Source organism: Urocitellus parryii, chromosome 7 (assembly GCF_045843805.1).
Source record: "Urocitellus parryii isolate mUroPar1 chromosome 7, mUroPar1.hap1, whole genome shotgun sequence".
NCBI lineage: Eukaryota > Metazoa > Chordata > Mammalia > Rodentia > Sciuridae > Urocitellus > Urocitellus parryii.
Window position 1 is genome coordinate 168,156,358 of NC_135537.1, and position 121,896 is coordinate 168,278,253.

General features: G+C 37.2%; 1 protein-coding gene across 1 annotated transcript; it reads left to right on the forward strand.

Annotated features, from left to right (window-relative positions):
* Positions 1 to 6,053: 6,053 nt before the first annotated feature.
* On the forward strand, positions 6,054 to 120,828 carry Tlk2 (tousled like kinase 2). The gene is made up of 22 exons (XM_077801451.1): positions 6,054 to 6,505; positions 8,573 to 8,658; positions 48,044 to 48,115; positions 49,424 to 49,493; positions 50,424 to 50,467; positions 51,195 to 51,290; positions 61,640 to 61,807; positions 70,376 to 70,471; positions 71,798 to 71,890; positions 77,160 to 77,270; positions 81,158 to 81,294; positions 89,136 to 89,288; positions 92,158 to 92,224; positions 93,551 to 93,648; positions 95,735 to 95,816; positions 99,132 to 99,223; positions 103,947 to 104,036; positions 107,236 to 107,405; positions 108,911 to 109,049; positions 114,275 to 114,386; positions 115,808 to 115,915; positions 120,059 to 120,828. Exons 2-22 carry the CDS (start codon positions 8,578 to 8,580, stop codon positions 120,230 to 120,232), a joined length of 2,253 nt encoding a protein of 750 aa, XP_077657577.1. The 5' UTR covers positions 6,054 to 6,505; positions 8,573 to 8,577; the 3' UTR covers positions 120,233 to 120,828.
* The last annotated feature ends 1,068 nt before the right edge of the window (positions 120,829 to 121,896 follow it).

Genomic DNA, 121,896 nt, shown 5'->3' on the forward strand with positions numbered 1-121,896 from the left:
AGCAATACACTGTGTTTGCCATTGTCTTTATCTTTGAAGTTTTCTTTCTCAGAAAGACCACTATGGAAAAGTGGACAGCTAAGGGGAGAGAGGATATTACATAAAAGTGGAGTTCATTCTTTTCCTCTCTATTTTACATTTTATCAGCTGGAAAGAAGGAACATGCTGCACAAAAAAAAAAAGACAATGATTAAAAAGCAGTAACATTCAGGGAGGGAGGTAAAAGAGGATATTAGAAAAGCAAGGTTGCTCTCTACAAGAATGGAAGATTGTTCCAGCTTCAGTGGGCTGTGAGGAAGAACGCCTGACTTGATAAGTAAAACAAATGGTGTCAAAGAGACTTGCTTAGGAACTTCTGAACCGAGCTGGGTGGTAGAAGGATACAAAAAGCATAGACAGAGATAGGAGGATGATTGACAGAGAACTTTACGAAGGCTGAGATCTGAGTTTTTAAAATCGGTGGTGAATTTTCCAGACACTTTTTCATTTTGTTAAGAAATGAGGGGAAATAACACTGATTAAATGTCTACTCTATACCTGGCATTGTTACAAGGCTATTTTCCAACATTATTTCAATTTTAATTAGTACCTACTCATGGGCTAAAAGTAGTGGCACACACCTGTAATTCCCTTGATTTAGGAAGCTGAGGCAAGGAGGATCGAAAGTTCAAGGCCAGCCTCAGCAGGTTAGTGAGGCCCTAAGCAACTTTGTAAGAGTCTGTCTCAAAATGTTAAAATAAAAAATAAAAAGGAGAGCTGGGGATGTGGCTCAAGCTGTAATACTCTAGCCTGGCATGCGAGGGGCGCTGGGTTCAATCCTCAGCACCACATAAAAATAAAATAAAGATGTTGTGTCCACCAAAATCTGAAAAATAAATATTAAAAAAAATTCTCTCTAAATAAATAAATAAATAAATAGGGCTGGGGAAGTAGCTCACTGGTATAGCATCCCTGGGTTCAATTCCTAGTACAAAACAAAACAAAACAAAACTATTCATGGAATTAGTACGTTATTGGCCAATTTTCAGATGAGGAAACTGAGAGGTAAAGAGATGGGATTGGAAACCAGTTTTTTTTTTTTTTTTTTTTGGTATCAGGGATACTTTACCACTGAGCCACATCTCTAGCCCTTTTTTTTTTTTTTAATATATTTATATTTTTATAGACAGGTTCTCACTGAGTTGCTTAGGGCCTCACTAAATTGCTGAGACTGGCTTTAAATTCTTGTTCCTCCTGGCTCAGCCTCCCAAGCGGCTGGGATTATAGGCATGCACCACTGCACCCGGCCCTGGAACACAGTTCTGTAAGACCACAATACCCTGTGTTCTACGCTGGTTTACTTAGTATAATTCATAATGGAAATACTGCCTTCACAAAATTCCTTATTCTTTTAAACCCTTGACTGGGGGTATAGGCCCTAAGTTCAATCCTCAGCAAAACCAGACCAAAACCAAAAAAACCCTCTAAATTTTTGAGGTGGGGGGAAATAACATAAACAGACTGGGAAGTTTTTATATTATTCCTCTATCTACCCCAACAAATGCAATAGTTGCATTAAAATGACATCAAATCCTTTTTCTGCTATGAAGAAAATAGTATCACTAATGACTCAGTACATTGGCAGTCAGGTGTTCTAAGTTAAACTCTGTGCTGCTAAATCAATCTAATGACAAATATATAAATCCTTGGCAGAAATGTGAAGTTACATCTGGGGACCATTAATTCAGGGTTACTGTGAAGCAAATGTACTATCTCACTTAATCCTTCAACAGTCCTGTGAAGTAGTAACACCATTTTATGGATAAAGAAGCTGAGGTTTAAAGCAGTTAAATATCTTGCTTAATGATGAGAGGCAAGAGCAGGATTAAAACAGATGGCCCTGAGTAGGGTCTGATCTGGTCATAACTATTGTCTCTTTCCATAAAAGGCCTAGAACAGCAGCAGTACAATCATACAGGTTAAGGTATCTGAGGACTGTCAACTCACTTGGTATATTAACAACAGGTTTTTTTTTGTTGTTGTTGTTAAGCTGGGTATTGAACGTAGGGCCTTGTACATTCTAGGCAAGCAGTCTACCACTGAGCTACATTCCAAACACTGCCACCATCTTTGTGATGAAGATGGTAGCTATTATGGAACATCCAAGAAAATGCTAGACATCTTCTTTTTTACCCCTGGTGCTGGGAATTGAATCCAGGAACTCATATCATACTCTGCATGTACTCTGTCACTGAGCTATAACCTCAGCCTTTTTTTCTTTTGAGACAGGGTCTCACTAAGATGCTCAGCCTGGTTTCAAACCTGTGATCCTTCTGCCTCAGCCTCCTTAGTAGCTGGGATTACAGGCATGTGGTCACCATTACTAGGTAATGCTTAACAATCTTTAGTGCAGTATAGGTAACAGAACAAAAGAAGATCAAACTACTCTAGTTTTCCCCAGTGTCTTCCTCAGAACAACTTTCCCATAAGGCAACCTGTAATAACTAACCAACCAAAAGCCAGGGTAGAGCTGGACGTGGTGATGCATACCTGCAATCCCAGTGGCTCTGGAGGCTGAGGCAGGAGGATTGCAAGTCCATAGCCCCAGCAATTTAGCAAGGCCCTAAACAACTTAGCAAGACTCTGTCTCAAAATTAAAAAAAAATAATAATAAGAAGAAGGGCTGGGGCCCAGTATAGTGGCACACACCTGAAATCCCAGTAATTTGGGAGGCTGAGGCAGGAGGATTTCAAGTTCAAAGCCAGTCTCAGCAGATTAGCAAGGCACTCAGCAACTCAGTGAGACCCTGTCTAAATAAAATAATAAAAAAGGGCTGGGGATGTGGCTCAGTGGTTAAGGGCCCCTAGGTTCAATCCCTGGTACCAAAAAAAGCGAGGGGGGGGGGCGGGGAGCTGGGGACGTGATTCAGTGGTTAGGTGGCCTTGGATTCAATTCCCCATATTGCAAAAAAACCCAACCCAAACAAACAATCAAAAACCAGGGTGGTGGTTCCAAAGGAAAATGTTAGGAAGATGAATATGTATCTAAATCCCCCTCTTGAAGACTGATTTATTCTGTTTAAATTTAATCTAAAGTATCCAAAATTCCTTCTTAAAAGGTAACTTTTACTTCCTCTCATGTCCCTATCTTCCCCTCAGTACTGGGGATTGAACCTAAGGCCTTATGAATGTGAGGCAAGAACTCTACCAATAAGCTATCTTCCCACCTCCTTCATGCATTATTACTCTATTGAAAAGTACACAATATACCAAAATTATTCAGAGGATATCCCTATATGGTCCCCTATGACTGTGAACATGAATCTGGAGGACTTTCCATTCACTTTCCCCGAAGGTGGGAAGGACCTGATAACCAACATGAACATCTTCCAGGTCCATATTTCAGTCCTCCATAGCTGATGGGAACTAGGCCTTTGCATGGGGGCATGCCACCATTTGCCATTCCATGACAGGCTGAGTCTCATGAAATTGCCCTATGACCAAACACACTTTTAACAAGTTGACTCGAGAACCCCAGGTGAAATACAAAGAACCATCTGACAACAGAATTTGTTTCGAAAATATCTTGTTTCCTCTGGGAAAGGGTGAGATCTATTGTCTATATTCTCTTGCCTTTCTGTTAATATTTCCATTTATATGATGTTTAATATGTAGATGCTTAATACATGGAAGCACTCAAACTCTGTGGTAAGCAAACGCATTAAAAATTCTCCCAAGCAGCTGTTTTTGGGGTGATGTTAGGCCTAAAGTGGGGCTGAAAGTAGACTTATGGTGGTGTAAGTTATTTGACTTGTGGAGAAAAATGAACTACGAAAAGTGAAAGTAAAAATTCATCTCTGGGGCTAGGGTTGTGACTCAGTGGGAGAGAACTTGCCTTGCACATGTGAGGCATTGGGTTTGATCCTCAGCACCACATAAAAAAATAAATAAAATAATGATATCGTGTTTATGTCTAACTAAAAAAATATTTTTTAAAAAACAACTCATCTCTGTGTTCCAAAGGTTACTTACATAATTACTTTAAAAAAATAGAATTGTGGACTTTTCTACCTGGAGAGGACTTGGGAAATTCTCTAGCTCCAATCCCTTCTTCACACATGAGGTTGGTAAAGGCTGAAAAGGTTAGATAATAGGTTCATGAAGCTGTCTATGGAAGAGCTGGACTGGAACTCAGTTCCAAAACTGGCTAGTGCTTGTTTGCCTTTTTTTTTTTAATCGCAGTGCTGGGGATTGAAACCAGGGCCTTGTACAGGCTAGGCAAGCCCTCTCCCATTGAGCTACATACCCAGACCTTTATTTTTTTATCTTATTTTTGAGGCAGGGTCTTTCTGAAGTGCTTAGACGGCCTCCAATTTGTAATCCTCCTGACTCAGCATCCCAAGTAGCAGGGATTACAGGCAAGTGCCACTGTGCCAAGCTGTATTCTTTTATGTTCTTTTCTAATTTACGACAGTGTAATTTTAAGGAGTTACCTTCTTGATCATTGGCTATAATGCAAGAGCTTGCCTCATTTGCTTTCCTTTGGTGTTGCAGTGGGAAGCAGGCCCACAATATCCCTCTTTGCTTCTCCTGCTCTATCGGGCGGAGCTTGTACTCAATTCTCCACCTTGCCCTTTTCCCCAACCTCTGCAGCTGATATTCTCCTTCTGCCTTTCAAAGAATTATCAGAAATATGTGTATATAACTTTCCAAGTAGTCTGGGACAATAAGGAAAATGATTCCTGGTTTCAGTTTTTCCATAGGGCTTGAGTTTACCCCAAGATTTTGGAAGGTTGGAGAACTAACAAAAAGTAAACTGCCATTCTTTCCCCATTTCTCAAGTCTGTTTTCTCTTAATTTATGGAAGAATTAGGAGTAAGAAAGAATTAAGCGCAGAAACTCCACTTGGAGTACTTGCCTAGCCCTGGAAAAGTTCAAGGTCTGAACTTTCCCCTTGTGATTTGTTGGTAGTCCTTCAGTCACATGGTCAAAGAAGCATCAGAGAAAAAATGTTGGGTAGCCGCACTTGAAGTCAGTGTTTTGAATCATGGAAATCAATGAAGAAAGTGTATTTTTTTCTTTGGTGCTGAGGGTCAAAGAGGGAACCCTTTCCCATGCAGAAAGCCCACCTTGGGCACAAAAACTCACCCTACCTCATTCCTCAGGAGACAGTTTTTCCATCCTAGCACTTACTATCAGACCCCCCTCCCCAAGTACCCGGAGGGCCTTGTTTTTAATCCGAGGTTGAAATGGAACCTTCCCTTGGGTGCCGGAGAGTGTCCCCTGAGGGCAGTGGCCTGCCTCTGGAGGGCAGCATCCTGGTGGGGCTTCTCTCCGATCCCAGAGCACCTTTTGTCCCTGGAGACGCCTTGCCCACCAGGTATGTGTAAGGCAAGTGCGGCCCGCTTTCCGGGTCGTCTGGTTGGGGTCTGGAAGAGGGACCATGGTTTTGGAGAGTGGCGGGCCAGCGAGCACGGGAACACGCTGGGCACAGCGAACTCACTAGCCGGGCGTCTCCTGGAAGTCCGGTTTGGGTCCGCCGGCTCAAGGGCTTTCTTCCTCTCAAATTCATCCCTGGGCAGAGCAACCTCACTTCTCATCCAAACTTGTGCAGATCAAGGATTAAGCGGGCACGGGCCCAGCCCGACAGCGAGGTCCCTTCAGCGCCCCGGGAGCCGGTTACACAAAGACGGCGGTGGGGGCCCTGGGACTCGGACTCGGGCCCGGCGGGACGCAGGGCGACCCGGGGCCGCCCGACCGCCCCTCGCGTCGCGGCCGGTCTGCCGGCGCCGCCCGTCGCCCGCCCTCAGTCGTCCGGCCAGGCGCGGCCTCCTTAGCCAACGCGGGGTCCCCTGGTTAACCCCTGCCCGCCAGCCCGGCAGCTGATTGGAGGAGGCGGGGCGCCGGGGCAGCGGGGACCCCCCCACCTTCCTCGTTCCCTCCTCCTCCTCCTCCTCCCCCACTGTCGGCGCTTCCCCCACCCCCCCAGGACCCCCCCCTGCCTCCCAGCCGTGCAAATCTCGCGAGGAAACACGCGCTTTCACTAGTGTGTTTACACCGATCACTACTAATCCGGACCGAACCGATCCGGATTAAGGGGCCGGAGGCGGGCCCTGGGCACCAGCGGTTCCGACCCCCCCGCCCTCCGCGCCGCACCCGAGTGGCCCCCGGCCGAGAGGGCCCCCACCTCCCAGCCCGGCCTGGGCCCTCCTGCGCCTCCCTTGGCCTTTGTCCGGCGCCAGGAGGCCGGTCCCTCGCCCCCCGCGGCCGCCCGGGCCCGGGCCCGCGTCAGGCGCCTAGCTCTGTACGCGAGCCCGGGGATCTGCGGCCTCCACGACCCCCTCCCCCGCCCGCCCTCTCGTGGAGCCGGGCGCCGGCGGCGGCTGCCCGGGCGGGGGGTTGCGGCGCTTAGGAGAGGCCCCGGCTCCGCCCCGGGCCTGCCCAGGGGTAAAGCGGAGCGGCCGCAGCCGGGTCGGGTCGGGGCCCCTCCCGGGAGAAGCGTGGAGCGGCGGCGGCGGCAGCGGCAGGTGAGAGGCTGAGCCCCGGGCGGGGGAGGGCGCTGGGCCTGGGGCATTAACCGTCCCGGAGACCCCCTCGGCCTGTGGAGGCTGCGACCCGGGCCCACCCCGGGACCCGCGCCGGGCCGTATCTCCACGGCGCTGAGGCGGGAGGGACTCCCTGAGGGCTGCGGGTCGCCGAGGGGCCGGGCCGAAGATGGGGCAGGCCCAGGCCTGGGAGTGGGGCCAGCGGCCGGCAGAGAGAGGGGGCGCCTCGGCAGCTGGAGGCCTCGGCAGTCTCCCGGGCGCCCCCGAGAGCTGGCCCTCCCTCCCTCCGTGACAGGTGGGCTTGGAGTTGGGGAAAGTTTGGAGCCAGTGAGGGGCGCCGCGACCAGGCCCCATCGGTTTTGCTTCGCGGCTGTGGGCTGCGGGGAGGATCCCTGTCCAAAGCCGCGATGGAATGAGTCGGAGTGGATATTTCCTTAACATGAGTTGACATTAAATGGAATAACCGCTGGGGCGTCATTTTCTGGGCCAGGCCTGGGGATGAAGATTTGGGAAATGTTGCGAGAGACCTTGGGGTTGGGGAGAGACTGCAACCTCTGCGATTCCGACCCGATTAGGGCCGGGCTAGACGCTGGGAAGGGCACTTACCTACTTAGGGAAAACTCATTCAATCTCCGTCTTTCTTTTTTAAAAAAAGATGATTTTCTACCCTTCTGAGAATTTCTTAATTCCTTTTTTAACCTGCACTTTTAGGTGTGGGTGAAACTTTAACTTGTCACCCTTTCATTCCCCTTTGCCCCATGCTCTCATTCCAGGAAGGGAAACGAAACTGAAGGACTTTGTAGGGCTGTTACTGGAAATTGTGGAGTTGTTAGATTGCAGAGGGGAATATTTGATTCATGTTTTCTGTGAACTTTAAAATCACACCAATCATTCTAATAACAGCTTAATAGTGTGTTTGAAGGGGTTCCGTGTAGTGATAACATACTCCTTTCCCACTTTTAATGTTAAAGATTTTCGGTGCATCGTGTAAGAGTTGATCTCTTGCAAAGGATGGACACATTTGTTCAAAGGAGCCTGTGCGTTAATTGGTCAAGGAAGGAGTTTAAAAATGGTGCCCTCCCGCCCCTCCCTGCTTGGAAGGAGTGCTAAAAGCAGATGTCCAGAGTGAAGAGAAACTCACTGCTTCAGGGAGTGGTCAGAAAAAGATTTTGTAAAGAAATTGTTACGGAGCTATATTAATTTCCTGAGTGAATGCAAGTTGAGGATTTTACCTTAGTTGTCTATTAAATTTAAAATAAAATAATTCATTTTTTTCATGAGGTACTGTGAGCTCTTCAGAGAAAGGAGCTACATAATAGTGTTATTTGAAGTAATTTGTAGCTTCTGATTCATGCCGTATTTTGAAATTATTAATGATTCATATTTTTAGTTTAAGAACTAGTTCCTGTGTGTTTGGGAAAGAAATATCTGAAAATACTTAGCTAGAATTCAAAGATACAAAGGTTGTTAGAGGTAAATTTCTTTTTGCAAGCTCATCCATGTTTTATTGTTGTTGGTTTTGTTTTTGGTCCTGGGGATTGAACTTGGGCACTCAACCACTGAGCCACATCCCCAGCCCTATTTTGTATTTTATTTAGAGTCAGGGTCTCACTGAGTTGCCTTGCGCCTCGCTTTTGCTGAAGCTGGCTTTGAACTTGCAATCCTCCTTTGAACTTGCAAGCCTCCCAAGTTGCTGGGATTGCAGGTTTGTGCCACCACCCTGCCTCATCCATGTTTTTTTTTTCCCCTTCTACTACTTTTACAGATGTTGTATGAATGGTTTGTAGTTTTTCTTTATTGGGATAAGAGTAAGTTGCCCCCATAGATAAGGACTTCCAAGCTGCTATAGAACTTTGAATATATTGGTAATGTCAAATAATTATTTGGTGCAGTGCATTATAGTTAACTACTTTTATGCTCTATTTTTTTATTTTGAGGTTTACCATATGTCTCTACTAAATCAAATAACTGCTCTGAGTTTTGTTGTAATAAAACTTTTCCTCACATTTTAGTTTTCATGGTTTTTACAGTCTACTTTTTCTTTTTCAGTAGAAATGATGGAAGAATTGCATAGCCTGGACCCACGACGGCAGGAATTATTAGAGGCCAGGTTTACTGGAGTTGGTGTTAGTAAGGTGAGTAAAATGAAGATGATGAACACTATTGGTAGTCTAATGTAAACACATTTAAAAAATGATTAAGAGCAGTTTGGGTGAAACATACTGATGGGTGCAGGGAAAATTTGTCTCATGATTCCATTGAACTTTTAAATCCTGCCAGTCTTTCCAATAGCGTATTTGAAGGTGTTCTACATGGGAGTATATGCTTCTTTCCCCCTTCAAATACAGGAGAAGTTTCTTGAAGGGTTTGTTAAAAGGATACTGATAGAATGTGTGTCTAGAATTTATGCCATATTTTGTTAAAAATTCTCAGCTACTCAGAAAAAAAAATAATTACAAGGCTTTGCCTAGTTTTATTACACTGATTTTACTGGGTAGTTATATGATATAGCATTGAAGAATCTTACTCTCTGAAATCTTTCAGTTCAGTTCTGCAGCTTAGCTGATTCCTCCTGGTTGCAACCCAGACTGTTTTCTCTCTCCTCTTATTTTCCTTCCTTTTCATTGTTTTTGTTTTTGTTGTGGGAGTGTAAAATAAGTTCAAGGCCCCATTAATGGGCAGGTGAGATGTCAAACAGTGCTATGGCTGCCTTCATATCCTATGTACTTGCCAGTTCGCCCCTCTGTTCCCATGGCATGATTTTAGTGCAATATATAAAGAGTGTGTGTGTGTGTATGTATGTATGATGCTTTATTTAAAAATTTCACTGACCCATGATTGTTAGATTATTTAGGCTTGAGATACGTGAATATGTGAATTTTTGATCTTTAACCAATATAATACATTTCTTTCTGTGTTTTCCAAGAAGTTTTATCTCAAGGTAACTTAGGTTTCATGCTTTGGTTAGTTGCTTCTTCAGGGAAGTGAATGTTAAGATTTATAGTTGGAAAACATAACTTCTTTGATGGATCACACAGTTTTGGTGAGCTCTGGGATAAACTTATAGTTTTTGTTTATTCAGTAGGTATTGAGTGCCTATAGTATTCTAGGCGTTGTGCAAAGAGAGAACGCCAGTCTCTGAGGAGAGATGATATTTTGATGAGAGCTGCATTAGAGCTGTGACAAGGTGCTTAGGAACCCAGGATTTGTTACACATTTTTGGTTTCTTTGCCACTTTAATTAAATAACTTGACTTTTGGTGGCACTTTGGAGTGGCTACTCTTGAGCATTGTGTTTTGAATTTCATGTGGATAGACATAAATTCTCTGACCTAGGTGAAGTAGCTTCAGATAGAAATGAGCAGTGTATTTGGATATTAAATTGATCCATGGTTCAGTTGATTTCTTATTGATGACTTTTGATGTGTCTTTTGACATGGGAATTTGGCATAAGGCTTACATCCAAATCTATATATTCAGTTGGTTCCCTATTGAGTAAATTAGAAAGTTGGTGTTCGAGTTGTATGCAGTTTAAACTCATTGGTTTTTGTTAGGATGTTTTTCTTTCTTTCTGCTTTTAGACTCCTGATGGCTATATCCAAGAATACTTTTGATGGAGTGGGGCATAAGTAACGGAAATGAGGGTATTCTGAATTTGCTGCTTCAACCCAATTTAGAATCATGGAACTAAGGTGTCAGAAGACTTGAAAGCAGTATCCTGCTTAATAAGAAGTTATACCTTTAACATAAAGAGAAAGATGTTCTCTGTGGAGAGAGAAGTTCCTCTAAGTCCTGTTGTTTTTATTCCATTAATTGTATGTTATTTTGATGTTCAAGTCATAGTGTATTTATCACAATAAATGTTATTCAGGGACTAGTAGGAGAGTATTGTTTTCCAGAACAAAGAAACTTGAAAAAAAAATGTAGTATCTGTAATTTGCAGAGTTAGGAAGAGGTAAAGAAAATATCCATTTTATATGAATTTTGTTGCCTATGAGACATATTTATCAGACCATTGATTAGAAATGGAGAGGGGAAGTAAAAAGGACTGGGTAAAAGGATGCTTTTGGAGAAACTCTTGGGTTTGAATTTATTGTTACAGATCATAGCTTCCCAATAAGGATATCACTATAGATGACAGTTTTAGTTTTATTTAGTGTTTTTTGTTTGTTTGTTTGTTTTTTGCTTTTTTGGTACTGGGGAGCTTTTCAGCTAAGATCAACAAGAGATTTCAGGGCTGGGGATATGGCTCAAGTGGTAGCGCGCTCGCCTGGCATGCTTGCGGCCCGGGTTCGATCCTCAGCACCACATACAAACAAAAGATGTTGTGTCCGCTGAGAACTAAAAAGTAAATATTAAAAATAAATTCTCTCTCTCTCTCTCTCTCTCTGTCTCTTCTCTCTCTCTTTAAAAAAAAAAAAAAAAAAAAACAAGAGATTTCAGCCTTTGCTGTTTCAAATGGGAGAGCAGAGTGACTTGCTTGTGATAGTGCCATCTAGTGGGACTGGTGCAGCCTCACAGACTAGCTCTTAAGTTTCTCCTAACTATTCATAACATTTTCAGTACTTAGAAGGAAGAAAGGCAGTGCCCCTGTGGATTCTTTTCTAGTGGACAAGGGCAAGAGTTTTATAAGTAGCTGCAGTCTTTGAACTTCCTAGTTGTTATAGATCTTCTGTCATAATGCTCCAAGTTTTTTAAACTTACAAATACTTCACAAAACTTAGGCTAAAATGAAATGGCCAAACCACCACATTTATTACTTATATTTAAGATACTTACTATTTATATTTACGTTTTTTATTTGCAAGTTTTTATTTTCTTATATAGTACATTTGTATGCCTTTAATTTCTATATTTGCATATTTATTTCATATAACTGGTAAACCAAAAGTTCATTTGTTTGGGGCTTTGGTTTTTGTTTAAAATATTGATATTTTCTGTTGTTTGTGGTTGAGGATGGGAAAGAAGCCTAATACGCACTGAGACATCTATGGCAGCTTGTTTTCCTTCTCTACCTGCCATTTTTTAGGAAAACCAGAAACCATCCTGTTTGTTTTTTTGGCAGTACCAGGGATTGAACCCAGGGGTGCTCTACCATTGAGCTACATCTCTAGTCTTTTTGTTTTTTAATTTTTAGACAGGGTCTCCCTGAATTGCCCAGGCTGGCTATGAACTTGCAATCCTCCTGCCACAGCTGCTTCTTCTTTTTTTTTTTTTTATATTTATTATTTATTGGCAGACACAACATCTTTGTTGGTATGCGGTGCTGAGAATCGAACCCGGTCGGCATGCATCCCAGGCGGAGCGTGCTACCGCTTGAGCCACATCCCCAGCCCTACTGCCACAGCTTCTTGAGTTGCTGGGATTACAGGCATGCCCCTAGTATACCTGCTCCTCTTAGTTTGTCGACCCCCGCCCGCTCAGTACTGGGGATTGAACTAAGGGGCACTCAACCACTAAGCCACACGCCCAGCCCCATTTTGTATTTTATTTAGAGACAGGGAGGGTCTCTAAATAAAATACAAAATACACTGCCTTGTGCCTTGCTAAGACTGGCTTTGAACTCTTGATCCTCCTGCCTCAGCCTCCTGAGCCGCTGGGATTATAGGCATGCACCACCCCACCTGACCTGCCCCTCTTAGTTTTGACATGATAAGATTAAATTGGATTGTGAACATACTTCTTCATTTTTTTATTGACCTGATATTTGAGCTATTCTACTTCTTTTATAAGATACCATCTTTTAAGCACTGGATTATTCACTTTTGGTAATGTGAAACTGTCTACATTTTGTATTCATATGTTTTCTATCAGGACCTGTTACAGTTTATATTCCTTGCTCTGTTCCCTTTTGGAAATTTAAGTATAGGTAGTCTCTGTGATTTTGAAGACTGAAGGAAATGGAATCCCGACCTTGCATGTACTGTTAACTATACTTCATTGAACAAATAGTTGTAGAACTTGCTATGTGCCCAGTACTGTCCCAGGAAGAGCAGAAACAATAAGAAGTAAATTTAGTGTGTAGGGTGGGGTTGGGTACTAGAGATTGAGCCCAGGGGAGCTCTACCATAGAGCTACATCCCCAACTTTATTTATTTATTTATTTTCTTTTAAGGGACAGGGAATAAAACTCAGGGGTTTTATACCTGAGCTACATCCACAGCCTTTTTTAATTTAATTTTTATTTGAGATAGGGTCTTGCTCAATTGCTGAGTCTGGCCTTGAACTTATAATATTGGTTAACAAATTTGTATTTTAAGCAATTCAGCACATTCTCCATCCTCTTCTTATAAGCTGTACTGCTTGATGCCCACTGCATTGCTGCCACTAGAGGAAATATAGACTTGCCAAGGATCATTTTATTACACCCTGGATTTGTATTGTAATTACATAGCTTTAGAGTTGCATAAACCAATAAATATGATAGTGAAATGAAAGGTTTATTTTTTGAGCCGGGCATGGTGGCGCATACCCATAATCTCAGCGGCTTAGGAAGCTGAGGCAGGGGGATCCCTAGTTTAAAGCCAGCCTTACCAACTTATCAAGGCCCTAAGCAACTCAGCAAGACATTATCTCTAATAAAATATAAAAAAGGGCTGTGGCTGTGTCTCATTGGCTAAGCATCCATAGGTTCAGTTCCTGGAACAAAAAAATAAAAAAGATGTATTTTATGAAACTGAGTTAACTGCCATAGAAAGGTGACATATATACACAACACTGTGTGTGTGTTTATGTTTTTTGATGGGAAGGATTGAATCCAGGGCCTTTTACATGCTTAATATGTGCTCTGTCCTGAGCCACATACCCTCTGCACTTATAATTCTCTTTTTTAATATGAAAGACTTTCATTTATGACTTTTTTTTTGAATTTTTTAATATTTTCAGTTTTTATGTGGTGCTGAGGATCGAACCCAGCGCCCTGCGCATGCCAGGCAAGCACATTACCACTTGAGCCACATCCCCAGCCCCTCGTTTATAACTTTAATAAGTATTTTTTAAGTTCTCATTTTACTCTTTAAAGATATTGAAACTGGAAATTATTGATTATGTATTATAAGTGTAGTTTGTGTAAGACTACAATCACTGGACTCCAAGGCCCACCTCAAAAGACTGGCAGAAGGCCAGATGTGGTGGCACATGCCTGTAATCCCAGCAACTCAGGAAGTTGAAGCAGGAGATTTACAAGTTCAAAACCAGCCTCAGCAAATTAGGGTATTCCTGAGTATCTTAGTGAGACCCTATCTCAAAATAAAAAATAAAAGGCCTGGGGATGTGGCTCTGGTTTAGCGCCCCCTGGGTTAAATCCCCAGTACAAAAAAAAAAAATGTCAAGAGAATGTACATTTAGGTTGGAAATATACGTGCTTAGTGGTAGGAGAACTTGCCTAGCATGTGCTGGGCCCTGGGTTTAATCTCTACTAGATATCTCGTGTTAGCTCTTTAATATACCAATGCCATTTATTTATTTATTTAGGCACTGAGGATTGAACATCCTCAGTCCTTTTTATGATTTTTAAAAAAATTTTGAGACCCAGGCTGCTGTTGTAGCTCAGTGGTAGGGAGCACTTGCTTAGCATGCATGAAGTACTGGGTTGGATCCCCAGCACCACATTAAAAAAATAAATAAATAAATAAAAAATAAACAAAGTTTTGAGATGGGGTTTCACTAGGTTGCTTAGGGCTTTAACAAGTTGCTGAGACTGGCCTTGAACTTGTGATCCTCCTGCCTCAGCCTCTTGAGTTGTCATGTCCCCTGGCTCCATTTTTATTTATGTTTTAAAAATTATTTAACTATTTTATATGTATTTTTTGTTTCAAGTATTTTATGTGCAATATATATTAGACAATGATAAGTAAATAAATGCTGAAAAATAGTTCACACTTATACTGATGCTTTTGAATTCAAATTCAGATTTTTCTTTTGGTACCAGGACCACACATCCCTAATATCCTTTTTTTTTTTTTTTAAGTAGGTGGACATATACCCTTATTTTATTTATTTATTTTTATGTGGTGCTAAGGATCAAACGCAGTGCCTCACACATGCTAGGCAAGCGCTCTACCATAGAGGCCACCAGTGTACCCAGCTCTTTTTTATATTTTATTTAGAGACTGGTTCTTGCTGAGTTGCTAAGTGCTTTGCACAGTTGCTGAGGCTGGCTTTGAACTTGTAACCTTCCTACCTCAGCCTCACGAGCCACTGGGATTACAGATGTGTACCATTAATGCTTTCAGTTTAGTACTGGGGACTCTACCATGGAACTACCTTCTCAGTCCTTTCTATTTTTTATTTTGAGACAGCATTTCATTAAGTCGCCATTACTGAGGCTGTCCTTGAACTTGTGATCCTCTGGCCTCAGACTTCTGAGTAGCCAGGATCACAGGCATTCACCTCAATGCTGGCTTCATGTCTCTGAAATTCACGTAATCTGAATTTCTTATGCCATTAATTCCGCCACCATTGCTACTGCCTTGATCCAGACCTACCTCGTTCAAAACTGTACTGGTCAGTTTCTCCTTCCTAATTCATCTTTCTCTAAACTGCTACCAGTTATATTTCTGTTCTGTTTTTATTTTATTTTATTTTATTTTACATGGTACTAATGATTAAACCCAGGGATGCTCTATGGTGGAGCTACACCCCTAGAACCTTTTTATTTTTTTAGGGACTGGATCTCACTAAGTTTCTCAAGCTGTCATTGAACTTGTGTTCCTCCTGCCTCAGCCTCCCAAGTCGCTGAGATTATAAGTGTGCACCACCATGTCCAGCTACCAGTTATATTAAAAACAATAATATAATGTTACTCCTTTGCTTTACAGGCTCCCCATTACCTCTTCTAGTTTCAAAGTCTTATATCCTTTCTATTCTATAATTAATTACCTCAGAAGTGATAGCATATATACTTAATTTATCAAAAATTGATGTTAATCAATACCTTTGCCCTGTTGGTCAGTCAAGGCTCTTGTAGAATAAATTTCACCTATTTCTTTCCCAATTCACATGCTATTGGTTTTTATATTTGTGTGTGTGTGTGTGTGTGTGTGTGTGTAGCAGACTTTAGTTTTTAGAATAATTTTGGGTAGAAAATCAAGGTAGAGATAGTACAGAGTTCCTACATATTCTACCTGGTTCCCATTTCCCTTTATTAATATCTTGCCTTATGTGTGGAGTATTTGTTAAAATTGATAAACCAATATGGATACATTTTTAGTAATTGTAGTCTAATTATATTAGGATTCACTTTTTGTGTTATATAATTTTATGATCCCCTGCCCGCACCTGCAGTGGGCATTGAATATAGGGGTGCTCTGCCACTGAGCTACATCCCTATCCCTTTTGTTTTTTATTTTTGGACAGGGTCTCACTAAGTTGCCCAGGCTGTCCTCAAACTTGGGATTCTCCTGCCTCAGCATCCTGAGTAGCTGGGATTACAGGCATGTGCTGCTGCATCTGGCGGTTTCATGGTTTTGAAAAATGCAAAAAAAAAAGCCAGGTATAGCCCATTTGTGTGTGTGTGTGTGTGTGTCTGTGTGTGTGTGAGTGTGTGTATGCACACATATATTTTATATATATGTATATGTATATACACATATACATATATTTACAAAATATATATGTATATGTATATACACATATACATATTTACACACACATTTTATCAGTCCACAGATTATTATTTAATCTATTTTATATAGGCAGTGTTCATTTAGCTTGCTCTACATATTTGCCACTTGATTCTGTATTCTTTTTTGTGGGTACTTTTTCCTTTGCCTGAAATATATTCTTTGGAATAGATACTGTGGATCTACCAGTGATGATATCCTTATTTTATCTGCTTAAAAATGTCTACTTTGGCCTTGATTTTTTTTTTTCCCTCCCCCTAAATGACGTTTCACTGTGTTGCCCAGGCTGGCTTGGAATTCCTACACTCAAGCAGTTTTCTTGCCTCAGCCTCCTGAGTAGCTGGGATTCCTGAATAGTTGTGATCTGTCTGCACCTGACTATTTTGGCCTTATTCTTGAATAGTATTTTGTTAAAATTGTAGGCTGGCCAGGCATTGTAGGTATACCTATAATCCCAATGATTTGGGAGGCTGAGGCAGGAGGATAAGTTTGAGGCCAACCTGGGCAACTTGTCTTTAAAGAAAAATAACAATAATAACAAAAAGGACTGGGGATTTAGCTTAGTGATAGAACACCCTGGGGTTCAGTATTGTTTCCCCCACCCCCCAAAAAAATTCTCAGTTGTCCATTACTTTTTCTCAGCGTGCTGTTTCTTCTGGCTTCCAGTGTACTGCCTTTTATTTTTAGTCAGTACTGTTCTATCAAGGGTTATCTGTTTTTTCGGTGCCCATTTTAAAGATTTTTCTCTTTGTTATCTTCTCATATTTCTTCTGCTTTATTCTTTCTTCTTCTTTGGCACATCATTTATATATGCTAGATCTTCTCGTTGTGTTTTCTCTAATCCCCCACCTCCCCGTGGGGCTGCGGATCAAACCCAGTGCTTCCTGCATGTTAGCCAAGCGCCTTGCCACTGACTTATACCCTGGCTCTTTTTCTGCCTCTTAATCCTGTCTTCTGTGTTCTGTTTGTTCCCCCTGTCTGAATACTTGGTAGTGTTCAGTTGATTCATACTTGGTAGTGTAGGTCAATTTCTCCTGACCTGTCTACCACTTCCTTTATTTTCCCTTTAAATTTATCTACTCTGGATGAAACTATCCATTGAGTTTTCACAAGAGCTGGCTTCTTCCTGGGTCACTCTTTTGGTATTGGGGATTAAACCCAAGGGCACTTAATCACTGAGCCATATCCCTACTTCTTTTTATATTTTATTTAGAGACAGGGTCTCAACTGAATTGGTGAGGCTGCCTTTGAACTCATGATCTTCCTACCTCAAGCTCATGAGCCACTGGTTCTGAGTCACTCTTATTCTGAGTGAATAGCCTGTGGGTTTCTTACTTTTATATATTAATTTGTTTTTGTGATTCTGGGCCTAAACCTGGGGCCTTATACATGCCAGGCAAGTGCTCTATCTCTGAACTATAGCTTTAGCTCTCATTTACTTTTCTTTCTTTCTTTTTTTTTTTTTCTTTTGTACCAGGGATTGAACTCAGGGGCACTCAACCACTGAGCCACATCCCCAGCCCATTTTGTATTTTTTAATTTAGAGATAGGGTCTCACTAAGCTGCTTAGTACCTCTCTGTTGCTGAGGCTGACTTTGAACTCATGATTCTCCTGCCTCAGCCTCCCCAGCTGCTGGGATTACAGGCCTGCACCACCACACCACTACCAAAAGTAATTAATTAATTAAACTATTAAATAAAGTATAGGCTGTCTTCTTCACATTCTTTTGAGGCAGATTTTAGGTTTTGGCTTATTTCTTTTCCTACACCCCTACACATCCTAAATTCAACTCAGTTTCAAAGCTTTTCCTATAGAATTAAATCGGCAAAACCCCTCAAATTGACATAATAGTGTTTTGGGTGTCTTTTTGTTTTGAGTTGTAGTTATATCTCTGAGTTCTTGCCTTAGAGATTTTGGTGCAGTAATTTTTTTTGGGGGGGGGGGAGTTGCTAGGATTTCATGAATTTAACCCAGGGGCGCTTTAGAACTCATGCTCCTCCTGCCTCAGCCTCCTAAGCTGCTGGGATTACAGGAATGCATCACCGCTCCTTGCAGTCCCCAGCCCTTTTTTTCTTTTTTTTTTTTCCTTCTTTTTTTTTTCTTTTTTTCTTTTTGTGGTACTGGGGATTGCCAGGCAAGTGCTCTATCTCTGAACTATAGCTTTAGCTCTCATTTAGTTTTCTTTTTTTTTTCTTTTGTACCAGGGATTGAACTCAGGGGCACTCAACCACTGAGTCACATCCACAGCCCTATTTTGTATTTTATTTAGAGACAGGGTCTCACTGAGTGAGTTGTTTAGCGTCTCACCATTGCTGAGGCTGGCTTTGAATTGCAGTCCTCCTGTCTCAGCCTCCCGAGCTGCTGGGATTACAGGAATGTGCCACTGTGCCCAGCCTTTATTTTTTTCTTTTGAGATGAAGATTCACTAAGTTGCTGAGGCTGTCCTTGAATTTGTGATCTTCATGCCTCAGACTCCTGAGTTTCTGGGAGGCATGCAGTACCATACCTGGCTTTATTTTGCTTTTTTACAGTCAGTAACATTATGTAAGTCACAAAGTGAGTATGAATTCCTTTGATACAGTAGGTAGAAAATCCATATCTATTTTTCACTCGTGTGATTTTTACTTATCTGTTTCTTTCCTTCCCGTATGGTTGGCATTGTCGTTGACATTGTTCCTGGTATTTGCAGTCATTTGTTTGACCTCTTGTTTTCTATTTACTTTTAGTTAAATAAAATTAAATTGAAAGATTTCTTAACATTTTTTTTAAAAAGTCCTGGGGAAATAAAACAAATTAAATAGTCAGTTACTATTTCAAAACATGAGTCTAGGAATGATTTGACTTAGTTGGTCCTTTTCTTCTTTGTGGATCTCAAATTGTCAGGTCCCTTCTGGTGATAGGTTTCACTTGGTCCTGACTACAATTAGGTGAATGGAATTTGTGTAGAATCTGCTTCATAGTATGTTAGCCATGGCTAAACACTCTTATACTATTCTGTTTGACCATTTACAGTACTGATACCCTGTTTCTCTAATCCAGAGACGTGGTTCTTTCTAGTTCCAACTATTCCTTTCTTAAACTTTAGGCACATTTATCTTTCTCGGAGTACTTGGTGACTAAGGGCTGCAGAAGGATTCACCTTCCCATCTCTGATTCTGTTTGGTTCATTCAGGAGTATCCTTTAAAAGCAAAGTGTGGAACCAGAGGGTTTTGGTCATAGGATCATTTGCTGTATCGGCTGCTTACTCTTGGTCAGGTTTATGCCCTGATAGGCTTTCATGGGAAATCTTGTTTTATAATTTGACTATTTTGGAGGGGGGATGAGTACTGGGGATGGAACCTAGAACTACATTTGCAGCCCTTTTTAATTTTATTTTGAGACAGAGTCTGACTAAATTGCCCAGGCTTGCCTTGAATTCCTGATCCTCCTGCCTCAGCCTTCCAAGTGGCTGGCAATTTCTAAGTACATTTCACCATGCCCTACTAAAATCCCAAAATTCTATTTAGGCATTAATACTATCAGAGAATGAGTAGTGGTGTTAAAATATAAATCCTCAAGGGCTGGGGATATAGCTCAGTTGGTAGAGTGCCTTGTATATACAAGGCTCTGGGTTCAATCCCCAGCACCACACACACACAAAAAAAAAAAAAAAAAGAAAGAAAGAAAAATATATATTTATCTCATCAAGAAGAAAGCTCTTTAGAATAAAATCTGCCATATTATTTTCTTCGTTTGTGTATAGGCTTTTGGGAATGTTGATCATGCAGAATAAAGTAACAGTGGGAAAATGCCATACATGTATACTCGGAAGCTCCATATATTACTGTAAAATATACAACATATAAATTTACTATTTTAGCCTTTTTTTTTTTCTGTAGTGGAATTGAACCCAGGGGTACTTTACCTTTTTATTTTTTATTTTGAGACAGGATCTTGCTGAGTTGCTTATGGGCCTCTTTAAGTTGCTTTGGCTGGTCTTGAGCTTGTGATCCTTATGCCTTTTATGCATATAGTGGCATTAAGTGTATTTCACATAATTATACAACTGTAACCAATATCCATGTCCAGAACTTTTTCGTTTTCCCAAAGTGAAACTTCATACCTATTAAACGATAACTCATTTCCACCCCCTGGCAATCTCCATTCTGTTTCCTTCCTTCCTTCCTTCCTTATTTTTTTTAATCTACAAAATGTTCTATTTACTACTTTTACTTTTAACATTCTTTGTTTACTTCTAAACATCTAGAAAGACTAGATGTTTCAAATAGGACCTAAGTTTGTTCACTGTGTGGAGTACATAGTAGTGTTAAGTAAACTACCACAACAATGGTTATATCCAAAAGTTTTTTCTAAGTAGGAGCTTCCTGAACTAGAAGAAATAAATTTCTCTGCACCATTCTTTTTTTATGACTCTGTTTCACTACTCTAGTTACCTCCGACAGTATTTGTCCTTTTGTGATTACCTTATTTGATCAAGGTTCATCCATGTTGAAGTTTATGTCAGAATTTCCTTTTCTTTTCTTTTTGGTGGTGCTAGGAATTGTTCTCAGGGCCTTGTGCATTCAAGGCAAGCATTCTACCAACAGCTATATCCCCAGCCCAGAATTTCCTTTTTTATTTTTATTTTTTAAGTCTAGGATTCTGTTGTAAGTAAATACCACATCTTATTTATCCATCTGTTGATGGACACTTGGATTGTTTTCACCTTTTTTTTGTTACCAGGGATTGAACCCAGAGGTGCTTAACCACTGAGCCACCCTATATTATATTTTCTTTAGAGACAAGGTCTCTCTGAGTTACTTAGGAACTTGCTAAATTGCTGAGACTGGCTTTGAATTCACGATCCTCTTTCTCAGCCCAAGCCACTGGGATTATAGGTGTGTGCCACCATGCCTGGTTTACCTTTTGATTATCGTGAATAATGCTGCTGTAAACATAAATGTTTAGAGTCCCTGCTTTAATTCTTTTTTGTTTTAATATTTATTTTTTCGGTGCATTTATTTTTATGTGGTGCTGAGGATCGAACCTGGGTCCCACCTGTGCTAGGGGAGCGCTCTACGCCGAGCCACAATCCCAGCCCTCTGCTTTAATTCTTTTGGCATGGTCTGGGCATGGTGACACATGCCTATAATCCCAGAGATTTGTTAGGCTCAGGCAGGAAGATCAAAAGTTCAAGGCCAGCCTCAGCAGTTTAGCAAGACACTGTCTCAAAGTAAAAAAAAAAAAAAAGAAAGAAAGAAAGAAAAAAAGTAAAAGAACCACCATTTTCTGGCTGGGCGTGGTGGCACACACCTATAATCCTAGCAACTCTGGAGGCTGAGGCAGAAGGATCCCAAATTCAAGGCCAACCTCAGCAATTTACCAAGGCCCTAAGCAATTTAAGGAGACCCTATCTCAAAATAAAAAATAAAAAGGTCTGGGAGTGTGGCTCAGGGGTTAAGCACCCTTTGGTTAAATCCCTGGTACAAAAAAAAAAAAAAAAGTATTGGGAATGTGGCATAGTAGTTAAAAACTCTTGGATTCAATCCCTAATACTAAAAAGTAAAAGCACAAAAGGGATGGGGATGTATCTCAGAGGTAGAATGCTCCTTGATTCTGTTTCCAGTATATGTCAAAATACACACACACACACACACACACACACACACACACACACACAGATTATAGACTTGCTAGATTATCTTAAACTATGTTCTTGTTTTGTTTTGTACCAGGGATTGAACCCAGGAATGGTTACCACTGAGCCACATCCCCAGCCTTTTTTTTAAATTTTGGATTTTGAGATATATCCTGCTAAATTGCTTAGGGCCTTGCTAAATTGCTGAGCCTGGCCTTGAACTGGGAATCCTCCTACCTCAGTCTCCAAAGCTGCTGGCAATATAAGTGTGCACAACCAAGCCGGCAACTATGTTCTTTTGTTGTTGTATTGGTGGTACTGAGGATTAAGCCCAGGGGTGCTCTACCACTAAACTGTATCCTAGCCCTTTTTATTTTTTATTTTGAGACAAGGTCTTGTTAAATTGCTGAGGCTGTTCTCAAATTTGTGGTCCTCCTCCTTTACCTTCCTCGGTTGCTAGGATTATAGTCCAAACCACCACACCTTGTTTAAGCTATTTTCTTTTATTGAAGCTTGACCTCCCCTCAGGGTTTATTGTCTTGGGAAAGCCTGAAAATCAGCCTGGGGCAGTGCTGTATGCCTGTAATCCCCCTGTAATCCCAGCAACTCAGGCTGGAGGATCACAACTCTGAGGCCAGCCTCAGCAATTTAGCAAGACCCTTGGCAATTAAAATGAAACCCTGTCTCAAAATAAAAAAAATAAGAAAGTAAAAGGACAGAGCTTGTGTGGTGGTGCACATTTGGGAGGCTGAGGCATAAGGATGGAGAATTCAGAGCCAGCCTCAGCACCAGTGAGGCACTAAGCAACACAGGGCGACTTTGTCTCTAAATAAAGAAATGGTTCAGTAGATGAGTACCCCTGAGTTCAACACCCCTCCCCCCCCAAAAAAATAAAAGGACAGGATGTAGCTCAATGGTAAGTAAAGTAGCCCTAGGTTCAGTCCCCAGGGGAGGGGGAAATAGATCAAGAAAAAGGGTTTAGACATCTTAGATATTTGGTTAGCATTTACAGATGAACTAGTAATAATACTCGAATTGCAACTAGTTTTGCAAATAGTTATATTGGCCTAGTAAGTTGAAAAACTAAGATGTAATTTGGTAAATTATATAGGATAGTTATTTATTTTGACCAAAGAATACATTTGGTTTTTTTTTTTTTTTTTTTTTTTTTTTTTTGGTATTGAGGATTGAACTCGAGGGTACTTTATCACTGAGCTACATTCCCAGCCCTTTTGTTTGTTTGTTTTGAGAAAGGTTTCACTAAGTTGCTTAAGGCCTTGCTAAATGCTGGTCTGGAATTTGGGATTTTCCTGCCTCAGCCTCCTGAGTTGCTGGGATTACAGGCATGTGCCACTGGGCCTGGCTAAGAATACGTTTACTTTAAAGTGATAATAGAAAATGAATATCCATATTTGGTGTACAACAATTCTGTCTTATTTTATTTTTTGAGCTTGCTGGGGATCTATCCCAGGGCCTTGCTCATGCTAGGCAAGTGCCAACTACTTTACCACTGACCTACATCCCCAGCCCTAGAATTCTATTTTATTTTATCTATTTATTTTGCAGTTCTGGGGTTTGAACTCAGGGTCTTTAGCATGATAGGCAAGTGCTTTACCACCACTGAACCATATCTGTAGCCCTAGAATTCTATTTTGAAATCAGGTGTTGTCTTAAATATTCAGTCCTCTGAAGAGTGGTAATGCTGTATACATAAAGACAACAAAGTGCTGGCATCTGTTGTAATGCATGTGATCTGTATAAGTGATAACTTTGTAAAAAAAGGGTAAATTGGGATGGGGTTGTGGCTCAGTGGTGAGGCACTGGGTTTGATCCCCTTCACCACATAAAAAATAAACAAATAAAATAAAGGTATTGTGTCCATCTACAAAAATATATATATATATTTTTTAAAAATGGGTAAATTATGTGACTTTTATCACATAAATTGCTGCCATAGTTGGTGTTCATTTAGTTCTGTTTTGTCTGGTTCTAGAGGACTAATAGGGATTAATTGTAAAATTAAAATGTAATGTGAAGGGTCAACTGATTTCAGGAGGTAGTGCCTCCAGTTCAGGATATTTTCTGTTATACTAATTAACTTTAGCAGTCACATTTAACCTTCAAATTAGGACAATTTACCATCATCAGACTAACTTACCTGGGTTTCTATTAGAGTAAGGATACACCAGCTAGGATAAGACGCAAAATATTCTATTAAATTCTTTTGAAAAGCTATTTGATCTACTTGTATCTGGATAGATGAAGGAAAAGAGACAAAATAGTCATATTGAAATAGTAGTATTTACATTTTTCAGCAGTTGAATTCAACCAACTTTTATTGAGTCTGTACTGTTATAGGGGATTTAAAGAAATCAGGCAGGCCAGGTGTGGTGTAATCCCAGCTACTCTGTAGGCTAAAGCCAGGAGGATTGCAAAATTGAAGCCAACCTGGGCAATTTAGTGAAACTGTCTCAAAATAAAAAATAGAAAGTGCTGGAGATGTAGCTCAGTAGTAGAATTCCCCTAGATTTAATTCTCAGTACTGAAAAAAAAAAAAAAAAAGAGAGAGAGAGCAAGCGCAAGAGTCAAAGAAAGTCACTGTATTTCATTCACGTTTATAAATATATATAAAATTAATATAAATTTTAAGTAATGGATAAATCCACATCAATACTAATTTTATATTTAAAACTTGAAATGACTATATATATAACTAGACAAAGAACACTGCAGAATAAGGAAAATGTTACTAGGGGCAACAAAGCACCTTTCATCATGAAAGAAGGATGAATCCATCAAGAAGACACAACAGTCTTAAATATGTATGCATCCAATAATAGAGCAAAGCAAAAATTGACAATTGAAAAGAGAAATAGGAAAATCCACAGTTAGAAATTGGAATGTTTTCTCTCAGTGATTAATAGAATAAGCAGACAAAAAAAATCAGAATTTAGAAAATTTGGACTATCCTCTCAATGGACTGTACATAATTGACATTTATAGAACACTCTGCCCTCATACTTTTCAAGTGCACATGGAACACTTAACCAAAATAGACCTTATGCTGAGCTATGAAACACGTTTCAATAAATTTGAAAGGATTGTAGAGACTACTCTTGACTACGTAGAATTAAATTAGAAGTCAAAAAGAAAAAGATATCTGGAAAATCTCCCAATATTTGGAAGTAAAATAATATATTTCCAAATAATCTCTGGGTCCAAGAAGTTTGTTTATTTTTTGCCAGGGCTGAAGATGGAACCCAGGGCCTTATACCCTGCAGGAAAGCACCTTACCACTGAGCCACGTTCCTAGCCTTCAAAGAAAAATTCATAAGGGAAATTAGAAAATATTTAGAATCAAATGAAAATCAAAACACTCTATAACAAAATTTGTGGGATACAGCTGCCAGTGCTTTACGGGTTTTTTTTTTTTTTTTTTTTGGTAATTATAGATGAACACAATACCTTTATTTTATTTATTTATATGCTGAGATTTGAACCCAGCGCCTCACATGTGAGAGACAAGTGCTCTACTGTAAAGTAAAAACAATGAGACCTTGAGACTATGTGCAGAAGCAGGGGTCTTGTCATCCTGGGTCTGGCGGAAACCTATATTTCACATAAATTTTTCGTGAAGGCTGTTTGTGAGAAAAATGTCTGTCTAAAGCAGATGACCAATTATGAGTATTACCACTGAGCTATAACCCCAGACCTAGAGGGAATCTTTTTTTTTTTTAAAGAGAGAGTGAGAGAGGGAGAGAGAGAGAGAATTTTAATATTTATTATTTATCGGCAGACACAACATCTTTCTTTGTATGTGGTGCTGAGAATCGAACCCGGGCCGCAAGCATGCCAGGCGAGCGCGCTACCGCTTGAGCCACACCCCCAGCCCCTAGAGGGAATCTTATAGCTTTACAATAAAGGTCTAAAATCAGTGATCCAAGATTCTGCCTTAAGAAGCTAAAAAAAGAGCAATTTTCAATAAAGGAGAGAAATAGTAATGAATTGAAGTAAAGTAGAAAAATAAGTCTGAATAACTGATTATTATAATAAAGTCATCCCAGAAAGAAAAGTCCAGATGTACCTGGCTTTACTGTAGGGTTCTAGCAAACATTAAGGAAGAAATAATAACAATTTTTCATTAAAAAAAAAAAACATGAGGACAATACTGCCTTGATGCTAAACTGGACAAAATCATTAGGATAAAAGAAATCTCCCAGGCTTAGTAGCACACACCTATAATTCCACCAACTTAGTGAGGCTGAGGTAGGATGATTAAATTCAAGGCCAGCTTGGGCTCTTTAGTGAGGCTCTGAGCAATTTATTGAGACCCTGTCACAAAATGAAAAAATTAAAGTACTGAGGATGTAGCTCATTGGTAATGCACCCTTTGGTTCAGTTTCCAAACAAACAAAAACAAAGCAAAAAATAACAAAACAAAAGAAACAAAAATACCTGCTCCTCACAAAAGTCATTAACAAATATTAGCGAATTGAGTTTAGCAATATGTAAAAAGGATAAAGGTTAATACATTATGACAAATTGGGTTTTATCCTATTTTCAGGGTTGATTTAACATTAGAAGTCAATGGTAATTCACCATATTAATGGGATAAAAGAGGAAAGCTAAGTGACCTTGTAATAGATAAGTAAAAAAAAAATTGACAAACTTCAAAATGATTGAATTTTTAATAAAAGCTGTCAGCTAATTAGGGATAAAAGGGAACTTCATAATCTGATAAAAGGCATATATGGAAAACCTGTGATTAACATCATACTTAACAGTGAAAAATGGAATGCTTTCTGCCAAATGTCCAGAGCAATCAAGAATATTTGTTCTTGAAACTTTTGTTCAACATGTTCTGAAGGTTCTAACCAGTGGGCAAGTAAAAGGGAGTACAGATTAGAAAGGAAAAGTAAAACTGTTTATTATTTAGATGTCTTATGATTGTACACATAAGCTGTACAGATAAATTTAGCTAGGATACAAGATCAGTTTATAAACGTAAGTTAGTTTGTTTGTTATTTTTGACACCAGGGAATGAAATCAGGAGTCTTTAACCACTGAGCCACATCTCCAGCCCATTTTATTTTCTATTTTGAGACAGTATCTTGCCTAGTTACTCAGGGCCTTACTGAGTTGCTGAGACTGGCTTTGAACTTGCAATCCTTCTGCCTTAGCTTTCTGAGTCACTGGGCCTTGAACCTGAAATTTAGAAAGCACTATTTTTAAAATAGCATGAAATGGTATACAATAAAAAATATTCCCCAAGTACAAAAGAATGAGGATAATTCTTGGGGTTCCCTCAAGAAGTTAGGTTGTATTCCCAATTTATGGATGGAGGACGTTAGGGTACAGAGGATTGAAGAACATTAATTTGTTCATGAGCACACCTTTATAAACACTCATTATGTAATAAGACTGTGGTAAAATTATACTAGTGAGTAAAATTACTGTTCCCTGCCCTTATGAAATTTATAATCTTCTAGAGATTGAAAGAAATGCATTTAGAGCACTGAATTTTCATCTTTGCTTAGCATTTATTTGTTTTGCAGTGCTGGGGATTGAACCCAGGGTCATGGATATGCTAGGCAGGTGTTCTACCACTGAACTACATCCTTAGCTCCTGTCTTAGACCTTTAGATTTATTTATTTATTTATTTACTTGCTTGCTTGCCCTGGGGAGGGGGGGTTACCAGGGATTGAATTCAAGGGCTCTAGACCATTAAGCCACACCCACCTAGCCCTATTTTGTATTTTATTTAGAGACAGGGTCTTACTGAGTTTCTTTAGTGCCTCGCTGTTGCTGAGGCTACCTTTGAACTCACGATCCTCCTGCCTCAGCGCCCCTCAACCCCCAGCTGCTAGGATTACAGGCGTGTGCCACCGTGCCCAGCTAGCACTTATGATTGAGTGGTTCAAAGTCTTTATCTTTTAATTAGACTTTTTTTTTTGCTACTGGGGATTGAATCCAGGGACACTTTACTGAGCTACATCCTCAGCCCTTTTTATTTTTAGTTATTATTTAGGTACCTGGGATCAAACCCAGGGGTGCTTAACCACTGAGCCACATCTTCAGCCCTTTTTTTTATTTTGAAACAGGATCTTGCTAAGTTGCTTAGAACCTCACTAATTTGCTGAGACTGGCCTCAAACTTGTGATCCTTATGTGTCAGCTTCCTGAGTTGCTGGGAATGCAGGCATGTGCCACTGTACCTGGCCTAGTTAAATGTTAAATATTGTAATTTGTTAAATAATTTGGCCTGTATATGTGGCATCTTGTTTTATTTTAATATATGCTTGGCAGTTTATAGAGTGGTTGATACTAGCTTGGTTAGTTAAAGTTTCGTATTAAGGACTGTCCATGAGAGACCTCCCATAGTGGCAAAAAGTAGTTAGCTAATCTTCATTAAGTACTATGTTTCCAGCACTGTTTTATTCCCTACAACATGATAGTGTATTAATTTATATAATCCCTGCAGTATCCCTAAGATAGGTGGTCTTTTCTCTTTTATCACAGATGAGAAGACCAGAGCTCATAAAATTTTATTTGCCCAGTTTCAGTCCCACACCTATCTGACTCTCCCACACCTGTCTGACTCTCCCACATCTCTCTGGTTCCAGCTGTTCTAAATCAGTTTTTTCCATTGGTCACACTCATGGACTGTCTCATTCTTTCACACTTGGGAAATGCAAGTAAGTGAGACTAATTTTTATAGTATATAAAAATTAGCTATAAATTTGTTTGTTATTTTGTTTCAAAAGTATATAATTCACAAGAAGAACAAACTCAGTGATTTCTTGTGATCCTCCTCACAGTTGATATCTCAAGACACCAGTTTTTCTTTTTGGGGGCGGGGGCTTACCATGGATTGAACTCAGGGGCAGTTGACTGCTGAGCCACATCCTTATCCCTATTTTGTGTTTTATTAGAGACAGTGTGTGTGTGTGTGTGTGTGTGTGTGTAATTTTTAATTGCAGATGGACACAATGACTTTTATTTATTTATTTATTTATGTTTATGTGGTGCTGAGGACTGAACCCAGTGCCTCACATGTGCCAGGCAAGTGCTCTGCCACTGAGCCACAACCCCAGCCCAGGATTTGTAGATTTTTTATCTAAAGGAGATGCTCAAGTCAGTTTTCTGTTGCTATGACCAAACCTAAGATAATCAACTTAAAAGGAGGAAAGATTTATTTTGGCTCATGGTTTCAGAGGTTTCAGTCCATGGTTGACTGGCTCCATTGTTTTTGGGACTGTGGCAAGGCAGAACATCATGGTGGGAATCTTGTGGCAGAGGAAAACTGCTCATGTCATGGTGGCTAGAAAGCAGAAAGAGGGCTGGGCACGGTGGCGCACACCTGTAATCCCAGTGCTTGGGAGGCTGAAGCAGAAGGATCATGGGTTCAAAGCCAGCCTCAGCAAAGGCGAGGTACTAAGCAACTTAGTGAGACGAAAACTTGTCTCTAAATAAAATACAAAATAGGTTGGGGAAGTGGCTCAGTGGTCTAGTGCCCCTGAGTTCAATCCCCAATACCAAAACAAACAAACAAAAAGCAGAAAGAGAAAGGGCTGAGTGCCCAATAAATCCTCCAGGGGCATACTCCTAACTTCTTCAACTAAGGCCCTACCTCCTCCCAGTAGTACCATCTGCTGGGGACCAAGTTTTCAACACATAAGATTTAGGGGACATTTAAGGTCGAAATCATAACGAGAGTTTTTTTTTTTTTTTTTTTTTTTAGCATAACAAGAAAGCTAAAAACATAAATTATAGTCCTTGAAATATGTTGTGATTTATATGGCTAGTATTTCTACTCTTTTCTCTTAGGATTAGTTGCTGAGCTATTGTGCTACATTCCCAACCCTTTTTATTATTTACTTTTCTAAGTTGCCCAGGCTGTTCTCAAGCTTACGATCCTCTTGCCTCAGCCTCCCAAGTAGCTAGGATTGTAGGTGTGTGCTCCTGTTCCTAGCTTATTGTTTCTTTCATTCTTGCATGCATTCATTATATGTTGGTGCTGGGATAAGGCTTTGTGTATGGTAAGCACACATTCTAGGGCTGAGCTACATCCCCAGCTCCAGGGTAATTTTTCTTTAATAATCATTATGTAAACACATTTGTAAAATAGTGTTTTGTCACTTATTTAAAGAAATCTTAAGTGGGATAAAGGATTTGAAAGTTAGAAGGAGATAATGATAACTTAATTCCTTCCATAGATATTTAGGAAACTGTGGAGGGCAAGAATTGTATTTGATGCCTCCCTATGTGCAGCACGATAGCAACATGGTTCCATGATTGTAATTGCTTCCATCCAGCAAGATCTGTTTGTTTGTATTAGATCTTTCTTCTGTTTACTCAAAGTGATATACAGGGTTGTGTAACTATTACACAATTTTAGAACATTTTTATCACCTCCAAAAGAAACTCTTATATAGCTACTACCTCTCAAAAACCCCAATCCCTCCTAGCTCTAGGCAACCATGGATATGCTTTCTGTCTCTACATACTTGCCTGTTTTGGACATTTTAAGTACATGGAATCATACAATATATGATATTTTGGGATTGGCATCTTTTCTTTAGCATCATGTTTTTAAGGTTCATTTGTGTTACAGCATAGATCAGTACTTCATTTCTTCTTAATTTCCAAATAATATTGTATACCAAACCACATTTTATTGCCATGTCATATTCCAGTTGTACACAAACCAAATTTGTAAATGAAACCTTTTTCTTTTTAATGGGGTCTCCCCATATTTTTCAAGTTGGTCTGGAACTCTTGGGCTCAAGTGATGCTCCCACCTCACCTTCCTAAGTCACTGGAACTATAGGCATGTGCTATCATGCCCTGCTGCAAAAACCAAATTTTGTATATATGTTTATCAGTTGATGGGTATTTGGATTGTTATAATTTTGTTGGGTATTATGAATGATGCTTTTGTGAGAATTAATATGCAAGTTTTTCTGGATACATATGTTTTCTTTAGAGCATATTATACCTTTGAGTGAAATTGTTGGAGCCTAGGGAAAGTTTTTATTGAACCTTTTAAGGAATTGCCAGAGTTTTCCAAAGCATCTGCACTGTTTTGTAGCCCAATCAGTAATGCATTAGAGTTAAAAATTTCCTCACATTCTTGCCAATACTTGTTCTTTTTTTAAAAAAATATTTATTCTAATTTTTTATACATGACAGCAGAATGCATTTCAATTCATAGTACACATATGAAACACGATTTTCATGTCTCTGGTTGTACACAAAGTAGAGTCAACACCATTTGTGACTTCATACATGTACTTAGGGTAATCATTCCACCATCTTTCCTACCCCTATACCCGCTCCCTTCCCTTTTCTCCCTTTTGTCCTGTCTAAAGTTCCTCCATTCCTCCCATGCTCCACTTGTCCCCATTATGGATCACATCCACATATCAGAGAAAATATTTGCATTTGGTTTTTTGGGATTGGCTTACTTCACTTAGCATGATGTTTTTCAACTCCATCCATTTACCTGAAAATGCCATGATTTTATTCTTTTTCTCTATTTTTATTTGTTTATGTGGTGCTGAGGATCAAACTCAGGGCCTCAAGCATCTGAAGCAAGTGCTCTACCACTGAGCTACAACCCCACCCCTGGTTTTTTATTCTCTTTTAATGCTGAGTAATATTTCATTGTCTGTATATACACCACAGTTTCTTTATCCATCCATCTATTGACCAATACTTGTTGTTATGTCTTTTATTACACGCCCTGGATGAATTTATATATCTATTTATTTATTTTCCCCTTTTTTGGTACTAGGGATTGAACCCAGGGGTGCTTAACCACTGAGCCACATCCCCAGCCCTTTTTTCATATTTTATTTAGAGACAGGGTCTTCCTAAGTTACTTAGGGCCTCGAGTTGCTGAGGCTGGCTTTGAACTCATGGTCCTCCTGCTTTAGCCTCCTGAGCTGCTGGGATTATGGGCCTGTGCCATCATGCTCCAGCTCATGCCCTGGATATTGAGTGAATTATGTAGCCTTCCTTCCATAGGCAGGTTTCTAGGTCAATAGACAGCTAAAGTATATTTTGTGTTGAGCTTGTTTGTTTTCTGAAAATGGATGTTATTAAATTACATGGTTAAGATTTGTTATGACTGAAGTATTTCTAAAAATCAGTAATATTAATGAAGGATTTTCTTACCAGTATAATGTGATACCTTTGTTCATTTAGTACTGCACAGTTACTCTGTGTACATGTGTGTTGTCACTGGAAATTAGACCTAAGCCATTGAGTTACATCTTTAGCTCTTTTTAAACTTTTTTTGGGGGGGTACCAGGGATTGGACCCAGTGGCACTTAACAACTGAATCACATCCCCAGTCCTTTTTATATTTTGTTTTGACACAGGGTCTTGCTGGGTTGCTTAGGTCTTCACTAAGTTGCTGAGGCTGGCTTTGACCTTCCAACCCTCCTGCTTTAGCCTCCTGAGCTGCTGTTGATTACAGGCATGTGCTACCTTGCCTGGCTAAACATTTTTATTTTGAGGCAGGGTTAAGTTGAGGAGCCTGGTCTCCAACTTGGGATCCTCCTTCCTCAGCCTCTTGAGTGAATAACTGAGATTGCAGGTGGATGCCTTGCCTGGCTACAGAGTTACTTAATTAAAATTACCTCACTTTTGGTCAAAATTAAGTGGAACTATAGAATGGGCTTCATCATTATCTATACCAACAAAGCATGTTTTCCTGAATTATTACTAGAGTTAAGCCAGTTGATTTAATTGGACATTTCTTCTGGCTTTCTAGATTAGTTTTGCTTATTATCAAGGTGTCAAAGTCAATACCATAGTGAAAGAACGTCTCAGTTATCTTGGTTTAAAGTTATAAAACTTGTATCGAAGCTAGGTGTGATGGCTTGGGAGGCTGAGGCAGGAGGATCACAGGGTCACACTTGACAACTTAGTAAGATCCTATCTCAAAAATTAAAAAGGGCTTGGGCAGGGGGTATAGCTCAATTGGTAGAGTGTTTGCCTTGCATGTACAAGGTCCTGGGTTCAATCCCCAGCACCACATAAATAAATAAATAAATAGGGCTAGGGATTTGACTTTGTGGTAGAGCAACCCTGGATGCAGTCCCTAGTATACACAGTATCTCCCAACTCCCCAGCAAAAGAAAAAAAAAAATATTGGGGCTGGGCAAGGTGGTAAATGCCTGTAATTCCAGTGATTTGGGAGGCTGAGGTAGGAGGATCACAAGTTCAGGCCAGTCTGGGCAAATTAGCCAGACCTTGTCTCAGAGTAAAAATAAAAAAGAGCTTGGGATATAGCTCATTGGTAACTGCTCCTGTGTTCAGTCTTCAGTACAAGGGGGAAAAATCATTGAAATAGATTGCAATAGTGCTACCAATTTTTAAATAAGTCAAATTTATTTTATTCTTTGATTTTTTTTTTCCTTGTGGGGGTTGTTGCTGAGGATGATTGTATAAATTAAAGAGGTAGAATGTTCCTGGCCTAATTAGGAGCAATTCTAGAAGTAATGTGAGTATTCTGCCAGTTGTTGAGTATGTCTACTCCAATCATGCATTCTGAAACTGGGGAAATCACAGGATGTGTTTAGGAACCCATCTGACCCACTGTGAGATGATCCTGAGTTGAAGCTCCATTGATCATGTGACCTCTATAACCTCTTATTCTTTTTCTTCTTTCTTTTTCATAAGTTTTTTTTTTTTTTTTCCTTCTTCTTTCTGGTGCTGGGCCTCTAACCTAAGACCTCGTGAACACTAAGTATGCACTCTACCACTAAACTACACCCCCAACCCCATAAGCTTCTGACTAGTGGCCATAGTAATGTTTTGGATCTTCTGTAATTAGTGCCAGTTCACAATCAGTATCTAATAATCTTTCCCTCTAAACAGCCACCTATGATAAAAGACCATAGGTGCTTTGGGGGAATGCTGAGAGAAAGATCAGAAGACTACATTTTGTCAGGAGGTTCTTCCTTTAAAGGATCTGACTTCCACATCAATCATTGTGTTTTGAATCTGAAAATGAACTCAAAATTGGGAATTGATTAAGAGGCTACATTTTTGTTCATTTGATCTAGACCTCTTGTGGTTGTACTTAGTAAGATTTAGTAGACTTCCTGTGTATTTAACTTCTAAGAACACTGGTCAACCAGCCCACACAATAAGTCTCTAAGAGTCAAGACTACACTGATTACTGCTTTGGCTCTACTATGGTATGAAAAGGGGTAGAGCTACTAATGACTCAGAAAAAAAATTATAGAGACCCTTGGCATATTTTTTAACCTGTCTTTAATAGAGCATTAGGTAGTTTGACTCTGTTGTCAGCTGTACTGCTTTACACCTCATCAAACCTAATTTTTGTCCTCTGTTCCCAGTCCCTTGAAGCTACCAGTTTAATCAAGGAGGAAATGTAGACTTTAGAAACTCAGCAAATATTGACATTTAAACTTATATAGGAGTGAAAAATTCACCTTTGGTTCCTTCTTCTACAAGTTTTTCTTAGTTTATATGGACTTGCTTCATGTGCTGAAGGGCTGGTATCAATGTTTGCATCTTTTTTTTTTAAAGAAAGTATTTTTTAATTTTAATTTTTAATTTTTATTTTTAGTTATATAGGTGGACACAATATCTTTATTTTATTTTTATGTGGTGCTAAGGATCGAACCCAGTGCCTCACACATGGTAGGCGAGTGCTCTACCTCTGATCCACAACCCCAGCCCCTGTTTGCATCTTAATCTCATTTGTTGTGAGTATATAGTTTATCCATAAAGTTCTCTATTTTGTTCTCAAAAACACATTTTAAGCATGTTAGAAATATGTTTCACTTGATTTTTGGAAACTGCCCTTTTAAAAACAAGGAAGTTAATATTTGTCCATTTTTTGGTCTGTCCGTTTGGTTTTTTACTTTTTTAAAAAAATCATTAGTAGTAAGAGGTTAAATTGTATAAATGAATCATAGAAAATGGGACTTTCATGGAGAAGTCTTAATTTATCATATTAAGTTAGAAATTTACTAGCATTGTTTTGTGCTGAGATTGCAGGTGACAGTTTCCCTTCCCAATGAGTCAGATTGTTTATCCAGCTATCCTATGTCAAATGTAGCTGTTATATATAAAATGTTTTATATATCTAGTACATATATATGTGTGTGTGTGCGCGTGTGCATGTGTGAATTTAGCTATTGCATGTCAAATGTGAAGTGCAGAATATTTTACTTAGCATATAAGATAAAGAGTTGTATAATTAAACTTACATAATGTTAACAGAGAACATACAAGAATATGAATTTGCCATATAATTTAAGGTTTTAGATCAGGCGCAGTACTTCATGCTTATAACCCCTGCAGCTTGGGAGGCTGAGGCAGGAGGATCGAAGGTTCAAAGCCAGCTTTAGCAACTTAGAGAGGTCCTTAGCATGTTACTGACACCCTGTCTTAAAATAAAAAAAAATAAAAAGAGCTGAGGATGTGGTTCAGTTGTTAAGTACTCCTGGGTTCAATTCCTGATACACACCAAGAGAAAAAGTTTTTGGAAAAATAAAAAGAGGAAGTAAAAATAAAGATACAATAAGAAATAAAAACATTGCAAAACAGAATAGGAGATCAGTTCAGAGTTGGAAAATTAGAAAAATGAAAGGAAATTGGGAAAAATGAAGAAGAGTAAATGAGAACAAAAGGATGTGAGGATTAACAAAGAGAAAATATTGGAATTTGATGCTATTAGTTATATGTTACATGAAAGTCTCAATGAGGTAAATAATTTGTTCAAAGATAATAGGAACAATAAGACATTAAAAATTAGGGCTGGGGTTGTGGCTCAGCGGTAGAGCGCTTGCCTAGATGTGTGAGGTCCTGGGTTCGATTAAACAAAATAAAGATATTGTGTACAACTAAAAAATAAACATTAAAAAATCAGAACAGGCTCCTATAGCCAAGGAAAAATTGAGGAAATTATAAACTATTATAAAAGTAAAAATAAATTATAAAATTGTTTCCACTATTCCCCCTAGTTACTGGTCAACCCTCCTAACCTTCTAAGAAATAAATAGTTCTCTCACCAAATGATGACATTGAAGTAAACAACTCTGATTGCAAAATATGATGAACACACACAGACAATACAACAGTCTCATTTATCAATGTATAGATGTTTAAATTAAAATAAAGATTTTAGCCATGTATAGTGATGCACAGCTGTCATTTTGAAAAGGCAGGAGGGTCACCAAGTTTGAGGCCAGCTTTAGCAACTAGTGAGACCCTCCATGATTTAGTGAGATTATCTTTAAAAAAAAAAAAAAGACTGGGAATGTCACTCAGTTGTAAATCTAGCAAATGACCACAGGAAATGATTTCTTGACTATATTTCAAGTAGTTCATACTAGGAGTGCCAGACAAGTTTGATGTTTAAGAATTCATTAGCAAATCTAGAGTTGGTGCTATGGTTTGAATGTGTCCCCTCCAAATTCTGGTGTTGCTAGTATGATAATATTGAAAGGTGAGGCCTTGAATAGGTGATTGTATCAAGAGTACTCCTCCCCTTATAAATGGAATTAGGTGTCTTTGTAACAGGGCTTGATGGAGGGACTTTGACCTTGTTATGCTCTTTTGCTATTTGACCTTGTTATGCTATTTTTTAGTCCTTTTTTGCCCTCCACCCTCAATCATGTGAGAACAGAGTTCCTTCCCTCCAGAGAACAGCTGTTCAAGACATCATCTTGCAATCAAAGCCTGAATGTCTATCACACCTCCAGCCAGCCACCACCTTGACCTTGCACTCTCCATTCTTAGGTATTCTATTATAGCAGCCCATAGAGACTAAGTCAGTATAGCTGAATGGTTAGGAGTACATATTTTGAACCACATCTCCCTGGTTCAGATCCTAGTTTTTTTGCTTTGTGAAGGCTGTGTGAGCTTGGGTGAGTTAATTTCTTTTATAGTTCCCTCACTTGAGTAATAATAGCAGCTTCTTCATAAGATTGGGCACTAGTCTGCTAGGGCTAGTGCCCAATCTTATGAACAGATACCACGGACTGGGTGATTGAATAACAGAAATTTGTTTTTTCACAATTCTGGAATCTAAGATAAAGGTGCCAGCAGGTTTGGTTTCCTCTAAGGCCTCTTTCCCTGGTTTGCTGGTGGCTGTCTCCTTATGTTATCTTTTTTTTTTTTTTTTTTTTTAATTTGTGGTGCTGGGGATTGAACCCAGGGCTTTGTGCATGTGAGACAATCACTCTACCAACTGAGCTATATCCCCAGCCCTCCTTATGTGATCTTTGTAAGCATTTGTGTGATGTAACTTTGTTGTCTGTGTGTGTGTGTGTGTGTGTGTGTGTGTGTGTATGTGTGTCTCTCTCTCTCCCTCTCCCTCCCTCTATGGCTCCTGCGCCCCCATCTTGATAATTCTGTTCTTATGAGGACACCAGTCCTATTGAATTAGGGCCCAACCTAATGACCCATTTTACTGTAATTACCTCCCTCCCCACCCCACTACAAGGGATTAAACCCAGGGTCTTGTGCATGCTAGTTAAGCACTCTGCCCCTAAGTTACATCCCCAACCCTTTTTATTTTATTTTGACATAGGCTCTCACTTAGTTGCTCAGGTTGGCCTCTAACTTGCAATCCTCCTGCCTCAGCCTCCCAAATTTCTGGGATTATAGGTATACACCATCCCCCCATCATACCTGGTGACTTTTATTTTCAATTTATATAATTACATAATTATTGCATTGCTTTTCTGACTTTGTCAGAAGTCAGTTGAACAAGCTGGGCATGGTTGCCCATGTCTATAATCCCAGCTACTTGGAGGGGCAGGCTGAGGCAGGAGGATCACAGTTTTGAGGCAAGCCTGGGCACCCTAGCAAGATCCTGTCTCAAAATAAGAAACAAAAGAGCCCCAAGTTGCCTTAGAACCTCACTCAGTTGTTGAGCCTGGCCTCAAATTTACAGATCCTTTTGCCTCAGTCTTCAGAGTCACTGAGATTCCAGGCGTGTGCCACTGAACTTATCATAAACAATAACTTCTAAAAATGTATTTGAATAAACTCAATACCCATCCCTACTTTCTAATCTTAAAAGCAACAATATGCCCATTTTATTTATTCATTCATCTGTCAGTGCCTATTTGAGTTGCATTTACTTTTTTGGTTATTGTGAATACTGCTGCTGGGAGAATATTTCTTCAAGACCCTGCTTTTAGTTGTTTTAGGTATGTACTTAGAAGTGGCATTGGGGTACCATATGGTAATTTTATTTCATTTTATTTATTTATTTATTTTAGAATTTTTAATATTTATTTTTTTTAGTTTTTGGCGGACACAACATCTTTGTTTGTATGTGGTGCTGAGGATCGAACCTGGGCTGCACGCATGCCAGGCGAGCGCGCTACCGCTTGAGCCACATCCCCAGCCCCGTAATTTTATTTTTTATTTTTGTGAAATTGCCATACTGTTTTCTATAGTGGCTGTACCATTTTTCATTTCCACTAAATTGCACCTGGGTTCCATCTTCTTCAGTATTTGTTATTTTCTGCTTTGGGGGTCTTTTTGTTTTTGGTAGTAGCCCTCCAAATGGATGTAAGATAGTGTCATTGTAGCTTTGAGTTACATTTCCCTAGTAATTAGTTATGTTGGCCATCTTTTCATATGCTTATTGGCTATTTGTGTGTCTTCTTTGGAGAATGCCTGTTCAGTTCCTTTGCCCATTTGCAATTGGGCATGATTAACTGGATAACATTTTATTATGCATTTGAAATATTAGCTTTTGACAAGATAAATGATTGGAAATATTTTCTCCCACTCTGTGGATTCCTTTTTTACTCTATTGTTTGTGTCCTTTGGACAAAAAACTCTTCTATATTTTAGTTATCTATACTTTTGGTTTTCTTTTCTTTTTTTTTTTTTTAGAGGGAGAGAGAGAGAGAGAGAGGACTTTAATATTTATTTTTCAGTATTTGGCGGACACAGCATCTTTTGTCTGTATGTGGTGCTGAGGATTGAACCCGGGCTGCACGCATGCCAGGCGAGCGCGCTACCACTTGAGCCACATCCCCAGCCCTACTTTTGGTTTTCTATCCAAGAAATTATTGCCAGATCCAATGTTATATAACCTTTTCCTTACATTTTCTTCTAAAAACTTTGTAGTTTTACCTCTTATATTCATGTCTTTTTTTTGATCTGTGTTGATTTTTATATGTGATACAAGGTAAAGGTCCAACTTTTTAATTTTTTTTTAGTTGTAGATGGACAAGTTACCTTTATTTTATTTATTTTTATGTGCTGCTGAGGATCGAAACCAGTGCCTCACACATGCTAGGGAAGCATTCTACCCCTGAGCTACAACCCCAGCCCCAAGGTTCAACTTCTTTTAATTGCATATGGGTATCCAATTTCCCCAGCACCATTTGGGAAGAAACTCTTCTTCCCCATTGGCACCTTGTTGAAAAATCATTTGATCATTTATGTGAAGGTTTATTTCTGTACTCTCTATTCTTTTCCATTGGTTTGTGTGTCTGTCTTTATGCCAGCATCACAATTTTGATAACTCCAACTATGTTGCCTAGGCTGGTTTTTCTTGAATTCCTCTTAAGGCTCAAATTATCTTCTTGACACAGCCTCCAGTAAGCTGGGTCTGTAGTTGTACGGCACCATGCCCGTCTTTGTAATAAGTATTAGACTTTGAACTTAGGGTTTTTTAAAAAAGTGTTTTGTCTATTTAGCATCTTCATATAGTTGTCTTTTCTGGTTTTGTTTTTGGCAGTGGGGACCAAATCCAGGGATGCATTACCACTGAACTATATCCCCAAGCTTTTTAATTTTTTATTTTGACAGGGTCTCACTAAGTTGCTCAGGGCTTTGCTAACTATCTGAATCTGGCCTTGAATTTATGATCCTCCTGACTCAGCCTTTCCATTTACTGGGATTATAGGTGTGAGCCACCATGCCTGGTTTCATATAGTTTTTTTATTTTTTGTACCAGGGATTGACTCAGGGGTACTTGACCACTGAGCCACATCCTCAGCTCTATTTGTATTTTATTTAGAGACAGGGTCTCAGAGTTGCTGAGGCTGGCTTTGAACTCGCTATTCTCCTGCCTCAGCCTTCCCAGCGGCTGGGATTATAGGCGTGCGCCACTGGCCCAGCCTCACAGTTTTTTTTTTTTTTTCTCTCTCTCTATAAATATTTATTTTTTAGTTTTTGGACACAATACTCTTATTTATTTATCTATTTATTTATTGGTGCTGAGGATTGAACCCAGGGCTTCGCATATGCTAGGCAAATGCTCTACTGCTAAGCCAAAACCCCAGCCTGCCTATTTTCCCATTAAAAACATAGTTTTTAATGGGAAAACACTAGAGGAGTTACCATGGAAATGAATAATAGTATAACTAATTAGATCAGTTTTTAAAAATGAATAATAAAACATTGTTCTCAAAGACAATTACTATTGTATTTATTATACAGTATGTACAGTAAAATGTGAAACAAGACAAATTGTGGAAAGGAAGGTATAAACATTATTAACAAATTTTATATTTTAGATGTAGACAATAAATCTAAAGGAAGAAACAAATGATTAGAAAAAAGAACAATTAGTAAAACAATTGGCTAAATAATAAATCTAAAAATTATATAATTTCTGCATACTAGCAGCACCATAAAAATAGAAAAAATTGAGTGCTAGTTATATTGTTTTTAATATCTGAAGATGTCACAATGATAAATGATAGTTAAACCTTGACAGCCTGCAGGCTTTTGTGCCTTAGGGTTTCATTCACACTTGGGAATGGTAATTAAGGCCATAGTTCTGAATTGGAACTGTAGAAGTGGGAAAAGACAAGCCTGCCTGGGACTTGGATTAGTCAACAGCTCATCATTCTAAGGGCTAGACAGAATTGAGCCCCTTGTTTTGTATTGGGTTATATAGCCATCTGCAAGAAATGGAACTAATCTTGGATGGAAATTCTAGACAAAAAAACCCACTAATGTATAAATGTGTTTGGAAAATGCTGTATGTTATAGGGAACTGACATAGACCACCATGAAACTATCCCTTAAGGCCTATTCTTTAACTTCTGAAATGTGGAGGACTCTCCCAAAGCTGAATGTGAAAACTCACAAAGCACATTAATAAAGGAGATGTAGCAAAAGAAGAATTTACAGTTCAGGACCTGATAATAGGCCAGTCTAAAAAAGAACTTGATTTATTTTCTTGCCTTTGGTACATTCTTAATATTGATGTAAATAATAATGTTTAACATATAGTCCATACTACTTTTTGCTATATTTGCTTTGCTCCCAGTAATTCTTTGTAAATATTGTTTGATTTTACTTGTTTTCCCCCTCAATGCTGAGGATCCAACCCAGGAATTCATTCATGCTAGGCAAACCCACTTCCACTGAGTTACATCCCCATACTCCTATTTTGTTTTGGTTTTAGACCAAATTAAGGTCCTTATATTGAATTTAATGTGAATTTTTAGCTGCCTTTAATTTTAGTTCAATCTCCCTTTTAATGAGTGACAGTTTTGAAACTTTAGAACCGGAATATATCTCATTTGTTCTTGCTAATTAAATTTAATCTAATGATACAGGAATCTATCTCATAAGAAGATGGGAGACACGCATACCCAGTGATTCTACTCGTACCTCTTAACATTGCATTTCAAATACTACAATGTGCACTGCTGTATACAGTTGTTTTTTTTATTAGTAATAATTGCTGTTAAAAAGTAGAATCTTCAGTCTTTTTATCTGTTTTCCTCACTCTGCCATTTCTTTTTGAAAATAAGGGATATTTGATTTTAAAGTGGATAGTTAAAATATAGTTTTATTATTGTCCAAGGGGAAAAATGTTTCACAAGGGTTATGTTAAAGATAATTAATGAACCAAGTGTTTAAAAAACTTGGACATAGAAATATTCAATTTAAATTACTGTAGAATTCTTATGTAAATAAAGCTTGTTTTCTTCATTCAGTTGTATTATTGAGCGCTATAGGAATTATAGAAATAAGTCTTATTGATTCTTGCCACTGGGAATGCATGGTATGATTTTACTTCTCCAGATTCACTTTATTATTTTTCTTTGCAGTTTCACAAGTATCTCACTGTGCAGTTTCCTGGTATAGTGTACTAATTATAGTTTAAAAATAGTGCTTTAAAGACACAGTGAAAGAAATACTTAATATACTCTAAGAGGAATGCAGTTATTTCTAGTCCTAAACCTAGTGACTTTATTTTTTTAAACAGCTTTATAGAGATATAATTCAAATTATATACTACAATTCAACCTTTTAAAATATACAATTCAGTGGTTTTTAATATATTTACAGATAAGTACACCCATAAAACACAGTTTTATATCATTTTCATCACCTTAAAAAGAAATTTCATAACTTTTAGTTATCACTTCTGTCTTCATTCACTGTTGTGCTCAGCCCTAAGTAACCACTAATTTAGTTTTTTGTGTGTCCTAGATTTCCCTATTCTGGATTTTAATAGGAATCAAGTCATGTGATATATGGTTTATATTTGTTGTTGTTGTTGCCTTTTACTTTACAGTGTTCTTTGAATCAAAAAGCTTTAATTTTAAAAGATCCAACTTGCCTAGGCAATGGCGAGGTGCAAAGCAACTTAGTAGGATGCTGTCTGTAAATAAAATTCAAAATAGGCCTGGGGATGTGGCTCAGTGGTCAAGTGCCCCTGAGTTCAGTCCGCCTCCCAACTCCACTCCACAAAATAAGATCTAGTTTCCTGGGAGCCGTTGTGCATGCCTACAATCCCAGCAATTTGAAAGGCTGAGTCAGGAGAATCTCAAGTTCAATGCCAGTCTCAGCAACTTAGTGAGGTCCTAAGTAATTTAGTGAGACCCTCCCTGTCTCACAACAAAATAAAGGCTGGTGATGTGACTCAGTGGTAGGTAGGTAGATAGAAGATCCAACAATTTATTTATTTTGCTTTAGCAAATATTTTCAAGGTTCCTCCATATGGTAGCATATATCACTACTGAATTTGTTTTTATGGTTGAATAATGCTACATATGTGACCATACATATTCTGCCTATCCATTTTGTAGTTGACAGACATTGGGATTACTTCAACCTTGTAGCTTTTGTGAACAATTCTGCTGTATACATTTGTGTCCTCATTTTTTTTTTCATGGTACTGGGGATCGAACTCAGGAATGTTTTACCACTGAACGACTACACCATCCTTTTTTAATTTTTATTTTAAGATAGAGTTTTGTTGAATTGAGGCTGGCCTTAAACTTGGGATCTTCTTGCCTTAGCTTCCTTAGAATCTGGGATTATAGGAATGTGCCACTATGCCTTGTGTCCACATTTTGGGGCGGGGGTGGTGGTGGAACTCAGGGACACTGAGCCACACCCCCAGCCCTATTTTGTTTTTTATTTAGAGACAGTGTCTCACTGCGTTGCTTAGTGCCTCACTTCTGCTGAGGCTGGCTTTTTTTCCTAAGATGTTGATGGAGCTTTATTTTTATTTTATTCATTTATATGTGGTACTGAGAATTGAACCCAGTTCCTCACACTTGGCTAGGCAAGTGCTCTACCACTGAGCCCCTAGCCTCTGAGGCTGGCTTTGAACTCTCAATCCTCGTGCCTCAGCCTCCTGAGCCACAGGGATTACAGGCGTGTGCCACCGCACCTGGCCTGTGTCCACATTTTTGTGTGCATGTTTTCATTTCTCTGGAGCAATAATTAGGAATGAAATTTTGTATCTCTCTCTTACTGTTTGAGGAACTAACTGCCTGTTTTTGAAAGTAGCTGTACAATACCATTTTACATTCCCAGTAGCATTACATGAGGGTTCTAATTTTCCCATATTTTTAAAAATATTTTTTTAAGTTGTATATGGACACAATGCCTTTTATTTTATTTTTATGTAGTGCTAAGGATCGAACCCAGTGCCTTACACTGCACCACTGAGCTGTAACTCCAGTCCCCTGATTTTTCCCATATTCTTTTTTTTTTGTTTTTTAGTTGTAGATGGACATAATACCTTTATTTTGTTTATTTAATTTGTTTATGTGGTGCTGGGGATAGAACTCAGTACCTCACGCATGCCAGGCAAGTGCTTTACCATTGCCACAAGCCCAGCCCCGATTTTCCCCATATTCTTGCCAACATTTCTTGTCTTTTTGATTCTAGCCATCCTAGAGCAGTTGAAGTGGAAGGTCATTGTTATTTTGATGTACATTTCCCTGATGGTTAATGTTATTGAACATCTTTTCATGTGCTTATTGTCCATTTGTGTATTGTCTTTAGAAAAATATCTGTTCAGTTCAGATTCTTTGTCCGTGTTTTCAGTTGAATTCTTTCTTTTTATTAATAAATTGTAAGACTTATTAAACTGCATAGAAATTCCTTATCATGAAGGTTTGCAAATATTTTCTCCCGTTTTTTTTAGATTGTTTTTTTCTTTTTATTGATAGTGTTTTTTGAAGCAAAAAAAGCTTGGTTTTTCAAAGATCCAATTTATTTATTTATTTTTGTTGTTGCTTTTTGTGTCATATCTAAGGATCTTTTGCCCAATCCAAATTCATAAAAATTTACCTTTATGCCTTTTTTTAAGAAGTTTATAATTCTAGCCCTTACATTTTTGATCCTTTTTGAGTGTATATCTATGCCTATATGTATGGGGAAAGCAATCATTTTGCCCTTTGTGTGTGGGGGTGGGGGTGTGTGTGGGAATTGATTGAACCTAAGGGCATTTACCACTGAACTACATTCTTAGCCCTTTTTAATTATTTAGTTTGAGGCAGGGCCTTACTAAATTGTGCAGGCTGGCCTCCAGGCTGCTGGGATTACAAGAGTGCACCACTGTACCCAGCTTGCCTTTGTGTTGGTTTTTGTTTTTGTTTGGGTTTAGGTTTGTTTTTGTTTTGTTTTGTTTTGTTTTTGGTAGTTGTAGTTATAGAGGGACAGCATGCTTTTAATTTGTTTATTTTTTATATGGTGCTGATGATTGAACCCAGAGCCTCACACGTGACAGGCAAATGCTGTGCCACTGAGCTACATCCCCAGCTCTCTTGCCTTAGTTTTTAAGAGACTACTTTCCTTGGTATAGGTTTCTTGGTTGGCATTTTTTCTTTGAGCATTTTTAGTATTTTATTCCACTGTCTTCTGAACTCCATTTGTTTTTGCTTAGAAGTCAGATGTTAATCTTCACTGGGTTCCTGTATGTTATGTTGTTTTTCTGTTTTTAAGAATTTCTCCTTGTCTTTGCCTTTGAGCATTTTTTCTGTGATACATCTATTTATAGATCTCTATGTGTTCATATTACTTAATGTTTGTTGAGGTTCCTATTTGTGTAGGTTATTATTTTTCTTTTTCTTTTTTTAGGGTGTGTGTGTGGGGGAGGCCAGGGCAGGTAAAGGATTGAATTCAGGGGCACTCAACCACTGAGCCACACTTCCAACCCTGTTTTGTATTTTATTTAGAGACAGGGTCTCACTGCATTGCTTAGTACCTCGCCTTTGATGAGGCTGGCTTTGAACTCTTGATCCTTTTTTCTCAGCCAGGCATTTGCAACTGCTCCTGATTATTATTTTTCAATAAATTTTTGAAGAGTTCCTTTCTCACCCCTCTTTGACAGTTATACGTATTTTTCTGATGCTCAGTTTATTTTTCTCCATTCTAGCCCCCCCACCTTTGTATTTGGTCCTGGGGAATTGAAATAATAATAATAAGCACATGACCTAATGTCCTACCATAAAGCTATACCACTGACCCTTCAATTGGTTCAATTCTACTATTGAGCCTCTCGTGATTTTCCCCCCTTCCCTTAATTTCAGTTATTTTTCTTTAAACTCGGGAATTCCCATTCAGTTATTTTTTTATAACATCTGTTCACTCGTCCCTTCCTTTATTTCTTTGTTTTGTGGTGCTGGGGATTGACCCAGGGCCTTGTGCATAGAGGGCAAGCACTCTACCAACTGAGCTATATCCCCAGCCCGTTCTTTATTTCTTTAATGATGATTTCCTTTGTTTCTTTTGCCTGATTTTTTTTTGTGTGTGTGGGGTGTATATGGATCATTTTTTTGTTGCTTTATGATTTCTTTTGTTGTTGGAAACTTTGTTTTAGATAATGTATTGTAGCAACTCCTCTCTCTCTCTCTCTCTCTCTCTCTCTCTCTCTCTTTGGTAGCAACTCTTGGTACAGATTACTTTCCTACCTCTTGAGTTGTTACTGTGGTTTTGCTGGGGGAGTCGGGAGTGACTAGAGGGTTATTTAGTAGACTAGAGGGTCTGCTAATACTTCTCCATCCTTATCCCCTAGTATTAAGCCTCTGATGTTCCTCAGGGAGGCATGCCTTTCTGTAGGCCCATAGTCATCATCATCCTGCAATGACCAAAGTACTGGTAGGGTTCTCTTCTTTACTTGTCCAGACAGTACCCTCCTTATTAACATTATTGATTAGTTGTTCCATTGTTTTCAACAATGTCCTGGCCATAAATTCCCCCATAATTGAATGCAATCAAAGTATGACTCTGAATTTCAGAGGTCTTCTTAGTTGTTTTCTCTGTCCCCAGCAGGACTCCTTCCAGCTGTCTTATGCCCTGGTTCTTTGTAGCAAACTATTCAGCCTACAATCTAGATTTTTATTACATCCACGAATCTTCTTGTAGTTGTCTTTTATCACAATCTCTGCTGTTCCTTTTGTGTGTGTGTGTGTGTGTGTGTGTGTGTGGTGCTGGGGCTTGAACCAAGGACCTTAAAATAAACATGTAATGTCCTATCACTGAGCTACATACACACCTTCAGTCCTTCTTCCACTATTCTTTTCCTTTTTTTTTTTTTTTTGGTATGAGGTCTTGCTTTGTTGCCCAAGCTGGCTTTGTACTTGGGTTTCTTCTTGTAGCTGGGATAACAGGGTGTGCACCATCACATCTGGCTTTACACTGTTCTTGAGAATACCCTTAGAAATTAAACTTGTCCATGCTTTATTGCAAATGAAGTCAAGTCCTTTGTATACTGTGTGTTCCTGCCTCATCCCTTAGGGTCAATTTATCTGAGCCAAGCTTCTGGATGTATGGATGGGGATAATCATAAGCTTTTCTGTGATTGATATCTGAGCCCTAGGAGCTGAGTACAAGGGGTGGGGTGCCAGGATGGTATTAGAGGCCTGAGGTCCTTTTGATTTCCTTTTGTTATGGAAACACTGTCTCCTGAGCTGAGTGAAAGGGCTCTTGGTTACCCAATATTCTCTGCAGTATCTATAGTAGAGCCTCTGCCCTTCAAGTAGGGGTTGAGCAGAAGGGAGTCCTCTGCCTTTGATGGTACTTGTTTGGAACAGTATCAGCAAGAGGGGTCTCAGATTGATTGACCCTGAAGTCTTTAGGCTGTGTTTTTGGCTGCAATAGTCTGGAGCCAAATTGAGATTTAGGCAGTAGAGTTGATTCAGATACCACAGACTATTATTTTTCTGAATGATTTTTCACAGCACTATTAAAATATTTTCCTTCTTCCTCCTCCTTTTTGTCCTCCCTTCTTTCTTCCTTCTTTTTTCTTCCCTCCTTCCCTCCTTCATTTTTTTGTGGTACTGGGGATCAAACCCAGGAGTGGTGTACCACTGAACTATATCCCCAACCCTTTTATTTTACTTTGAGAAAGAGTCTTCCTGAAATTGCTGAGATTGACCTCAAACTCAGGATCCTCCTGCCTCAGCCTTTATAGTAGCTGGGATTATTGATGTGTGCCACAACACTTGTTGAATGCTTATCTTTTTATAATTTTCATGAGTTTCACTGAGGAGCAGGCCAGTGGAGCTCATGCTGTTTTATGCAAGTTGGTCTCCTATAACTTTGGTTTTTTAGTTTGCATTCATGCCTCGGTAAGGAATGTCTTAGAAAAACTTCATTTGTTATGGTCTCTGACCACCCCTGAAAGAATTCTTAACATAATATTTAATGTTGCAACTTTCAGGTAATATTTTGTGAGACAAGAGGCTGGGGGAATTTATTTCCCATGCTTATTTTTCTTAATGAATGACTTCAGAACATGTGCAGATATCCTAGAAGGGAAAATCTCTTTATGAGTACAGAGTTTGTAAAGCAAATGAAAATAGTAGAACTGAGGAATTTAACATGGAAGGCTCAGTATTATAGCTGAGTTCTTTTCAAATTTTTCTGGAGGTGTTACAGTCAACTCTTGGCTTTTGTCACTTGTCTTGGACATCAAAATCAGTAGGCTTCTTCCTTAGTTTTGCTATCATCTTAAATTAAAATTTCTTTTGATTCTTTTAAACATTTTTTCTTTCCAGGGGCCACTCAATAGTGAGTCTTCCAACCAGAGCTTATGCAGCGTGGGGTCCTTGAGTGATAAAGAAGTAGAGGTAAGAATCTATATTCAGTGTAAGACTTTTTGTATTCTTACATTTTTAGTCTGGGTTAAAAGATAGCACTATGTAACTCCAGGGGCTCTGTGGTAGTGTGTGTGAATGGCTCCCCTTTGGGTTGTATGCTGTTTGCAACTATGATGTTACCATGAAGGAGGGTTTTTTTTTTGTTGTTGTTGTTTTAATACCTTTATATTTATTTTTTATGTGATGCTGAGGCTCCAATCCAGTGCCTCACACATGCTAGGCAAGCGCTCTACCACTGAGCCACAACCCCAACCCTACCCTGATGAGTTTATATTACTATAATCAAGTACATGCCTTGTTTTGTTTTGTTATGATTACCATCAATAAAGGGCAGAAATTTGCAGTTGTGGCTTATGTAGCCTAACCTGGATATTATTAACACTTGCCAGCAATTCAACAGAGTAAGTTGGTCACCGGCTGACTTTAGTAATAGAATTTTCTAATTATCCTTGCAGTACTGCGGATAGAACCCAGGGGTGCTCTATCACTGAGTTCCATCCCTAGCCTATTTTATTTTATTATACCAGGTTTTGAACCAAGGGGCACCTGATCATTGAGCCATATCCCTAGGCCTTTTTACTTTTTATTTTGAGTCAGGGTCTGTCTCACTAAATTGCTTAGGGCCTTGCTAAATGGCTGAGGCTGGCTTTGAACTTATAGTACTCCTACCTCAACTTCCGCAATCCCTGGGACTACAGGCTTTTGCCACCAGGACCAGCTATTTTTTTCTTTCTTTCTTTCTTTTTTTTTTTTTTTAATTTGAGGCAGGATCTCACGAAGTTTCCAAAGTTGGCCTTGAACTTGTGATCTTCTTGCCTCAGCCCCAGAAGTTGCTGGCTTTGTATGTATGGGCTACCAATACATACAGTAATTGAATTTGAAGGAGTTTTAAAGTTAGCGCATAACCTAGTCTCCTGGATATAAGTGTAAGTCAAAGCCAGCAAGGACCTACTTTGTACCATGATAAAACTTTCAATAAATTGTAGTCAGTTTATCGATTATGCAGATCTTTTAACAGAATATCTTATTTAAGCTTTTTAGCTACTCTTATCTACAGGTGAATAAATTAAAGATCTGACATTGTAAGCATTTTGCCAAAAGTTGCTTAGAGGATTTGGATCTATACCCTGTACTTTCTTTTCCTCTGTTCTAAGGATAGGATGCTGTTTGAGGATTGTCTGTGACAGCTTTATTTCTATTATATGTGTGATATTCTTATTTTTTCTAATGTGAAAAATTTACCAAAATGCTAATTTTGACTTATATGGTATTTAACAGACTCCTGAAAAAAAGCAGAATGACCAGCGAAATCGGAAAAGAAAAGCTGAACCGTATGAAACTAGCCAAGGTAGGAATACTTTCACACCAATGAAAATTCTGAATTCTTATGTACTTAAGAATTTTACAGTAAATAATTAGTTTATATCCAAGGATTCCAATCAAAGAAGGTTTGTGTATCTTAAGGGAATATCAGGCTGTTTATGATACACTTGTCATTTGATATACACCTGACAAAACCTTCAGTTCTTTGGGGATTCTTGTTTGCCCTGTTGTACTTTAATGATCTTCTCACTGCAGGATATTCTTCAGACTTAACATGCATTGTGTGGAGAGGAGGTGACATTATAGTTTTAACTATTTCTTACATTAAATCAATGATTTGTTAATAGTGGTAGCCATAAGTGATTTCATTTTATTGCTATTCTTCCATGCCAATTACTTAGTTTAGTTGCACATTGGAGACTGGAGTAAATTTATAAACGTGATAGTTTAGTGCCATATATTTTATATAATTAAAGAAAGAGTAGATGGTTTGGCTATTTCCCCCTCTCTTTCTAAGGAATGACAATCTCTTCTTGCATTATTCTTAGCTTTATAAATATAGATAGTTCATTATGTAGTTCTGTGTGAAATAGAATCAACTCTGTAGTTGTGATAAGTTTGTTTGAACCTCTGTTTTCTTAAATTGGGATGTGGATTAAAGATGAAGTTTGGTTTTATTTCCCAATTATGGCACATTTTGTTAGTATTTATAAAAGAAAGATTATTGTATCTTAATGGAAAACAAGCTGTGAAAAATTCTTTCCTGCACTCCTAGTTCAGTTACTTATTGTATGGAGTAAACAGTCTGTTCTTAGAGTACAGGTATTTTGGTTCATTTGATAAAATAAAGTTGATGGTAGCAGTGTTTGCGGTTACTGAATACATTATGCATTTTGGTGAATGATAGTTTACATGTACATTGGAAAAACTGTACTTACTTTGGTTTCATTTTCAGGGAAAGGCACTCCTAGGGGACATAAAATTAGTGATTACTTTGAGGTAAGTTTACTTTTTTGGGAAAAAAAATCTGCAGTGATTTTACGAAAACCAGAGTCCTTGTGTTCATTTACAGTATTAGAAAGCAATTATTTTGCCTTTGCTATGATTTCCCACCCTCTTTCTCCCCGTCTTCATCAACCTAATGCTGCCCCATTTCTCAATAAGAGGAAATTGATGCTGACTTTGTAAATTTAAGGGTTTTTAAAAAAATTATTATTATGTGTCTTATCTGTGATGATATAAGAATTCACATATAAGGTGATTTTTTTTTTTTTTTCCTTCTGACCAGACTAGGTTTTGTGTCTTTCAAAGATTAAGGTGGAATGACTTGGACTCTTCTTTTGTCCTCTTCCCTTAGTCCAGTGGAACATGGCCCATCCTTAGTGACCCATCCTTAGTGGTATTAAAGAAGACTAACACCCACTGCACCACTGTTTTTCTGCTTTGTGTATTTTGAGATAAGAAGGGAATACATTCTTCTCTCATGTCTTTTCAAAACCACATACACTTTCAGCTTTCTAGCCATTTCTGTAGGAACTCTTTCTTAAATCTAGTTGAAAAGATAGTGGAGTTTGGCTTATGTGGCATTTTTCTCTCTAGAATAAGATGTATTGACTTAAGGGGGCCATGTATAATTAACACCTGTTTGTGTTTTAATCTTTTACTCTCCTATCTGAAGCATAGTACTGTTTTGAATTATTCATATCCATTTTTCCCTGTTGGCCAGTTTGCTGGGGGAAGCGGGCCAGGAACCAGCCCTGGCAGAAGTGTTCCACCAGTTGCACGATCCTCACCGCAACATTCCTTATCCAATCCCTTACCGGTAAGCATTCACCTGGAGAAATTTGACACCTGTTATAGGAGACCAGAAACCCAGGAACACTCAGTAGTTTTTTTTTTTTTTCCATTAATTACCCATGGGGAATTAGGCATCAGGGAGAGAACTTCATGCTATTGCCTATGAATCAGACTTAGATTCATGTCAGTACCAGTAAATTAACTTTGTTCAAGAGCTGGTCCTATTTTCTCAGTATAATAAATTGCCTCTAAACCTATATAGCTCATTTATCTGTCAAGGAAGTGATTCCAGTCCAAACATGAGCTTTTTATCCTTGCTACACTTACATGTTCTAATTTTTTTTTTTTTTCTTTTAAAGTTTGGTTCAGGTCCTGGTATTTGAATTACCTCTAGGGCTCACTCAGTGATAGAAAAGCTAATGCCATACAGATTTGAGATAGGTTTTTGCCCAGACTTTAAGTGAGATCCCAAGGTCTTAAAAACATTGTACATCATTAAGTGATTTTCAATTTCTGGCAGTTAATGCCCCTTAGGGAATATTTGTCAATATCTGGTGTCATTTTGATTGTCACAACTTAAGGGATGAGAGGATAAGTGCCATAGCATCTACTGGGCAAAGGCTGGTAAACATCCTGTGAAGTTAGGACAGCCGGTATTACTATTGATACAAATGTCAGTAGTGCTGAGGTTGATATTCCTGAATTAGCCAGAGTAGGATTCTGTGTTAATTTGCTCCAGTGTCTTTGAATAATTTGTTGATACTAATCAAGACCTCTGTACTCAAGAGCACTCTGTCCATAATGCTGTAGGTGTTGCCTTAGGTGGGATCTTTGGGATTGGGGTTGCTGAAATTGTAAGTTTGCATCCTAGATCTGCTTGTTTAGGAAGGTTGTTTTTCTTTACCTTAATAGAGTTGGATAAACTGCTCTTAAGTGATTTAGATTTTTGTATTTTTAAAGCATTTTAAAATGCACTTCCTTCCCTTCTACTAGCTCATTAAAACATGGCATCAGAATGATTGTAATTGTTAACATACTTATGAAAACATAAGTTAAAATGACAACTTAGGATTTTTTTGTTAGGATTTTTTTTCATCCTTACCATATTTTTTAAATGTTAGAAATGTTTGATATGTAGAGCTGTTTGGATAGGTTCTTAGATAACTGTTGAGGAGGCTGGTGTCTCTTTTTCCTTAGGTTTTAAACCAATTAAAGTTTAAAAATATTAAATGAGATTGCAGATTATATTTGGGAAATATGTTTTGTTGCATTTCTGAATGTTGTCCATTACTTTTTTCTTCCTGAAATTCTTTTTTGATATTTATATTGTGACCATCCATCATATGCCACTTAAGTTTGTACCTAAAGACAAAAGAGATGTATTTAATGATCTGTAGGCATTTTCTGCTAGCTTTATGAATAATACTGGACTTCATCATATGCAAATCTAAGCATATATAAGGTATTGAAATAGGAACCAAACCTTAATTTCCTTTCTCCATTTCACTGAGAAGCTGTTTATCATCCCACTTGTATTCTGTCCCTCATTATTATAGTCAATGATTTGTGTAATTCCTTTACTCTTTCTCCATCATATTTGCCTGGAAAAAAACCAGCCATAATTAAATCTAATTCTCTACCTTTGCCTTGCCTGCCTTTAATTAAGTAGGTCACTGTGGCTGAAGAAAAACAACACTCACTCAAGTTGATTGATCTCACTTTATGTTCATGACCACTAACCTCAGGTATCCCTCTAGTTGCATGCTAGTCCTGCTGTATTTCTAGTTAGTTCCCTTTCCTCAATGAAAATTTTGTCCTGCAAACCTCCAAACTTTAAACTGATGGTCTTGCTTTTTTATTTTACTGAGAAAATAGAAACAATCAGGAAAAGAACTTTCATGTGCTCCTACTTCACATCTGACATACTATTTGCATCAACACCGGGCAGAGGCCAGGGATGTTAGTAAACATTCTACTAAGACAACCTCCCAACAGCAAGAATTACCTGATCTAAAATGTCAATAGTGCCAAAGTTGATAATACCTGAGCTAGATATTGTAGTAAGGTATCTCTTGCACCAGTATTTATATGTGACTTTAGGGATGAATGAACTTGTGCATCCTTCACATGGATTCTGATTATTATGTATCCAACTCCCCATTTGACATTTACAAGTATGTATCTAACACACAACTTGAACTTCTACATGTCTAAAATGGAACCCTTCATACCAAAACAACAAACTGCTCTTCCTATAATCTAACCTGTCCTGGTAAATGACAGTGTTTTTCATTCAGTTATTCAGATTATAACTCGTTCCCCAAATATAATCCACCAGAAAACCCTGTTTTTCCTTTAAAACATATTAGATTCCAACCATTTTTCTGATCTTTTGGATCTCTGCCTTAGTGTCCAGCATAGTCTCCCTATTTTTTCCCCTTGTCTCACATGTGCCTGAGTGATTGTTAAGAAGTCTCAGGGGCTGGGGTTGTTGCTCAGGGGTGCAGAGCGCTTGCCTAGAGTGTATAAGGCCCTGGGTTTGATTCTTAGCACCACATCTAAATAAATAAAAATAAAGGTCCATTTACAACTAAAATAAATTAAAAAAAAAAAGAATTTAAGGATCACTCTGCCATTCCTCTGTTTAGAACTGTTCATTTGCTTCCGACACTGTGCTTAACAAGCCCCTGTGTGATCATCCTCCTGCCACCCATGCAGTGACAACCATACTGGCCTCCTCCAACACTGTGAAGTGCTTTTTTGCTTCATGACCTTTGTCTTGTTATTCACTCATTCAAAACATTCTTTTTCCTATACCAACAATCACTTCAACATTTTGTTGCTCAAAAATGACATTAGAGAGGAGGGGTGGTACACTCCTTTAGTCCTAGCAACTTGGGAGGTTAAAGCGGGACGATCACAAAGTTCAGATCCAGCCTCAGAAACTTAGCAAGGCCTGCCTCAATTTTTTTTAAAAAGGGAAAACAAAAGAAAAAAAAAAAAAAAAGACCTTAGCAGAATGGTCTTCGCTGTCCAGCTTCTCCAAAATTGCAGTTCTTTAATTTTGTCACTCTGTTTCTAGTCCTTGAATCTTGTTTTTTAGTTTAATTCTTAATTTCTTCCCTCCTACACCCAAATGCATACACACACATAAATTTTGATATATACCTAACATTTTTAAATGATTCATGTTTATACTTAACAGAAGAGTACACATACCCAGTGTTAAGTCTGTAGTTCAGTGAGTTTTCACAAACTGTACCAGCATAAAAAACAAAACTATTACCAACTCTGCAGAAGTCCTCTGTGTTCCCTTCCATTTTTTAACCCTCTCTCTGTCACCAGACATCACTGCTGTCTAGCATAACATTCCCCCCCCCCCGTTTTTATACTTTTTGTAAACTTTTATGACTGGCTTCTTTTTACTTGTGTGAGATTTATTCATATTGTGTTTATTGGAGATCATTGCCATTGATTAGTGGTATTTTTTAAAATAATGTTTTATTTAATAATTTATTTCAGTTTTTAACTATAATTTGTTTCTCATCTAATCTGCCTAGAATGATAATTTCATGAGAGTAGGGTCTTTTTTTTTTCTTTTTTGTTTTTTCTTTCCTCCTCATTTTGCTTTAGCAGTGCAGAAGGGTGCTCTACCACTGAACTATATTCCCTGCTCTTTTTATTTTTTATATTGAGACAGAATCTTGCTAAATTGCCTAATCTGGCTTCAAACTTGTGATCCTCTTGTCTCTGCCACCTGAGTTGCTGGGATTACAGATACATGCCACTGCATATGGCTCTACCTTTCATTCTTATACTTTTGACTTTTTGCTAATATGTTTTCTGGCAAATATCATACTGTTCTTTTTTTTTTCTTTATACAACCTAAAATTTTTCTTTTAACTTTTATTCTATTTACATTTAATAAACATCATTATACTGGGTTTATTAAATATGTTGCCTTTTAGTATGTTTTCTGCTTGTCTTGCCTCTTTTACCTTCTTTTTTCTTTCATGTTTTATTTTCATTTAGATAGATTTTTTTGTTGTCATTGTGTAATCATTTCATGTTTTCTTCTTCTAGTAGCAGCTAGGTCCTCTTTGGTGTTTCTCTCAGAAATTCCAACATGCATATTAAATATGCCAATATTACCTTCTTCCCAAGTGTCAAATGGTGATCTTGGAGCACTAACTTATTTACCCTGCTACTGACTTAGTTGGGGACAGGGTATGTTTTTTATTTTGTTTTTTAAAAAGTCATAAGTCAAGCATGGTGGTACACACCTGTAATCCCAGTGGCTTGGGAAACTGAAGTAAGAGGATCACAAGTTCAGAGCCAGCATTAGCAACTTGGCAGACCCTGTCTCTCATAAATAAATAAATAAATGAGTGAATGAATGAATAAATAAATAGAAATAAAAAATTAAAAGCCTAGAAGTATAGCTCAGTGGTAGAGTGCCTCTGGGTTCAATCCCGAGAACCACCAAAAAACCAAAAATACAAATAGTAAAACATCTCATAAAACATTATTGTTTTATGCTCTCCCTATTCATTTAGATTTATCTATATATTTACTTTTTGGAGGAGATGGGATATTTTCTTATTGCATCTTATACCTTCTATTTGAAGTCACTTTCTTTTTTGCCTGAAGTATTCCTTTAATATATGTCTGCTAGGATTTAACTCTAGGTTTTTGTTTGTTGAAATAACTTTATTTTTCCCTGGTTTTTGGAAGTTTTTTTTTTCTTTTGCTTGTGATTTGTTGGGCTTTTAGAATCTGTAGGTTGTTGTGTTTTACCATTTCCAGATATAATTAGGCATTATCTCTTCAAATATCATTTCTGCCCCATTCCTTTTTTTCTCCTCTCAGCAAACTATATGTCAGACCATCTATTTTATCACCACGCCTCATGCCTCTTAACTTCATTTTTTTATATTCTTTTTGTCTCTATTTGGATACTTTTACCTTTCAGCACCCAAATTATCTGGGTTTTCCCTCTAATTTGCTGTTAACCCCATTTGTTTCTTAATTTTTGTTGTTGCTTTTTTTTCCCCCAATATTTTGTAGTTGTAGACAGATAGAACCCAGTACCTCACATGTGTGAGGCAAGCCCTCTGCCACTGAGCTACAGTCCTAGCCCCTTGTTGCTTTTTTTTAAAATAACTTTATTTTGTTTATTTATTTATTTTTTTAATGTGATGCTGAGGATTGAACTCAGTGCTCACATGTGTGAGGCAAGCACTCCACCACTGAGCCACAACCCCAGCCTTTGTTGTTGCTTTTTAAGAAATTTTCCCCACAAATAGCTTTAAGCTATCTATCTATCTATCTATTTATCTATTTATTTATTTATTTTGGTGCTGAGGATTGAATTCAGTGCTCCATGCATGCTAAGCAAGTACTCTACCATTGACCTGTATTTATTTATATCTATCCCAGCAGCTCAGGAAGCTGAGATAGGAGGATTGCGAGTCCAAAGCCAACCTCAGCAAAAGCGAGGTGTTAAGCAACTCAGTTAGACCCTGTTTCTAAATAAAATACAAAATAGGGCTGAGGATGGGCTCAGTGGGCAAGTGCCCCTGAGTTCAATCCCCATTAACCATTCCCCACCCCTAAAAAATTATACCTGTATTTATTTATATTTGTAGTACTGGGGATTGTAGCTAGAAGTATACTACACTGTGCTACATCCCTAGCCCTTTTAATTTTTAAAAAATTTGAGGGCTGTAGCTGTAGCTCAGTTGGTAGGACTTCAGTTGATTGAATCCACAAGGCCCTGGGTTCAATCCCCAGCACCACCAAAAAAAAAAAAAAAAAAAAAAAAAAAAAAGACACATCTTCCTGACTTGCCAATGCTGACCTTGAATTTGTGATCCTTCTGCTGGAGTTAAGTTGCTGGGATTACAGGCATGCACCACCATGCCCTGTGTTACCCTCTTTATTTTTTCTAAATCTTGTACAGTTGGCTATTTTATAATCTCTGTCAGATAATTCTGGTATGTGAATTATTTATGAATCCATTCCTGCTATTTCTTACTTTGCTTAGTTATTGCTTATGACTTTGTTTCTTTTGTGTTTTGTTTTCTAGCAGTGTGCTCCTCATTGTTCTTGAAAAATTATTTGTGTGGTTTCTTCAAAGTCTAGGATGAGTGTGGGTTCACAGGGAGAATTTTTATTGGCATCTTTCTAGTGCTTAGAGATTTTTACCTCTCTAATACTACTTTACTGAATTTATGGCTTGTATTTTATTTGATTGGTTTATTTTCTTTTTTGTCTCAACCATTAAGAAATATTGATTTGTATTGTCTTAGCATTTTTCAGGGGAACTCCTGACCCCTGCACTGTCAAGGCAACTTCTTGCACACCTCCAGGGTGGCAGAAATTTTCCTCTGGTTTACGCTTTTACTGAGAGTGCAGTCCAGCTGTATTGGAGACCCACCCAACTTGAACTGGAAAGGGTTTCTTGTTGATAGACCTGTCTGCTGGACACCACAGTGCCCTAGACATGGAAATTCAATATTTGCAGGTGCCTTTAGGGCCACATATGACTTTGGAGATTTTTTACTTGTCTGCTGTTCCTAATTTTCCTTAGATTTGTTTCCCTGGCACATTCCATATATTTTGTCAAATCTTAAGTGCTTTTAATGTCCCTTCAAAATATTTTATCCTCTCTTTATAGTTGCTTTCAAAAAGAAAATTGGTTTAGACATCTTAGCCTGCCTATATTTACAGAAAATTTTTAACATTTTTTAGACTTTAGCAGACATTCATTGAATACATGGCAGAATGATTTATTTTAGTATCATGGCTTCAGAGATATATACATTTACCTAAGTAGTGAGCGTACACTGTGATAAATGGGTATCATAAGTATTCTGGAACCTGAATTTAGGCTGTTACTTTTGGTATAGTAGAAACATTAATCTTGAAGAGGACTTTATTTGTAGGTTGAAAAACTAAACTCCTTTGTCAGAATCACATGATTGGCTTGTTTTACTTTTATTGCCTACAGTGAAAATGTTAAATAGCTTTTCCTGATGAAGTATAGGTAGACTATAAAAATTTGGCAATTCTTATTTCAAAGTGTTATAATAGAAGGCACCTTCCAAAAGAACGGTTTCTAAAGAAGAGTCCAGTGAGGCAAAGTGTTTCTAGACCTTTTCTGGATGTGTACATGTATGTTTACATTATAATTTTCCTCATTTTCATTGTATTATTTTATTTAACCAATATCCTGTAAACATCTGTGTATTCTATAAATAGTGTTGTAAAGAATGTCTTTGTACATATATGCATCTTTTTTTCTTCAGATAAATTTCTTTGATTGCAATTCCCAAGTATGTTATTTTAAAAAGTCACCATCTAAATTGCTAGAAGGTTATTGCAGTTTAAGATTACCAATTTCGGGCTGGGGATGTGGCTCAAGCGGTAGCGGGCTCGCCTGGCATGCATGCGGCCCGGGTTCGATCCTCAGCACCACATACAAACAAAGATGTTGGGTCTGCCGAAAACTGGAAAATAAATATTTAAAAAAAAAAAAGATTACCAATTTCTGCATACACTAATACTGATTTTGTTATTATAATGTCTGCCAGTGACAAAAATCCCTTATTTTAACTGCATTTCTTCACTAGTGATATTAAATACGTTTCCATATGTGGAATGGCTTTTTCTGTTTTTCTTTTAATACTTGTTTAGGTCCTTTTCCTGTTTCTCTATTGGAATATTTTTTTTCCTTAATGGTGAATAGAAGCATGTTATTAAGATTGATAAGCTTAGTGGTAGATCACTTCCCTAGCATGTCAAGGTCCTGGGCTTGATCCCCAGTATGGGGTGAGGAGAGGGGGTTGTTGCTAACTCATCTTTTATATCATAAATTTTTTTTGCCTATTTGTAATCTTGTCTTATAAATTTATGTTGACACTTAACATTTAGGAGTATAAAAATTTGAAGAAATCAAATTTGTCAATGTTTTGTGTTATTCATAGGTATTCCTGTATGTTTTATATTTTTCATGTCATGTTTAAAATGTCCTTTACCAGTAAAAAGGTTTTCTTCTTATGAATTTTACATATGATATAAGGTAGGAATCTACTTTACCCTTTTTTCTTAATACTTTACAAATATCCCATCATCTTTTTAATAAATACCCAATAATGTGAAATGTACTCTAGTCACAAATAACATCCATATTATATGAATCTGTTTCTGAATTCTCTTTTCTGTGCCACAGGTCGGTCTGTCTGTTCTTACACTTAATGTAACTTTATAGTATGTTTTGATATCTAGTCTAGTGTCCCTGGTATTCTTTATCAAAAATTATGTGGCTAATTTTCACCACTTTTTCAAGTGAATCTCAAAATTAATTTGTTAAATTCCACCAGAACAAACATGAAAAGTGAACCTGTATGACCACTATTCTACCATAACACTTCCTCTGTGAAAGGCCCAAAACAAAATAAATAAATCCTGTAAATATTGGTTTTTGGTGAAATTTACTATCTAGACAATTTGAATTCCAGAATATGAAATCATCATTTAATTTACATAATCTTTTATATTCATCTGTAAAGCTATGTAGTCTTCTTCACATATATTCTTCATATTTCTTCCTCTTCCTCCCCTCACCCCAGGATTGGGTATTGAACCTTATAATGCTCTACCACTGAACTACATCCCCATCCCTTTTTTATTTTTCATTTTGAGACAGGGTCATGCTACATTGCCTAGGCTGGCCTCAACCTCTTGAGTTGCTGGGATTACAGGCATGTGATATTGTGTGTGCCTGGCTGTCCTTCATATTTCTTTTTTATTTTTTGTTTTAAAGAATTGCTTTTGCTCTTTTAATTTCTTTTTTTTTCAAAGTTTTTATTTGTTCTTTTTAGCTACACTTGACGGTATAATGTATTTTTGACATATTATACATACATGGAGTATAACTTCCCATTCTTGTGGTCCTTCATATTTCTTGTTTTAGTATTTTATAGAGTTTTTTCCTGCTGTTTTATTTATCTTTAAAATTTATTTATTTATTTTGTTTATTTACTTATTTGTGCTGCAAATTCAGGGCCTCATGCATGCCAGGCAAGCACTCTACCACTGAGTTGCATCCCCAGCCCTTTTTTTTGTTTCTTTTCCTTTTTTGGTACTAGGGGCATTTAACCACTGAGTCACCTCCCCAGCCTTTCCTTTTTTTCTTTTGAGGCTAAGTTGCTTAGACCTTGCTAGCTTGCTGAGGCTAGCCTTAAAGTTGCAGTCTTCCTGCCTCACCCTTAGATTGCTGGGATTACAGGTGTGCACCACATCTCCCAGACCAATTTTTTAACTATTTTGAATCTGCTTTTTCTTCCATTATATGCTCTGATTATAATTAATTATTGTTGGTATCTGGGGGAATCTACTAGGTTTTGTACACTTATTTTGTGTGTGGCCATCTTACTGAACTTGCTTGTTTATTGTAGTAGTTTTTCAGTTGATTTGCTTGGTTTTCTTTGTGAATATTTATATCATCCAAAAATGACACTTTTGACTATTCCCCATTTTTATCCCTGATCATTATCTTGGCTAAAACTTCTGTAACAATGTTGAATGTATTAATGTGTCACCCCTGCCTGGCTCCTAATTTTAGTTAAAGGGGTCTCTAGTGTAGCATCATTAATTACATTTTCTACTGATTTTTGAAAAAGTACTCTTTCAGGTATTAAAATTGGGTACCTTGGTTTTTAAAAGTTGACCAAAAATATGCAAATCTTTTTGACATCCAAAGGGAAAATCATAATTTTCTTTCCCTAACATTGTAATGAATTACATTAGTAGATTTTCTTTTATTTAACCATTCTTATATTTCTGGAATAAACCATAATTGTGATTTATTATTATTTTAGTGTATTATGGTTGTTTTGTTTGCATGTATTTTTAGATTTTTTTGCATGTAAGGGGTATAGAAAAGAGAATGCATGTAAGGTATAGAAAAGAGAAGAGTGAAGTAAGTCTGGTTTATAAAGTCATGGGCCGGTTGTCTTAATTCTTTATTTACCTACAGGATGGAAATAATGTATCTTGTATAGGATAGAGTATTATGAAGTTCATTTATCAGTCTCTACAAAGTAATCTTCAAGTTCAGAGTTATGTAAACATAGAACCTTTAAAATGTCATTGAACAAAATTTGAGTAAGATATTAAGTCAGGTTTATAGACAGGTAATAATCCAGTGATAATGTTGTTATCCTTGCTATAATTGTTTTCCTGAGAAGTTTGTTTTCTTTTAATTCATTCATCTTATATTTTCTAACTATATTTTAACCTGTTGAATAATTTGGCACCATCAGATTTTCTTTCTCATCTATGTTATGTATTTTCTTTAATGTTTTCCAGCGGCGAGTAGAGCAGCCCCTCTATGGTTTAGATGGCAGTGCTGCAAAGGAGGCACCAGAGGAACAATCTGCTCTGCCAACCCTCATGTCAGTGATGCTAGCAAAACCTCGGCTTGACACAGAACAGTTAGCACAAAGGGGTGCTGGCCTCTGCTTTACTTTCGTTTCAGTGAGTACTAAGGCTCAATTTATTCAGATGCTTGTCATTGTCCTGGGGTTTCTTGATGAAGTTGGGTTAATTATTTTAGTAAAGATGGGGATATTTTTCATTCTCTATCCCTTCTAGAGTTATTATGCTTTTATTCAGTCCCTCCTGGTTCAGGCTCCTGAAAGCGGCTGCTTTGTTGAAGTCTGAGCACTGAGTGGGAAGGAATGTATAATCTTAGATTGACAAAAAAGCAAAGAAAATGCAGGTTAATTCTTTACAACCAGAATATTTGTATAATTAAAAATAAATTTTCTAAACTTCAGCCATCACTTATATAAACCAATTCAAGTCAGCAGAGTTCAATATGTAGGCAGGGCTCCTACAAACTTGTCTTCTCACCCCTTTGGAGTATTCATATACTTACTTTTTCCAGGAATATTCAGCTATCTGTTTTTTCAACTTACTTATTTCTCCCTTTTTGAAGAACAAGAATTCAAGTATTATAAAAGCTTGACTTCATTTTAATTTGCCAAGTTATAATGCAATTGGAATCAAAAGTTATTATTTCCCTTGGTTTCTCTGCCCCATCAGGTATAAGGGTGGTATCAAATAAGAGAATGCTCCATTGCCCTATCATTCCATTATTAGGAGTGTCTTTCAGAACTGAAGTCACCACTGCAAAGGCAGCTTTAAAGGAAAGAAAAAGCCAAACAACTAATCTTGGGCGGGGCGGGGGGGAGCTCAACTTAGGCCATAAAAGAAATTCCGAATAACACAAGATAATGTTCATGAACTATCAAATTGTCAAGGATTAATAAATTTGATAATTCTCAATGTAGGTGATAATAATAGAGATGGGTAGTTTTATACTAACTAGAAATTAATTAGAATAGTCATTTTAAGTTTATATATCCTTGGGTCCAGAAATTCCATTCCCATGAAACTACAAAGATTTTTGTTGAGATATTTGTAATTACAAAAATTGGAAGCAGTTTTCCTCAATAAGTGTTTTAGAGGATGTAACCTCTATGTTACTAAACCCAGTGATCATTTCTCAGAACTCATCCAGCATTTTTCATTAGCTATAGGTGAATTGTTCCCTTCTCCCAGAACCTCTCAACATTGGCATGTTCCAGGACTCAGTGTTCCTTTTTATTCTCCTTAATTTTCTATTTATTTTCATCTCGTTTCTTTGTTTACTAATGCCTGTCACCTATGTGCAGAGGGTTCCTATGTGTATGCTTGTAGTCAGATCTCTGCCCTGAATTCCAGACCTATATAGTCAGTTGCTTCTAGTCATCTCCTCTTTCTAACAAGCATATCAAATTTAACATATCCCAAACTGAACTCCATTCTGTTCTTCCACTCAAAACCTTTTTTCCCCACAGCATTCCACATCTCAATATTGTCAACTCTTCTTTTTCAGACTAAGACCCTTGGAGTCATTCTTATCTCTCTCTTATCTTCTCTTTTTATTATACCCCAAATTCAAAGCTATCAATAAATCTTCAGATTATTTTTTAGAGTTCTACTCCCACCTCACCCCCACCAACTATTGCCATTCCATTCTAAACCATGTCTCCCTCTGAAATTTTGGCCTTCTAACTGGACTCCTTGCTTCCACCTTGATTTCCTTTTAATCTCTTTGTGACAAAACATGGTGATTTTATTGAAACTTTAAGTCCAAGCCTGCCACTCTGCTTTCCAAAAGGTCTTTATAATGCCCCTATGTGGTTTGTCCTCCATGTCCCCATCTCTTGTAACTATCAAGTTTCATTCACACTGGCTCCTTTTTCTTCAGATGCTACCAGCAGTGCTCTTACCTCAGGACCTTTATACTCACTATTGCCATAACATTGTTGCCCTAGATATTAGCATGCCTCCTACTCCCTCAGTATTCTTGGTCTGACTAGACTGTATGAAATAACAGTTCCTCTCTGACTGCCTCACTCAATATTTAGCTCTAATGCCCTGCTTTGTTTTTCTTCTTAGTCTTATCACCAGCTAACATTCTTATAATGTACTTCTTTGGGTGTTACTTTTGAACATAAGCTCCACAGGTCAAAGACTTTGCTCTGTTCATTTCGGTATCTCCAATGCCCTGAATGGGATTTGCTCTGAAAGGAATTCAGTGTAATTATATGTTGCATGAATTAATAAAAGCACTTTTCATAGATGGGTTTGTTACATAAATTATAATACATTTATATGATGGAATGCTATATAATTGACAAAAAAGTGAAATAGCTGTGTATATGCTAAAAATGAAATATCTCTAAATATGTGCTGAGAAAAATAATAGGTGATAGAATAGTAGGAATTTGATCTTTTAATATGTAAAATTATGTAACATAGGAAATTTATTTTTTAAATCAATGGGGAACAAGTGAAAATCCTTGCTCTGTACTCCTCAGAGAGATAACCATTACTGACATTTTGTTGTTTAGATTTTTCTATTGATTACCATTTTAACTTCAAATAGTATGTCTCTTATTTAATCAATTTTAAACAAGATCTATTTACTCCCCATATGAAAGATAAGCTTAACATACTCATAATGTTTACCTAGCCTTCCTTTGGTATCTTTCAAGTTTTTAGTCATTCTTACTAAGTGTGTGTTATTTAGTTTGTTATTTTACCTATAACTGAGTCTTTTTCTATTCTGAAAATTATTCTTAAAGACCTGAAAGTGATTGAGGAACTTTTATAATTATTATGATGTTTCATTGTTGGGCATTGCAAAACCAAATGATTTTATTGAACTCTTTGAGAAGAAAACAGTCATAGTCATTGAATTAGTTTTTATTAAATGAAATAATTTGTCAAGGTCTACTAGATCTTTTTCTTTTCTTTTTCCCCTTTTAATGCCAGGCCTATTATTTCCTTAAAAGCTGTATCATTTAACATTATTCAGATGTAATTGAAAGTTTGAAACCTCCCACTCACCCCGCCACACACACACAAGAATCAAACCCAGGGACTCTCACATGCTGGGCAAGCACTCTACCACTGAGCTACAACTGCAGCCCCCAAAAACTGAATTTAAAAACTACTACTACTACTACTACCACTACTACTAATGATAATAATAATGTAGTTAGCTTTATTTATGCTGACATATTTTTAAAATAATTTCAGAATTTTTGACTTCCCATCTAAATAATTTAACAGGCATTTTCTACAAAATAGTTACCTTTTTCTGTATACCCAAATTAACATTATCATACTTTTTTTATTATTGTATATTTAAACTAACTTTTTTTTTTTTTTAAGATTTTTTTGTTTGTTTATTTGCTTTGGTACTGGGGATTGAACTCAGGGGCATTTTACAACTGAGCTACATTCCCAACCCCTTTTAAATTTTTTAAAATTTAAGACAGGGGTATCACTAAATTGCTTAGGGCCTTCTAAGTTGCCCAGGCAGATCTTGAACTTGGATCTTTCTGCCTCAACCTACTGAGTTGCTGGGATTACAGGTATGCACCACTGTGCCTAGCACCATACTTCATTTAGTGTTTATTTTAATGTGAAATAGAACTTTCCTCTCATCATCTCTGCTTCTTAGACTAATTGACATAGTTTTACTAGAAAGGCAGGCTAAATGCTTACTTTTTTACCCCTTTAATTACCAATTTCAATTTTTAAAATAAATTTTTAATTTTTAAAATAGGGAGTTGATTATAATATTGGCTTCATCAAATAGTAACAAATAGCTTCCTCTTTGATATCATTATGACCTCATGGATTTTTTTCTTTCTTTCTTCTTCCCTCCCTCCCTCTCTCTTTCTTCTCTTCTTTTTTTTTTTTCTTGGTGCTGGGGATTGAACCCACGACTTCGCACATGCTAAGCACGCGTTGTATCACTGAGCTATATCCCAAGTCCTGGCCTCATGGATTTTCATGGATGTACATAAGTAAATATAATCATTCTTTTTGTGCCCATCTGGTCTTAGCTTTATTTATCCTTTCATCAGTTGGTGGACCTTTGAATTATTTCACACTTAGATTATTATAAATAATATTACTATGAACATTCATGTACAGGTTTTTGTTTAGATATGTTTGTTTGCTTGCTTTCTTTCTTTTTTTAATATGCTGAGGAGTGAAATTGTTGGTCATATAGTATATTTTTGAAGAACTACCAAACTGTTTTTCACAGTAGCTGGACCATTTTATATTTTGATCAGCAGTATATTCCAATTTCTCTACATTCTCACCGAAACTCCCACCCCTCGCCCCCTTTCCTAGTAACTGGAGTTGAACCCAGATCTAATGCATGCTAGGCAAGGACTTTACTTAGCTAAATTTTTGGCCCTTTTTGAGTTTTTGTTTTGAGACAGATTCTGAGTTGCCCAGGCTGGTTTTAAACTTGTGATCCTCTTGCTCCAGCCTCCCCAGTCTTGGGGATTACAGGTGTGCATTATCATAGGTGGCATGTTTTACAGTTTTAAACATCTAGATTTTGCACTTCTTTTGTTAAATATCCTTTTTGATTACTTGTATTTTAATAGTATCCATTTAATTTAATTTTCAGATTGGTGATTGTTAAGAGGATAGAAATACAGTCTGTGTGAGTGTGTGTGTGTGTGTGTGTGTGTGTGTGTGTGTGTGTGTGTGTGGTGCCAGGGCCTTGTGCATGTGAAGCAAGCACTTTATCAACTGAGCTATATCCCTGCCCACAGTAGTTTTTTTAATGTCGATCTTGTATGCTACAATCTTGCTGAAGTCTATATGTTAATTCTGATAGTTTTTTTTAAAAGGATTTTTTGCATATAAAATTGTTTCATCTGAAAATAGTCAGTTTTACATGCTTTCCATTCTGGGTGCTTTTATTTTGTTTTCTTGCTTAATTATCTTGGCTAGAACTCAAGTACATCATTGAATATAAGTTATGAGAATAGACAGTCTTGTCTTGTTTCAGCTCTTAGCACAAGCACAAAGTCTTTGAAAATAAGTATGATGTTCACTGTGTATTTTTCAAAGATGACCCTTTTGGGGGGTTAAGTTTCCTTTAGTCTGAGTTTGTTAAATGTTTTTAACATGAAAGAGTCTTGAATGCTTTTTCTACATTTATTTAAATCAGGTATCTTTTTGTCTCTGAAGTCTACCCACCATTTTATTTTCCCATTAATAGTGCTTGCCATGTAGTAGATGTTTTACTCTGAAATTTTCCCTTTTTATCTTAGAAAAATTTTATTTTACTGTCTCATTCTTTTCTTCTGTTTTCTCTGGAAAGCCTAGTAGAGTATTGGAACTCTGCTTAATTCATAGCTGCAATGGCACCAGACTAACTAGGCAGATTGTGTTATCATTGTCCTAGGACATTATTCTGAAACTTGACTTTGTGGGAAAGTGGAAGCTATTGTTTTTCAGTTTTGCATTTCTGGTGTTTAACACAGGACTTGGCATAGAGGTCCACAATTAATATAAAACAAGTGCTCAAAATTAGAGCATTTTCCCCATTATGGGCTCATGTTGTCACATTAGGATTTTATGTTTGTATATACCTTTTACCTTTTAAAAACATTACTTTCATTTGGATTTGCTTTCCTAACAACTGTAGCCCACTTCCTCAGTTAACTTTTACACTTCTTATCATATGTGTTTTTACAGAAAGATTTTAGAAGTATCCCACTAAATCATATTTTAGTACTATCAGTTTGCTGGAAGAAAACTTCGAAAATGAGCATTTTAGCAAAGTCTCCCTATCAAAATCTAGAAATTTATAGAAGAGCCCTTTAGTTCAGTCAAATTTATTTAAAAACAAATATGAAAATAAAAGATTGCAAGAAGCAATCTAATGATAAACGAAGGAGACAATACTTGTCTTGTAATACTTGCAGTGTAATACTTAAGGTTCTTAATGATGACTCCTAATCAATAAGAAACAGTTGGTTTTGCTGAAGTTTAGAAAGGGTACAGATAATTTTCAGTTGTTTGGAATGACATAGACCTGGCTTTTAATCACAATTCTGACATTTACTGGCTGCACAAATTGTTTAACAGCCTCTTTGAGGTGAGTTCCTCTCTTTTACCTTCTCTGAACCCCATATCAGTCTTTTCTCTTTTCCTAGCATCTTCTTCCATGTTCTGGAATGACTCAATCATTTCCTGTCTTTGATTTTGATTACCTTCAGATCTTTTAACTTTTTCAAGTCAACCCCTTTATTCTAGATTAGCTTTCATATCCTGTTGTGTGGTGTTAAAGTACTTCTCCTAATTGTAATTTTGCATTTGTTACAATTGTTCTTTCAACAGTTTCTTTGCACCCATATTTGAGTATTCATTAAATCTTCTCTTCATTTTTAAGTTTCATTAAGGCAAAATAAGGATCGATGGTTTATGTTCATCTTCTTCGGCCATGTGTCACAAGAACCCAACACAGTGCTTAGATAAAGGGACTACTCTATCAATAGTCAGTGAATGAAGAAATAAAAATTGAGTTAGTTATACTGCCCTCCTTAAAAGACTGTAGTGATACTTCCATGAAATAATGTGTAGGAACTCATTAGCTTACTTACCACCTAGCTGTAATAGTTTGCTCTGGTGATTGAGAGCAGTTATTGTGGATGCAGACAGCCTCCAATTCTAGTTCCCCCACTTACTTAGCTCTTTGATCTTACATAGTTATATGTAAATATTAATATTTATTAATATGTTTAATTATTTAATAATTGATAGTTATTAATAATATATCAATATATATTAATGTTGTATATATGTAGTTTTTTTTTGTTTTTCTGGGTGATACTAGGGATTAAAGCTGGGGCTTTGCCACATGCTAGGCAGGTTCTACTACTGAACTACATCCCTAGCCCATTTTAATTTGAAACAGGGTCTTACTAAAGTTGTGTATGCTGGTCTTCAAGTCATGATCCTTCTATCTCATTCTCCTGAGTAGCTGGAATTAAGAGCATGTACTACAGTGCTCAGCTGATTTGTATATTCTTTTTTTTTAATATTTATTTTTTAGTTGTAGTTGGACACAATACCTTTATTTTGTTTGTTGTTATGTGGTGCTGAGGATCGAACCCAGGGCCTCAAACGTGCTAGATGAGCACTCTACCACTGAGCCACAACCCCAGCCCTCATTTGTATATTCTTTATCTGTAAAATGGAAATAATAAAAAATAACTTATAATACTTTGTAAGGGTTACATGTACAATGACTTTGAAGCATGTAGCGTATACTTATTACTCAGTAAATGGTTATATTACTATTAATATAATAATGAGTAAGAGCAATAATTCAAAGACTTAACCACTGAGCCACACACACCAGCGCTTTTTATTTATTTATATTTATTTATTTATTTGTTTGTTTGCTTTGAGGCAGGGTCTCACTAAGTTGCTGAGGTTGGTCTCAAAATCCTCCTGCCTCAGCCTCCAGGGTCACTGGGATTACAGCCATAACAGGATTATGTTTCAGTGGTAGAGTGTTTGCCTAGCATGACTGATATCTTGGGTTTGATCCCTAGTGCTACAATAAATAAATAATAAAGATGCTTTAGAATGTTCAGTTAGCAAGTGAGAATATTGGAGATTAGCCTAAAGTTTTATACACATAGTGTTTATGGATAATATTGGTGTATTTAGAGAGTTTTCTGAATAATAGTTTGTAGTCCTTTCTGTGTACTCATGTGTATCCCCTATGCATTGGATGTTTCACTTGCCTTTTCTGATAAAGACATGTTGAAACATAAGTGAAAAGAGCAAATAATTATTGGAGGAATGTGGGGACAAGTGCATGGAGTACTGTATGCATGGCATATGTCAAGGGCATCTGAGTGGCAGGCTGCATACCCTGTAGGCACAGCCCTAGGCATGAGGCCATGTGTTGTAGTCCCTGCGCTTGTTCCATGGCCCACTTCTCAATTGGTCACTCAAGGACAGTTAGCCAAAATTGCATTGGTGGCTGCCTGTAATCTGCTTAGCTACTGCCTGAGTATATATACATGGTAACTGCGCAATAAAATCAGACCTGTTTCCTGCTTGGTTCTCTGGAGGTCTTGATTAGCGATTCTGCAGCCACATTCTCCTCTACCCTGTTCTGTGGACGTCCTCGATGGACGAGAGAGCGCCCATGAAGGAACTGTTCATTTCTGTAACTTAAACATTTAAAAAATTCATTTGTAAGTATTTGATACTTTAAAACCTATTTACAAGGTTTAGGGTATAGCTCGGTAGTAGAGTGCTTGCCTACCATGTGAGAGACCCAGGCTTCAAAAATAAATTAATTAAATAAAAATAAAACCTGTTTATAGGAATATAGTCGTCTTAAGCTACCATATCTAGCCCTTGTATCTCATTCAACTTGTTTTGCTTTCGCCTTAACCTTGTGGCCCTGACTTCTTCTTTTTTTTTTAATCTTTATTTTGTTGATTTATTTTTATGTGGTGCTAAGGATTGAACCCAGAGCCTCACCTGTGTGAGGCAAGTGCTGTGCCTCTGAGCCACAACCCCAGCACCCCTGACTTCTGACTTTTATCAGATAGGATTTATTTTATATAGAAGTAATTGTATTCATAAAAATGTTTGTGGAGAAAGCTGCCAAGCCTTTCTGTGATTGGTGATATACCTTTATTATAGGCTCAGCAAAACAGTCCCTCTTCCACAGGATCTGGCAACACAGAGCATTCCTGCAGCTCCCAAAAACAGATCTCCATCCAGCACAGACAAACCCAGGTAGGTTGGGGGTTGATAAACAGTGGAGAAGTTCTGCTGAGGAGTAAACCTAAACATGTAGAAAATCTGTGATTCCTCACTTGATCTTCCCCTTATATCTTTGACTGTATCTCTTTTGTGTGCATTATATTCAGAATTTGCATTATGAGTATTTAAAGTTTTTGTAAAATGTGCATTAGCTGTTTGAGGCTTTTCTTTACCTTTCTGGTATTGTAGCAGAAATGGTTTTACTTCAGCATGGAAAGAGTATACACTTTGAGGTCTAGAGGCTTGGGTTCCAACTCTGGTTCTGCTGCTTATACTTTGTCTTTCTGGACCGCAGCTTCTTTAGAAGAAATTATGTGTAAAATGTGGTTGATCCTTATTACCTCAGACAATGTTTACAAAATGCTTATTAGGAAAGTGCTTACAGTATATTTTTGATAAATATAATTACCTACTTTCTGGAACTAGTCAATTTATGTATTCCTTTACTTCCCTTGCAAGACCGAACTAAACTTAAGTTGTGCTATACCAATATAATTTCCTCGATAAACAGTCTTCAGAATTTAGAGAATGTTGTGAACATTTAACAATTGTATCTGAAAAGTATAGTAGATATATCCTCCATTTCTAGTGTTGAGTTAACCAGTAGTATTTTGGGTGTTCTTGCAGCCTCTTTTGGCACTCTGTTGCTTTCAAGACGGGATGCCTAGCAATCTAGAATTTCTTATCTTAAAACTTATGTGACCCTGTGGAGTTTAATTTTATTTGAACCACCAGCATCTAGATGGTTAAATAGACTTTTCCCCTTCTGATTGCTCCCTATTTCCACTAGATGGCATATTTGTTCCTTAGAGATGTTTGGTCAAGTTGCCCTTTGAGTCCTTTTTTTTTTTTTTTTTTTAAATATTTTATTTTACTTGTTGTTGAACACAATACCTTTATTTTTATGTGATGCTGAGGTTCAAACCTAGGGCCTCGCACGTGTTAGAGGAGCGCTCCACTGCTGAGCCACAACTCCAGCCCTTGAGTCTTTTTATTCAATTCATTTCATTTCTAGAGTACTGCATTTCTATTTTATTCAATGCACAGTAGTTTTGAGGATTTTCATATTTGATTCCAGTATTAGCTTGAGTTTTGACATGCTGGTGTAGTGAGATTTTAGGAACCTATAGTTAAGATTTGAAGATTGGGATGAGGAAAGTGAATTTAATATCCTGAGCCACATGATTATAGGCCATTTTTGTAAGCAGATACTTTTTTGCAGAAAAGTAATGAGTCAAATGTGTTGACATGTATTATTTTGAGACTAATCCTAAATTTGTATTGCCTTTGTCTCTGTAGTCTGACCTCACAATAGAAAAAATATCTGCACTAGAAAATAGTAAGAATTCTGACTTAGAGAAGAAAGAAGGAAGAATAGATGATTTATTAAGAGTAAGTATTAAAATGTAAGATATTTTATAACAAGTACTGTTATATATGTTTGGGTTATGTGCATAGCATGGAAATAATTACTAAAGCCAGATAATTAAGTTACTTTTCTTTAATCTGAGGGAATCTAAGTGGGAACCAGGATCATACATACTTTCTCAACAGTCTTTACAGTGGAAATCTTATGTTGTATATTTTAATCTTTTTATTTAGAGAATTAGATATGTGGAATGTTATATTTCATCCAAAACTGTGGGACTAAGTATGTTTTCACATTTTAGGGAAATTATTTTATTCTTTAATTTAGAAAACTATATTAACAAGGACTTTTCAGTGCAGTTTTTATTTTGTGTCTTTCAAATAACCTCGTCATCTAAAAATTTTTTGTGCATACAAAAGAAACACCTAGTCTGAAATTTATTTGGAAGATGTACCATGATATTTTCAAAATATATTCTGAATATGCAGCTTGGCATTATTGACCCACAGTTTTTTTTTTTTTTTTTTTTTTTAAGAGTAAAATGTTTGCTGGGCACGGTGGCGCATGCCTGTAAGCGGTTTGAGGCTGAGGCAGGAGTATCACAAATTCAAAGCCAGCCTCAGCGAAAGCGAGGTGTTAAGCAACTCATTAAGACCCTAAATAAAATACAAAATAGGGCTAGGGATATGTCTTAGGGGTTCAAGTATCTGTGAGTTCAATCCCTGGTACTGCCCCCGAACCAACAAAAAGAATAAAATATTTATTGTTTTCCTCTTATAATTTTTTTTTTTTTGTAATAGAGAATACAGAATGGTTAACTAGGATACACATTTTGTACATTTACTTCAGATACTGTGTGTGTGTGTGTGTGTGTGTGTGTGTGTGTCTGTGTCTGTGTGTATGTGTGTAATAGGAGATTGAGCCCAGAGGCTCTCTACCACTGAGCCATGTCCTCTGTCCCAGCCCTCCCTTTTATTTCTTATTTTGAGACAGGGTCTCACTAAATTGCCAAAGCTGACCTCAAACTTGCGATTCTCCTGCCTTGGTCTCCCAAGCCTCTGGTATTACAGGTGTGTACCACCATGCCCAGCCCTTCAGTAATTGTTTGAGCCATTCATAACATATACACAAATATTACTGATTTATAAATGAAATTGGATAGCATTTTCATCTTTCCAGTGATATAGAATGAATAGGTTTGACCTTTATTTGTACTAATGTGGTAATTTCTAACTGTCTCAATGGACTATGACATGTTAGGGTGGGAATCAGCAGCCTTACTTTGATCAATTGTTTTTATTGGGCTTTGGAGTATCATTTTGTCTGAATAAAAGGATGTTTAATAATAAAAATGACTTAAAATGACACTAGTTGTCTGCCTTTCGAAAGATTTTTTTATTGTATTTCTGTAATTAATCAAAATATAGGGTAAAATAGCTTATTTCTACTTTGTCTTCTGTAAGACTTAACATTGATCCAAACCATAAATATGCTCTTTATTAATAAATTCTGTTATTATTACTATTTTATATGAGAATAATTTCTTACATTTGTGGGAAATTTTATGTTCAAATTTACAGAAATGGGTTTATAGTTCATTGTTGCTATTTTTTTTTTTTTTGGTACCAGGAATTGAACTCTGTGGCACACAACCACTGAGCCACATCCCTTGCCCTATTTTGTATTTTATTTAGAGACAGGGTCTCAGCCGGGCATGGTGGCACACACCTGTAATCCCAGGGAAGGCTCAGGAAGATCACAAGTTCAAAGCCGGCCTCAGCAAAAGTGAGGTGCTAAGCAACTCATTTGAGACCCTGTCTCTAAATAAAAAATTGGGCTGGGGATATGGCTCAGCAGCCGAGTATCCCTAAGTTCAATCCCTAGTACCAAGAAAAAAAAGGGGGGGGGTCTCACTAAGTTGCTTAGTGGCTCGACATTGCTGAGGCTGGCTTTGGGGTGGGGGGCATGCTGGGGATTGAACCCAGGGCCTTGTGCAGGGGAGGCAAGCACTTTACCAACTGAGCAATATCCCAGCGCTGAAGCTGGCTTTGAACTCACAATCCTGCTTCAACCTCCTTAGCCACTGGGATTACAGGCTTGTCACCATGACCAATGTTGCTTTCATTTTTTTTTTTTTTTTTTTTTTACATGGCCTTTGTCTTTTTGTTTCATCTATTAATTGACTGAATTATTACACTTTTAAGTAATTATTTTTTTCAGGAAAGCTATGTCAGTGTTAAATTCTCTGTGCCCTTTTAGAGCTGGGAAATTCTTTCCTTTACCCTTTCATGAAAAAGACAGCACTCTCTGTAAGATTTTTTGTGTTATAACCTGTTCTGTTTCCCAGGTATCTCTTTCTCTGTGTCTCTCTCTACCTCTCTCTCTTTCTCTCACCCCTGCTTCCTTCCCTGTCTCTCTAAAACATACACATACACACCTTTGATTTTTCTAGCATTTAGTGTATCTGAGAATCCATGGCCAAAGGAATAAACAACCTGTCAAATTTTACCAGGTTACATCTATGTGTGAGTGTCTCTATTTTTATTCTGAAAATGTGTGATCGTACCTAATTTACTGTTTTTTTCCCCTTTTTATTATTGATTTTCCTCTTTAGTTCCTAACTTCAATCTCTGATATCTTGGCTTCTTGACATTTTATGCTTCATTTAATATGATTGGCCCTTTCTTCTGGATCTTTAAAATGTTGTTTATCTTCTATATATTTTCTACTATTTACTTGCAGTTCATGTGAATTTTGATTCTGTTATTTACATTTTTTTGTTACTCGCTTTTCCCCCCTTATGTAATCAATGTACTTTCTTAACACACCCTGTATATTCTTTATGGTTTTTTGTTTCCTATTTCACACATATGTCTTGCATTTTGTAGAATATGATGGGCAATATTTTGAAATAACTTTTTGATATCTGTATATGACCATTTGTCTCATTTGAAGCTGATGTTCCCTTTTCTTATTCAGAAATATATTCCTTAGGCCTATTTTTATTTATATCTTTTTCTCCAACTTTGAGTGAGGAAGCCATGAATAGACTCAGCACCTGTTTTACATCTTCGTTGTTCACTTGCTTAGAATTGCTCTTATTCTTGTTTTTATTGATTTGAGTGTTGATGGAATTGCTATCTAAGATATATGGAGTATCCTTTGGGTATAAATATTTCCAACATTTGGAAGGATTTTTGTCCAAAGTAACTTTGCTGGACCAAAAAAGGATATGGTCTTGTTTTTTTCCTTCATAGCCTCATGAGGCTGGAGTATAACTCAGTGGTAGAGTGCTTGCCTAGCATGCATGAGACCCTGGATTTGATCCCCAGCATGGTGGGTAAAGGTAGAAGAATTGAAATAATTTGTGGAAAACTTATCCTAGCTTGGTTTTTTTTTTTAATTTGTTTGTTTTGATTGTTTGTTTTTAAAGTTTATTTTCATTATTCAGAAGGCAGTATACTTCCTTAACTCACCCTCACCCTCTACTCCATTGCCTTTGGTGGTGGTGAGGGGCAGGTGCCAAGGATTAAACCCAGGGCCTCATTCATGCTAAGCATGGCCTCTGCCATTTTGTTATACCCTCAACTCCTACTCCGTTGTTTTTTGAAGGTTGTAATTTTATATGGATACAGATTAGTAGTAAGGGAATAGATCATGCAAAAACAAAGACACAGAAGTCCAACTGCCCCTTTTTCAAGTTGGTTAGAATTTGTGTTTTGAATCTGGAGGATAGGCAGTCAAAGAGAGAGACCATAGGTTTTTATATCTGCTTTCAGATATAAAATGAATCAGTCATTTATCGAGTTTTCTTTTTTTGTCAGATGTTGGGTATGGCTGTGCTGGCCACTGTTAGCCAGTTTCCACTTTAAACATAAATTCATAGAAGTTGTTAGTCCAGAAACCATAAACATTTAGAACTTTTTAAAACTTTCAACTGCCAGAGGTTAATTGATTGTAATTGTTTACTTGATTTCAGATTTTGAGGAAACATTTACCTTCTAAAAGTAGATTGGATTTCACATAAACATTACATGGTTGCTACTATGGAGCTGAGGCAGCCTGGGCAACTGAGTGAGACCATATCTCAAGATAAAAATTTTAAAAGGGCTAGAAATGTAATTCAGTGTTAGAACATCTCTGGGTTGAATCTCCATTACCACAAAGAAACAAAAAACTATTATGTCATCTTTAGCTTCTTATAGGTTGTTTAATATGAATAGGTCACATTTGTCATATGTAGTTGTACTTTTTCATCTTTAATAATATGGTGTCTACGACTAGAGTCCTGAGAAAAACTAAAGTGAAGCATTGTGTTTATGGGGAGAATAGAACCATTTGAAGATGAAGCTGTTTCATACAGGTCACTTTAAAGATGAAGCTGAAAAGTCTCAAAAAGTGAGAGTCCTGTAATATCTTCCTTTTGTGCTTTGTATTGTTTCAGAAGTGCTTGAATCATTTTTTCGGAAATAATAGATTTTTTTTCACAAGGATATTATAAGGTAGCATTATTTGCCAAATAAGTACAGATCTTTTGTTTAGCCCAAGAAGAATAAATTCAGGAGTTGCAAGTCAAATTTGATATTGGCTTAGTAGTTCTTACATTCTCTTAAGGAGGCTTGAATTTTTCAAAATATTTAGCCTATTCTGTAGGCCCCTGGCCACAGCTAATTTAACTGTGTATTTACATTCCAGCATTCTTGAACTAGATCCTTATTGGTGAGTTCTGTGTTAGGTGGAAACAGGTGTGCCTGGCTTGCTTCTCTGGTGAGAATCATTTATGAAAATTCACCTTTCTTTTTCTTTAGAAATAGGAATTAGAAAGCAAAGGACAAATTGAACTTAAAGAACATTATATGGTTTAGAAAATATTCTATACTTTTTGTAAGTGCTTAATCACTTTCAGTAAGTATTTAATATGTATATTGTTAATCACCCCTCACACTAAATAGTCATGGATTTTTCTAAATTTTATTGTATTTTGTGATGGTTTAAGCACTTGTGATGTACACAATGAGTTGTATCTGGGTATTGGGAGGAGTAAAATATGATTAGTAGAAAAACATGCCTATTTCTAACAACAGAATTCATTATTGATGAATAGATATTATTAAGCAAGATTAAAAGGATGAATTATTTACCTTTTAAAAAGACTTGGTTACTTTTATCTCTTTGAATCTAAATTTTGATTTTGATTTAATAACAGAAATGATTTTTCTCTTTCCCTAGAAACTACTTTTCTATTAATCTGTCTTCTTTGGAGCTAATTAAAAACATATTTTTCCATTGAAGGCCAACTGTGATTTGAGAAGGCAGATTGATGAACAGCAAAAGATGCTAGAAAAATACAAGGAACGATTAAATAGATGTGTCACAATGAGCAAGAAACTCCTTATAGAAAAGGTTAGTGCATTAATGGTGGCCTGAGCTCTGTATTCCAAGATACATAATGTATGTCATTGAGTGGCTTTTTACTTCTTACCTGAGATGAAAATATTTTGTAAAATAGGGGTTTTAGAAAAAGACTTCTTGTTTTTTGATAATTAGAATTATTTTCCTTGCATGAACATCAGGTGTGCACCATTGCTTCCGGTTTCTTTGCATGGACATCAGACCTAGCCTCCAGAGTGATAAGAGGGATATACCTTCTGGCTGTTTAATTGTTTTGAGTATGATATTGACAGCTTATTCTAGTAGAGTTTGGGATGTTTCTTGATCGCCCCCCACACACTTTTTTTTTTTTTTTTTTGTGGTGCTGGGGGGTTTGACCTTGTGCATGCTAGCCTAGCATCTACCACTGAGCCATGCCCCTAACCTAGGGTTTGCAATCTTAAATTTTTTTGTTTATCTGATTAATTGAAATGAGTATATTATTACTATTTATAAACATTTAATGATAGTGAGATTTTTGTTTCAAAGATATTTGGAATTCCTTTTGTTTATAACAATGTGATAATTAAGTGCTTTGTGCTTCAAAAAAAATGAAGTTGTCATATTTTTGCATATGATTACAAATTGGTGGATATTCCTTTACTTTAGTAATTGGTTAGTTGCAGCCTGCCTTTAGTAGTTATTAGTAACTATTTCTTAGAAGTTTTAAAATGTCAGTGCTTCCCAATGAAGTTATTAAAAGATTATGAGCTGGAGAATTGACCATTTTTCTGGTTACTTTTTTTGAAAAATTTGGAATGCTGTTAAAGGTTAAAGGAGCATAGTCTTTTAGTCAAAATGAAAGGGATTATTTTACTGAGATCAAAGATACTAGGAAGAACTTTGCTTCGTTTCTTTAATTATTAACCAGTTTTATAGAAGGGAAATTACTTTGTTACATTTTTATGAGAGAGAGAAATAATATTAACATGTTAATACAGAGAATGTATTTAAAATTTCAGGACTCTTCCTGAAATCAACATGGATTCATCCAGTTGTACTAAACTCTGAGTAGCATAGTACAGAAAAACAAACATAATGCCATCTCCTCAGTTATCATAGAAAAATACAATTTTATATTTGTTAATATTAATAGATAATTTAGATTTGTTTTTAAAATAATTCAGTTTTCTAAATATGAATATTTATCAAATGTCCAATATACCATGCTGGAATATAAAGAAACAAATGAAAATGCCACTACAGATTGAGAGGAAATATTAATAACATTAAAAGTTTTTTAAATAAAAATATGTAAAGATTCCTATAATTTAATAATTAAAAAAAACATTAAAAATGTGAAAAGATGGAGGTGGCAGTGTAGCTCAGAGATAGAGCACTTGCCTAGCATATAAAAGTCTCTGAGTAAAATCCCCAGCACTACCCAAAAAAGAAAGAGGAAAAATAAAATAAAATATTTTAAAAATATATTTTTAATTGCAGATGGACACAATACCTTTATTTTTATGTGGTGCTAAGGATCGCACCCAGATCTTCACACATGCAAGGCAAGCACTCTTACCACTGAGCTACACTCCAGCCCAAGCAAAAAATCTTGAACAGAAACTTTATGAAATATTTATAGATATCTAAATGGTCATCATATGAAAAGATGCTGCACATTATTAGGCATCTGGGAAACTCCAAACTAAGACCATGGTAGGCTGAATACAGTGGTGTTCACACCCTATAATTTGAACTATTCTGGAGCTAAGGCAGGAAGATCACAAGTTCCAGGCTAAACTTGACAATGTAACTAGACCCTGTCTCAAAATTAAAAAAAAAAAATTAAAGTTCTGGAGGTGTAGCTCAGTAGTAGAATATTCCTTGAGACCAACAAAAAACAAACAAACAAAAAAACCAAGTGAAACCATATTATTATATACATATAATAAAAGTAAAAACATTGACAGTATCAAGTGCTGGTATAGATGTGTTGGTGTCCCAATTTCTTATACTAGTAGGAATGTAAAATTGTATAGCTGGTTGGTTGTTTGAAGACAATTTGGTTGTTTATGGTGGTTCTGGGGACTGAACCCAGGAGTACTCTACCACAGAGCCACATGCCTAATCCTTTTCAGTTTTTGTTTTGAGGCAGGGTTTCACTAAGTTCCCCTGACTGGCCTCAAACTTGCTCCTGCCTGAGCTTCCTGAGTTGCTGGGATTACAGGCGTGTATATTTAATAATAAGAAATTGCCCTCTCTGGGGCAATTTCTTATTATTAAATATATACACTTACTTATATGCTTACCATTTGACCCAGCAGTACCACTTCTGGTATTTACTCAAGAGAAATAAAAGCAAATGTCCACAAACCGATTTGTACAGGAATATTTATAGCAGTTTTGTTCACCGGTGTCTAGCAACAGGTGAATATGTAAACAACTTGTGGTTTGTTCATACAATGGAATGCTACTTGGCAGTGAAAAAGAATTGACACCATATAAGTAACAACATGCATGGATCTAAGAAACATAAAACATGGCTCCTATCCCCAGAGGGCTAATAGTCTATGTGGGGTGGGGGGAATAAGATACATTTACATTCACAAAGAAACCTTTTCAGGTAAGCACAGTTTTATTAAGAAATTGGCTGAAGGAAATCAAAAGCAGGGCACTAATTGGGGGAAGCTACAAGGAAGATGTTTTAGGTAAGTACAACTGCAGGTTTATATTGCCTGTCCATTAAAAATACATAGTACAGCTTAGGCAGGAGTATCACAAGTTCAAGATCAGCCTGGTCAATTTAGTGAGGCCCTGTCTCCAAACAAAATAAAGTTAAAATGCACAGTAGAACCAGGCATGGTGGTGTATGCATGTGATCCCAGCTACTCTAGAAAGTGAGACAGGAGATTTGCAAGTTCTGGGTCAGCCTAAGCATTTTAGACCCTGTCATAAAATGAAATGAGATAAAATAAAACAAGGGTTGGGTAATGTCCTCAGTGGTAGAGTGCTTGCCTATCATATGCTAGGCCCTCAGTTCAGTCCCCAGTACTGCCAACAATGAATAAATAAAAATGCATAGGACATTTCAAGTAGGTATATCCCATGATATTATCTCTCACAGTACTTTGTTCTTTTCCTGTAAGTTCTTTATTAGAGTTTGTATTTAGAATAACAGATCAAGAAATTCAGTGGTTGTATTTCCCTCTTGGCCATAAACATCATACTTTATACTAAGTGGTCTTATAATTCCTGTCATGTAATGAATGAAGTCCTCAAGAATCAGAAGTACATAAAGTGTCCTGGAATAGGAACCCTGTGGGGAGGTGCACTTGATCTTCCATGCTCAGTGGAGGAATGGAGGATGTTTTCATGTCAGAATCTAGAGTTGGGGAGACAGAAGCCATAGAAGGTTTGGCGCATCAGAGTGGAAGTGTGCAAAGTGATTTTCTTACTTTTTTCTCAGTACTGGGTATTGAATTCAGGGCCTCCCTTGGCCATGCTGAGCGAGCATTCTACTGGTGAGCTATATACCCATCCCTCAAAGTACTATATTAAGAAGATGAATTGATAGCAGGTCTCTAGAACAGATTGGAGAGAAGAAACTGAAAGTAAAGAAACAGCTTAGTAGTTGGGCATTGCTGTGGTGCAAATATAATATGCTGATAAGATAAAAGAGACTAGGCAGATGGGAGAAATTTTACCAAAGAAGAATTCACTGTTCTTCACTAGCATATCCTGTCTACTTTGGGAATACTGTTTCATCTAAGGAGTCATTACTGACTGTTTTGAGATGTTGTGTGGTTTTTCAATATATTTTCCATGAAAATCTTAGAATTTTGAGTTTCTAAAAAGTGTCTGTCTCCGTGCTAATTTGATGATGAATTCCTTTTTTTTTTTTGATCCTTTTCCCCAAGTCAAAACAAGAGAAGATGGCATGTAGAGATAAGAGCATGCAGGACCGCTTGAGATTGGGCCACTTTACTACTGTCCGGCACGGGGCCTCTTTTACTGAACAGTGGACAGATGGTTATGCTTTCCAGAACCTTATCAAGTAAGTGAATTGTCATGATTAATTGAAAAGTTTGGATTTTTCAAGTTTTCTGTTAATTGTAGTATTAATAATCCTAGTAGTCATAGTCATCTTTTCATTGAGTTTAGTTACCATTTGAATAAAGAAATGTAGGGGGCTGGGATTGTGGATCAGTGGTAGAGCGCTTGCCTAGCACGGGCAGGACCCGGGTTCAATCCTCAGCACCACATACCAATAAAGGCATTGTGTTGTGTCCATTTACAGCTAAAAAATAAATAAATATATTTTTTAAAAATGTAAGGAATTAGAAAAAGTCCTGAAAAAATGACAAGTAATCAGAGGAATAGAAAGTGAGTTCTTCATTAAAGCTTAGAATAACAAAAATTGATGAAGGTAAGGAAGGAAAAATCTAGTATATATATTTTAATTAGGTAATGTATTTGTGCTTTTGTGTGGTACTGGGGTTTGAACGCAGGGCCTTACACGTACTAGGCAAGTGCTGTTCTACTGAAAATCCTAGGGAGTGGATTTTCATGAGGATCCTCTTGAGCATTTATTTGGGGCCCACAGAAAAATGCAATGGGTAAGGGCCCATGGCAAGATTTTTTAAGTTAGGTATAAAACAAAAGAAAACCATAGAAGATCCTTATAGAACATGTCCCTGAGGCTCTTTAAAGAGTGATCAGGGATTGGGGTTGTGGCTCAGTGGTAGAGTGGTAGAGTCTTGCAACTTGAACTCTTTATCATAACTTTTGGGTCAAACATTCAGGAATTTATTCCAAAGAGGGAAATAATATTTAAAATCCTAAAATTCTGACTCTGAATAGCTGTTATTAGCTCAGGACTGTAAAAATTATATATCTTCAAGTTGTAGTACCTTTTAGCATATCTTACTTATTTTGATTTATTAGGTTATTTCCACCTGAAACTTGAGGGCAAGTGGAAACATTATATTTTTAATCATGGGCTCTCCAACTTTTCTCTCCAGATCACAGTGAGTTGGAAGGTTCCAGAGATTGATTAGCTTGTTGAATACAAATTAGTGTGGGGTTACTTTTGAGCAATAATGAGGTGTAGAAAGAAAATAGAAATTTTTTAAAAAACTTTTTTAGTTGTAGATGGACACAATACCTTTATTTATTTATGTATTTTTTATTATTTTTATTTTGTAGTTGTAGATGGAGAGAATGCCTTTATTTTATTTGTTTATTTTTTTGTGGTGCTAAGGATCAAACCCAGTGCCTCACACATGCTAGGAAAGTGCTCTGCCACTGAGCTATACCCCCAGCCCCAGAAAGAAGAAATATTGATGTTATTTTTAATAATCTGTTACAAGTAACCTCTGAATTACACATTAATTGTCATTATTTTGTATATGGAACATTAACCTCCAACTTAGTTGAAACGTGTTTTCGCTTCACAAATATGCCTCAAATTTTGGTATAAGAGGAGGTTATTAAGTCAGAAAATACCTTGAAAGGAAAGTAGACTTCAGTTAGGGTAGATATCAGAGGTTTGGAGCAACGTCTGCTGTGAGCTATAAGCACTGGAGCCTGGTAGTAGCTGAGGTGCACCAGGGCAGTCACTCCAAAGTAAGGTATGAGACCCATTTCATGGCACCCTGACTGAGATGAGAAAATTGTCCAGTTTCCAGAGTTGTGAGGACAGTAGCAGAAAATGTTTAAAACCTATATTTTCAGACTAGGGATATAGCTCAGTTGGTAGAGTACTTGCTTCGAGTGCACAGGGCCTAGGTTCAGTCCCCAGCACCACAAAACAAACAAACAACAACAAACCTCTATACTTTCATTAGTAGCCAAAGCCATGCAAAGTTCAGACTGTCCTGATTGCTCCTACCACCTTTCTACAGTGATTGCCTTGTTAAATGGTAGTCATTTTAGACATTGACTCAAAAAAGGTGGTAGGTTTTTATAGATATAAAATATAATTAGTTTTTAAGAAGTGATTAGGGTTTTGCTGGAAGTAGCAGTATTTTATCTTATTGCTCTGTAAACAATATAATACCCACAAGGTTCTAGAAATCTTATACTAATCAGAATACGAAATGATAATTGTATTGTAAGAGCAAATTAAGATTACCAGGCCAATGGGATACCTGACCAGAATTGTTTCCTGTGGGTTGGTAGAATGTTTTTCATAGATCTAAAACTAAATGGTAGGATATGTATCTCTTCCCTTGGAAAGCTAGTTTCAGCTGATGTCTCTTAATTATAAATCTCTTATTTCTTAATGTTTTGCTTCAATAAATTATCTTTCTCACTTTCAAAATAAAAATCCAATTTTTTCTTAGTTACAAGTGAACACCTTTGTTTTTTCTTTCTGTCTGTCTGTCTGTCTGTCTGTCTATCTATCTATCTATCTATCTATCTATCTATCTATCTATACGGGTGTCAGCGTTGACCCCAGTGCCTCACATACACTAGGCACGCGCTCCAGCACTGAGCTACAACCCCAGCCCCCCAAATTGAATTTCTTTAGTTGTAAAACACACTATATATGATAATTTCACAAGCAACAATTCTATGCATAAGAAATTTCATGACATATAAAGAAGTTTAGTAGGTAAAGTAGTTGAACAACAGACAGCAGTACTAGGTTTTATGTGAAGAGACAAACTTCAAGACTAGGGGCAGAGAGGATGTAGTACTAGAGATTGAATCCAGAGTGCTTTTCCTCTAGGCTGTACCTCCAGTATTTTAAATTTTTTGTTTTCAGACAAGGTCTAGCTAAGTTGCCCAGGCTGGCCTTTAACTTGTGATCATCCTGTGTCGGCCTCCCAAGTAGCTGGGGATTATATGTATGCACTGCTGTGTCTAGCAAACTTCAAGGTATTTTTTTTTAAAAAGGATCAGATAATCAGACAGCCTCATCAGGAGCCTTAGCACAATTCTTTGGTTCTTACTTTGTTCCTTTGAATGCTCTTTAGTTTTCTAAAACAAAAAGTTTTCCAATAGGCACATGATACCAGATTTGTACATTTCTGGCCATATTAGTAATTTTTGCTTTCAAAGTATGTTTGAACCAGTTGAAAATAGTTTTGTTTTATAGTTCTTCAAAAGTGGTGTTCTGGGGTTCTAGCTCAGCAGTAGAGCCCTCGATTAGCATCTGCAAGGGGCTGGGTTTGATCCTCATCACCACATAAAAATAAATAAAGATATTGTGTTCGACTACAAGTAAAAATGTGTGTGTGTGTGTGTGTGTGTGTGTGTGTGTGTGTGATTTATTTATTTATCTATCTATCTATTTATTTTTTTATTTCAAAAAGTGGTCTTATATACTAGTGTTTTTCAATACTTTTTCTTTTTGGTACCAGGGATTGAACTTGATTGAGCACTTGATCCCCAGCCCTATTTTGTATTTTATTTAGAGACAGGGTTGCTAAGTGCCTGGCTTTTTGCTGAGGCAGGCTTTTTGAACTCCCGATCCTCCAGCCTCAGCCTCCCAAGCCGCTGGGATTACAGGCATACACCACTATACCAGCTCAATACATCTTTTAAAAAAATTAAAATGTTTCAGTGGTAAAGCAGTAAAAATTCTTGACTAAGATTTTGTTTATATTGAAATAAACAACATTAAAGAATCTAACATCCCTATAAAATTTTGATCATTTAAGTGTGGAATATCAGAGGGAATAAATTAAACTTTATAGCTTTGCAGTGCTAATCCTGGTATTCTGATGTATATGGCGCTTATCCATTTTAAAGCAGTTTCTGGTGAACCGTCTGATTCTTAGTCATATGATCCACAATGAGACCATTCATTTTGTTGATTTTCTTGTCAGATCTTGCTTGAATAAGCCATACCATTTCACAGTTCCTAGTATATACAAAATATAGCCTGGGGATTTTTTAAAAATTCTCTTCTGAGATGTTTGTGTGTCGTTCATACAGGTCTTCTTTAAAAAAAAAAAAAAAAAAAAGACTTTTTCCCCCTTCAATAATGTCTGAAAATTTGTGCATTTGTTTTTTGTTTTCATTCTTCTCCTGCTAGTTATTGCTAGTGTGGTTGGATCTGAAATACAGTTTTGCTATAGAAGATTCCCTTTCATTTCCTGGAGATGCTGTAACAAAATACCATGAACTTGTGCTTTAAAATAACAGAAATTGCCTGTAATCCCAGCCTTTTGGGAGACTGAGGCAGGAGGATTGCATGATTGTGGTCAGCCTGGGGAATTTAGCAAGATCCTGTCTCAAAAGAGATTTTATAAAAGAATGGGGGAATGTAGCTCATTTATAGAGTGCTTGGCTAGCTTTCCTGAGGCCCTGACTTCTATCCTGAGTATCACAAAACGACAACAACATCAACAACAACAACAAAAAAAATACAGGAATTTCTTCATTTTTCTTTTTTTAATATTTATTTTTTAGTTGTAGTTGAACACAATACCTTTATTTTAATGTCGTGCTGAGGATCAAACCCAGGGCCTCACATGCGAGGTGAGGGCTCTACCACTGAGTCACAACCCCAGACCCCAGATCCCACTCCCCAGCCCCCAATCACCACCACCTCACCCCTACGGAGGAATTTATTCTTTTTACAGTTCACAAGACCAGAAAGTCAAAAGTGAAAGAGTGGCAAGCATATGGGGAAGATCCTTTTTGGCCTCTTCCAGTGATCCTGGCTTGTGGCTGCATAACTTCAGTCTTTATCTTCATCTTCATATGGGGTTCTCCTTATGTATTTCTGTTCCTTCTTTTTGTGGCAGGGTGGGGGGAGATGAGGGGTTCAGGGATTGAACCCAGGGGCACTTAACCACTGAGCCACATCTCCAGCCCCACCCCCCCCTTTTAAAATATTTTATTTAGAGATAGGATCTTGCTTAGTTGCTTAAGGCCTCACTGAGTTTCTGAGGCTGGCTTTGAATGCATGATCCTCCTGCCTCAGCCTCCTGAGCCTCTGGGATTACAGGCTGCACCACCATGCCCAGCTTGCTCCTTCTCTTTTAAGGACACCAGGCATATTGCATTTTGGACTAAGGGCTTAACCTATGGCAGCACGATCTCCTCTGCCCCCTTTTATTTATTTATTTAGCATTGGGGATTTAACCAAGGGGCACTTAACTACTAAGCTACATCCTCAGCCCTTTTTATGTTTTATTTTGAGATAAAGTCTCGCTAAGTTAATTGCTTAGGGCCTTACTAAGTTGCTGAGGCTGGATTTGAACTTGTGATCTTCCTGCCTCAGTCTCCTGAGCCACTGAGATTACAGGTATGTGCCACTGTGCCTTGCTTAACTAATTATTTCAATGAAGTAAGGTCATATTCTGAGGTACCAAGACTAGGACTTTAATAGAATTATTTAGATTTCAGTGAGATGAATTTATTGGGTATTCAAAATTTCTATAGAAGATAGAAGAAATACTCTTTCCATGCTTGTTGCAGGACAAGTACTCTCTAAAACTGATACTGCACATGAAATATTTAAGTATCAGCTCCATGAAAGGTACTGTTTTATGTGCTAGAGGATATAAGAGTTGGAAAGACATGATTTATCGAGATAGTGTGGACTTTGTATTCCTCAGATAAGCCTAAATGAAGATTCTCTTTAGATGACTTTTGTTCTCCTGTATAAATAAACAATTTTAGGAATATCAAGAATTGTTATAGAGAGCTGGGCACTGTGGCACACATCTGTAATCACAGCTACTCAGGAGATTGAGGCAAGAGGATCAGAAGGTGGAGCCCAGTCTAGGCAATGTTAGTGACCCTGTCTCAAAAAATAAAATGGGCTAAGTCAGTATAGGAATCTGTATAACACTGATCTTTGGTGAATCAACTTTCATTCTTTCTCAGAATAGCTCAAGAGTTCCCTAAAGGTGTTTTGGAATCTTTGTATTCTGTGCATATGACTCATCTATACGATGGCTGTGGGGCTACCTTCTTGTTGAACATGAAAAGATAAATGTGTGGATTCTCCCTGAAAATAATAAAGGTGATTTCTGAAATCTGAAGCTTACAAAGCATAGGTAGTCCTCTGAGGCATAATGTTGTGGTATTCTCCTAGGCCACTATAGTTTATAGTTTATAGTTTAAACTGCATAATGTGTAACTATTTCCAGGGAGTTCAGAGTGCTTTACACTCGGTGCCTCCTAAAAAGGTGGAGATATGAGCTAAAAATGTTTTTCCCTTTTTTTAAATTGGGAAACTTATGTTCAGATAAGGTAAATGTTTTCCTCAAGGACATTCATTGATTCAGAAGGGACATTACAATTTTAGCTAAGGATTCTGTGTCTCAACCATGAATTCTTTCAAGTCACAAATTTTATATATTGGGGGGAGGGGTGAGTAGGAAAAAGCATATCTAATAGTATACAGATTTTTCAGGGAAACAAAACCCTTGAATGAAAACATTCAGTTTACTGTTAAATTGATGTCTTATCAGTGATCTCTAGCTCATGTAGAATCAAGGAGATTGTATTATCAAATAAATGGTTGGTTGTTTGTAATACTCTGCTTATTTTAACCTTGCTTGTACTATTACCCTTCTACATATGGTAGCATAAATTATATATATTATGGGCATCAAACCTAGAGAAATATTGTTTTGTTTTGTTTTGGTTGCTATTCTTTAAGAATATGGAACTGCATTGTTCAAGGAAGAGGTATTAAAAAAATAGATTTCATTATTCTGCAAGATTGATCGTTGGTTCCAGAAAAGAATATGGGAAAAAAGACTTGTAGAAAGAGAGAGAGAAGAGAAGGCAAAGGGAGTTTTGACTATCAACTGTAATAGGTGATTTAAAGATGTTAGCCTGTTAAATGGTTAATCTGAAATATTGGTATACTTTTATATTTAAGCCTGTAAGCCTTAGTATTTGTTTGTTGATGGAATACATGAGACAAAAGTGTTTTTTCTTATAATAGAATTTTTATTGGTTCCTAATTTTTAAACTGTAAGTTGAATATCCCTTATCTGAAATGCATGGGACTAGGAGTATTTCAGATTTCATAGTTTTTTTGGATTTCAGAATATTTGCATAGACTGTACAGGTCAAAACATTCTTAATCCAAAATCTGAAAATCTCTGAAACTCAAAACCTTTCTAGGGATGTTCTACGAGTAGATTTCTTTTTTTAAAGGAAAATAAGACATCTTATTAGTAAGTACTCCAATAGTAATAGTATTAAATTATCTGAAGATTTATAAAATACATTTTATACTATTTCACTTTATTCCATTCCCTAAGAAGTTATTTCATTAATAACTTCACAGCTAGTAATACTTCATTGGCTTTCTCTGAATATGCTTTTTTTTAAAGCTTAGATTGGGTGTGTCACCTTGCTCAGTGAGTGGAGATGATTTGGGGGATGCTAGAGGTTCACTTAGACTAGAGTAAGTGATATTCCTAAAAAGAAAGTCTTGTTTACTTTGTCTAGCATTCTGCAAGCTTGATATTTTTGTAAATTAAATTTGAGGAAGCTTTAATCCAAACAAAAAATAAAAGGGCACTTGGGACAGTCTGTATCGTCTTTTCTTAAAAACAACTCTTTATGGATTCATACTAGAGTTGTTTTCATAACTGCTAAAAAGGAATCAGAAAATTTTTCTTTGGAGTCAGAAAGTAAGTTCATACTAGAAATTTGGTATTTTTTTTCTTGTTCACTTTCCCTCTCCTTTTAAGACATAACTATTGTCTTAAAGTACAGCTTCTTTCCAAATAATCTCTCACTAGTTATTTGGTTTCTTACTATCTGAAGGTTAAATGCAAATCTCTACTTAATTTAAGGAGCTTATGTTTTTCTGAAGTTTATCAAATATCCAGCTGACAAATTGTGTTTGTTCCATAGCAATAAGAAACTTGTTTTACTTTCTTCTTCTGTCCACATATTTTATGTCTTTAGGCAACAGGAAAGGATAAATTCACAGAGGGAAGAGATAGAAAGACAACGGAAAATGTTAGCAAAGCGGAAACCTCCTGCCATGGGTCAAGCCCCTCCAGCAACCAATGAGCAGAAACAGCGGAAGAGCAAGACCAATGGAGCTGAAAATGAAACGTATGTTCTTTATTGATGTGAACAAATGTCTTATTGAATGGCACTGGGGACAGATATAAATTACAGAGGTCCCTAGTGTTTGAGATCTTTCCCATCACATTAATGGATTTGCCCAACTCATAAAAACCATATAAAATTAACTGACTTTCTTAGTCGTGCACTTAGAATTTTGAATGAGAGGGAGAAATAATGTCACTTCTTGACAGCATGATTTTTGTCTAACCATCACAAATATGATGTTAATATTATTGCTTATGTGTGACTCTAAGTTCTGGTCATTTGGTGTCCTCTTGTGGTGATTACATGGCTACTATTTCAAACTAAAGAATGCCCTTTACTGGTCAAAAGAGCACTTAGTTAACAGCTGTAAGCCAAGAAAAATAAATAAATAACTGTTGTTTTAGGAAAGAACACTTTCCCAGTAACTCATATCTTTACTAGGGTCTTTTCCAGTTTTGAAAACCTAGGGAAAATACAAGTATCTTAAATTGAAGCATAGTCATCTTTTTCTCTGCCAGTCAACAATTATTACATAGCTTTCATGTATAGGAGGGGTTGAAAATCCTGAACACAAATGCCTTTCTTTTCTATTCCTTTCTCCTTTTCTCTTTACTTGAAAGTAAATTTTCTGTTCTAAGATAGCCACAAATAAAAGGTATATTATATAACTTATTGACTAATATGCCTTTTGTCTTTTTTATGTTTTTGTATCAGTTCACAAAAACATTGTAACCCATTATCCACTTCAAGTATACTACTTGTATTACAGCATTGTTAAAGGTCCATGACCTCCCAGACATGCATATTCCTTTATTCCAGTGAGAAAGATGGCTTAACACCAATCCTCACCCATACATACCTGATGTGTTGGAAAGTCTTTTCTTTGACATCATTTAGTAAGTCTACATTAAATGCTTATTTTATGTTAGGCCATGTTGTGGGAATATAGAGTTGAAGGCTACAACCCTAGTTTTAGGAGTTCACAGTTTATTTAGGAGAGATGAGTAAACTTACTAGTGATTGTATAAAGTATAGTGATTAAAAAGTATGTACAGTACAGGGCGGGATGGGGGGGCTGGGGTTGTGGCTCACAGTAGAACACTCGCCTAGCATGTGTGAGGCTAGGTTCGATCCTCAGCAATATACCATTTGATGGTTTTGTTTTTTTTTTAATTGTAGGTGGACACAATAGCTTTACTAATTATTTATTTTTAAAGAGAGAGAGAGAATTTTAATATTTATTTTTTAGTTTTCGGCAGACACAACATCTTTGTATGTGGTGCTGAGGATCGAACCCGGGCCGCACGCATGCCAGGCGATCGCGCCACCGCTTGAGCCACATCCCCAGCCCACCATTTGGTGTTTTTTAAAAATAAAAAAATAAATGTATTCTGTCCGACACAATAAAATAAAAATAAAAAATAAAGTATGCAGAGTAAACTAAATTTGGAAAACATTTCACCTTATAACTGAATGTTTTAAAACTTAAAGTCTAATTAAAAAGTATTTCCTTTCAAAAAGGCCCAGATTTGAAAGATTCTTCAGACAGATTTAATCTGGTCATTGTTTTCTGAGTCCTGTGTTTATTTTGTGAAGGGACTCTCACTCTAGCATTGCTTGAAAATTATTTTGTGCTAACACACAAAAACCATTGGCTTAGGAATAATAAAAACAAGATAGGGTTTTTTGTTTTTGTTTTTGCCATTGAACCATAATTACAATTCAGTCTAGGCCAATAGTATGTCAGTGAGTAGTTGCCATCTGGAGTCCTGTGTAAAATCCAAGCTAGGAGGCCTTTAGTTCACTTTTTTAATTAGAATGTCTGTGACTTGGCTCTTGACCAAAAGCCAAAGACAGGCCTCTTAAGTGAATCACTTTATCCTCTCCTGGTACTGAACCTGTTTGAGAGTGAATTCTTAACTATGATTTTTCATTTTTCCCTTTTTTACTGGTATGAAATAGAGTAATAGATGGAGATATTTCTGCTGCTGAGAGGATAAGTTTAACAGCTCAGGGGGATGTACTGCTTTTTAGTCATTCTATTTTCTTTGAGTTAGGCCTTAAGATTTTGTTTTTGTTTTGGTAGCCCTTTCTGCTGGATAGGATAACTTGTTTCCACTTTTGTTATTTAGAATGTTCTAAACCTTGAGATCTAAAACTTTGAAGTATATGTGTGTGCTTCCAGAATATCACTTCTTACTTCTTCATTCTTAAAATAGGAGGATATGATTAGACTTGGTGAAACATGAACTGAGAAATTACCCATCAAGTTTACCCTTTGAGCATTGGTTTAAATAGCATTTTTTATATTCTTCTTTCCACATTCTCAATAAAGTTACAGCACTTTGTTAGATAGGTGTTATTACTTGCCTAATTTTCAGGAAACTGAGTTGATGAAGTTGACGTTGCTGCCAAAGGTCACATGGCCAGCATCCAAATCTTGGACTCTTTTAACCCTGTTTTTTCTCCTTATTATTATACTATCAATATATAAGTTATCATGAATAATAAATTCATTGGCTTATTGCTTTTCCCTTTGAAGATTTTTAGACTTATTATTTGATCTGTCTCTTCAAATAGGCTTTCATCTGAGCAATATATGAAACAAAACTCATTTTCACAAAATAATGTAAACTATAGCTCAGTTATTTTTTTCATTTTTATGAATTAAGCATTTGACTTTGGAAGCATTTCTTCATAGTACATCTGATAAATCACAAAAGTTTTCTCTTATCAGAGGATGCAAAATAAATTGGTTTTTAGTCATTTTATCTGTGAGTCCAAATTTACCTTGTAACATACTTGAACATTCTATTTAAAAAGTCATTATTATTTAAAATTTACTGAAATTTCTACCATTACTTTTCAGGTTAACATTAGCAGAATACCATGAACAAGAAGAAATCTTTAAACTCAGATTAGGCCATCTTAAAAAGGTAATTATAATGAGGAAATCTGCCTGGAGAAATGTGATTTCTAATTTTTGTTTGGTATGGAAGTTATTTGGTTATTTGAGCAAATAAGTAGTTTCACATACTGCAGATGTCTTGAATAGATAATCTCATTGTCATGTCTTGTATAATGATGGGACTCATCTTTTGATTTTCAAGTCAATTCTAGTCACCCAATGACAGTATTTATTCCTTCAGTGTGACCTATTAGTAGATAAGTCTGTGTATATACATTGTAAGGCTTCCCAAGTGGTTATGCATTGAATAAAACATACAGGAGCAGATGGTTCTGAAATAGATATTAAGACTCTTGGAATATTTTAAATCACTTAGTGTCTCTTATTTTCTGACTAACCTAGCTAAAGGGAAGGTGTTGGACCAACCATATTCTAACACAAAGGCACCTAACATAATTTGTTATTGATTCTGTTCATTGAGATATTTTAGATATATCTTGTCACATCTTAAATTCAATAGCTCATACATTATTGGTAGATGTTATTTATAGTGATGGTGGTCAATAAGCATTTAATAAACTGCTGTTGTTGTGTATTTGTTTTTAATTCATAGATTGGTCTTTCTCCCTCCCTCCTTCCCTTTCTTCCTTCCTCCCTGAGATCTAACCTAGGGGTGCTTAACCACTGAGCTACATCCTCAGCCCTGTCAATTTGTTTATTTTGAGATAGGCTGAGTTGCTTAGGGCCTTGCTAAGTTGCTGAGACTTTGAACTTGTCAGCTTCCCAAGCCACTGGGATTACAGGCATGTGCCACTGTGCCCAGCTTCATATCTTTTTTCTATTGGGTTCTCAAATCTTTTTAAGTTAGTGGAATTTAGGTACCAAGTATAATCCATACCTGGAGAAGAGAAGTAGATAGTGAACCTGATTTTTGTAAAAAGTATTTGCATGACTTTATGTTTATACATAAAATATTTTTACAAACTTACATAGAAACAGTGGTTACAGGGAGTGGTCAAGAAGAGGAAGGTGACTTTTGCTTTTCCTACTGAACTCTGTAGTTTAGATTTTATCTATTATTTGCTAGAGGCTTATTTGTATGATTAAGTTTCTAGTTTTTAAAATATTTTTTCTCAGTGTAAAACATCTTCCATTAGCTTTTCACAAGAGCAAAGCCTATTGTTAGGCTGAGGGTATAGCTTAATGCTGGAGCATTTGCCTAGTATGTGTGAGGCTTTGGGTTCAATTCCTTAAATAAATAAGTAATAGGCATACCTAACATAATTTTTGAAACAAGACTCTGAAAAGGTAGAAGTACCTGTACCCTGAGCTCTTTTTTCCCTTTTTATTTCAGGAGGAAGCAGAGATCCAGGCAGAGCTGGAAAGGCTAGAAAGGGTTAGAAATCTACATATCAGGGAACTAAAAAGGATACATAATGAAGATAATTCACAGTAAGTAACTTGGGGTATATTGGGTTGGAGATTGCTGAGCACTTTCTGACATGAATTGAATGGTCTAGAGCAATGTTTTTGCTGAGTATGCATTTGAAAAATGGGTTGGGGGATGTAGCTCAGTAGTAGAACATTTGCCTTGGTTTCACCCCCATCAAGGCCCTGGGTTCATCCCCAGCACCACAGAAAAAAAAAAAAAAAAAAAAGGAGGGGGGGATAAGTGACTCCACAGTGTATTTAGTTCTTTCATAGAATATAATATAGTTTCATGAGCAAAATTATGATCTGCTTTGCTTTAAATATAGATAGATATATGTCATATATTTAATATGTAAGCTTAGTATATATAATAGTAGTATTATATATGATAATAATACTAGTATTATAATACTAAGCTTACATATTAAATATATATGTATTCACATAATATTTGTGTTAGCTATCTGTAGCCATTAGAGAATCCCTTACATAACAATTTAAAAGGTGGAAAGATTTTGGCTCGCAATTTTAAAGTTTTTAGTCCACTGTCATTTGACCCTATCACTTAGGGCCTTGGCAAATAGAACATCTTGGCAGGGTGAACATGATGGAATAGAGCTGTTCATGGCTCATGGCAATCAGAAAGCAGAGAGAATAGTAAGAGTGTGAGTGCCAGGCTCCCATTATATCCTTCAAGGGCAAGTCCCCAGTGATCTGTTTCCTCCAAGTAGGCCTTACTTCCTAAAGTTTCTGCCACTTCCCAATATGCCAACAATTAGAAACCAACCCTTTAACACATGAGTCTTTAGGGAACATTCCAGATCCAAATATAATAGGATTTTTTACATGAGTCGAAGTCAGTTAAATGATACAGCTTTGCAAAATAGGGGGAATATATTACATATTCACATTTACCTGTGGATCCTTGAGAAAGGGAAGCATGGGCCACAGTGTAGTACTGTGGGAAGAATATTAGGTTGAGATGAAACCTGGTTTCATTCAGTGTAACAACTTTTTTTTTATAAATCATTGAAAGTATGGAAAATAGGAATAGTAGACTTTGAGAAAGGACTTATCACTAATATTTTCTTTCCCACATTTCTGACTCTGAAACATTTTTTCATATCCACAGCTTATATATTGTCACTAAGCCAATGTGAGCCATGGACTGTTCCTCTGCCAAATGTCAGGCACCAGCAGTTACCAATATCTGAGAATTTACTGTGTATTAGGTACAGCACTAAGCGCTCTGATAATCTAATATTTAATGCTCACGATAACACCATCATCTTCAATACATTGATCAGGAAACAAGCTTAGAGAAAATAAGTTTATTTGACCAGGAGACAATAACTGTGTAAGAGAGTCACTGAGCTACAACCTCAACTCCAAATTTGAATCTTTCTAATCTAAACAATTATGAAGTAATGTCATCTCCCCACAGGCATGCTACTTTTTAAAAAATAGAAATAATTTCAGGATTAATAGGCCAAGATTGGAATCAAATAAAAATACTCCTAAAATTTATTTTTGCCACAATTTGGCAAAATAAAACAAATTTATTTCTTTGTTGTATTGTTAGTAAATGACATAAAATGGAATTTTTTTTATGGGGAACATAGTTATATCATAGACTTTTTATCTTAGAGAAAAATGAATGCACATGGAACATATAACTTACTTAATAATTACCCATTTTTAAGACCATATAAAATATTTTGGAATTTTAGTGTGTAAAGTTTTGAAATGATGAAGAGAACATATGACTCAACAAATTTTGGAGGCACCAGATAGCACTATTTGAAAAATCCCTGTAACTAGTTTTAAGGAACTAGTATTTCCCCTTACTTTGTATCAGGGCAGAAAGGGAGTGAGATCAAGAAAGGTCTAATTGTGGCCACACTGAGACTAGCACCAACTATGACTATTTATTATAAATATACTGTGTACTATGTAACTTTTAGTTTAAAGTTCACTGTATTGATGTCAAGACTATCATCATCAGCTAAAATCATGTGTGTGATATGTTAGATAGTCTAGAAACTTTGTGAATATGGAATGCTATATCCATGTCCTCAGGATGGTTATACATTCCCTCTTTCCACAGATTTAAAGATCATCCAACGCTAAATGACAGATATTTGTTGTTACATCTTTTGGGTAGAGGAGGTTTCAGTGAAGTTTACAAGGTGAGTATGAACAACTAGGTACAAAGATGTAGGATTAGATTTTTGGTCATTACCAATTTGGAGAACATATTAGAATAGTGATAACTGTGAGTTGATGTATATTGGTTGAAATCCAGAAGCTTTAAGAACCTGTAATTTGAGAAGCCTGATTTTAGTAAATTTAAGTGACCAAGTAGGATTTAATATTTCTCTGTTTTCAAGCTTGAAAAATAAGCAACTATATATCAGACATAAAGGGAGAACAATTACTCATTTCTGGGTGGTGGGACTTACAGTGATCTTTAGTCTGGTTCTTTATTTTCTGCCTCATCTGAATTTGCTATGTGTTACCTTTATTTTATGATTTTATTTTTATGTAGTGCTGAGGATTGAACCCAGTGCCTCACACATGTGAGGCAAGCACTCTGCTACTGAGCTATAGCCCCAGCCCTCATATTCTTAATATGTGCTCATAAGTCTGACTGGAGGCCCATAGTCATCTTTTTGTTTGCAAGCATCTTTGGCGAACTTTGATGTTATAGTTATTCTAGCTTCCTAGCACGAGTTGTGAAATTTTGCATTACTCGGGAGTTGTTGATTTCTTGAGTTTGTTAGAGCTGACTCCTTAAAAATCACCTATGTGAGTGTCACTTTGGAAGGAAACATTTGCCCTTTTTTTTTTCCCAGTTCTTCTATAGATACAGATCTTTTCAGATTTTCTTATTCTCCTTAAGTCAATTTAATTGTTTAAGAATCTTCTATTTCATCTAGATTTTTTAAAAATCCATACATCAATTCTTTTTTTTTCTCTTATATTTATTTTTATATTTCTTGACTGATAAACTAGAGATTACTCAGTGTTAGTAGTTTTTCTAAGAATCAACTTTTTATTTTGTTGACAAAATCTACTGTTAGGGTCTGCTATTAGGGTTTTCTATTATATTAACTTTTGTTTTCATTCCTTCCTTTTACTTTTTTTTTAATTTCCCTCCCCTTCCTTTTTCCTCCTTCTATTTTTTTTGGAGAGGATCTCACTAAGCAGCTGAGGCTATCCTCAAAATTGTTATCCTTCTGTCTCAGCCTTCTGAGTCACTGGGATTACAGGTGTGCTTCTTTACCCCTGGCTTATTTTCATTCTTGCTTACAAATTGCTTGTAAGTTTTTTTTTATTGTTGGAAAAAGAATATAACACCGACTTTACCAGCTTAACCATTATTAAGTATGTAGTTCAGTAGCATTAAGTACACTCATAACATTGTGAAACAGGTCTCCAGAAGCTTTTCAGAAACTTTGGCTAATTACCAACTCCCTTTTCCTTTTCCTCTAGCCCTTGGTATCCATTTTATAACTTTGTTTCTATGAATTTGACTACTTTTAGACACATCATATGTATAGCATCATAAAATGTATGTTTGTCTTTTAATGACTGGCTTATTTCACTTAACATAATGTCTTTAAGACTTATCCATACTATAGCATGTGACAGAATACCTTCCTTTCTTAATATTGAATAATATTCCAGCCAGGTTTGGTGATTGATGCCTGTAATCCTAGCTACTCAGGAGGCTGAGGAAGGAAGGTTACAAGTTCAAGGCCAGCCTTAGTAATTTAGTGAGACCCTGTCTCCAAATAATGATAATAATAATTGTCATCGTCTATTGTATATATGTACCCCATTTCATTTATCCATTTCTCCTTTGTTGGTTCCTTGGGTTTACTCTTATATCTTGGCTATTGTGAATAATGTTGCTGTGAATTTAAGTGTGCAAATATTATTTCAAGACTCAGAAAATGAATTTTTCCTTCATTGTTAGAATTATCATTATCAAAATTTGTTCTTAATACTTCTCAGGTATTTTGAGTGACTTCGTGATCATTTTTTCCTAGTACGTTTCTTCAGACATCTTGATTTTTCTGCAATCTGTATGCTTCTTACAGTGATATGTACATTTCATGTAGTTATTCTTTTGCTGTCCTCCACTCTTCTAAAGTCCTTCTCATATAAGTGATAAATGACTGGGATTCAAGATAAGTTGTGGTAGTTGGGAAAAAAATGACACTTGCAGTGGCATTAGTGCTGTTACAGATGAGGAGCTATTTAACCTGGTTTTCAGTGACCTGAAATGGTTTTCTACAATGAAGTCTTGATAACGTACATGCTTGTAGGTGGACTTCAAACTGTAAGAAAAATAGTTCAAAAGTTTTATTTCTTTGAAATAAGATGATATCTGAATTGAATGATGCTTTTACTTTAAACCATCCTTGTTTTGACAAATGAGAAGTTGCCCTATTTTATAAGCAGCCCCCTATTGCATGCTGTGCTTCACTAGAGGGGCTTACACTGTAAGAGATATATGATAAGTGATCACCTCTGTTCTGGACAGTTTGTCTTTTACCTATTGACTTCATCGGTTTGTACATCATGGAAGGTAACAGGTGGGTGGTAACGGTGTAGGAACTGAAGTAGTAAGCTTTTAGGATGAACCTTTAAAACTAAGAAGAACTGTTCATTCGGATGAGTTCCTCACTAAACTCTTATATGTGGAAGAAATGTACTGTTGTCTTAAAATAGTAGTTTATCAGGTTGTGATTCATACCCAACTTCTCAAAAACTCATCTGTTAATTTTTTTACTCCATGACATAGTACCTACCACCTGGCTGATTCAGGATTACTAGCAGTGGTGGTCTCTGTGGGAAGGCCTGTCCTCTTTTCTAGACAGTGTTGTAAAAGTGACTTAGTGTAATTTTGACAACTATTGCGATTAAAAACTCAATTCATTCATCCAGCATTTAGGCATTTTCCCCCTGTTTTTATTTAATAAACAATATACCAAATTACAAGGTGATTTTGTAATCATACCTAAGAATTGTATTCTGAAGGGTTTTTCCCTCCAAGAAGCAAGCAGTTTGTGTTCCAGGATTTTTAAAAGTGGTAAGACTTATTGTTGAAGAGTGTGAAGTCCCAGAATCACTGAGGGACAAGAGACAACCTAAGGGAGAAAGGTCTCAATTGAAGAGAGATGACTTCCCAAAAGAGCATTTTTGGGAAAAGGCTGTGAAGGCATGGGCTGATTGTTTGTGGTATATGCTTGGGTTTGTTTTCTAAACCCCTTGGTGCCAGTGTGTCTGGAGACTTCTAAATTATCTAATCACAAGTTTCAAGAAGATGGTTGTAACACCAAAGCAAGTATGTGATATGTTGTCATTTGCTGCAGTTTTTATTTAATAATGTATTTTAGACTTTGTGTTGATCTTTTAAGTAGAAGCTTCAAGTCAGTTCCCTGTAATTCTTGTAGCATTTATCTAGAATATAATTTATTCCTTTTCTTTCATAGGCATTTGATCTAACAGAGCAAAGATACGTAGCTGTGAAAATTCACCAGTTAAATAAAAACTGGAGAGATGAAAAAAAGGAGAATTACCACAAGTAAGTGATCTTAAGTTTCTGATTTTTCAAAATTTAGTAGTAATGGCTAGAGTTTGAGCACTGTGCTAAGAGGTTTAGATGAATTGATGTTGGTTTTGTTTCATTTAATCCTCCTAACTGCCCTAGGAGAGCAAATATACTCTGATCCTACTGATGAGAAAACTGATACTTACTGAATTTGAATAGCATTTAAGAAGTGGCTGAGCTGGTATTTAAATACAGATTTCCCTTAATCTAAAACCTCTACTCATAACTCCCCTTCCATTGTGACTAAAAATAGCCCCAATAAACAAAGCCTTGGAAACCATTGTTGCTTGTCTGTAGAAACCAAGTGAGGGTGTTCTTTAGTGGTCTAAGGACCCTGGGGAGCTCTGAGTGGGGCTCTTTGCTATTCCAGTTATTACTTTCTGGAGAGGGGGTGCTTTTGGTATGCTTGCTTTGTTGTTGTTTTTCAGTATCTTTATTTTAACTTTATTTTTTTAAATTTATTTTTATGTGGTGCTGAGGATCAAACCAAGGGCCTTACACATGCTAGGCGAGCGCTCTACCCCTAAGCCACAACCTCAGCCCCACATATGCTATATTTCTTTGTTTCATTAATGTCATGTTTTTCCTGTATCACCCTCTTAAGTTTCCAAACACTGAATTCATGGTTCATTTGGTTTGGAAGCCCTAGACTTAAGTTGCTATTAAGATTCCTGCTGGGCTAAAGTTTTGTTACAAGTATTGAATGAAGGTACAAGTATTGAATGAGATAGTTCCCTTTGGTACAAACAGCCATCTCCTGATTCTAGAGGCAGCTTTGTGTTTTTTCTCATAAATAATACTTTGGAGGGAGAAAAACAGTGGACTGTAAAGAAGCCTTTTTAGTGGCCTTCTAAATCTCAAGAGGAAAATCAAGCATTTTTTTCATCAATAAACAGTTCTTGAGACCCAGACCAAGGCAATTCTTACTTTTATACCTGCTATTGATTGGGGACCTGGAAATTCTTTCTGTTCCACACAGATTCCTATGATGCTAGTGATGAGAGCATGTTCCTGTGGCACTAAGAGAAGTGGGGCTTAGCAGATAGGAAAAAAGGTGATGTGTACTTTACACTTGGCTGACCTGTGGTATATCTTATGTGACAGGCAGCTTCAGTGCAGATATTCCTGAGGAGCAGATACATTATTATATGTTTCAGTGGCTTTATGTATTGGGATGAATGATATATAGCAGTGCATGCCAGGAAACCATGTGTTGTTCTGACCAGTTATAAGTGAGAATTGTCCCTATTGTATCAAGACTCTTTTAAGAGTGGCTAAGGTTGTTGGAGCAATGCAAGTGTCCTCTAGTTATCCTTGGAGCCTGTTCTAGCTTTCCTATGCACTCATTGCATAAAACAGTTGACTGTACTAGGGACTAGCCATGGTCAATCTTGAAAATAGTCCCTGTGCTGGAGCTTGAATAGTCTCAAAATCCAGCTTTTAGGTTGACCTTAAGAGACCTTAGGAGAACTGTGGGGTTGCATACCACAGTAATTGCAGGAGGGCAGCCTGCTCTTCTAGCCTTTAAAAACAGTAAGGATTTAGGGGCTGGGGAGGTGGCTCAAGCGGTAGCTCGCTTGCCTGGCATGCGTGCAGCCCAGGTTCGATCCTTAGCACCTGGCTTAAAGATGCTTAAAGCACAAAGATGTTGTGTCTGCCAAAAACTGAAAAATAAATATTAAAAAAAAAAAAAACAGTAAGGATTTGAAACCAGGCCTTTGTCCTTGACACAGTAAGTAGATTGAGTCCTGGTGGGTCCAGATTGGGTGTATTCTCACATTACTCTATCTAACAGAGTGAGAGAGCAAGGGAAAGGGATTGTCATTTGTATAAGCTCCTTGCCATTCCAGCTCTGGCTGGCTGTGATACCTTTCTACTGTGTGTTTCCTCATGGCAGGGGAAGGGAGGCAGGGGGCAGAATCATGGTGCTTGAGCACCATCAATGTCACCCTGTGGCCAGGGACCACTTCCCATTTGTCAGACACAATTGGGAGGAAGTGTATCAAGTTCTTGGGACTTCCATTCTTTCTTGGAGGATATTCTTCAATATTTCCACTTTTTCCTTGAAATATTTGCTTTCTAAATGATATGAAGCCATTCTATAAATTTCAAGCTGCAGGAAATGCCAAGTGTCATTTAACACCTTTGAACTTAAAGAAGGCTTAAATCAAACACAAAACTTTGAAGAGTACTTTAAAAATTCATTAGGCATGGTGCTGTCCATCTATAATCCTAGCTACTAGGGAGACTTGAGTATCACAGGTTCAAGGCCAGCTTGGACAATGTAGTGAAATCCTCTCACAAAATAAAAAGAGATAGGGGTGTAGTTCAGTGGTAGAGTATTCCTGGGTTTCAAGCCTCAGTATCTCAAAAAATATAATTGTTGTTATCATCATCATCAAAATTAAAAAGTCTGGAGATGTAGCTCAATGGTACAGAACTTATATTTGCAAGGCCCTGGTTCAAGCAATATGAAAATGCTCTTACCCTGCCTTTTCATTGCTTACCCATTTTGGGGGATGATTTCCTCATCTCATTTGGAATCAAATAATTTATTTGAGTAAATAAAGAAAGAAAACCTCAAAAAAATTAAAAGTGGTTGTTTTGTTTTTCTTTCTTCCTTATTTTTGCCCCCTGTATATGTATATATAGGCTAGGGATGTAACGCAGTAATAGAGTACCACTGGGTTCGGTCCCAAGAACTGAGAAAAAATAAAGAAACAGGAGTGGGGGGGGGTGGGTCTGAGAATGAAGCTTGAGAAGAAGCAAAGTTGGTCAGAAGTGGCAACTTGAAAAATAAGTCCAGGGCTGGAGATGTGGCTCAGCGGTAGCGCGCTCGCCTGGCATGTGTGCGGCCCGGGTTCGATCCCCAGCACCACATACCAACAAAGATGTTGTGTCCGCCGAGAACTAAAAAATAAAATATTAAAAATTCTCTCTCTCTCTCTCTCCTCTCACTCTCTCTTTAAAAAAAAAAAAAAAAAAAAAAAGAAAAATAAGTCCAAACAAAACAAATGTCCATTGGGGGAAAATATATTTAATTAATTACTTTTAGATTTCTCCTCCCTGCTTCCAAAAATTTTTTCTTAAGTTTTGGGTTTTTTTCTTCAGTACCAGGGATTGAACCCAGGGGCACTTAAATTGAGCCACATCCCAGTCCTTTTTAATTTTTTTATTTTGAGACAGGATCTCACTAAGTTGTTGAAGCTTGCCTTGAATTACAATCCTCCTGCTTTGGCCTGCTGAGCTCCTAGGATTATAGGATGTAGCACCACACGGACTTAAGCTTTTTTGTTGTTGTTGAGTATTTTTTATGTATTTTTTTAAATAAAGTGGAATATACCAATTTCAGAAAACATTACCCTTTTTTTTCTATTTTTTAAGTTTTATTTTGTTTATACAATGGAAAATGTCTCCCTCCTAACTCTTACCTTATAACAAAACATTCCAAATTAAATGGTGCTAGATTATGTAAAATAGTTTCCAGTTATTCTGTGTAGAGAAGAACTAAATACGTTAAAAAATTAATCTCCTTGTGCAAACAAACTCTGTTGTTCTTTTAAAATTTCATATGTGAATATATTAGATTATATAATGCATTTTTGTTCCTAGTCTTATTAAATTATTTTGACTTTAGAAAAGTACTTAAGAATGATAATAATACAGTCATCCCTTGGTATCCTTGTGGAATTCATTCCAGGACACTCACCTGTACCAAAATCTGCAGCTAAGCAAGTTTCTTATATAGAAAGACATAATATTTGCTTGTAACCCATGGACATTCTCCCATATACTTTAAATTGTCTCTAGATTACTTTTAATACCTACTACACTGAGATACTGTATAAATAGTTGAAAAGCCTGTGCATGTTCAGTACAGATGCTGTTGTTTTTCCTAAAAATTTTGACCTACTATTAGTTGAATCCGTGGATATGGAGGGACAGCTGTGCATGAATTTAAATCATCTGGTTCTAAGAAAATTATAATTTTTACAATTTTACATTTTTTTAATCAATTTATATTTTCTTAGGGCAGAGTGAAGCTAATAACACTTGAAGTTTTATTTGTAAGGAGTAAGATTTCAAAATAAAAGATAAAAGCATTGCCAGTTCATTTATGTGTTAGGTAATCTGTTAATCCAAGTAGTTTATAAACTAAGTTTGATTGTGTATGTGTGAAATAAACCCAAGGATATAAATATTTATATTTACAGTTTTAAAGGAGATGGAGAAAAGTTATCTTTTTAATTATTAAATCTTTGCTATTTGGATATAAATATAAGAGGTGTGGTTATAATAGAAGGAACTCGAAAAGGATAAAAAGTTGATGACTGTTTTTTTATTGGTTGCTCAAAACATTACAATGATCTTGACATATTATATATCATACATTTGATTCAAATGGGGTATGAATACTTATTTTTACCACATGTACAGATTACAGGATCCCATTGGTTATACATCCACGTTTATACATACTGCCATACTAGTGACTGTTGTATTTGACTTGGTGTAGATATCAATAGAGAAATAGAATAAGGAAACAGACAAATTAGTTGAGGGTCCAGATGGATCTGAATGGAATAAATATGTGGAAATGGTAGATAAATGAGAGAATGTTTATAAGGATCTTTAAAGAGTTCTAAAATGCAGACCGAAGTGTCTTCTTGTTAATATTCCATTTTTTTTTTTACAGGCACGCATGTAGGGAATACCGGATTCACAAAGAACTGGATCATCCCAGAATAGTTAAGCTGTATGATTACTTTTCACTGGATACTGACTCGTAAGTGCTGTGCCCTTTTATTATAGCAGTTAATATTATTTTTTCAAAGTCTTGAGTATTCATGGAATAGAGCTTAAATCTGGACCCAGGAAATACCGTATCTCTGATGGAAACAAATTTATTAATTTATGGGAAAATTATCATATATAAATTCAGATTTGGGTCAGATGGATATCTCTAGGCCGAAAGTTATGGACATTGTGTGATAATAAATGTTTAACAATCAGCTTAATGGGGATAGAGACAGGCTTATTTGTAGTGTTTGCCAATTTCTATAGTATAAGTACTTCCACCATCTCCAGTTTTTAGCCACCAATTTAAAAAATAACAAAATGACTTTATTTATAATTCATATACCATAAGACTCATCCATTTAAAAAAGGACACAATTCAGTGATTTTTTTTTAGTATATATTCAGACTCATGCAGCCTTCACCAGAGCTGTTTTTAGAACATATTCATCACCCTAGAAGAAGCCTATACCTTCACTATCATTCCTCTATTTCAAAACACACATCTCCCATCTTTCTCCCCCAGCCCTAAGCAACTGCTACTTTCTGTCTGTATAGATTTTCTATTCTGGACTTTCACATGAGTGGAATCAAATTGTAGTATGTAGTGTTTCATTCATTTTTATGGCCAAATAAAAATCTGTTATGGATTTGCCACATTTTGCTTATCCATTTGTCCTACAAATTATTTAGTAATTGGCTCACAGAATTCCAGAAAACTTAGTAGCCATCTCTTGGTAATTGGCACAAATTAATGCCAGCATGCCACTGACATGGCCCAGAGAGGGTAGGTTAGTCAAAAGTCTATACCACATCTTAGAGATTCTCATGAACCCTGCAGGCTTTGAAAAGGAATCAGCAAGATGATGTTACCCTGGAACAAGATTATGGATGTGACACAAGTCTAGAGCCTAATGCTTCAAGTTGAAATGTAGTTCATAGGGGTATGGGATATTAAAATTGAAATGTATCTCAGACCCCAGTCTTCTTATTGTATAGGTATCTTTTGAGAACCAGAGAAAGGTAACAACATATAAGATTATCCAAGCCTGGTATGGATAAGTAAGTTCTAGAACTTCTGGGCTTTTCAAGGAGTCAAGAAATAGTTCAGCACTTGGAAAACGTTTTCTCTGTAATGACAGAGTCAGGCCTGAGTGAGAATATACCTTAGCTCTGGCCTTCAGGTGTTCCCTCAGCCTCCTAAGGTGATTCTAGGAATTTGGCCTATTCAGCCAACAGCTATCTTAAATTGCTACACAGATAATTGTCTGACATTTAGAAATGTCCACAAAAGGCCATATTCTCTTTGGAAACATGTCTTCTCTTCCACCTGCTCAGAGTATCATTCCCTTTTCATTGAGGAGGCCCTTTGCACCAGGCACAGCCGTTTGTTTTGAATGGAGTAGGATTCAGAAAAATAATCTGGTTAAAGGGCAGGAGTGGGAAACCTGGCTCCACAGGATGGCATGAATGTTTTGCTTTGAGTAGATTCCTTGAATAACAGGTAGAGCCCCCTCCCCCTTTCTAAAATGTAAGTAGTAAGACTATTTCAAAAATAAATATAATGGCTTGGATTACCTGCTGTTCTGAATTGTATGTTCACTTTTAATGTGATAAGTTCATTCCATACTATTCTCGAGTTGTTTTTTTCTTTCTTCCTGTTGTATATGATGAAATTTCTCCCAAAAAAAAGACCATTGTTTTAGAATGTCTCCTGAGAATTGTTTAGGTACTAAAAGAGAAATTTTATTTCTAGCTTACATTTGTGTCACAGAATCAGTTCACTGAGCATGAAAATCTGTTTCTGATTTTAGCATCTATATAAATCATATATTTATTTTCAAAAGAGTGATAGCATGCCCTGCTATGTTTCATAAGACGTATAAGCTATTGCTCAGGTTTTAGATTCCATAAGACCATGAGGGTTTGCAATCAGTTGCAGTGCTTTTTGAAAGTCTCCAGTTGCCCAGAACTCACATTCCTGAGCCTGTGTGCTTTTACTTCTGTTCCTCACCCTTCCCTGCTCTGCATCTAGGGGGGTTGCCTCTTTTTTGTAGGCTGTGCTTACCAAGCTCATACATTAGTTGATGTCCAGCAGATAGGGAGGCAGAGATGCAGGGGATGTGTCTCTTCCCCAAAACCTCACTCCACAGTTCCAGTTTCCTGGGTTCTGATTGAACCATCTCCTCCCTCTGACCCTTTCGCCTTAGTGTACTAATGGCTCTCTGCTGTAGTTGATCTCTGGGGCTCCTCACTGGTCAGTATGTTCGCTTAACTCTTCCATCGCTTTTGTGATCAGTTTTTTTCTCCTCACTCTTAAATACTTAAGTGTGGGGTGTTTGTTTGTTTGCTGTATTAGGGATCAAACCCAGAGCCTTGTACTTGATAGATAAAACACTCTGCCACTGAACTACATCCCCAGCCTGTACTAAAGTGTTTTTTGTTTCCTGGCTAGACCCTGAATAATAGATCCAACATTGTAACAAGTTAGAATAGTTTAAAAGGTACTCATCTCTCAGAGATATTCAAATAGTTCAAAAACCTTACTTCAGTTTATAACACCTTGGAAGATAGACACCTGACCTACAATGCCACTAATGATATGTGGGTCTTAAATGTGTACAGATGAGTTGACATAAAACAAGAAAAAATAGACCTGATACCATGTAATAACACATTTGTGTAGCATTATGCCAAACTGCTAGGATACATAATATGTGCCCAATTTGGGGGACCTGGGCAAACTCTATATTCTTCCTCACAGTCAGCACTCAGGGTTATATAAAATGTTTGCAGTGAGAATTGTGTACTTGATCACAGCATGGCTGTTTAGAAATGTGTGCATGATGAGTATGTGAAGGAGACCCTCACAAGATGTCCAGCTCACATATCTTATAGTTCTTCTCAGTGTTTTTCAAGTCTGGGATCCAAAAGAACTGTTCCGTGGTGACTCTCAGTACAGTTAATGCCAACAGGGAGGGCATGAGGCTCTTCTCCAAGAGAGTGAGTACTTTTCTTCCATGAACTGCTCCGGTAGCAGATACTGAGTAAAGAATAGAAGAGTGTTTTAAGAAACAGAAAAAGGAAAAGAGAAGCTAATGACCTAAAGTTTTCTCTGGGACTGGTTTAAATCATCTTAATTGGCTTGTTCTTATTCCATGGCTAAATGTTGGTTTATTTGTCTTTAGGTTTTGTACAGTGTTAGAGTACTGTGAGGGAAATGATCTGGACTTCTACCTGAAACAGCACAAATTAATGTCGGAGAAAGAGGCCCGATCCATTATCATGCAAATTGTGAATGCTTTAAAGTACCTAAATGAAATAAAACCTCCCATCATACACTATGACCTCAAACCAGGTATGTCTAACTTTTAGGAGACAGTATTGGTGACTTTTCAGTCTTCCAATTGACCTTTACTTTTTTTAAAATATTTTTTTAGTTGCAGATAAGCAAGATTTGAGAAAGAACTGTTCTGACAAGCTAGTTTTGCTTTTTCTCTCGTCACTCACACTACGTAGTGATTCCTCCAAGTCTTATTTTGATAAGTGCCTCCAAAATGACTTATTTTGCACATGTGCCTTCCATTTCATTAAATTTTGAGAATTTTTCACCTTTTCGTAGATTATCACATAATTTTGATAGTCATCAACAAAGAATATAGGACACATAGACTTCTTATCTCTCTCTTTTTTTGTACTGGGATTAAATCTAGGGTTGCTTAACCATTGAGCCACATTCCCAGCCCTTTTCATCATTTATTTATTTATTTGTTTGTTTATTTGTTTGTTTATTTATTGTGTGCCAGGGATTGAACTCAGGGGCACTCCACCGCTGAACTGCATCCCCAGCCCTATTTTTGTGTTTTATTTAGAGACAGGGTCTCACTGAGTTAGTTGCTTAGCGCCTCGCTAAATTGCTGAGGCTGGCTTTGAACTTGCAATCCTCTTAAGCCGCTGAGATTACAGGTGTGCACCACTATACCCAGCTGTTTTTATATTTTATTTTGAGACAGGGTCTCACTACGTTGCTTAAGGCCTCACTAAGTTGCTGAGGCTGGCTTTGAACTTTGAATCTGCCTATCTTAACCTTCTGAGCTGCTGGGGTTGTATGAGTGCAGCACTGCACCCAGCTTTATCTCTATTTTTTGTTGTTATCTTCAGCTATTTCTTAAGAGTCTACATGTGTTCCATGTAGACAGCTCTAACCAGTTCAGTTGGGAGCATTAAGAAGATGGTTCCCATTTACCTCCCAGTGTGGAAAAATGATTAATATTGTTTTACTCTTCTGATAGATACACATTAAATCTCACTATTAACTATTATTTAATATGCTAAAAAGAGTCAGGTGACTTAAAAATTAATTATAATAAAATGATTTTTAAAAACAACGGCTACTCTGTGACTAAGGTTTTCCATCTATGAATTCAATGCACTTTACTGCCATATGACCTGTAGGTGGTGCTGTGATGTTAGCTACCATTCCTATGTATATATATATATATATTTTTTTTTTTTTTGACACACACACACACATTCTAAACAGGGTAGAGATTTCACTAAAGTTCAAATGAAGTTTTCCCATCATTATGACCAACTATACAAGTGATATTTTACTTTGGCAACTTATTTCTGTTTCCAGTGCTCATAGTAGTAATTTTGGCACAATAAGCAGATAATTCTTGGGAAACAGAACTTTTCAGTAGACATCAAGGATTCTCCTGTAGCATCCAGAGTTATATAGCTTTATTCTGAAGATTTATATGGTTGTAAGAATTTGAGTCCAGTTTTTCTCTTTTTGTCTGTTATTACTTTGGATTTTTCTCCTAAGTCTCTGCTTATTCATGAAGATTTTTATCTTTTTAGGTAATATTCTTTTAGTAAATGGTACAGCATGTGGAGAGATAAAAATTACAGATTTTGGTCTTTCCAAGATCATGGATGACGATAGCTACAATTCAGTGGATGGCATGGAGCTAACGTCACAAGGTGCTGGTACTTATTGGTAGGTATCCAGGAGGCCTGGCAAGTTGGCTGGTGGAAATGTGTCTCTGCCATACAGAAGCCTTGGTAATTAACAATTTTCATATACTGTGTACTAAGGCAGAAATAATATAACTCTTTTCAGCAGTTTGACCTTTTATATTAATTGTCTTACTTTTTCTTTCCTCTCTTGAAAACCCTTGAGAGCTTATGTGTGGCCAGGTCTTAGAGATGTATGTTTTCTCCACAGGGCTGACCTTACAAGTCAGTAGAGAGTGAGGTTGTTCATGTGGTATATAAAAAGAATGGCTCCAAATTATTTTCAGTACAAATGGAAGTCTCTCTCTTCATGGGTTAATGGGATGAGGGATTTGTTTCTAGAGTTACCTGAGGATGGTGGACTATCAAGAATTAAGGAGTTGTGAAGATCAGGATGGAAAAAAAAAAAAAAAAACACATCATCCCATGAAATCTATACAGGAACAAGTGAGCACAGTTTACCAGAAGTTTATCCATATCTGTTAGCCATGTTCTACAAAGTTGTGAGACACATTTCTTCTCACCATTTACTGTCACCTGTCTCTCCCCAGCTACCCTACTTCAGCTAGTTTTGCTATAACCTCTTCTATTCCTGCCTGCTATTACTTTTTCCCCTTGCTATTACCTGTGGCCGAGGCATTTAACTTTGTAATTGTAAAAGTATGTTAACAAAGCTTTCCTTTCCCTTCAGGGTGGTTATACAAAGCCACATATTGGCATCTGTGATTTTGAACCTGGAAGGGCTCCTTAGCACTAAGGAAGGCGTAACATGCTCTTGTATCCCTTCGTCAGGGGTCACTTATATTTGGGACTAGAGGCAGTAGGCCTTAGCAGAATACTGACTAGGAATGAAGGGCTTGACAAGGAAGCAGACAGGGAAGAGGGCCATGCCATTCACTATGCACAGAGTGAGGCTGTTAATACCCAGTGCACCACACAGGGCTGTCTGTTGCTCCTTGTGCTTGTGGAAATGGTGCTTATAGCAAAGAGTCAGTCTCTAAATTAAAACTCTGAAATTTGAGGTTTAAAAATAGAAGGTGCAGTTACAATGTTTATTCAATATGATAATTATTGTGGGTTAGTGTCCCTGTCACTAACTGATGCAAAAATATCTATTGTTGGAAATTCCGGAAAGTTTTATACCTCAACTATATAAATTTGCTAGAACTTAGATTTGGGCTTTATGTTTGACAGCTCATTCTTTTTAAAAGGTGCATTTTTTTCTTGTTTAAAATAGTGATCTTATTGCTACATAATGCTTTATTTACTTAGTTATAAAAAAATTCAGCAATTGGAATTTAAATAAATATCATATGAAGGCCTGGGGATGTAGCTCAGTGGCAGAGGGCTTAACATCACATGCATGAGGCCCTGGGTTCAATCCCCAATACCACCCAAAAAAAAAAAAGTTTTGCTTCAAAGTTATCTGTTATATGGGGGTTCATGGGAAAGGGTGTGTATGAACAAAGATCGGCCACATGGTGATGCTTATTAAAGCTGGAGAATGGTTATTTTGGGGTTTATTTTACTGTTCTTTTTTTTTTTTTAATACTTCTGTTTTATTTATTAACTTTTATGTGGTGCTGAGGATTGAACCCAGGGCCTCACACGTGTTAGGCGAGCACTGTGTCACTGAGCCACAACCTGAGCCCTACTGTTCTTTTTACTTTAAATTATGTTTGAAGATTTTCGTAATGCATATAAGAAAGGGGGCTTCTGAAAAAATTAAGTTTTATAGTTTTTTCTGAAGGTTTGAGTTTCTGTTAGTGAAAACATTATCACCATCCCTCCATGTCATCCTCTTAACATGACCCAGAGAGCTACAAATATACTGGAAGGATATAATATTCTGAGTGACTATTTGCAGTTTTTAGTTGTTCCAGAATTCTTCTACATTGACTACTTCTTTAAAATAGTGAATCATAGACTATGCCGTGAACATCATTTCTCTGTAAGAATTTTTATTGTGATAGAAATACAGCTGTATGTGTGTGTTTTCACACAGTTTAGTATAGCATTATAGAATGGTCTTTAGTTTTCCTCCCAAAGTCCTTGACAGGAAATGAGAATCTTTATTTTCAGTATTATTTGGGTAAAGAACTAGTTTGTTTCTTCATTTATAGATGGAGAAACTGAGACCTAAAAAGTGATTTACCAGACTTGTACTGTCAAGTACAAGTGTCATTTATATCCTGAAAATCTTGCCAAATTATTGTGCTATTTTTGGATAAGCTTACCAACCCCTGATCTTCCCTACCACCTCCACCAAAAGTTAAAAACACATTAAATTGATCATTTTAGAATCAAGCTTATGTTTTTCCTTTATCCAAGATCATATTTAAGTTTTGTATATTAAAGAATCAAGACTGTGAAAGCTTGGATCTGGGGAGTTTTTTGTGGCAGTTAGAAGAGCTGGGTTTTTAAATTTTTTTTCCCTGTATTTTTTATTTCTTTGATTTTTTTTTTCCTTCTTTAAGTTCTGGATGGATCGATATTTCATTTTTCAATGTGGGTTTTGGTGTTTTTTTGGGGAGGTACTTTACTTCATAGGTATGTTATTAATGCCATAAATTGGAAACTGTTTCTGTTTTGTTGTGATGATGTCTGTGTTGCCCAGGCTGGTCTCAAATTCCCAAGCTCAAACCATCCTCCTGCCTCAGCTCTCCAACCTCCCCTCCCACCCCCCGCCAAAAAAAAAACACCCTGGAACTACAGAAGCACCTCATTGTGCCCAGCTGGTTATTTGTTTGGTTTTGTTTTTTGTGGTGCCCCAGGGCCTCCTGTATGCTAAGCGTGCACTCTGTTACTGGGCTACACCCCCAGGCCTCAGCACATTTTGGCTAAAAGTTTTCATTGTGAAATATCATCTAGTCAAAGGCCCTAATTGTTCAAAAATATTTTGTTAAGAAAAATAAGACAAGTGAACAAACTTCAAGAAAAAAAATGCTATGTACGGCAGCACAAGTCTGTACTCCCGGCTGCTCACGAGGTTGAGGCAGGAGAATTGCTTGATATCAGTAGTTCAAGTACAAGTTGGGGAACATATCAATACTCCTACCTCACAAAACAAATGAACAGACAGACAAAAAAAGAAGAGAGAGAAAGCCTTTCATTTGAACTAAACTTAACAAAGATGGAAAATAGGAGAAGGAACATCTGCCTCTCACCTTTTATGGTCCCTCTAAGCTCTAAGTTTAGATTTTTATCCCAGGTGTACAGTGAGGATCCAAAATAAGAGTTTTTCATAGAATGTGTTTTGCCTGCACAAAATCTACAGAAATTGATCTGTTTTCTTCAGAATTTTACCTCCTAGTTGTGCCAAAGCTAAGACTCCAGGTGTATTTGTTTGGTTTCCTGAATGCCCAGAAGCACTTAACTTTCCATACCTTACAATTTGGTGTGGTCAACTGTCCTCTGTTTCTTTAGAGACCATTGGTGGGGAGAGAAGGAATTTAGGTGAGAAATAGGTTGTGCTAACAAGTTTGGCTTTTGTTGCACTATTTGCCAGTAAGCCCTAATCCTCCTTAAAGTAGGAAATATAAAATCTTTTGACAATTTGAACTTTAATATCTTTTGATTTATTTTTTTATTTTGTTGTTAATGGACATTTATTTATTTGCAGTGCTGAGAATCAAATCCAGTGCCTCACACATGCTAGGCAAGTGCTCCACCACCGAGCTACAACCCCAGCTCTATTTTTGTTTGTTTTGTTTTTGCTGGTAGTACAATGGATTGAACCTAGGACCTTGTTCATACAATGCAAGAGCTGTAAATATGAGCAGTGGTCCTAGCCCTTTTTTATTATATTTTGAGACAGGATCTTGCTAAGTTGCCCCATCTGGCCTCGAAATTGTGATTCTGCTGCCTCAACCTCCCAAGGAGGTGGCATGCGCCATCACACCAACTTACCCTTGATTTTTTATATTAGAGTTAATTCTAGTCAACATTTCACAAAAAGGCTACCGTAAGAAGGCAGAATAGAGCCAAGTACAGTGGCACATGCCTGTAATCCCAGAGACTGCAGAGGCTGGGGCTGGGGGATCATAAGTTCAAAGCCATCCTCAGCAACTAAGTGAGGCCCTAAACAAATCATTGAAATTCTTTCTTTAAATAAAAAGTAAAAAAGGGCTGGAAATGTGGCTTAGTGGCTAAGCACCCCTGGGTTCAATCCTCCGGTACCACCAAAAAAAAAAAAAAAAAGGGGGCAGACTACCCGCTCCATACTCCACAGAGCTCTATAATGAGACCTGAATTAACGTGACTTTTAAAACCATCTGTTAATTTTTCAGGGCATGGTGGCACACACTTGTTAGTCCCAGCAATTTGGGAAACTGAAACTGGAAAACCATAAGTTCAAAGCCAGTCTGGACAACTGAGTGAGACCCTCATCAACTAAGTGTGACCCTATTTCAAAATTAAAAAATAAAAAGGGCTGGGGATATAGCTCAGTGGTAAAGCACCCCTGGGTTCAGTGCCCAATACAAAAAAAAACAAAAAACCCGCACTAATTTTTAAGGACTGGCAGTAATCTTAGTGGAAGCCATGGTTTTAATCCCCAGTATTTAAAAAAAAAAAATCCATTTATTGATGTTAGAGACATCTTTAGGCAATGAAAGAAAACCATTTCTAGTTATATTTTAATATTTGTTCATAAAGTGATTGTAAAAGGGAAGTCTTTTCTTTTGTCCCCACCCCATTAAAAAAAATCTGTTGAGGGGTTGGGGTTGAAGCTCAGTGGTATAGAGCTTGTCTAGCATGTGAGAGGCAGTGGGTTTGATTCTTAGCACCACATATAAATAAATAAAATAAAGGTCTATCAACAACTTAAAAAAAAAAAACCTGTGAGGATTAAATAAAGGTTTATGTAGCCCAGTGGTGGAGTGCTTGCCTAGCATGGGCAAGATCCTGGGTAACAACAACAACAAAAAGAAGCATGTTGAATGACACTTGGATTAGGCATAGCTCCAGGAAAGGAGACTGCAGACTAGGGAGAATATTTTCCTCTTTCTGTAAAAAGAGAAATGTATTTTAATGCCTATATGGGCATTACCACCTTCCTAAATCTTTTCATTGACTCTCATACTTTTCTAAGTTGATTTTAAATCCAGATATTGCTATTATCAATAAGACCTTTTATTTTGCCTTTTTATACTTGTCTTAGATTTATATATTCATTTTCTAAGAATTTTTATTTCTCTTTTCTCCCAGGTATTTACCGCCAGAGTGTTTTGTGGTTGGGAAAGAACCACCAAAGATTTCAAATAAAGTTGATGTCTGGTCAGTGGGTGTGATCTTTTACCAGTGTCTATATGGAAGAAAGGTGAGGAAGAAGGGTGAGATAGCAGCTTGACTTGCTTCCTGGGTGGCATATATACATTGTACCTTGGTGTGGATTTGCTCTTGGAGTTGATCATTGGGTTATACTAAATGGAATCTCAAAAGTAATGGTTCAAAGAAAATACAGACTTACTAATAAAAGCTTTATGCATAAGCACAAATTCTCAAGTACAGGGTATCTAATGAATTCTGCTGGGCCATTGAAAACATGCAGTTTTGCTATTCTCAATTAGATCCAGAACATGTTTTGATTCTCATAATATGTGAAGGGGTTTAACATGAAGTAGTTTATAGTGAATAGTCAAGATCATTCTCAAGGGGCCTAAGAACTAAAATTCAGAAAATCCCTAGACTTTATTTTTAATGTTAATGAAAGTGTGCTTTACATTTTGTACTAGGGAGGTGGTTTCAGAAAGTATCCCTTGCCTCTTGTCTCTGATTGAGGTAATGTTATTTAAACAAATAATAACCCAGGTAGTAAACTACATCTAATGAATTTTTACATTTGTTTTTCCCTTGTAAGTTTAACTTATAAATACACAGAGATCCAGTTATGTATATATATATATTCCTATTTAATCTTCAGTTTTGTGTGTCTCAGTGATTCCAATAGGCTATGGGTGTAAGCCAGATGGGAGCCCTGAAATACCTCTAAAGTCTTGACATTTTGATTAGACTCCCCATACCAAGTTCTTAATCAAGATGACTCCTTCCCATTTAACTTTTCCTTGGTCTTTCTCCTACCTCTCCGAAACATGGAGACTATTCAGGGGAACTAGTAGGACTTAATTATTATTTATACTCTCTCATAATGTTGAATTGGCTGCTGATGGCAGTGGTAGAGGTCATCTAGAAAGAATCGTTTAAGGTCTCTTGGTAGAAAGATGGTAGAGATGACAGTAAGGTTGAAAGAGTTTATCGGGAAATGTCAATTTGGGGACAGATACCAGCACTAAGTGGCCCCAGTCCTTTTTTGTTCCCACTCTCTCCTTAGCACTTCTACTCTTTTACTTCCTTTTTTATACTTTTTTCTCTGCATCTTAGGCTAGCCAGTGGCAGGCATATGTGTGTAGTGCTTAGGCCCATAGGTGTCATTCAGAGTACAACAGGTTGCTGGTTCCTGCTCTGTATCTTCCCCTTTTTTATTGTGAACAAAGCTTGAGATAGGAAATGCTGCTGCTGGTTCCTGCTCTGCCTTGTTTGACCTAATCCTTAAGCTGTGAGCCCTTTCCTCTTATCTGTGAAAGGAGCGAAATGGAAAAAATCATCTCCAGAATCCCTTCCAGCCATGGTAGGGGAAATGTCTTCCCCTCTCTCTTCCCTGTGGTACTGAATTGTATTCTCTTTAATTTTAATCAGAGACCTACCCTTATTTGCTTGTTTGTGTTGTTTTTAATATGACAGCCCTTTGGCCATAACCAGTCCCAGCAAGACATTCTACAGGAGAATACTATTCTTAAAGCTACTGAAGTGCAGTTCCCACCAAAGCCAGTAGTAACACCTGAAGCAAAGGTAAGTTTAATCCATCAGCTAACAGAAGTGACTGCTTTGTTTTCTGTTATTTCTTTGGGTAGTAGCGGTTATATAATTATTTGATTTGAAAATCAGTTATTAAAAACATTAGGAAAGGCATGAGTTAAATATTCCTAAAAATAAGAGAAGAATATTGCTTATACTCTGCCCATCTCATCTCTAAGTCCAGTGAAAGAATGTTATGTAGGTGGGTTTTTAATCCACAAAGGCTCCCTAGAATCAGGACAGAGAAAGGAGAGCAGTTCGATGGTGATGTACCAGGTTTTCTGGGCAATAGAAAGGATTCCCAGCCTCATCCCTATTTAGGGACTATCAATTTTGGGAGTTAAGTCCCATGTGGGAAAAATGATATGAGTACTAAGGCATTGGGGTTAAACAGCAGTGAGTGGTAAACAGTAAAGTCTATACCAGTTGGTGAACATGTATCTAAACCTTCACTGTGGCCAAGGAAACATGGAATGGAGGTGGTGAAAGAAAACTAAAATATTCAGTCTTGCAAACCAAGATTTCATTAGCTGTTCATATACTTGATCTCTTCTTATGTATTATCCAAAGCTACTTAAGATCAGTGGTGGTCAGCTCTGTTGGATGCCATAGTCATTCAGCAACTTTAAAGTCAAAGCAAGCAGTATAAATCTAATTCTTTTTATGAGTGTTTGTCTTGCTGTTTCCTCATGGCACACCTATGTGAAGAGATTAGAAAGGAGTCTCTTTTCTAAGTGTTCTAGCTGATGTATTACATCAGCTTTTCCATGTATTACATGGAAAGAGGGAACATCTTTAGCAGTTGTTTATAATTACTGATAGGATGACTTCTTGCCCCCATCATTTGGGCTTAAACACTCCCTAACCAGTAAATTAAATCTGCAAGGGAGTGCTGTGTGCAGTGATGTACACCTGTAATCCCAGTGACTCTGGAGGCTGAGGCAGAAGGATAGCAAAAAAAAAAAAAAAAAAATTAAAAACTGAGGATGTAGCTCATTGGTAAAGTGCCTCTGGAGTCAATCCCCAGTGTGCCCCCTTCCCTCCCCCACCAACCACCCCCCCAAAAAAAAAAAAATCTGCAAGGAAGGAGTTCTGTAATACATTGTTAAAGCACATGCGGGGTTTCTAACTCCTGGGAGAGGACTAGAGAGACCCTCAGTGGTGAAGCCTGCCCTAATTTTGATGTCTGCACTGGACTCAACAGCTATATGACTTTGCGCTAGTTTACTTAAACTTTCTGAGTTGTTTTGCTTTACCCATGAAACAGAAATGCTTTCAGGTAATTGTGAGGTTCAAAAGGACTGAATCACTTGCCATTCAGTACCTTCTGCAGTTGCTCTTAGTTAATGACCATGCCCCATCTTCCATCTAGGGTGACACTGAGGAACAGTTGCCTAAAAGATGTTTAATTTTCATATTTCAGATCTCTGAAGACCCATTTCTTCATTTTGACCATTTTGTCAAATTTTAGTATTCATTCAATAAATAGATGAACAAATGTTCTTGACTTTAGAGTAAATTGAATGGACCTCCTATAAAGAATACGGAAATATCTGAGTTTTTCCGCTAATTGCCTCCTATCTGGCCTCTTCCTACATAAGTATTTCTCCAACCCCTACCCTCTTTTCTCCCTCTCCTCCCACAGCAAATATTTATTGAGTGCCTATTAGTCATTGGACAGTGTTGTAGATAGTGGAGATGGAATTGTGAAAATGTGGCAATAAACTATACATATGAGTTTCCTGTCCTTAAGGAACTTATGTTCCAATAGAAGAGACAATAAAACATAATTGGATGCATATCAAATGGTTATAAATGTTATAAAGAAAATAAATTAGAGTAAGCGGTAGGGGAGAGGGTTCGCTAGGGAGGTGGGAACCCCTTTTTTGATGGCATGGTTGGGGGTGGCCTCGATGATGAATGGACATTTCAGGCAGTGTCTTGAGCCATTGATGTGAAGATGGGAGCCATATGTAGATCTGTGGGGGAAGCATTCTTGAGAGAAGCAAGCACAGCTCACATGTGAGAATGAGCTCACAGGTCCACCACTTATGCAGAACAGAGGAGAGAATGGTAGAAAGGCCCTGGGCCATTGTGAAACATGGTGGAAGGAGGCGAGGGGTGTAATTAGGACAACTGTGTGATCCAGTTGGCAGTTTTAAGAGCATACACTGGCAGCTATATAGAAAGAAAATTAAAGATAGAAGAAGTAGGGCTGGGGATGTGGTGTGGCTCAGTTGTTGAACTCAGGATGAGTGCCTCTGAGTTCAATCCCATAAATAAATAAATAAATAAATAAATAAATAACATTTATTTAAAAAAGAAGTAGTAGTAGTAGTAGTAGTAGTAGTAGTAGTAGTAGTAGTAGTAGTTGTTGTTTATTTTGCCAGTGTCTGACCCAAACCTGTTAAACTTTTTGCATATGTGTATGTGTGGCAGGAGTGTGTACAGGGCACTGAACCCAGGGGTTCTCTACTACTAAGCAACATGCCCAGCCCTTTTCATTTTGAAACAGAGTCTCATTAAATTGCTGAGGCTAGCCTGGAATTTGTGTTCTTCTCTTCTTGCCTCAGTTCCCACTTAAACTGGGATTATAACTGTGTGCTACTGCATCCAGCAGAAAGGTTCTCTTTTAAAGACCAAGTGTTGTTATATTCATTTCTGTGAATTTGTTTTTATCTTCCAAATCTTCAATCAAGTAAGTAAGTATCTTTGATTTTTGAAAGCCCAAATTTGGCATTGTATGATTTTTGTTTTTCTTGGTTTTTTTTTTTGGGGGGGGGGTGGGGTTGATACTGTGGATAGAACCCAGGGATGCTTTACCATTGCACTACATCCCCAGGCTGCCCTCTATGTTTCATTTTTTCTTTTTTTTTTTTTTTTTTTTGAGACAGGGTCTTGCTAAGTCACTAAGGCTGGCCTCCAACTTTTGATCCTCCTGCCTCAGCCTCTGGGTTTTTTTGGGCAGTGTTAGGCTCCCAGCAGAATTGAGCAGAAAATACATAGTACACATATACTACCTGCCCCTCCCCTAGAACCTCCCATATCAACATCAGACACCAGAGTAGTACATTTGTTATTATTGGTGACCCTACATTGGCACATCATTTTCACCCTACTGTAAAGTATAGGCTTTTGGTGATAATGATGCTTTAGACTTTTCAAAATTGATTCATTTATTTAAAATAGTTGCATTATAAAACTGAGTAAATAGGACTGTCTAGTTGAATAATAGGAAGAAAGCAAGAGGAAAATAATGGTATATTGGGGCTGGGGATGTGGCTCAAGCGGTAGCGCGCTCGCCTGGCATGCATGCGGCCCGGGTTCGATCCTCAGCACCACATACAAATAAAGATGTTGTGTCCGCTGAAAACTAAAAAAAAAAAAAAAAAAAAAAATAATAATGGTATATATAGGTCCATGATGATAAGAATTATAGAAGTAAGACTACATAGCCTTTCATACCTAGTAGAAAGAAAACTGCCATGTTGGTAATAATTTCGAATTCCTTGTCTACTGTTTGTTTTTGTGTCTGTAGTACCTTTGGAGATATAGTCCTATTCAGTTTTCCCTATAATGCTTAGATAGTGCCTCATCATTTGCTTAATGACCTTTCACAGGAAGATAGGGTATGTAGGGAAAGCATTTCAAAGCCACTGGGCATGTTGCTCGGTGGTAGAACACCCCTAGGTTTAGTGCCCAGTACACTCCTGCCACACATGCACATATTGTGTTGTCAATCATTGTCAATCTCCTTTCACTGCATTGGTGGTAGTATAAGCTTAGAATTTCCACTTTCTTGGAAATTCACATGAGACTGTGGTTTGTTGATGCAAGACTGTGAAGTTAGACTTTTCCCATCCAAACCAACACTTTTTGGTTGGTCTAGTGCTTTACAGGCCAGGAGTACTTATAGAGGCCCTTCTGTAGTGGATGGGAGTGGGGAATATTGCAACAGAGGGGTTCCCTTTCCTTATCTTCCCTGGGTCTGCCTGATGGTTTCCAGGAAAGGCCATAAGCACCTTCTCTTTATGAGATGTCTACTTTGGGCCCTGGCAGTAGATCCAGAGCCTCTAGTTCCCTCCGGGGTGCTGGGATTGTCTGCTACAACCTTCTACAAGAAACTTTCCTTTGCAGGCTTTTATCCGGCGATGCTTGGCCTACCGAAAGGAGGACCGCATCGATGTTCAGCAGCTGGCCTGTGACCCCTACTTGCTGCCTCATATCCGAAAGTCGGTCTCCACAAGTAGCCCTGCTGGAGCTGCTATTGCATCAACCTCTGGGGCGTCCAATAACAGTTCTTCAAATTGAGACCGACTCCAATGCCACAAACTGTTAACGCACAGAGTGGACAAACAGCATTCAGCAGCGGGTTTGGAACTTAGCGAATCCGAATGGATCTCATGAAACCTGTACCAGGTGCTTTTATTTTCTTGCTTTTTTCCCATCCATAGAGCATGACAGCATCGATTCTCATTGAGGAGAAACCTTGGGCAGCTCTGGCCAGGCCTCGTAGGAAAAGGCCCCGCCCGAGGTTCTGGCGTCACCGGCCACTGTGTGTGGCTGCTCTGAGTGAGGAAAAAATTAAAAAGAAAAACTGGTTCCATGTACTGTGAACTTGAAAATATGCAGACTCAGGGGGGTCCCTGATGCAATGCTTCAGATGAAGAATGTGGACTTGAAAATACAGACTGGGCTAGTCCAGTGTCTATATTTAAACTTGTTCTCTTCTTTTAATAAAGTTTAGGTAACATCTCCTGAAAAGCTTGTAGCACAAAGGCTCAGCTGGGGATGGTGTTTGACTTCGGAGGAAAAAAGTTGCTATTGCCCGTTAAAGGCACTAGAGTTAGTGTTTTATCCCTAAATAATTTCAATTTTTAAAAAACATGCAGCTTCCCTCCCCCTTTTTTATTTTTGAAAGGATACATTTGGTCATAAAGTGAAACCCGTATTAGCAAGTACGTGGCAATGTTCATTCCAGTCAGATGCAGCTTTCTCCTCCGTCTGGTCTCCTGCTTGCAATTGCTTCTCTCCGTCTCAGTTGGGAAAGAAGGGAGTGGGAGTACTGAGATGCGCGGGTTTTTGCCATTGGACAAAGAATGAGGTTAGAAGACTGCAGCTTGGAATCTCTCTAGGTTTTCAACTATTTCTTCACAATTTGAACACTTGACGGTTGTCCCTTTTAATTTATTTGAAGTGCTATTTTTTTAAATAAAGGTTCATCTGTCCATGCAGTCCTCCTGGATTCTCTTAATGTAGTAACTATCAAAACTGTTCCAAAGGTAGGCAGAAAACAGGCTGGAAAGCCAAAAACTCCAGGGATCAGTAGTTCCTACCCACAGTCTTTGTGTGCTTGCTAAATGGTGTACATTTCTTGTTACCACATTATTAAAACTTGATCGGCACATAAGCTTTCTTCTGTTAGATCTTTTGGCAGGAAACAACCTTCTCCCAGTATTTGGTGGGTGTGTGCTGGTGTGTGTCTATGTGTGCATGTACACACACACTTTGTCTAACTCACTTTCATAGATATATCAAGTGAAATTTTTTTTAAAAATCAGCTCAAGGAAAATAGGTATTTCAACTATGAATGTTCTTTTGGAACTAATTTTTAAAAACATTTGGTTGTTTCTGAGACATGTGATTAACTGAAGATGGAGCTGAAATGGGAGACATGTGGCCCCACAGTGCCCTTGAAACAGCAGAGCCCTCGGCAGGAGAGGGAAGGAGTCCAGAGCCTGAACATGTGGTAGCCAGCTTGGAATGTTACTGACAGATGTGGCAAGAGGGCTCAGCCAGAAGTATTTAAAGATGTAGCATTCAGGCCCGCTTGTTTTCTGGGCAGGAAGGGAGTCAGGAAGGGCAGAGCTCTCAAATTGCTCATGATTCTAGAGTTTCTTTTACACGTGAAAAATGTCACTGATGACACGTTTTCTAGGACAGTTGTTTGTTTTGTGGACCTGCCTCACTTTCCT

Bases quoted from the DNA above. Each gene is read 5' to 3' on its own strand.
- Tlk2 (XM_077801451.1), top strand. From the start codon at position 8,578: ATGATGGAAGAATTGCATAGCCTGGACCCACGACGGCAGGAATTATTA. The intron at 70,472-71,797 runs GTAGGTTGGGGG...TTGTCTCTGTAG, and splicing joins TCCAGCACAGACAAACCCAG to TCTGACCTCACAATAGAAAA. The intron at 89,289-92,157 runs GTATGTTCTTTA...ATTACTTTTCAG, and splicing joins AATGGAGCTGAAAATGAAAC to GTTAACATTAGCAGAATACC.